The 144,179-nt window shown below is 43.0% G+C and overlaps 1 protein-coding gene across 4 annotated transcripts; it reads left to right on the top strand.

The window, feature by feature from the left end:
• The first annotated feature begins 31,558 nt into the window (after positions 1 to 31,558).
• On the top strand, positions 31,559 to 118,788 carry CCDC93 (CCC complex scaffolding subunit CCDC93). Of its 4 annotated transcripts, none has more exons than XM_090045903.1 (24): positions 31,559 to 31,715; positions 32,788 to 32,901; positions 36,239 to 36,333; positions 40,128 to 40,239; positions 42,857 to 42,955; positions 46,558 to 46,614; positions 58,398 to 58,498; positions 59,189 to 59,206; positions 61,904 to 61,943; positions 64,352 to 64,444; positions 65,143 to 65,193; positions 66,930 to 67,016; positions 88,027 to 88,143; positions 93,106 to 93,168; positions 94,807 to 94,880; positions 95,973 to 96,054; positions 97,396 to 97,467; positions 99,527 to 99,598; positions 99,891 to 99,999; positions 105,053 to 105,135; positions 109,394 to 109,431; positions 112,013 to 112,097; positions 115,573 to 115,686; positions 118,508 to 118,788. In XM_090045903.1, exons 1-24 carry the CDS (start codon positions 31,683 to 31,685, stop codon positions 118,559 to 118,561), a joined length of 1,863 nt encoding a protein of 620 aa, XP_089902029.1. In that variant the 5' UTR covers positions 31,559 to 31,682; the 3' UTR covers positions 118,562 to 118,788. The 4 variants fall into 4 exon arrangements, with proteins under 4 accessions (XP_089902029.1, XP_089902030.1, XP_089902027.1 ...); XM_090045901.1 differs by lacking the exon at positions 31,559 to 31,715 and adding an exon at positions 31,787 to 32,012; XM_090045904.1 differs by lacking the exon at positions 59,189 to 59,206.
• Positions 118,789 to 144,179: the final 25,391 nt, after the last annotated feature.

Genomic DNA, 144,179 nt, shown 5'->3' with positions numbered 1-144,179 from the left:
TGCTGGCAGCCATGGTAAAAAAAAAAAAAAAATTACAAAAATGTGTTTTTATGGGAACTCACTGAAAGCTAGAGCCACCATAGCCCTACCTAGTGGTGGATGACATGATAGTACATCACATAATACCAGGCAGTGCTAGGTCATGACTTTTACTTGTAAGATCCTTTAGACCCCTTGCAGAGGAAAGGGACAACATGAGACCGGATAGAAATGCACCTTGATCAACTTACTAAATAAGAGAGAGAGACAATGGAGAGACTCTCTCTTTATGTCTTATTAAGTCAGTCTATAAAGGTGCATGTCTACCCTACCTTCTGACTGACGTTAGACTAACATTGCTAACTCCTCTCTCAGGGACAATATGCACATACACTATTATTTTTAGACTGTGTATGAGCCAGAAATTAAACAGGCAGATGAGTTAATGATACCGTATGAATGCAGAAGGTTTTGTTGGTGCAAGGGCTGTGTGTGGTAGCCGTGTTGGTCTGAGACAAAGAGAAATGCAAATGAGATCTAGATTTCTGTATTTCTTAGTGCAAGGAAGATAGAAAATATTTTAGGAAGACCAGGTGTTGTGGTACACAGGGTAGAGCTTTCTCTAACCTACAATCACTGATCAAAGAGATGCAGAGCAGGCTCCTACTGGGGCGCCCAGGTACGCACCTTCCTTGCAATTAGTATCTAATCAGCATCAGCTTTAACTTTTGAGTAATCCCATGGAAACAACAGTTGCCTTGCATGGAGTTGTGACTGGAACAAGCTAACTACAAGCTTACCTGATGTAACGAGTCATTAAAGTATTGCATTTCCCATGGGGTCCTCTCAAATGTAGCCTCCTCATGTGGGCAAAAGGGCAGCTCTTCCCAGGCTTGCTTTGGAGTCAATCACAGCACCGAAAAAAGGAAGCCAATTTCTGCTCACGGGTACATCCTATGCCTATTACTGAGAAATAAATGAGTGATTCGGTTCATAAAGGAAGGTCACATTTATTCAATCTGAAGAGCTCCTTCTTCAGGACTTCCATGTCTGAGTCAGGAATCAGGACTGGGCCCCTGTCAATTATTAGCATTATTTATGTTTCTAGTGCTACCATTATGCTAGAGGTCTATGTAAACAATCACCCTATGCAGGGGACCCCATTGTCTAAAGAGACAATGAAAAGATAAAAGAGGGGGTCAGAGAAGAGTAACTTAAAAGAAGGATGTATAGCTCAATCAGGAGCCTATTCTCTTTGAGGTCAGTGAAAAGACTCCCATTGGCTTCATTGGGCTCTGGGGAGGAAAAGATGGTTCAGGGAGAGAGGATGACTGAGAAGGGAGCTTAGAAAAGAGAGCAGCAGAGAAGACACAAATGGGCGGTTAATTGTGTGGCCCACGGTGAGCAGTGGAGGACATTAATAGGAATAAAGAGCCCATATTTCCATAAATGACCATTAGCCTTTTGCAAATGTTCTTTGAAATGTAAAGGGTGATTTTCACCCTCCAATTAATCATCTGGGAAATTCCCCTTCATGTAATCTCAAAAACACCACAGAGGATGATTCACTATCAGCAGAAGTTGTCAGATGGACAAAATGGCAGGGAAATACGCTGTCTAAAATGATGTTTGGTGGCCCCATCTGGATGGCAAGCTAAGAACACCACACCAACATTTCAGTTTTTCTAAGAGAGGCGTCGCCAGCCTCAATAGGGAGAGTTGGATAATTTATAGGTTAACATTTTCTTTTTATGTGGATAGCATTTTTTCTCATTTATAGTTAATTAGGTTAAGCATGCATGGGGAGCGAGGGAGGAAAGGCTTTCAGAGAGGATCTAAATGATTAGTAATTTGAATAAAGTGAAAGAATCCTCTAAAAGATGTAGCTCTGGCATATATTAAATATTTTGCTGTAACAAGTGTATGTATCAGATAGGAACTTTAAAAGCTCTTACATTAATTATCACACCAACATAAAAGGATGTAGAGCATATTTATAGATTTAGCGTGTTCATTCTTCTAGCAAGTAACTGTTATACTTTACTTGAACACTGGAGGGTTTTTTAACTCCGTTTTCCTCCAGGTTTATATCTTTTCCTCACATTTCCATTCCCAAGAGTTTTAGCTCGCACACAGGAGTTAAGGTGAACTACAAAGCTAAAATGAACACTGAATTAACCACTAAGATTTTTCAATGCGTTTCTCTTTTCCCTGGGGTGAAATCCTCTCGGTAATTCTTGGTTTCCTGAACATTTTTTCAGACGTATTCTATGGCCCAGTCTACATGCAGCAGGTACACCTGTTTAATTAAAATAAATTAAAAAACTGGGCCAAACTCCTATGTGGAGCTGACGATATAGACATTAATATGCCGTGGATCACATGAACTAAAATGACATCCTTGCTTCCTGTGGCGTCATATTTTAGGATGTCGTGAGATTGGAAACTCCAGGAGGAAGTTACAGCAGGGTAAAACAATTTTTAAAAAGTGAGTTAGAAGCTTGAAATAGATTTCCTGCAGTGAGGTTGGTGAGAACAGATGAAACAGAAATCTGGCTTAGCTCATCTTCTGTTCACTTTGCTTCTGGCATCATGTCTTGGTCTGATTTGCACAAGGGTTGCCTTCTCACAGCTACTTCTGAAGTCACTGAGAACTACTGAGAGTTCAGTGGCTTTGAAAACCAAGGTGTCGTAATTCAAGTGCTTAAATATAGATTTAAATAACCGAGTTTTAAAAAGTGTAAAGGTGAACAGCAGAGTTATACGAGATTAAAGTCACTTTGATTCTGGACTAGAATATCTATGCGGGAAGGTTTATAGGCGTAGGCATAACATCAGAATTATTGTGGATGAATGCTATGTGTATGAGTTCTGCTTTTAGCTTTTATCTTGGTTTTCTTTGTGGCCTTGGGAAACTCATTTATCATCTCTTCCTCATCTATAAAATAACTTCTGGAGGAGTTGTGAGGATTAAATACTACTGTTTAGCAAGAGCAGTGGTGATGAAAGTCGTTATGTATTTGGCAACACTGAATGTAATACACACTCTTACCCAGGGGATTATTATTAGTAATAACTTTTTTTTTAACCCATGAAATAATGCATGTATTTTGAGGAACCTCACTTTCAAAAGCCCCTGCATGCCAAGCTTAAGAGGAGACAGGTGCTCATCACAGGCATTATCCATGCAAGTAGTTTCCACTGGGGAGACAAAATTTAAGGTCACTCCCATGGGCTGTTCTGCTTCAAGATATACTGAGGCCCCCAAGACAAGCCCTAAGTCAGGAAGTTAACTTCACTTTACTTCCTGGCACTGCCTGTGCCCGGGCTGTGAGTTCTCTGCTACATCATGTTTAACCCCTTATACGCAGGTGGCAGGAAAAGAACTCCATTGATATACAGGGGCAAATCCTAGCCCTGCTCCAATGGGAAGACGGCACAGCAGCATGGCCTGATTTGGGAACCCTAGTGCTACTCCTTACCTGGAAATCCTTTACTGTGATCCCTGCAAACAGTTCACCCAGGTAAGAAAAGAGGCTCTGCCGTTTAATTGAGACGTGTCTAAACTGTCTTTTTTTCCCCAAGTGACACTTTGTGGTGCCTTTTATGGAGCTCTAGGAGAAGGCTTGGCTATCTCCTATGCTGGGAACAGGCACAACAATCCTCATGGGTGAAGACAGCAGCAAGCTCCTGGTGTAGGGGGCTGATGAAGGTGTTCTCTCTCTTAGCTGTGCCCTGCTGAGCTAGTCCTCTCCCTAGCTGACAGCTCCATTGCCAAACCATCAGGTGGAACAGCTCATTTTGGGAAAGCCGGTTTCCCCAGCTGTCACTCAGGGCCCTGTCACCCCCACTCCCCTTATTCTTGGACCATCTCTCCCAATCTCAACCCTGGCACCTGATGGTGCACATATGGGTAAGGAGTCTCATGCTTTGCAGAGAGCAGGTGGGTGGGCACAGTGTAGCTACTACCATGAGTATTGCTTCTCATGGCACCATTTCCCAAATGGATCCCACAGGTCCAGCAAAGTCGGTGCCAATGGATACACCAGCACTTGGCTCATTGTGATCTTTCTGTATGAAAATAATGATTTAACTGCAGAAGGTGCCAGAGCATTAAAAATGTAAGAGGGGAAACATTTTTCACGGCAAACATTTGCTGTCAATATAGATAATGAGTTACTTGCTGCTAGCTCCTTTTCTTTTTTTTTCTTTTTTTTGGGGTGGGGGTGGGGGAGGGTCCTCAGTGCTGAATGGATGGTTGTGAAAAGCAGATATTTTTTTCCATCCATTTGTGAGCAGCTCACAGGCACGAGTTGTGCAGGGTCATTGCATTTCTAATTTTTTTTTTCCTTTGGGCAGGTGGCTTAACAGCACAGCAGCTGATCTGACTTTTTTAAATTTAATTTTAATTGAATCCACTGCTAGAGATGCTTTAAATTGACTCTTTTTGTTTAAATTTCCTAGGGGAGTTTTCCCCAAGACCTCTATCCTAGTGATAACTTATTCTGGCCAATGGAGCCAGTGTATATTTATTGTATATCTCTCCCTCCCCGTCTCTGGCTTCTGCTACTATGAACAGTGCAGTTGCTGATGACTAGAAAATTACTCAAGTGTGAACTGTTTCACTGTCTGTCACTTTCCTCATTAGGCTAGTGAGAAAATGTATCTATGACTCTGTCACACACACAGTCCTCATTAGGTGAGCAGCACACTGGGATGATGGCTTCTTTTAAGATGGCTGCAGGAAAAGGGGTGTTGAGTGGATGCTTCTCAGTAATAGCGTAAGTAGAGAAAACAAGGCACAACTTATTCCCCTCTGAAATAATTGCAGTGTCTAACCAATGGACTTGCTGCTGGTGGGGGGATTCACGGGATGACGTGTAATCTCATTTCTTATTCCGAGTAGAGGCAACAGTCAATACTTGAGATGATGAACAATAATGGTGCCGTGTAAATATGGGACAGGATCAGAACCCGCGTTTGGCCTCTGCTTCTCCTCTTGCTTTTAAACCTGGAATAACTTCATTGAAGTGGATGTAGATTGTGTGAATAAGAATCAGACCCACTAGGGATATCTCTCGGTCTAAACACTAGTGGAAGCTGGTGTCTTGAGTTTTAATCATAGGTTTCACTGAGGGATGGATTAAGCCAAGTATTCAGGAGCATATATAATGCATAGCTCTCTGTCCCAGCCATGCTGCAGAGGCAGCTTTCCCAGACGAGGGATAGACTGAGATGGTACAGCTGCTGTACCTCCAACCCTGGGTCTCTGCTGAGAAATGGGACATGCCAGATTCGCTCATGCCTCGTCCTTCTTTGAATGCCTTGACTTTCTGGTCTCCCTGTCAATGGATACACCAGCACTTGGCTCATTGTGATCTTTCTGTATGAAAATAATGATTTAACTGCAGAAGGTGCCAGAGCATTAAAAATGTAAGAGGGGAAACAAGCAAAGCAGAGGCTTCAACTTTTTTCCACATTGGGGAAATCGGAACTGAATTTTACCCATTGATTCCTATGTGCTTTAGAATGATATATAACTATGTTGTTGTACTAAATCGCATTTAGTTATGCACAAAATGGCATTGCTTAGGCTAAGCATTTTGCTAAGGCCACTTTTAGACCTACAATGTCTGTGACTAAACATCCTTATTTTAAGAATTAGGGTAGAAATAATACTAAGACCATGTCTACACTACAGGATTTGAGCCATCAGAATATTTATTTCCACATCAGTGCAGAACCTGCAATGGACCTGCTGCAGTGATGCCAGGGGCTGCACACACCCATTAGGCCATGTCTATATGGCTTCCCTCCCAATCTTAGGTCTGCTGTTGACGGATAGTATGAGCCAGCCCTTGGCAGGTTCAATCAGAGCTTCTCCGAGCAGCCTAATCTGACTAACTGCCAGTCTCTTATGTGCCCAAGTCAGGGCAAGTAATGTTATTCTGTTGAGGATCCCGGATTGAGAGGGAAGCAGTGTAGACATACCTTTCAGCTCCATGCGTGGAAATCCTGGTTTAGATAAATGTTTCATGTCTATAGGAGGCATTTGCACTAGTAGCAGTCACAAACTCCTGGGTGTTGTTAGGCTCTGCAAGTGAAGGTTTCTATAGCACTTAGCATAGAAAGACCACTAAGCTGCCATTAGAAAGGTTGTTTTCCAGGGAGGTTATTTTATCTTTATTCATGATAGCTCACATATTCTAATTTCTTTATCCATGGAGACAGTGGCCTGTAATGTAGATCGTGCAATAATGCTCTCACAGATTTCATACCCTGAATCCTGATGGATATGTATAGGGCAATTTCTAGTTGCCATATCAGACTTGCAGTGTTTATGATCCATTTTTGTTCTGGCACATAAACGTTCTTTCATTAGCATTTGTGTAGAGAGCTGGTGATGCACCGTGGCTGATTAGGTTCATAGCAGATGTGTATACCCCTAGGGATAAAATGATGATAAATCCTATGGCCTTTTCCCTTATTTAAAGTTAATATTAGACTCCAAATTAAATTGGTTATCAAATACTTGACTTGTTCTGCATAGTCTATCTAATCCTTTATACGTATGATTCTTCTAATTATCCGCATTTACAAATTTGGAGGCAATTAGCCCTGAAATTGCTAGAAATGTGGAGAAAGAAATGTTTTCGTTCCCCCCATAAAGTGAGTTCATGCTTCCTTCCTAGTTAAAGCTGGAGTTTAATTCCCTTTGGTGATCTGAAGACAAATGTACAAAGAACTGCCTTGTGGGATTACATGGCTCATGGGACTGTTACTGATCAATCAAGTATTCCTTCCTAGTTTGCATATTCAAATATTGAGTCTGTAAGACACATACAAGACCGAGGGCTCAAAAGACACCAAAAAAACCCAGAGAAACACCCCCCCCAAAAGAGACCCAGACTAGCCTCACTGATGTATTTCTGGATTGGAGTGTGCCTGTAAGTTCAGATAGGTGGCTGGGGTTTACTTAGGCCTGTCCTCACTGTGACTTACTCTCACCAACTGTCCATAAATTTAGGGGTAGTCTATAACAAAAAAAGGGGAAGACAAAAAAGCCCCGCAAAAGCTAAAATGCTTGTCTGTAAAGTCTACTAAAAATTGAACTGTTTGTAAAAATATACGAGCTTGATTGAAGATCCCTCCTCAGAATGAGGCTGGATGCACGTACTGATGGACAGATGGTGGAGCAGCACCACCTTGTGTCTAAGCAGAAGTGTAGCTCACCACCCTGCAGGGAGTTCTCTATCATGGCTTTGTAACCCACTGGGGGAAGAAAGGAGCACCAGTATCCCCTTTTTTCCCCCAGCCATGTGCTGCCACTGTGTTTCATTGGCTGTTGCCTGTCCGCAATGCCTGATTGCCTTGTAGGTAGGCAGGACCATGAGGCTCTGGGCAGTCTGAGGCACTGGGTGAGACAGGGAGAGGTTGGTAAGGCTGGGATTCACTTTACGTTTAATATGGTTAGGCTATCTCTAAAGTGTGTTTAACTCTTTTTCTATTGTAATAAACCCTGTTTTAGTTGACTGTTGTTTGTGAATGGGGAAGTTTGTTCACTTTAGAACACCCAACTGGGCTTTATTTTTCCAGGTTTCTGGGTGGGAGCTAGAGTCAGATTTAGAAAGCTGGTGTTAAACTCCTAAATTTGAACCCAGCCTTGTTACTGCCAACCAGAGCCTTGCAGAAGGGTTACAGTTTGCTTATGTAAAGTGTGTCAGTAGAAACACAAGGCAATAAAAAGGTTTGGTTGTCAGTAAAACGCTTGCAGATTGCCAGTAAAAACAAAATGTCATGGTTTGGTAGCCCTGCCACTGCTGTTGACAAGCCATTAGAGGTTGATTTGCTTTGGTGGCCTAGGTAAGGTAAGTTAGTAGCTCATACTTTAAAGGAAATGGCTAGCCATATTATAAGGAGCACATGAAAGTGAAGAGTTGGAAGTCTTAGGCCTTTCACTGGAACTACCAAACTTGACACATGAACTACCATCTTAACTATACTGTGTGTGTGTTTCTATTAGGCAGCTGATAGATGTGCAAGCCCCCGCTCTGACTCATGGTGCTTTACACAAAGCACCATAAGTTAGACTTCCCCCCCAACCCAGCAGACATTTGCCTGTTGGTTCGGGTGGAGTTTGAGCCTGGCTGCAGGCAAACACCCAGCTGTGGACCCACCCCTGTCACCAGCCCCACCTCCTCCCCCTCCCCCTCTCCTCCCCAACCTTTGGACTGTCAGCAGGAAGGGAGAAGGCAGTGAGTGGCAAGCTGGGCTTTACCCATCCTGAGCTGGGGGAGGTGGGGCAGGCTGGGAGGGTGTGCTGTGGGGACCTGCAATCCACACCCACCTCTCTTGCTCAGGTCAGGTAAACTGCAGCCTGCAGCTTGGTCCCCCTCCCCACTCAACCCTCCCTTTCTGCTGACAGCCCTGGGGGTGGGGTAAGGCCCTCTGTACCTTCACTGCCAGTGTAAAATGGTCAGTAAGGTCAATAATTTTTGCTGTCTTCTATGCTGTACTTGTGTCATAGCCATTTGGGGACTTTCCAATCTCTTCCCCCACCGCTATTTTCACTAAGGGCCAGAATGTGAGCTCCTTCTTTATGGGTTTCCCATGTCTGGTCCCCAGTCACAACCTGCTTCAGGTTCAGAATATCCTGAAGTGAATCCCAGGTACAATTCAATTTCAGGCACATGTACTTTCAAGGAAAATAATTCATTTGCTATATTATTTTGCCAATCCAGCTTGCTTATCACTCTTAATTTGAGCTTACTTACAAGGAATTAGATTTTTCTCAAGCTTGATTCCTAATGCAGGGATTCTGGGAACCTGTTAGGTCGGGGTGGGCAAAGTCCAGCCCTCAGGCTGGATCAGGCCCATGGCAGACTCCATTTCCCAGCAGTCTCTGTGATGGTGGCTCCTGGCTGCCACTGCCAGACCTGGGAGCTTGCAGTGGTGACAGCATGGGATGGGGCTAAGGCAGAGCCATGAACTGCTGCCCACACTCCCTTGCAATGAGTGAGGGTCCACGGGCAGGGATGTGCAGGGAGTGGATCGTGCCTCTGCCCCAACCCTGCCCTATGCTGTCACCATCGTAAGATCCTGGCCCCATCCCTGGGGCAGCTCCCTACCTGGCTACCTGCTCTGCCTGCACGGCTCCTGGCCGGTCTCCATGGAGAGCCTGGGAGCACAGAGGCATGGCAGTGCAGGGCCATGACAGCACAGGGCTGGACCACGCCAGTGCAGAGCCCCAGTTCTGCAGTCCCACACTGTCATGGACCTGCACTGTCATGCCCCTCCTGCTCCTAGGATTTCCATGGAGACCAGCCAGAAGCCCTGCAGGCAAGGACTTCTGGGAAATTGAGTCCAGCTGCTGGCCAGATCCGCCATTTGCCCATTCCTGTGCTAGGTGCAGGTACTCCTCACTTAACGTCATCCTGGTTAACATCGTTTTGTTATTATGTCACTGAACTATTAGACAACAGACTCGTTTAAAATTGCTCAGTGTTTGGTTATAATGTTATTTGGTTGCTACCTGCTAGTAGGTAACTACTGTGATGTAACTGGATTTGCTTAACATCATTTCACTTAAAGTTGCATTTTTTAAGCATATTTGCATAGATTTCATAGACATCAGGGCTGGATCATCGGGAGATCATCGAGTCCAGCCCCCCACCAAAGGGCAGGAAGTCAGCTGGGGTCATAGGATCCCAGCAAGATAAGCATCCAATTTACTCTTGAAGGTGTTCTATGTAGGTGCTTGAACCACCTCTGATGGCAGTCTGTTCCAGATCTTGGAAATAACTACGTTGTTAAGCGAGGAATACCTGTACTGATATTAGAGGCCTGTTTCCTGTCCTGGGACAACAGAGCAAATACCAAAGTGCATATCATCAAAATGTTTAGAAAGTTCCAGGGTTGTTGGTTGTCTCCATGTTGGTCTAAGGACATAGGCAGACATGGTTCTTCGGGTAGATGTGAAGTCTTTTATTAGACCAACTAAATAGTTGTAAAAATTGTCCTTTGCAAGCTTTTGGGCACAAGCGCCCTTTTTCAGGCATAGGGAGAGTCTGAGAGGCATAAAGAAAGTTACGTGTTTTAATGTATCAATTACAGCTGGTATTATTAATTATCTTCCCTAAAGTACATATCAATAGTTGAAAAAAGAAGATTGAATCGCAGTTCCTTAAAGACTTTCACAAGTTAATTTTCATCATTTTCACAGACTCTGGAAGCAACACTGCTGTCTAATGGAAAATCAAATGTTTTGCACCACAGAATGATGCCTCTTGACTTGGGTTGTCTTCCACAGGCCAACATTTTCACAAAGAGGTTCAAGTTTCTCTCTCATACTTACCTTTGGAGACTACATTTGAAATGTTCAGAGAGTACCGCTCTTGTTTTGGATTTTTTTTAATGCTACCTAGAAAGTGCCAATAATAGCCAATTTGGCTTGTTAGCATAGAATTCTTTCTGCTCTAAATAAAAGAAAATAAGAAACAGCATAGCATGAAGACATTACGTATAACATATCTTGAACTGGGGTCCCACTAATGTGTATATAACCTGTTTTATAGAACCATATCTTTAGTAGACTAAGAGCTTAATTGTTATTGATTAGCTCTGCCCACTGTTCCAATATCAGTCATTATTGAAATAATCTCCATATCCTTCATTAAACATGCATCTGTTTCTATGGGAATGCATTTTTAAATAAGAAGTGCTATTTGAATATTATTGGTTTCACTGGTTGTTCAGGCACTTAGTACTGTGGTTGCCCAATCTGTCATAGTTAATCAACTCTCATCTCTTAACACTGGCTACAGTTATCAATGAGGTGAGGATTAATATTCTGGGCGAAACAGATGATAAATCATTTGTATATAATTAGTGTACAGCAAGGTTACAGCTGACATGAATTTTTATCTTAATTATGAGAGAAATTTGTTCCATTAATTTAATTTAGTTTGCATGAGTGGCTAGACACCTAACAAAGTTAATCTTACACCTGTCATTACAACATTAAGGAGAGTCTCATTTTCAAGCTGTAGACACAGATATTCTAGCATATAAGGATAATGTTGCTCATTCTGATGTGAAAATAGATGATCGTAGACAGAAGATATAGAGTCTACTCTTTTTAAGTTGTCCCAAAGGATTTATGTGAGAATACTAAGGAGATTCAAATCATGTTGCCAGTGTATTGAGTAGCCTCGATTTCTTTCAATATTACTTCTGTTCTTCCTTCTAAACCTGGCATAAGGCACTTGAAAATGAGAGGACAGGATATTTTTGAAAGAAAAAATATTTATATACGCATATATATTTGAAGTAGAGGACACTTGACAGTCCTCTACAGACACCTTTTGGATGACATGGTATGTGAACTGTATTAAAGGCAGTGGAAGAAGAAATGCCTACTGCTTCCTTTCCAACCTTCTGGTTTATATGGTAAAGAATAATTCATAACTGGATCTACTGTACAAATGGTAATTATGCAGGCATTCCCAAGGTTTCAGCACACTGGGTAGACCTAAATCCTGTACTAATTATCTAAGCAATTATTAAGTCTGATAAATTACATGTGATTGATAGATAAGGTGGGGCTGTTTGGGTAGCAGGGTATGGTGTTTGTTAGTTATTTTGCTATTAACCAAGAACGTAAATGAAAGAAGACTCTTTGTGGCATCCCTTATAAAAATGTTTATCTTTATAGATTTGTTGATTATAGTTATTTTATTCAGGTAACATGACTTTGAAAAAAGGGAAAGCCAATCCCCAAGTCTTTTTTTATACATAATGAGATGAGACTGAATACAGCGGATGCTGAAATCTAACTGAAAATTGCATTCAGCCCGAGCACAAGTCCAAAATACATATTTGTAACACAAGCCACAGTCTCCTTCCCATTTGTAGCATAAAAATAATCCTGGAACAGAAACATTAATTGAACAGTAACTCAGATTAATGTTTTGTAATATTAGTTCACAGGTATTACTCAGAGATAGGGTCAAGAAGTATATAGTTGGATATTCACAAAGAAATGACTGATTTAAAAACAAAGAGCTCTAATGGAATTCAATAGTGCTTTTCAGTCATTCCACTTGGCATCTCTATTACCTGAAATGATTCACAGTCCATTATGGGAGCTTCCATGCTAATAGAATGTCTATCTTCTGTAATACAGACACATCAGGGCACTAACTGAGAATCTGTCACAATGAATTTCATCTAGATTTCACTTCATCTCTTCATGGACTGTAAAATTTGCTCTTGTACAATGCCTAAATTTACTGTGGGTAATTGAGAGAGATCTATAGATGCAGCACTCGGTAAAAAGCAGTTTTCCAAAGATCTATTGTAAATTGCGTAGATTTGGCTCAGTTGGGAAAAGATTATGAAACGCTGAACACCGGCCCTTACTAATTAAATGTTTTGGTAAGCTCTGAAAATATTTTGAATGGATCACAGCAGATACAAAGGAAAAGCAGCAAGCTGGTTAAAAGCTTTCTGAAAAGGCTTTTGAAATTTAAGAAACTTAAAAAGGGCTCACAAATGAGTTTGAATACAGGCTTCATTAGCCCTGGTAAGACTTATGGATCATATTGAGTAGACCTATGATATCTTTTATCTGTCTTGCGTTTACATAGTGCAAAGTCTGATATTGCCCACAACGTCTAGCCTCTTCCAGGTTTTTTTTAAAAATATTCCATTACCGTTGCAGGTAATTCAGTTTTATTTTTGCAACGGAGATTATTAATCGTAGCTTAAGTGTTGCTATTACATTGTATGCATGGATTGTTGATAAAGAATTAAAATAACATTTAGTGTCTGGCTCATTTTTCCCCTCAGTGACTACTCACCACACTGCTCATAAAATATATACCTTGAGCATTTTCAACCATTCTTTTTAATTTTACTTGTTCCCATTAAAAGCTAAACCTAATTATTGGGTGTCTTTAACAAACACAGACTTTAATATTTGTTGGCCAATTAGAATTGTGATATATTCTATAGCTTTTTTTTTGCCCAAGCCACAAACTGAATAATAGCATCATGCTCCAGTGCAAGTGAAGTGATCTCAACCTTTACATTAGGAGAAAATCAGAATGGTATGACTGCAGTTCATTACTGAAATAGGTAACTGATGAACTGAAAAGACAAAGGGCATTGTTAAATGAAATGTCATTATTAGAGCTGCTCATGTTTAACAAATGTACTGTAAGTTAATTCAGTGGTGTTTTCTCCAAAGTTCTCAGCAGAATGTTCCCCATTCATTTTTACGTTTTTTGCATGCCCGACATAGTTTTTAATTTCTTTAAGGAAACAGAATTGACTAACCCCTAAGGAAAGCGTAATTAAACCGATGCAAGGAAAGTCAATTCAAGCCAAGCCGGAGGCTTTGTTCCAGTGCTAACATTTACTTAATATCTCCCAGAAAACACATGCCTTTTTAAAAATCATATTTATGGGAGGAGTCAATGCACTGAATTGTTTTTGGGTCCAATCCTGGCTGCACTAAAAGAAATGGGAATGTTACTGCTGACTGGTACCAGGAGCAGCATCAATACTGTTGGCCCCATTTGCTTAGTCCATCCCTATTGGCAAAGTACTTAAGGATGTGATGACCACTAGAAAAGCATCTAAATGCCTTGCTGAGCTGGGATGGACCTGAGCCCTTGTTTCGCTGATGGAGGGTGGGGGGAGCCGGAGCCTTAACGTCCACATATAAGTATGCACCTTGTGTTTTGAGATGTACAAAAGTGATATTAAATAAAAATTACATTACATTTTCAGCATCTGCAAGAAACTGTTTGCATTGCTCTTGGGTGATAAAAATAATTTATGGACTTCAATATTTTTCACAACAAGGAAATGACCTCAGCTTTTGGCAATCTGAGGTAGTTAGTGAAGCCTTTCTGCTACATTTATGGATTTACTTGAGCTACATATTCTTTGACCTGTATTTTAGATTTATTGGCAGATACATAAGTCACAGTAAATAATCTAAAAAGCAATTGATGCTCCGTACATTTTGTGCATGGACTGATTGACAGATTAAGAAGAGCAGCTCCTTCACAAGTGATTGAAACTGGATGCACTGCTTGTTATAAATATGTCTAGCAGAGTGTCATGCACATTTTTTAAACAAATATTCTAATACAACTGAAGGATTAAAAGCATATTCAAAATATGATATGTATAGATACGAAATGGAAAAGAAAATATGTAATTATGCATGCCACGATAAGGGCAATCAAATCCTGAGAGTGATCCTAAAGCCCTTAATCTTCTACGCAGTCCCACTGGCCTGGGCGTTCCCGCAGGAGTGAGGGGTGCAGAAGTGCAGCTCTTCATAAGTTTGGGCATGAACTAATCAAAATCAGGGTGAAGAAGGATTTTCTTTTTGTTTTAGAGATGCACTTCTGCTATGAAAATCATTAATAGTTGAGGGCCAGAGTCAAAGTCCACTTTGATAAGGGTCCTGATAGCTCAGCTGTGGGATGACATAATTAGCCACACGTATTGTGGGTGGTGTTTGGCTTCCTCTAAAGCATGGGCAACTGGTGCCTCCTGAGTCTCCGGGGGCACCCGCAGAAGCCAGCAGCCGCATCAGGGTTGGAGCGGGTGAGCACCTGCAGATGCTGCTGAAAGCATTGGTGGTGGCGATGGCATGTGCCTCTCTTTGTCCCCACTACCAGTCGCCTATGCTATAAAGTACCCGGTCTCCAAGTGACCGGGAACACTTGGCAGATCACAGTTCTGATTTGACAGATCACAGTTCTGATTTGAAATAGTGGAAGCTACTTTTTTAGGATGCCTAATGGCAAAGCACATGAAATTAAGCAGATTTATTATCATATCAATAAATATATTTAACTACGTCCAAATAAAGGGAAAAACCTGACTTCAAATTTCCCCTACGCCTCACTTTTTACCTCCAAAGAATTTCAAAGGTGCGGATGAATATCTGTGCTGACGTCTCCATCCATTGCACATTCAGAAGCTGAAAAATCCCCCGTCCGATGTGAGATGAAGTTGAAGTGTCCGTCCAGATTTTAAGAGTTTGCTGTTAACCTCCGTGCTTTCACAGCTTTAAATCAAGGCTTTAATATCACTTTCATGCAGCATTTGTGGTACATCAAAAAGAATTTGATATTTAAAACAAAAGTTATTAATGATTTCCAAGGTGATACGGTGTTATGTTTTTAACCTCTTGAAGACAGCACAAATTACTTCTAAAATGAACATCGTTGAACCTGAACTTCATCCTTGGTGGGTTAGGATACAGACGGGAGTTTAAGATGGCATGGGTGGCGGACCCTAAATGTTCTAATGCTTTTAAGGCTAAGAACAGAAGGAGCACAACAATATGACTTGGATTAAAGGACTCTGATAAAGGACTCTAAATTAAATACTTTCTGATATTAAAATTCTTCTAAGCCAACCCACTGGAGAGCTATCCACTGGAGAGGTGCTTTCCACTATGTGAATATTCATCAAGCCCTCCTCAGTGTTTGCAGCACTAGGGGCTGGAAAGTGAAATGCATTTGCTTTGTACTTTCATCCATTTGCTGAACTTCAGCACCATCTGTCGTTGAAACTGGGAACACAATTCTTTCCCCTGTAGTTTGTAAAAAAGCTGTGGTGAATGCCAAATGTTATAGAATTATTTTTAGCCTTCCTATATTTAAATGTGGTTGTAAGCGATGTGATGAAAATTGCATCTGCCCATAATGCATCCCTCCCAAAGTGCACTAGGCAATTAATACTATTGTCAGGAAGTTTTTATATAGTTCTAAAGATACCAAAGGACAGATTCTATGCCATCTTTTGGGCGTGTATAAGAGGATTTAGATGCCATGCGAGTCTATCCTGCTTGAGTCCCAGAAAAAAAAAAATCATGCACAATGTAGGCATACTGTCCGCAGGGCCGGATTAACTTTTTAGGGGGCCCGGGCAAACACATTTGTGGGCCCTGGGCCTATCGAGACCCCCTTCCCCACCCTAGCACTGCCTGCCGTGTGGAGCAGGGCTTGGAGGCACTGCTAGGAAGAAGCCACCATGGTGGCAAGGCTGTTGGAGGGGAAGGGAGAGGAGGAGGATGGGGCCATCATGGTGCTGCCACGGCAGGGTGGCCTGGGCACCCCCCATAGCTCAGGGCCCTAGGCATGTGCCTAGTTTGCTATGCATTATTCTGGCCCTGATCCTCTTCCCTTCTGCTTTTTTGTGATTCAGTGTTCAGGTTGCAACAAAAGTAGATGCTCTACTGGCTTTTTACGGACTTGAATAGCATGGACTAGAATTGTGCTTAGATGCTTAAATTTGCTTGGAGCTCTAATTAGTCCATTTCCCTTGAATGCAGGGAGTTAAAATAAAATGCCTAATGACTTCAATGGGAAGAGGACTAGGCCTTTAGTAGATATTACTGCAGTTCTATGTGCATTAACACCTCCTATGGCAGGGGCAGGCAATGTCCAGCCCATGGGCCAGATTGGGTCCATGGTGGACTCCATTTCCCAACAGCCATTGCCTGTGCCACTGCGGCCAGTTTCCATGGAGACCCCAGGAGCAGTGGAGCCATGACAGCACGGGTCCAGGGTTTCCTGGATACTGGCCCCAGAAGCACTTGCAGCGCGTGCGGCAGGGTGGGGAGCTCCTCCGGGGCCAGGATCCTGCAGCGGTGGCAGCATGGTCCAGAGCTGGGGCAGAGCTGTGATCCCCTGCCCGCACACCCCAGGCAGGGATGTGCAGGCAACAGATCGCGGCTCTGCCCCAGCTCCAGACCACACTGTCACCGCTGCAAGATCCCAGCTCCGGCCCTGGAACAGCTCCCTGCCCTGCCGCACGCCCTGCCAGCACTGCTGGGGCCGGTCTCCATGGAAACCCTGGCCCCGTGCTGGCCCAGGCATGCCACTGCTGGGGTCTCCATGGACACCAGCCATAGCAATGCAGGCAGGGGCTCCTGGGAAATGAAATCCGGGCACCGGCCAGATCTGCCATTTTACCCACCCCTGCTCAAAGGCAAAGCACTCCTATCACAGCTGCACCATCTTTAATATTCCCAGTGATGCTGGCATTGAAGACCCCATTATTTCCTTTATGTATGTCCTGTTCCTTGCTGCCGTCTTGGTTTTCCTTACAAATGTTATGGCTTCCCCAAACATATTAGCTGCAGGGTATTTCTGGGCTCATTCATATTCCTTTTAAAAAAGCACCTTCTTCCTTCTTGTCCAGGGGACCTGAAAGGGGAGAAAATGAGTTAGAATTGGGGTGGAAGAAAGGAAATTAAGAGGAGCAATCAAGATGTGCACATACCATGATGGGTACCCATGTTATCTCATGCTTTCTCTCCCCTTCCTTGCCATGACTGCAATTCTGTGGATAGTAGGTAAACCTGTGCTTACATTTATCCTCTAGTCAGGGCAACACTTATGCTTAACTTTAATTATGTGTTTAGGTCTTACTGAAATCAATGAAGCTCCATCCCTGGAGCCTCGGTGCTAGATGTACAAGCACAGCACAAAAGGATCACCCTTCTCCAAAAAGGGTATACCCTAAGTGATACACTACCTACTGACTTTTGTGAGATATCTGGGTAATTTGTTTGGCTTGAAAAAGACTAAATAAATAAGAGCAACAATATGTTCTTTCTGTTGCATTGGATAAACAGAAGTGCGGATAACTGTTTGGGTGCAATGGGAAACATCACTATAGCTAAATAATCCAAATCCCAACAACCTAGTTTGTTACCAAAAATATAAAGAAGATGCTCATAGTTGAAAGGTTGATGCATCTTTGGGTGCAGACAGAGATAGGGGGAAGTCAGTAAAAGCAGTCTTTTTCAATTATTTATGCATGTTTAGTGGTCTATCTAAGAGCATATCAGGGCAGCTGGGCAGCTCCTGGGTGTGGATGGTGCGGTCAGCTGGCAGCAGTGGTGGCTATTATTTTTCTGCCCCTAAGCTGGTACCCAAGGTTGTTACTCTGAGCACCCCCCTATAGTTCTCGTACTTTTCTCATCTGATAGCGCTTCTTTTGGAGGCTTGATTCAAAGCCCATTGCAGGCAACAGAAATCATTACAGTGACTTTGAGAGGTTTTGGATAAGGTCCTTAAAGTAATAGCTGGCATGCAAACTAAGGCAATGTTACGAGCCTAACCAAATTCCCTGACCAGTGGGTTAATGTGATGGCCTGCATCAGTAGGTAAATAAGTTTTTTCCTCTTCAATGATAGCATCACATAATTACCTAAATTCAAATTATGGCTATGTTATTTTCCCCCCGTAGTATCAGGTACAGCAATCAGGCACACAGGGAGCTCACTCAACTGGATGGACCAGTTCGATCACATGTGGCAACTCCTACTATCACCTTAGTTTACTGACAAATTTTTATTACCAAAGAGTTTGATAGTCAATAAAGCTGCCGATAAACAAGATAGAGTCTATCTTGCCTCGTGCCTCAGCAACAAAATTGCAGTTCGCTCCTGATCTCAGAATTGTTGTCGCTACTGGTGGCAAGTTAAATGGCAGAAAGCACATAGCTCGATTTTTCAGATACCACGTTGAGCTGCCATCCTGGTAGTTATAAAAAACTCATTTTGCCTTCTAAACAGAGAAAATTTGAGATGGAAGTCAGTGAAGAAACATAGGTACAGAACAATATTTAAAATGAAGCTTTTGAGAGCAACTCGCTTTTCCTTGGAAATTATAACATGATTTGGGATATTTAGTTGCTTTGATTTCTGGTCAGATTGGCTGCTTTTGGAGAGGTAGAGGGCAGGGGGTGGAGATTGTTGGGTAGGAGGGAGGTTTATCATATTCATGTTTGCATCCTGTAAAAAAACTTCTGTTATGATATTATGAAATGCAGTTAACACAATATAACTTAACGCATACTTGATCTTTTGAGGAATTCAAAGCCCACAGATCTAGACAGAAAACTAAAGAGCAGAAAAGAAAAGAATATCTTTCTTTTTTTTCTTTCATTGGGTGTATGCTAAATCACAGCTCCGGCTCAGTTTCCTTTGGGAAACCGGGTAAGTGGGTTAACGTCTCCTTTGCCTCAGTTTCTCTTGTGGGTGTCTACCTTGAAAACCAGCTGCCCATGTATCTGCCCCTTTTATATGCAGACAGGCTACAAAGCAGCGACCTTCTCAGACCCATCTAGTTCCTCTGACCCTGGAAATGTTGCCAGTGCGATCACTGGCACGCCCGCTGTACTTGCTACTGCAATGGTCTTAATGCCTATTTCCTTGGGACCTGTTCTGGAGTGCCTCATTCTCCCCGCCGGCTTCACAGCTGTCAGCTTGAACTATCTTGCTTTCCACACATGGAAGGCAGGGTAGATTTCCACTGTACACGCTACGCCAGTGGTTTGCAACCTCTCTAGACTCAAGGCACCCCTCATTTGACGCAAGGCACCCCTCAACAATTTTTTGTGAAATGTGTGGTGCCCCATTAAAAAAAAACTAATTACTTATTACAGTGCTTCTCTCCTTGTACAGAGGCCGTGGAACAGCCAGGTGGGACGATCCTGAGCCTGCTTTTCTTACCTCCTTACCTTGGAGCCTGATCCTGCCCTTATCTGCTTATTGCTTTACACCCATCAAAAGAATTCGTGGCACCCTAGGGGGCCCAAGCACCCTGGTCTAAATACATCAGAGGTGCATAAGCTTTCATAAGCAGCAGCTTTCTTCAGCAGCTACTATTCATCAGACTCCATGCACAGCCCTGGCCCTTTCTCTCTTAGCACTTGAGGATGGTGACCTTTCCTCCATGCTGTTACCTCTACTCCACCACAGGCTGCCTTTTGGTTTTTTGGTTTGCCCTGCCCAATCCCATCCCCCATCATGTCCCATTTATCTGCTAAAAGTGGTTCCTGGATGGGATTCTCAGTCCCCAAACCACTCCAACAGGCCTTCTGGAAGCATCAGCTGTAGTTGCTGCTCCGTTCTGTTTTCCACGTGAAATCCAATGTAGATGGCTCTACTGAACCATTTTTGTACCAGTTGTGGGCAAATCCCGGCAGAAGGACAGAGAGGTGGGCATCCAAATTGTCTTAGGCACTGAGGAAGTTTGCCAGAGAAAAACAGACAGTCATATGTCCTCCTTTAAACCTGTAGCAGGGAAGGGATGGAGAAGGTTCGAACTTGATGCTCAGCAGAACAATAAGAGAGGTAAAAAGATATTCTTCTCTTTGAAGAAGGTGTAGTCTCAGAATCAAGTGGTGCAGCTGTATTTTCCTTACAAGAAGCCGTTATTAGATTCTGGCCAGTTTTGCTGCAAATCGACTGGGCTATGCTGACAATTTCTAGCATGGCATTAGGAGGACATTGCTTCCACTGCTGACCCTTGAGCCTCAGACACATCCCAGAACTCTTCCAAGCATAAGCAAAGCGGGGAAGAGAGTGATATTTTGGTTTGTGAGCCTTCAGAGACTGGAAATCATTTTAATTTACAGAAAGTCTGAAAAGACAAGGAGCATAGGTAACCGCAGATTATTGTCCAATGTTGATAGAAATGTTTTGTTTTTTTTTCACTAGAAGTAAAAATCAACAAGTCCTGGAAGTTAAAAGGCATCTTCCTCCATTGAAAATAGTTCCTGATAACAGGCCATGCTTTTATAATATACGACATAATCCCTAGCATATTTCTTCCAGCCTTTGCAACTCCCAAGAAAGGTGGAGAAAAAAGAGATATTACTAATACAACAAAAGGTCCTAATTAGTTTTGAGCAGTAATGAAACTTCCTACATCAGTCACTAGAATCATTCAAACATTGCTATTTGTGGGGTGACAGATAATAAAAATGCTGACCCCCCTTAGAGGTAAATCTTTGCCTTAAGTGGCCTTGGTATAAGGCTGGGGAGCTGCATGTGTCAAGTTTTACCATCATTTTTGCAATATTTGATATTCTTAAATTTAACTCCCGGAATCAAGAGATTAGGAGAGACGGTCAGTCTTTTTTTTTTTTTTTTTTAAGGAAAGGTTCTAGTTCTCATGGTTGTAGAGAAAAACTTAAAAATATAACCTAAGAACTCCTGAAAGGCCCAAATGCCACAGGAGAAATATAAAATTAATTTAGATTCATATTTTTTGAAATACACAATTTAAACTAATCGTGGTATTTTGGAAGCCTGTGATTTTTGAATGTGTGAGGATGGCAACGCTGGTGAATCTAAACCTAAAATGTAATAAGCCTAGACCCACCCTGATAAGATTTAGTGCAAGGAACCAACTGGAAGTAGGGAGAAGACTGAGTCATTTCTCAGAGCCATGGGACGATGGCCCTGCCTACAGAGGCCCTTATAAACCTAGAGCAAACAGCAGCAAGCTGTCTGGATACCAGGCTGCTTTGCTGTACCCCCAGCCTGCTTTGAATGTCTCACCTAAACTTGACCTTGGTTTCTGAACTTTGTTTCTAACTCTGATCCTGCAACTCTGATTTCACCTTTGGACCTTAGCTTCTGACTTCGGCTCTGGTTCCTCAGTTTATGGCTGGCCCAGCTTTTCCGTGGACTCTGCTTAACTCCAGACTACGTCCCTGACCCAAGTTTCTGGACCCTGCCATCGCCACACAGATGATCTGCCCACTCCCTGGTCCTTTACATAAAAGTTTTAGGCGTTTTCTTTAAACAGCATAAGGATCCTGAAACTTAGCCAAGTTCAGATCAGCCAACTCAGTTCTAATAGTAAGGGTGAGAAACAGTATTAGACAACACCAGTTGTGGTTACCGAACATGCAGCAGGATTGAACAAGACGGAGGCAAATACTCAGTCTGAACAAGTAGTAAAGTACTGGACAAGTATTGGACATGTACTTTTTTGGTATAAATGAAGTACGATCCTTGGCTTCTTTCAAACCCACGATTAATTCCTACATGACCATCACAAGATGCACAAATAACAGCAATAGTGTCACACTACACGATTAGTAAAATGAGATAATCTTGTTGAGAAGACTCATAAACTTACTGGGAGACACTTTACTGCGAAGTACATGTGCACTTGTGCACATACTTACTGCACAGTAAACCTTGCTAATCATGAGTAAATTTGCTACCTGCAAATGCAAGTAGCAAATTTACTTGTAATTACTAACTGTGCAGTAGTGCTCATGTAGACGTGTGACTGGGAGCAAAACTGTTCCCAGTCAGCTGGCCATCAGGGGGTGGGAGATTGCTCCCTGCCCCCAAGAGCCGTCTGCTGCCAGGGTGGGCTCTGCCACCAGAGCCCAGGTGGGGACTATGTTCCCTTGCCATGGCAGCAGGGAGCTCAAAGCCTTCCACTTCAAGCACGCAACCAGGGAGAGTATAATGTTTCATAATACTTGTCAGTCTATCAAATGATGGATGAACATACCAGATATCTCTCTGCAACAGCAGTAAAATCAGCAGTGAAATACTGAGCTATGTTGACATTTCTGGTTGCGAGAAACCAGCACTCACCCCAATGAAAGATGAGGGGTCACAGTTTACATATCTTTTAGGACAGAGATTAGCAACCCCTGGCATGTCTGCAGAGCATGGCACATGAGGCCATTTCGCTCAGCATGCCACAGTTGGCCCAGGCTCTGGGCAGCTGGTGGCCGGGAGGCTGCAAGCCCTGCTGCAAATGGCTTGAGCTCCACAGCTGGCAGCAACTGCCTAGAGCCCAGGCCAGCAGGGGCTGCAAACAGCTGCACTTGGCCGAGTTGCATGGCCGTGGCAGCTGCACACATGCATCTGGGTGAAAGGTGGGAGAGGGGCTGGGGTTGCTTTGCCCCAAACACTCCCCTACCATCTGCCCAGAGGCACACATGAACCCATTGCTGCCATGGAGTCTGACTGGGGCTCCAGACCCCAATGCAGCTGTTTGCAGCCTCCTGGCTGCCTACCACAGCCAGCCCGGGCTCTGGGCAGTTGTAGCAGACAGCCAACAGGTTGCAAACAGCTGCACTGGGCTCTGAAGCCCTGGCACCAGCTCCATGCTGGCGATGACTGCATGCGTGTCTCAGTGCAGATTGGGGAAGGAGCCAGGGCAGCACAGCTCCAGCCCCTGCCCTGCCATCCACCCTGAGGCATGCATACAGCTGCTGCCAGCAACGAGGATCAGGGCCCTTGTGGCTCCCCCACAGTCTGTCCCTGGCATGCCAAGTTGAGGCATGGGTCAGGGTTGGGGTGTCTTTGGCACTCTGGCCACAAATGTTGCCGACCCCGGTTTTAGGATTTCTTATGATGTCTATAGTCTCATGTAGACATCATGATACAATTGTATACTAGGTCACAATTTGAAAAAGTAATCTTCACTATCACAAAGGCTAGTGACTTATTTTATTAAATGAAATCTTATGGATGAAAATTATGTGATCACATAACAAAAACTTAACAATTATGTAGCCATTTTTTATGACTGCATCGTCATATTATTCCCTGGGTAACATTTAAATAAGAAACTTTATTGGTTCACTTATTCCTGATTTTTATTCCATTTTGATTTCTTTAAGGTCAAGAAACTTGACAGAGCTTTTAAACTGAGCTAGCTGTTCTGCACAAATTGGGAACCCCTGATCCTCAGGAAAATTCACCTTCTCTGTGTCTAAGGGAGAACTAACAACATATGAATAGTACTGTTTTACCACTTTTTGACAAAGAGTTACGCAAATTTGGGGGCTTGTGGGTTGCTTTGAAACTGATGATGGAGTAAGGGTTTTGTTCAATACAGTCCTACTCATTTACAGAAATGGGTGAAATTCCAAGTCTCTGAGTACAACAAGGCCAAAACAGAAGGAAAGCCTGTCTTCATTGAGACTTCCCGGCCCTTTTCAAGTCATCACTTTGCCTAAAAGTTCTCTCCCATAGCTTTGCTCAACATCTCATTCCCAGTGCCTATTCTGAGTTTGTCCTTGGCTTTTCTCACCACTATGTCTCTCACGTTTGCCTTTCTGCTTTGCTTTCCACACTCAACATTCACAAAACAATAACCAGCAAAACTCTTCTGTCCCCACATTGCCTTGATATGCCTGTGCTTTAGGTGGAGGCTGATTCTGTACCTGGCTCTGTAAAGGAATATAAATATTTCTTAACTGAAGGGTGGTTATATGCAACCAAGAACAAAGTCGTCTTCAGGGAAATTAAAATACGAGCAAGAGGGAAAGGATGAAAGATTAGCGGGTCCCAAAGTTTTTATGCTGTGGTCTGGCAACCCATGGCCTGGAAGTGGCCACGGCCCAGCAGTCACAGACAACCTCAGCCAGGATTTCTGGCTGGCAGACAGGTAAGGATACCCCTACTGCCCAGGTGGAGGGGGTCGGCCAAACCCTGAGCTGCTGCGGGCCCCATGGAAGGAGTCGCGGACTCTTCACCCAGCATTGTGGGGCCACGGTTTGCCGTGGCCCGTTCTGGTCCAGCAGCCGACCGTGCTGTGGACTGGCAGCCGACCCACCACGGCCCGGGGATTGAGAAACCAAGATAATACATTTCCTACCTATAAGGAGAAGATGAAAATAAACCTAAGTCCCCTGCTTTATAAAAACTGGTTCTATGCCACTCAATGATCCATTATAGAAAGCAATAGTATTATTTCATTCTCTGATCTTCAGAGAAACCTTAAGTACAAGCCTGTGTCAACAAGTGACATAGGATTGGCATTTTGATGTTCCACAGTTATTGTCTGTCAGTGATCCCAAAGTGGCCTACAAAAAGACCAAATAAGTCAAACTGGCTTATAAAAAGATATTTCCTTCACTAGCCAATACCAGAAAGTCAACCTGGGACCTGAAAGTCAATCCGCATTCTTTGTGGCTTGTATATCTCTACCACCAGTGACCCTAACTCAGATTGAGGTGGAGTAAGGATCTGGTTCTAGTGCAATGGTTTGCTTCCTGTGTATCCTTTCAAATAAAGATTCTAGGACTGGGACTAAGTTAATTTTTCTGTGGGTGATGTCTGAGTCAGAAAAGAACTGGTTCACTCACAGATAGTTTTATTTTTTCTATAGACATAGCATAAAAAGTAGCAAAAATGTATTTCTGTCATGAGAGTTAGCAGTTGTCACTCCGAACAGTCAAGGAAGCAAATCTGTTGAGTAAGAAGCTGCTATTTTTGCACAGTTCGTTTTCTAACAGTGAGCACACTTCCTGATGAGACAACCATCAAGATTCGACCTTGACCACCTACCATAGGTGGAGGGAGAAAAAATGATTTGGGGGACTGAGTGTGTGTGCACATGTGTGCGCCCCGCCCCCCCCCAGCAGGTAAGTCTGTAGGGGAAAGGGCGGGGGGGGGAAAGGACCACGGGGGGAGGGGGTAGATCAAGGCCCCAGTGATGAGGGAGGGAGTGGGGCACAGGCAGGACCCACTCACCCTAGCCCCTGCTCCTGCCTGTGCCCCACTCCCTCTCTCACCGCTGGGGCCTTGATCTGCTCCCCACCCCTGGTGATGAGGGAGTGAGTGGACATAAGGAAAAACTTTTTTTACTGGCCAAGTCCCCGAGGCCTGGAATAGACTGTCGCCAGAGGTGGTGCAAGCACCTACTCTGGATTCCTTCAAGAAATGTTTGGATGATTATGTTGCTGGGATCCTTTGCCCCTAGCTGACTTCCTACCCTTGGGGCAGGGGGCTGGACTTAATGAGCTTCCGAGGTCCCTTCCAGCCCTAATGTCTATGAAATCTATGAACTCCATCTGTGTCTTCTCAGCAACTGCTACTCTGGAGTCCCAAAGGGAAACAGCTAAGAGTTTCTGTTCCTATAGCTCCCATTGCCTTCTGCAACTGGGGCAGCCACCTTAAACACTGACTTGTGGAAAACTAACATCTGTTGCCACAGCTGTGGAATTGCGCTGGCATCGCAGCAGCAGCTGGAAGTCACCATTGCCCCTACGCATTCCTTGTCCCATGCACCTGTCTGCCTTGTTATGTCTCTGTCCATCATGCCATCCATGTTCAATGGGAAATTACCACCACCATTTTAGACATGGAGAATCCAGGCACAGAGAAGTAAAGGCTAAGAGTTTCATCTATGGCTAATCATTCTGTCTGCTCCACTCCTGGATGCCCAACTTGAGAAACCTGAAGGGGAGCCTCCTTCTCATAGGAACGGTGGTCAGTTGTGGATTGCTGTTGATCCCAGTGGGCTGGGGGAGGTGGTAGGGGGGAGGGTGATCCAGCTCCTAATGAAACTGCTGATGAAACTGGGGATAAAATCCTGGCCCTGCTGAAATTCGTGGCAAAACCCCACATGACTTCAACAAAGCAAACATTTCACCCATAGCACTTTCAGCAATGGCACCCTTAAACACTGTACAAGCTGAAGTGTGGTAGTGGGGGGAGGGGCCCTACTATTATTTTTTGGTAAAAATGAAGAAAAATAGTTTATGCTGCAGATGATAATGTTGCCTGATCAACCATCCAAATAAATTAGTAGAAACTTTTCCATTGATGCTTGTGGGAATGTCTTAAAGTCAAGCATGACTGTTCTTACTGAGTTTATACATATCAAATATCAACAGCAGGCCATTGTGCAGGGAATTATCCTTTATTTATTTGCTCATTGTACTTGTGCAATAGAAGTTACAGAAGTTCATTTATTCTTTTAAGCTCACCTGAATAAAGAACACCAGAAAGTGATTTGGACCTGTATGACTAGTCATTAACATTATATCAGGCCAATAAGGGATGTAATTCCAAAGGTGGCTCATGTAAACATACAACATTTTATTTATTAATTATCATTATTATGCAAAGCAGCAAATATGTGTTGCAGAGAAAGTGAAACCTGATTGTTTTGCTTAGTTTTGAGGTCTATGTTGATAATGTAGAGCAGCGTTTCTCAATCTTTTAAGTAGCAAGTACCCCCTAACTTTTGAAAATGTTAGTAAGTACCCCAACACTCAATTTTCCAGGAGATTTTATATTTACCAATGTGTGCTATACATTGGAAGGAGGGCTGTGTATATAAGGCCATGATATGACAGATGTCTGATCTGGTGCGGGTAGGGTTGCCACCTTTTCCACCAGGGGTGCACAACTCAAATATGTACCTTTGCTAGAGGTGATGCTAGCCAAAGCTAGGAAGGCTGAATTATTCGCCAAATTATTACTGGGGAATTTAAAGTGCCACGCAATGTGCAGCGCACCATTTTTTTTGCCATAGTTTTGAGAGAAGAAAGGGGTGAGAGAGAGAGGAAAAGAGGACGAGAGAGAGAGAGACTGTTGGGGTACCTGTGCACCCCCTGCCTGCGTCTCGTGTACCCCCAGGGGCACACGTACCACAGGTTGAGAAACTATAGTGTAGGCTGTCTTGCTCTTTCTGCTGCTCCCACTTCTCCATTTCTTAATATTATTGTAAGGTTTCAGAGTGCTGAAATCCTTGCAGCAGACCCTTCTTCCATTTGGGGCAGTCCTGGGCAATAGACTCCCACAAGTGGATGTTGATGTTGCATTTTTTTTAACATGTCGTGAACCAAGAACCCAGAGCCACCCACCTCGCGTGGAAGCACGTGCCCCAGCTGCAACAGGGTCTGTCAGTCCCAGATAGGCCTCATTGTTGCAATCAAAAATGCAATTCAAACCTAGTGCAGCTACGCGGTGACACGACACCTCATTCGATTAACGGCAGAAAGGTTTTAATAACAATACCACACACAAGCTATAAAACTAAATGACAGAAGAAGACTCTTCAATATTCAGTAAATGAGCTATGCAGCTATCACGAAAGTCCTAGTATATCTTAGCTGCAAAAGTTTCTCTCACCACTGCAGGCAGGAAGTGGTCCTTGTCTTTACAGCCTTCACTGACTGTGGATCTGGGAGTGATCAGCTGGATGATTTCTCTGTCTCTCCTGGAGTGTACACCTTGCTGGCAACTCTTTTTCATTATTATACAGTTCAATTGTACAGTTTCAAAGCATTTCTCTCTGGTAGTTGGTCAATTAAAGTCCGAACAAACACAGGTAGGAAGGGGCTATCATATTACAATTGCTAACTGCTTGGATCCTGTTTTGGAGTGTTTAGGCGTGAAACTTGTTTTTACAAGCTTTTGATTAGTCCAGAGGTTATATTTCAATCCAATGGGATGGGTCTTGATTGACTGAATGGAAAACGTTGGGGCACTGATCACAGGTAGTTTTGGGTAGTTGTTTTAACCACAGTCTGCCCCGGTGATGGTCTATGGAGACATTTGCAAAACTCCAGACAAACACTGAATGCCTGTTCTAAGAAATATGCCTTAATCAAGGGGGAATGTTTCAACCAGGATACAGTTATGTAGGCATATGCAGCTTTTTTGTGAATGATTTTAGCATAATAAAACATTGGATACATTTGCAACTAGCACAGGAGATGAAGCCAATTGGGATTGCTCTATTTTGCATGGTTCCAGCCATGATCATGCATTCTTGTGCAAGATACACCGTTATTTTAATTTGGTCATTTAAATTTCACATGTAGGTCTGGCCAAGCTTTCACAGTCTTCATCACTCATCAGCCATCCTTGGACGCACAGATAAGACAATCATGGAAGACAATCATCTTTGACTGTAAGGGATTGTCAGGGATGATCTAGGTTGACTAGGGAGTAGTGAAATAAGCAGGTGTTATGCCCCAAAGCTTGTCTAACATTTCTTTCAACTATACAGCTGGTCCACTTAAAGACATCACCAAATATCATGATTTTTGAATGTTTGGGGTTGGTCAGACTACCTTAGGCCAAACGGTTTGGTGCACTCTTCTTCTAGATTGCCTTCCTTGTTATCCCATTTAGACAAGAGAAGAAAACTTCCCTTGTGCATGTTTGATCCTTTATTGTATATCACATACGGTTATTACTTAACCCTTTTGTTTATAGTCCTGAGCTTTGGTACCCCTGCTCAGGAATCTTGCTTCAAGAACTATGTAACGTCACAAGCTTGAGAAGCCGCATGTTCCAGTTGCCACTATTACCCCATTTAAACCTCTTTTTTGTTGGTGTCCCTTCATGGCAAACAAATTAGAGCATTATAGCTCAGTGTGACTAGAAAGCTTGCCAGGCAAAAGCGTGTATTGCTCTGGTGATCCTGTTGCCTCTGGGGCTGCATAACAGATTTCTGCAGCTCTAATTAAGACATGGCCTGTGGTTATACCAGTGCTCAGACTCAACCAGTCTGGCATATTTTTGCTTTTATTATTATTGTTTTGATCATTCTGTCACGGCTGTAGTCATGGGCCGGCTTGTGTATGCACTGCTGCCCTCTAATGGATGAAAGAGATCAGGCACGGTCACACGTGTGTCAATTCCCACTACTAGGTCACTGGAGGGAGAGAAATCCGTGGTGCTTTCCAGTTGTGGGGTTTTTCTCTTCTCATGCTGCCCACGTGCAGAACAGCTTGGAAGATCAGGCTCTCGGGCAGCCTTCTCTGCTTCAGCCCCCCACAAGCTTTCAACAGTAAGGAAAATCAGTATCAAGTGTTTATTGAAGAACTTGTCCACTGAGAAAACCAAAGGCCCCATGCTCGTGTAACCATGTTTGTGGGATCGTGGTGTGTATGCAATTGTATCATTTCACTGACATGAGTTGTGCCCTGTCACAAGGAAAGCATGTGAGCATGTGAATGTTGGCAGGGGCCCAGATTGAAATATCAGCCAGCCTTCAAAAGTTGCCCTCTGGACCCTGGTTTGGAAACACAGGCTCAAGTCCTGCTTTAAGTGCTTGCTAGCTGGTGGCATAAGGCCTGTGGGGGTTTCTTCCTTTCTCTGTAGTGGCGGGCATGACCCTCTACCAGGGGTCTCTTGGATGGTATGCAGCCTGCAGGCTGCGTAGCTGGGGGGTCCTGTGGCCTCCAGACACCCAGAAGCTGGACTTGGCTACACATCAACTTTATGGAAATGGGAGACTCCTTCCTAGCTTGCTCCTGCAGCTATACAGCTGCAGGGAAGGAAAACTCAGGGGCATCCAAACCCCAAGCATCCAGGCTTGGGCCTGCACGTAGGATGCCCACCAAAGGTATCTGAAGCCCCAGGCAGGGGTGAAGCATGCTTGCCAGTAGCAGGGCCACTTATGGCTTTTGAATGACTCACAGATTTGGATTTGATTTGGCTGATTTGACTTGGGACATGAAAATTTTTCCTTAAAAATCTCTTGAGCGTATATTGACAACAGTTCATCAAAGCAGCACGCTGGCTGCTGCAGCTCCCTTGCTTTCCCTGTGGCAGGTTGGGGTGTCTGTCAGGGATGACAGGTGCCATAGGTAGAGTTTTGATTATGGATTTTACAGGAGGGGTTGGACAGGGCTGATCCTGCCTCAGGCAGGGTGTCATCAGACATGATGACTTCTGGGGTCCCTTCCAGCCCCGCTCCTCTTGGATTCTCCATAATGCTAAGTGGCCATGTCCAGTAGCAGCTTTAGGGGAGGGCAAACCGGGTGACTGCTCGGAGCCCCGCACTTTAGGGGCCTCCAAAATGTTGCAACAACTGGGGGGGGTAAAGTTATTAAAAATGTTCTTCTTTCTTCAACTTACAAGTTCCACGCATTGGCGACACATAGGGGGTGCATGCAGATGCATGTGCACCCCCTGAGATTGGTCGTGCACCCTCCGGAGGCGCCAGCCACGAAACTGGAAGTGCTGGCTGAATAGGAATAAATATGTCAAAATTAAGACACATACCTGTCTGAGTGATGAAGCCGTGCACATCAGTGACAAAACCCTTCGTCAGGAAAAACATTTTTCCCTAACTATTTAAGTTGGTCTAATAAGAGATATTGGATTCACCCAAAGAACCTTGTCTCCCTGTGTCCTGAGACCAAAACAACTACAACCTCCACCCCCACTGATATTTATAAACATTTCCATAAATAATATCACAAGGCACCTTATGGCTTCAGTCCAACACACCAGACAATCTGCTATAAGTGACACTCTCTAACACGTAAACGTGCATCCAGTTTTGCGGCTGGTGGTTCTGTGTTGCGGGATACCACCCCCACCGATCAGCCGCTGGGGGACCTGCCCCCCGTAGCGTACTACTTGGTGTGTCCATAAAGTCGACACGTAGCTGAGTCCAGCTTCTGGGTGTCTGGGGGCTGCAGGACCCCCAGTTACGCAGCCTGCATACCCTGCGCGAGACCCCTGGCAGAGGGCCGTGCCCCGCCCCCCCCAGAGGAAGAAAGAAACCCCCAGGCCTCATGCCACCAGCCAGCAAGCACTTAAAAAGCAGGACTTGTGCCTGCATTTGCAAACCAAGCAATTGGCCATGGGGGACCCTCCCCATCAGCAACTGGGGGAAGGAGAGGCGGGGGCTCTGGGGGGCTTGGTCATCCAAATGAGGCCTCCAAGGGGCCCCCAATAGCCCCAAGGCCACCACGTCGCCCTGAAGTTGTCCCAGAAGCAGGTCGACCTCAGGGACGAGGGCCAATGCGTCCTAGAAAGGGAGTCGAAGTTAAACCGCGTTAAAGCTGGGTAAAGGAGGCAGAGGAGGCGCTGGCACGTCTGTCAAGCACAGCGGCTTTCGCCCCCGAGCACGAACGCGGGGCAAACCGCGCAGGCGGCCCGGGGAGGAGGAGGAGAGGCGGGATGGCGCAGGGTGGGCGGGGCCAGCTCCCAAGCAGTCACATGAGGCTCCCGTCCGCTTCCAGCCCCGCCCCCCCCGCCAGCGAGTGGCACGGCCCGAGCGCGCGGGCAGGCGGCGAGCGGGGCGAACCATTGCGCGAGGGCGGGGGCCGGGCCCGCGGACGTGACAGCGGGCGGCATGGGCGGCCCCAAGGGGCAGGAGCCCCCCGAGGTAGGCCGCGTTGCCGCCCGGCGCTTGGCCGGCGGCCGGGCCCGGGCTGCGCTGCGCGGTTGTGCAACTTCCTCCCCGCAGCCCCTCTCCTTCCCCTGAACCGGCTGCAGGGTCTGCGCCGGCCTGGCGCCAGCTGCCGTCTGCCCCCGGGGGCTCACAGCCCCCGCGGAGGGGATGCCCCAGCCCCGGGGACAGGCCTGCCTGGGTGCCCCTGGAGGAAGGCAGCACCTGGCTGCGTGCTTTTATCGGTGGAGAAAAGACGCAAGGGAGCCGCGCGAGGGCTGCCCGTTCTCAGGGGTTTGCTTCCATTCCAGTCAAACCGCTGGCGAGGTCTGGGGCGGGGGGGGGGTCTCCTGCCCTTGCAAAAGCCTGCGGCGAGGGCTGTAAGCGGCTTCCTAATCGAAGAGGGGGGAAAGGAGGACGAGTTTGGGTCGTTAAGTCTCGGGGACTTCTCCCCTCGGATTTTCCACCTGGAAAATTGGAGGCACGGTGCTCGTGATGCCGGCGGGCGACACGGGTTCGTGCCAGCGCGGTCTGGTGGCAATGCACACAGTCGCTGCGTGGGGATCAGCGTGAGCCTTCACCGTCACCTGGCTTTTTGCATCGGGTCAAAATTGTTACTTTTCTACACGCCGTATACAAATTTGTGTTCCCGTCTTCATGCAGAACTGATGGCGAATATTACATTTGGGGTGTAGACGTAGCAGAAGCCTGAAAAATCAAGTGTCAAATGCCTCTTCTGTGACCATAAGTATTGGGGGTGGATTTAATTTAAAAGCAGGTGAGAGAGAGAACAAATACAAGAGCAATTGCTTTCATCAGAGATCCCTTATTTTGTGTTACAGGCCTCTAGCAATGCTAAGTGCTTGCCTAGTATTTTGTTTTTAGTGCATGTAATTGCTGTAATAGGTGAAAGGAAGTCCTCAAGAGCCCAAAGGAAGGCGATGGGCATGTTAGCTTCCCTTTTTAATGTAGGAAGTCTCTGGACTGTTAATGTTGGAAGGTAAGAGGAATAGGAGGGATGATGAAATATCCTTAAACTAGAGTTGATTTTATGTTCTTTATTTGTTAGGTTGAAACCCGAGAAGATGAGGAACAAAACATCAAGTTGACTGAAATTTTGGAGCTGCTGGTAGCAGCTGGATATTTCAGGGCAAGAATCAAAGGGCTGTCCCCTTTTGACAAGGTGAGACTGTAGTTCAACATTATTATTTAGACACAATTTCCTGTAAATACTAGATGCTGTTCTCAAGTTTGGGTTAATTGTTTCAGGCTAGAAAAAAAGACTTGCAGTGTATGAAATTATTTTATGATGTGTATGGTACCCAACATATTTGTGGTTAGAGGAACGGTAAACAAAACCAAGCCCGGTCCTGCAAACAGTTGTGTGTGTGCGTAGCTCCATTAAACAGTTGTGTGTGTGCGTAGCTCCATTGATCTCACTGGAGTTGTTTGTGTGCATACATGTGCATTTAGCTACACTTATGCCTCCTGCCTGTATAATTTGAATGACCCAAAAACTAAGGACATTGAACTTGTTAATGTAAAACTGTGAGTTTTACTGGGGGGGAGGGAAGCATTGGCACCATGGATATAAAAAGAACCATTCATGCAGAAAATAAGCCGTATTGAGAGGGAACTGAAAAGAAGCTTTCTTAAGGAAAATATTCAGCTGCTAAGTTTTTATTAAAAAAAGGGAAAAGGAAGTTATTGTTGGCTTGTCAGTAGAAACATTTTGGGAAAGGAGGTAATACTTTGGAAAGGTTGCTAGAGGGGCCTCTGTCCTCAACGACATGTGAGGCTTTGCTAAGTTTATTCTTAAAGAGGTTTGTCTGGTTTAACCACTGAGAATATGACAAATCCTCAACCCCTGTCTTAAAGCGCATATCTTACAGCTATTCCAGAGCCTGTGAACGGGCTCGTCCCTTCTGCAGTGTGCTTGTCCATCTTGTAAGCTGCTGACCCTGGTATAGCCTAAGGTCAGCAGGCTGGAGCCGGCCCATGAAAAGATTTGATCCAGCCTATGCTGGGATGGCAGTGGCAATCAGTGGTGGGGGAAGCAGCGTCCAGGTCACTGGTGGTGCCCTGTGCTCTAACTGAACTGTGTTAATGTGGTCTGCTGTTATTTAGAGGTTGCCAGCCTCTACTCTATACTATAAACCTTTGGCTTCCTCAGGCCACTGACAGTTGCGTTACAATTTCATAATCAGTTGTGGTTTGTACAGTTAGCCAAAAATGTAGAGTGTTGAAGGACTTGATCCTGTAACTGGATCAGTGGAATTGGCTGCTTTAGGGACATGCTCCTTGTAGATAAAAATTGCGGGAATGGCATATTTATATTCTGGTTCTGTAAAGGAGCTGCTCGCATGCACAAGTGCTTCCAGTGAAACTCTAAGATGTTTTGCTATATAGAGCATCTTATAGATTTGTTGTCAGCGCTTTTAACACACACATTAAATCACCTCACTCTCTCCCTCCCTGTCTCTTTCTTCTGTTGCAGTAGATAATCTGTCTACCAGAAATGCTAATAAGAAAGTGCTAATATCAGAAGGCACTAATAAATAAGGAATATTTCATAGCCAGTCTGAGTTAGTATTTAGCTAGATGGCCGTGTGGTGCGTTCTAGATGTATGGAAACCTGGATTCTGCCTAGGTCCTGCCATGTGGAGTACGGGCAGACTTTCATTTGAAGCATTCCAGATACTGCTCCAATTTGCAGTGCTTCAGCTCTGTGCAAACATGCAGTGATTCTCCCAGTCCTATGCTTCAGTGTGGTCATCAGAGCACATAGCAGGGGCTGGAGAGGAGGAATCCCTGCATGCTTCCTGGCTTCTGGTCTCTGGAGCTTCCCAAGGAAGACCGATTGTAATGTGTGTGTGGGGAGCAGAGCACTCTGGGATTCTGGAGGAGTGAGCAAGCTGCTATTAGGCTCCACTGACTGGTGCAGATGTTTGAGTATGTGTTTCAAAGAAGTACCTCCTTTTTTCAAGGATTGTTTTTGAAGTGCTTTATCAGACACAGATGTTTGTACCCTCACTGTTTGTAGTTCACAGGCACTTGGAGCACTTCAAACGGAACATCTATCCGTGGTCCGACTCTCTACGTGTTCTTGGTTAAATAACTTCATCTCTTTGGCCTCCGTTCCTCTTGGCTGTTGCGCGTATTTAGGTTTCTGTCTTGCAAATTGATCTCTAGTTCACTTTGAATACCGGAGTAGTGCTTTTGATGTCAATGAAACTACTTCCCAGGCTGAAGGAATTGCACTTATTTAGTCTGAAGAAGAGAAGACTGAGGGGGGGTGGGATTTGATAGCAGCCTTTAACTACCTGAATGGGGGGTTCAAAGAGGATGGAGCTGGACTATTCTTAGTGGTGGCAGATAAAACAAGGTGCAATGGTCTCAAGTTGCAGCAAAGGAAGTTTTGATTGGATAGTAGGAAAAACTCTTTCACTAGGAGGGTGGTGAAGCACTGGAATGAGCTATCTAGAGAGCTGGTGGAATCTCCATCCTTGGAAGTTTTTAAGGCCTGGCCCTGGTTGGGATGATCTAGTTGGGGATGGTGCTGCTTTGAGCAGGGGGTTGGACTAGATGACCCCCTCAGGTCCCTTCCCACCCTCATTTTCTGTGATTCTGTGAATGCCTAAAGATGAGCAAGTGCATAAAGAGTTGTGGGACCAGGATTGAACACCTGTTTAGATCAGGCACCTTTCTTTTAGGTGTTTGTAATGTCTAGCACAGCAATTTTTATTTTTTTTCAACCAGGGTGTCCTGGCACCCCGGGGGTGCCTTGATATCCTTCCAGGGGTGTCATGTAATGATAGTACCGTTAGCTGTGCAAACGTGATTCACAAGATAAAACAAGACATTTAACAATGTTAAAAACAATTTGAAATCCTTTCTGACCTGTTGTGGACGTTGAGTTCTTTGCAACAGAAGAATTGCTCTATTATTTTTCTGTTGTCAAAACAGAAAAAATGTGAAAACTAAGAGCCGGCCCTTTCTGAGGAGTGCCTTGAGTCTAAAAAGGTTGAAAACCACTTGTGTAGCATTTTGGCCTTCAGGTGCTATTTTAATATGAGTAATAAAAAGCATAGTAGTGACAAAACTCTTATTAGATAGATGAAGGCACATTTGCATGCAGTTACTGCTTGTTCAGTTTTTACAGGTCACTGTCTTCTAAAATAACCTCTTGATGTTATTTTTCTGTAATCTTTGTCTATCATGAAGTGTTCTTGGCTTGTTTGATTTTGGTTTTCATTTTTTTTTTGCTTACTTGCATGTTGAAGAACTTTCTCATAAGTAGGGAATCAAGAGGCTAATCTATAACACAACAGAGGTGGTCCTGCTTTCACTTCCCTCTCTTTATAAACAAATTGTAATGGGGCACTAGATGGAATATGAATCTTACTGTATTAAGATAGAAAATATGAAGAAATGTTCATTTTGTGGAAACCCTTTGATTCTGTTTGTTTTCCCTTTCCTCCTCTTCAAACATAACAAGAACATGTTTCTGTTCCTTGCAGGTGGTTGGGGGCATGACGTGGTGCATTACTACTTGCAGCTTTGACATTGATGTTGATCTGTTGTTTCAGGAAAACTCTACAATTGGCCAAAAAATGTAAGTTGGGAAAGCGGAAAGTGTTGTTTAGCTATTCAGAGTCTTCAAACATAAGATCTAAAAGCAGCATTGTGTTTATAAGCACAAAACCTGTACAATTCTTAATTAAGAAATCCTTCTCTCTAAAACAGTGATTCTCAACCAAGGTGCCAGGGCCGTGAGATCATTTTGAAGGTGCCACAGCGTGCCATGCTATACTAGCACTTTCTGACTCTTGTAGTTTTTTTGCATTCTTTGCAATAGAATAATTGCTCTATTATTTTTCTGTCGTCAAAAAATGAGTTAAAGCCAAGATCTGGCATTTTTTCTAAGGCTGTCTTTTGTCTAATGAGGGGTTCTGAGTCTAGAAAGGTTGAGGACCACTGTTCTGAAGGTTGTTTCACAATTGCTTCCCCTCTCTGGGGTCTTCAACTTAGAATTGTAAGCATCAGCTACTAAAATGTAAATCATGGTAATATGCTCTGAGAGTCAGAAGTTACATACCCTGAGCTGTGGAGGCAGAGTAGCTAGAGAGCGTTCATGGCAGTAGAGGTAGCTAGCTCGAAGAGGTGGTTCAAAGTTGCCTGAATACACTTGTTTGCCCAGGCAGGCCCCACATTGTGGAACATTGCAAAAGTGGAGCTGCTCTGAGATTCCTGTTTGAAATCTCTATTTATTTTGTGAAACTTGCGCAGTGTTTGCACACCTAAAAGTGTAAATATAACGTGCCCTAGGAAGGGGAGTGCAGCATTTGCATAGTAATGTGTAGGGATTGATACGCAATGCTTGGTAAGGATAGACCTTGATCAAAGTGCGCGAGAAGTGATTGGACAGAGGAACAAAGATAGTCAATTTTCAGCAACTTTCCCTTTTAGAATATGTATTTGTCTGTCCCTTTTGATTTTAAGTGATTGGTTAGAATCAAGAGAGTGGGTTTTTTCCTGCGCTGAGAGAGGTTCCCTCCCCCTGCCAAGGAAGCTTATAATATGTACTAAATGCTGGTAAATGTGCAAAATAAACTAAAAATACAGATGAAAATAGTTTTTTTTCTTCTAATTCTTTGGTAATAAAAACGTGTTACTCTCCACTATAATAGATTTTAAAATAAATTTTCTTTGATAAATTTTATTTTAAGACTCAGTGGTTTTTAAATTGAAACACCTGCTTTTTTTAATTGAAAAAAAGAATTTGAATTTAAACAAATTTGAAAATTTTCTTAGAATGTAGGTATCCAAACATAAAAAATCATAAAGCAAAACTGATAGACTCTTTTCACAGCTCTGCTTGGTTAAAATGCTGAAAGTGTGCCAAGTGCAAATAATATAGAAAAATAAATTTGATGTTTTAATGTTAAATCTGTACATTTGATACATTAATGTTAAACAGTCTATAGTCTTAGCAACACAAGAAAGAACTTTTTACAAGTAGGTTATGGTGAGTGCAAGTATGGTGTGTTTTAAAAAAAGAATAACAAAACTTGATAGTGTCTCAGCATTTCCATGACTTTCTCAGGATGATGGTGAAAGGGGTAAATTAACATTTGTTTTCTTGAGACTGTCCGGTTCCCATTTGTCCATATTTTACTTGACGGTGTTTTAATATTAGAATTTGGGTCAGCTATTTTAAACATTCTTAAAATAAGTATGGAAGCATAAATTACCATGTTTTCTTGTCAGTTTGTAGGAAGAGAAAATTTAAACCAGTTGCATTTGCTCTTGGTTGTGCAAAGTGATAACACTCAACTGTGGCATGCATAATGTGCTTCCGTTTTGACAGAATGGAAATGTGCATCTCATGAGTTATCAGATAAAGTATAAAGATCTCACTTAACTTTTTCTCCTTTCATCAACTGTGACACTCACAAGATTTGTTCTCAGTTTCTTACCATTGTTTTTCTCTCACACCCAACTTCTCTCCTATGCCTGGAGAAGCATGTTTGTGCCCGAAAGCTTGCAAAGAACAGTTTTCCCAACTACTTTGTTGGTCTTATAAAAGATATCACATTTACCCAAAGAACCTTGTCTATCCAACCCCCCATGCTTTTGAGCAAGGGTTGGCTTCTACAGCCCATAGAGTTGTTGGATACAGCAAGCGGAGCAGGGGCTTTGATGGCAGGAGACTTTGCCCACAGCTCAGTGGGCTGTGCTGCAGTGTGATCAGACAATTTGTCCATGCTGTGCTGCCTCTGGGCATGAGAGAGGTGGCAGCAGGGAGAAGCAGTGGTGGTAGTGGTTGGGTCCTAGTGCTGACCTGCCTTTGACCTGAGTGGGGTCATCCTGGTTCACCCTCAGAAAATGTTGCCAGCTCCCACTTTTGAGCACAGTCCCTTTAAAATAGCAGAAACCCTTCTGGGTTGTCACTATAGTCTCCAAAATCAGTATCTGAACACTTTTTTTCTTTTTTCCTCTTGGGAAAGTCATATTACTGACTTAAGTTGTTCTCCCCAAAAGTCACCTTCCATTTGGGGAAGTGTAGTTAAGGAAGGATGCTTGATTCTAAAAAATCTGTAACAAAACTTCTGTTTAAATTCCAGAAGCAGGCTTGAATCCCAGTAGGAGAGTGCTTCTGTTAGCTTAGCGGTTATTTTAACAGCATTTCTATAAGCTGCAGGGTGATAAAGTTGTCCAGCAGAATTTTAGTCTAGTTGATTGAACTAGGAGCATCGTAAGCAACAGGTTTGCTTGCTGTTTCACTTTCAGGATGTTCTAGCTACTTCAGCATTTCTGCAGGAGAGGGTGCTTAAGTAATTTTAGGGAGATGTTTTTAAAGTTCCATTAAGGGAATCTTTGGCTCCAGACTTAACATAATGAAGCTTAAATTTTCTACAAGCAAATATCATCTTTCTTTGGTTATAAGCATATACAAGGAGCAGCTTCCAAAGGGGTGTAGAGCTGCTACTCTGGAGTGCCTCGCTGCTGTTATACTGTAACTGGTACTCGTGCATTAGCAGTAGCAAAATTACTCAAACTTAACCTTGTTTTATGCAAGGTCAAAACTGGGGCAATTAAGCCTCATTCACACCTAACAGTTACAGCATAACAGCTCCTGAATTGTAGCTTCCCCTCCCCTTTAGAAGCTTCTCCAAGTCTATGCTTGTTCATAATCTTCCTCATTATCACTGTTCATCTATATATGTGCTCTGCAGTGGTTGGGGAAGAGGGTCTTACTTGGAGTGGCTCCAAGAGCCACTCTAATTAAAACGCTAGCAGCATCGTGTGTGTTCAGCTTTCCGCACTTCAAAATAGCAGCGGGAGTGCTTGAACTAAGGCTTTTTTGAGAAGCTTTAAAGTGCTACCCCCTGCCATTTTGAAGCATGGGGACACTGAATAGGCACGATGTGGAAGCTGCTGGTGTGCGTTAATTAACACGCTCCAGCAGAGTCTGCTCCGATGTATGCTAATTAGCACACGTTGGACCAGACATCTGACGTGTATAGCACCCTTTATGTTTATAGTTACCATTGTAACCCTTAGTAGTAAAGATCCATGCACATTGTATGCACACAGCCATGTATAAGACATATATCTGCATGATCAGGTAATCTTTCTAAGCAGACTTAAAATGTCTTACATTTGATGCGCAGTAATGTGAATGAAGGAACGAGCAAGGAGTTCATGTTTTATGTTGACATGACTTCACAGCTGTTCTTGATTGACTTTTTTGTATCTTGCAGCTAATATAAACCACTAGGGGGCACTTTAAAACTGTTAAATAAATTGAAAATAAAATGCTCCAGAAACTTAAGAAATTATATTTTACATGTTCTTTTCTCTTCTTTCCCCCATTTCTTTTGTTTTGTTTTTAATTTTACATAGTGCTTTAACTGAGAAAATTGTATCTGTCTTACCAAAAATGAAGTGCCCACATCGTCTGGAACCACATCAGATCCAGGGCCTGGATTTCATTCACATATTCCCTGTTGTACAGGTAGTAATTTTGTTGTGGATTATTATTTTTAATCGAAATAAAAAGCTGAAAGCTTGATTAATATTGTTAATATATACGCTTCTGCTTGGCTTCTACAGGGTTGTTTTCCTTTGCAATGAAATATCGGGAAAAAGTGGGTTAAAAACATACTTTTTAAAAAAGGAATGAAAATATTTTTTTAAAGACCAGGAAGGAAAGATGTAAATGAGGGGAAGTTGTGACTGTGCTGGAAAGAAATGCTTCAAAGGGATGGACAGAATTAAAATTAGAAAATGGCTTTAATGTTGGTGGTGTCCCCATTGTTGGATACTGCGGCAAGCTTCCTTTTGGTTAAATGTTTCTCTTTAAAGGAAGAATTTAGCTACCAGGGTCTGAGTCCATATAGTAGTAAGTGGAAAGACTACCTTTGAATTCAGTAGATATTGCACCTGGCCCTAACTGTTGATGATGCTGTTTGCGTAATTATTTGATACTTTTACACCTTCCATACTTATTTGTTGTTAATTTAATGGTGATGATTTGCTTTTGTTTGGCCTCAAATTTCAATTTTGCTGAAAAAAGTCTTCTTTCTAATACCAGCCACTTTAAATAGTGCTGATTGATTGTGTATTAATATGATTTCCCCTCTCGCTCCTTATATATGAACGTGTATTTACATGTGTATACAGTGAAACACAATAAAACAGTCTTAAAGCAAGCAGAACAACAAATCTGTGTCCCAATCCTCACCCCCCTCCAAAAAATGCTGAGACCTTCCTTCTGAAAACAGTCAGCTGGGATAAAACCTTTTTAAAGAAATACATTTGCAATGGAACATTAACCAGGCTTAAGCATTGAAACGTCAAGTCCAGATTTCCTAGAGATGACAGTGTATCTTACTATTCTTTTGTTGTCAGCAGGTGGTATTCCTGACCTACATTTGGTCAAGAAAGCTTTGAAGTATTTTTTGAAAGTTCATGTCTCATTGTCGAGGTTGTTCACAGCCCATGTTTCTGTAAGGGCTGCCAGTTGCTCAAGACACCAGTAAACTTCTTACAGGGATGTTGTACCTTTTCCTTTCACATGAGGTTCTAGCTTAGCTGCTTTTATTTGGTCACCAGTTGACTGCTTTCCTATGAACTTGCATGAGAACTGTAGTTTCTATGTGGCCTGCCACCTGGATTAGACGGAAGATCACATCACTTGGATGCTATGCATAGTATAGTTACTCCATTATCCACCTCCAGATAATATGGAAAGCCAACGTTAAACTAATGTAGAGGCTGTTTCTCTCTCGGAACCGTGGTGTTCCAGCTCTGATGGACAGGAACGCTGCAGACCTTGATGGTAAGATCTTGGTTGTGGCATTCCCTGCCAGTTAGATTAACACTGACTGCGTGTACATGAGCCACTGACTATGAGGTAGCACATGACTACTGTAGCGTCGCATAGCAAGAAGTGTGATGTGACTACTGTGTGGAAGTCACGAGCTACTGCACAGTCAGCCTCACAAAAAAGCCGTTCTTCTGCACAACTGCCCAGTAACACCCAGGTACTGCACAGTCATTTATACGAGTACTAAATGACTGCAGTTTGCTTTTTCTACTGGGGAAAAGTGTTTTGTTTTGTTTTTTTTTTCTGATGCATGTCATGCCTATTCATGACATTTGTTGGAAGTATGGTGCAGACGAAATTAATAGACAAGGGTGAAGTTGTAGGTTCTGTGGCTGTAGCACTGGTTTAGCATTGTTTCCAATGTTAAAAAATACTCTATTACATCAGCAGGCTATCTTTTCCAGCTGTGGGCTGGACTGACCCATCTCAGGTCAGCTTGTGCTTCTTCCCACGGCAGCTTGGGGAGAATGCCTGTAGTGTAAGCCCACCACTTCTGAAACCTCTACAGCTGTGGGCCTAATTCAATGGCTCCATGGACTGCAGGTTGCCAGCTGTTGCTTTATTATTATTGACTGTTGAACAAGTGCATTCCACATGACTGTATGTGCATTTCTTGGTAAAGTGGTAATTTCTTATCAAAGTGGTAAATGCAGCCCATGAGTAATTAAATCACAGCCTGTGGAGCTGGAAATTCTGAAGTGAGACAAGCAATGGTGGCCCTAACCCCTGCAGCTGTCAGGGCCCCTGTGTCAGTGAGGCCAGCACATGAGGGTTTACCATGTCTACAGAATTTCTAGGTTGAGATCCCTAATGGGGACACCTTTTGGAAGCAGCAGTGGGTTAAACCTATGGATGTGGGTTGTCCCTCTGCCAAACTTTAGGTCTAGATCCCCACTGGGGATACTTTTCAGCAGCAAGGCAAGTAGTGGTGGAGAGTGTCCATCAATGGGGGTTAATGCCGCTGGTGCTCATCCTGCTGCTGGAGGTGGTTTGTGCAGCCCATGAGAAGCCCTGTGGTCCAGATCCAGCTCAGTAGCATGAGATGGACAGTTTTGCCTTATTTCTGTGTTATTTCATAGACTAGGAAAGATGAAAAAGACAAAGTAGCTAATGCTGTTATTTGTTGTAATAAGAGAAGTCCCTGAGGTGTCGCACTTTCACACAAGCTTTCTTGTGTTTTGAAATATGATTCTTCCATATAAGCAATGACTTTTTTTCTGATGGCATCAATTTTTTTCTTTAGTGGCTGGTGAAACGTGCAATAGAAACTAGAGAAGAAATGGGAGACTATATCCGTTCCTATTCGGTATCACAGTTTCAGAAAATTCATAGCTTACCAGAGGTAAGATCCAAATCATTCTTTCTTTTTCTTTCTCTTACAATAAGTCAACATTCAGACATGTCGCAACCTCCTCAGCTGCTGTAGATCTGTAGAGCTGCACTGAAGTTGTACTATACTGATTTGCATCAGGAAAGGATCTGGTTTATGGTATTACACCATCATTGGGTTGATCATTGGGTTGGTCTACAAAAGTACAAGTACAAAAGCAGCTACAGAAGCAAGTGAATCTAAGGCTGTAAAGGGCAGGGCCAGCTGTGTATGTCATGTACAAGATGAATCCTCACAGATGCCAAAATGTTTGGAAATATGATATTGTCCACCGTTGCTTGGAACCACTGCTGCTTCTCTGTTGCGAAAATGGTTGAGCAGAGTGTTATGTTTGCAGCACCCCTGGGCAAAGGATCCTGGGGAGTGAGGCTCCTTCAATGTGTTAGGGACAACTTTTAGTTTCAAAAGGTGGAGGAAGGTACTATGGGAGCAGCTATTTTAAGAGTTCGTTCTGACAAACAGAAAGTGAAAATCTAGATGTAGAAAGCAGGGGGGAAAATGATCATGAAATCATACCATTCACTATTTTTAAGGAAAAGAAAGGGAGAGATTGGGGTCATTAACCACATTGTATGGTTAGGTAAGACTGCTTGGGAAGATGATGCAAGGGAAAAAGAAGTACTAGAGAGCTGGCATTTACTGAAAAGGACTCTATTTAATGCATAATGGCAAACTACCCTGATGCAATGGAAGGATGAAGTATAGTAAGAGATCATTATGGCTTCATCTGAGAGTTCTTCAGTGACCTCTGAGATATCAAAAAAGGGGGTCAAAGGAAGGTATTACTATACTGGAAAAGTGAGCAAATAACATGTGATGGGTGAAATATCTGGTGCTGCCTTTGCTTCAGTCTTCACAAAACATTGCAACCACATTATTGAATTATTTTTAACAAGAAAATAGAAGTGAGGCCATAATAAAAGAAAAAAAGAGGTGGAAGAATATTTAGATGCGTTCAGGTTGGCAGGGCCTGATGAAATTCAGCCTATAATGGTTATCACTAGCCAAAATAATTAGGGCTTGGCCAATACCCAATTTATTAACCAGCCATATCGGCCGATGTCAGTCTGATAACTGATTTACAGGAATGCAGCTGGGCAGTGTGGAAAGCAGGTCTCTTCAGGTAGGTCTGTGGAGTAGAAGGGGCATGGGAAGGGTGCAAATTGAGGCCACCACGGTGAGGTAGGGAGTAGGGCAGGGGCTGGGGATACTGCCCAGCCAGGGCATGGAGTGGGACAGAGCTGCTGGTGGCTCATAGTTTCATAGTTTCTAGGGTCGGAAGGGACCTGAGTCCGACCCTAGGGATCATCTAGTCCAACCCCCTGCCATGGCAGGAAAGAATACTGGGGTCAAATGACTCCAGCAAGATGTTCATCTAACCTCCAGGCTCGTCCAGGGGATCAGTAGTTCAATGAATGAGTTTTAGTTCAAGCACCACAACTACCGTTTTTAAGCACAGGGATGGTGTTAACTGGAGCCCATCCAAGTGGGGTGAGGTTGGATCCTTGTTGTGGGCTTGGGACTCTCTGCCCTACTGCTCTTGCTCCGGGGGCCCTATGCCAGCCATGTGCCCCCTCCCCATTTAGCAGCGGGAGGCTCAACTTGCCCCTGTCGCTGCTGGGCAGGCAGGGGTGCATGGCTGGTGCAGAGCTCCCAGGGGAAAGGCAGCAAGCCCTGAGCCCACAGCGAGCAGCCTGCATCTGCCCTGCACACAAATCTGGGAGGGCACATGTTGCTCCATGTCTCCCCTGGTGGGTGCACATGGCAGCAGGGAGCTGCCCCCCCTTTACCCCCTGGACGAGCTACCCACGGCTCCGTCCTGCTCCCGGCCCCAGGTCCCATTCACCGGCTGGGCAGTACCCATAGCCCCCGCCTCACTCCCTCACCACCTTGATCTGCACCCCCCATGCCTCTTCCCTCCACCACATGCCTTCCCCTCCACAGACTTACTTGCAGGATGCTGCTCTCTGTGCTGCCCGGCTACATTCCTGGCCCCACATGTGTGCGGCTGTGCACTTGAATGCAGTGTCTGGAGGCCTTAGGCAGAAGGCATATTATATTTATTGGTGAACATTTTTAGCTACACTGGCTAAAAAAAGATGACAGCCAATAATATTCATTTTCCTTTTATCAGTGCTGATTCAGTATGCAACCTATATGTCAGTGCATCTCTAAAAGTAATCACTGAACTATTTTTAATTACGTTTTGAGAATTGTCAAGGGTTGAAGAGGTTCCAGTCAACTTAGGAAGGGCAAACACGTTGCCTACCTTTTTGTTTTTTAATAGAATAAAAAGGTTGAGGAAAAGGAGAAAAATGTGGCAGCAATTGACCTGTTAACCTTATTTCAATTGCCAGAAATTTTCCTGGAACTAATTATTAAGCAGTGACTACTATTACTAGATGATAGGTGATGATAAAGTCATCATGGGTTTGTCAAGAACTGAACAGGTCAAATCCGTCTAATTTCCCTTTTTTGTATTGATAGCTGGGGGTCTTTAAATTCATGGGTTTTCAGGACCATGGTTTTGGATTTCAGTGCCTGAATTCCTCCCAACTCCTTTTTGCCTTTAACTTCTCTGTGCTTCCATCCCTTCTATAATACTACTTTCCTACTTCACTGGGGCATTTGTATGGGTAAATGCATTCAACAATGAGGTGCTCAGACATTTTGGAGATGAGGGACTTGTAATCAGATGGCTATTAAGTCTTATTTTGAGTAATGCAGACTGATTTTAATTAGTAGTGAAGAGAGATGCATAAACTGCTGTACTTGGTCCATGACTTCAAGGGCAGCTTAGGATGCTGTGCTCCTTATCTCAGCTCTGGCAAGGACTCAGCACTGCCATGGCAATCAGGGGTCTTGTGCATTCCAGTCCCACTTGTGCTACTTATATTTGGTGAAACCTACAGCAGGCAAATCCATGGATGAGGGGCTTCAAGTGAATAATAGAGAAACTGGTAATGCTGACTAAATCCGCCCCCCCAAAATTTAAAGGTAGTATATGGCGAAAACTGTAGGCGTGTCCCATGCTGTCTGTGAGCTGTTGTCAGGACTGTGGCTGAAGAATAAGCCCTGTCTTCCTGCCCCTGCTCCACAAACTCAGAACCCAGAACTGAGGCTCTGAGCATGCTCTGGGGATGCCCTTGTTACCACTCTCAAGATCTTTGTCTGTAGCTTGTAGTCTGTTTTTCAACAGCAGTTAGGAGAATGGCGCAGAGCCAGTGTATACATGCTCCCCCCCACCCCGCAGTATGCCTATTTAATTACTATTTATTTGTACTTCAGTATCACAAAGGAACCCCTGCCACTGACTAGGATCTTACTGTGTTAAGTGACTTACAAAAACAGAACAAAAAAACAAGAGTTTTAGAAACCCATTCATTTTATGGAGGAAATATGCCTTTTATATTACAAAATATCAGTGCTAAATAATTGAGCTGCTCAGTTAGAAACCAGTTGACAAGTCTACTAGCTAAACTCATTAGTGCTGCTAAGGTTTAATCTTTTTTTTTGTATCTGTAATCATCTTGATTAATTTAATTGTCTTGCAGGATGATGAATTTAAGCAAAGAAAAGAGAAGGCTATCAAAACGGTTACAGATATCTTTGTAAGTACAGTACATTAGAGAGATTTTATGATCAACCGTCAAAACTAAGTCCTTTTTGTGAGTAACAAAATGGTGATACTTAATTCTAATTAATACAACTACTGCTGGGTTTTCTCATGAGGAGGTCCCAATTAAGTGCTACATGTCAAATCTCATTCTGAGAGAGGGTCATAGATGCCAACATTTCAGGTTGGAAACCTTTAGGTGTATAATGTATTGCTGGGATAAACCACATCAGTTGCTTGTGTAGGGCAACTGCCGTTCCATGCCGTCAAACAAAAATTACAAGATGGCACACAAGCCATTAAAACTCTGGGAAACTAGAAATGTTCATTTTGAAATGGCCATAAAATGGAATAAATTACTTTTAAGATGAGCAAAGTTGGAATTAGACTCCTGGATTTAAATGTATGACTCTTGATTATTTTATTTTATTTTATTTATTTATTTTTTTTTAAGTCTAACAATATGTTCTAACTGACAGCTAAAATGCGCATCCTATCTGGGTAATATTTTTGTCTCTAAAAAGTCAGACCCTTGACATATAAGGTAGTATCTCTTATTTTTCTCTTTCTTTAAAAATACAGCTTCTAATTCTTTAGATGACAGAACTGTTAAAAGAAGCTGCATGTTTTGGAAACCATGTTGATGCAAGTGACATTATGGACCAGATAACAGCACCAAAGATTGACATTTCAAAATGCATAAGACGTGACATTTTGTCTCCTTGAATGGAAATGCTTGCATAATAATTAGGCACCAGTATGCCTTTGCTTGTGAAACAGCTTGTATCTCCAATCTCATTGTCTGACTTTTGCACATAACCACCCATTACTTCATTAGATTGCTTCATTTCTCCTTGAGCCTCTTTATAAACATATGCACCCAGTGATTTGCTGGGGTTCTTGAACTGAGGCACCACAGAGCGGCCTTGTCTTCAGCAGATAGTAAGCCCTCAGCCTCTGGAAAAAATTGGTTCCATTTTTGGAACCCCAGGTTGGGCTCTCAAAAATGGAAGCCCCCAAATTGACCTTAAAAAGGTATCAGATTCACCCAAAGAAGTCTGCCTATGTCCTTAGATCAATACGGCTACAACCTATACCCCAAGTGGACTTGAAATTCTTGGCTGTAGATGTTAAAGCCACTATCTTACTGCCTGCTTGACACAGATCAGAGAATTTGCCCCATTAATTTCTGCTGCATTGGAAGGAATTGTCTTTCCCTGTTATAAATAAGTGAATGCTTGCAAGCCTAATAAGTTGTGGTTGAATTAGAGCATACCTTTTTATAAAGCATCCAATCTTGACTTATTTCTTCAAGTGGTGATCAGCATTTCCTTCTTCTCACTAAATCAGTTCTGGTGGTTGATTAGCTTCACTATTAAAAATGTTAATTTATGCTTTGCATTAATTGGGTATTTTAGACCTCTTATGTGTGTTTGAACGTTCGTAACTAAGTTAAGATGACCAATTAAGTAATTCCACTCTCATAATCAATGCCTGAGCAGTCTTTCTATTCTGATTTGCTCTTCTCTATTTTGCAAACATTAATTTCATTCCATGTGGAATGGAAGCCACATTACCTTCTTGTTTATGTACCAGCACCATCTCTTAAATTACTGGTGCATGCTGATTCATGGAGGCAGATTCCTAACGTGTTGAATGTATATATCACTTCAGTTCTACTGAACTTCTACTTGTTTTTCAAACTTGTCCTAACTTGTGTCTTGTTTATAAATGAGCTGCTTCTTTCTCAACCCATATTCTGCTGTTGATTCTTCAGTGGAATTGCGATGCTGTGTGTATGCTGGTTACTTCAATACAAAAAAAAAGCTGTGATGTTGCTTGAGATTTTTAACTTTTTATTACTTGAAAAATATTGCAAGTGGAGGTGGGAAGAGACTTTGAAGTGGGTGCTGAAACAAGCTATGCATCAGTTGAGTCATCTTTCTCATTCCAGCCCTACACACCAATCGCCTTTACCCAGCATGATTATATTGTATCACCATATGTCTGTGAGAGAGACCCTAAACCAGTGATTCTTAACCAGAGTGCTGTAGCACCCTGGGGTACTTTTAAGGGTACTTCACAGTAATGGCGCTATTAGGTGTGCAGGCACCTACACATGATTCACGAGATAAACTCAGAGATTTTAAATAAGTCTCCAGTGTCCAAAACATTCTGACTTATTGTGGTCTTTCCGAGTTCCTTGCAACAGAAGAATTGCTGTATTCTTTTTCCATAGTCAAGAAACAAGTGAAAGCTAAGAGCTGACTTTTTTTGAAGGATGCTATGAGTCTAATGAGGGGTGCCATGAACCTCAAATGTTGAGAACCACTGCCTTAAACCACCTTGTTTTGCTGCTTTTCAGTAAATACACCTTCCTGACTTCATTTTTGGTACTTGTTTTGTAGTGGTGTTAATGACCAGCTTGCATTTTTTGGCTTCCTTTCCTTTCATTGAAGTTCAGACATGCAGCTAATGGTTAGACTGCAACAGGAAACCTTAATTCCCTTCTTGAGAAGAGGAAAGCTTATCAGCTCAGAGGCAGTGGCCGCAAATTGATAGACTTTGAAAATTCACCAGTGCAGTGCAGTGTGGTGTGAGGCTTGCCAGAGAGGATGTTTATGAAATCCCAGAGTTTAGGTGTGTTTCCTACCTGGGACATTTCTTAACCCAATCCTCAGGCTCAGTCTGTTTGCACAGTAGGTAGTGTTTGCAGAGAGAAGTGAGTCATCTTTGCTCTCAATGACAAAGTGAATATAGGCTTCCCCCTGTAGAACATGAAAGCCCTTTTCAGCAAGTCTATAGATAACACCAGTGCTCTAACTTTGAGATTTAAGTCACAATACAGTTACGCTTTACTGAGATAAGTTAGGATATGTTTTAAATAATCTTCTGATATTCCCATGCAGGGAGAATGGCCTGCCCATCCTTGAAACACTTGGGTTGTGTTCTCCATGACATCTTAGAATAGACTGTTACCGGGGATTATTGGATGGGGCAGAGCAAGTGAATGGATTAGATACACCAGCCTTACTCGGCACAAATGAAGGCTGCTTTTTGTACATCACCTTTAAAGAAATGTCATAGTGGAATCAGTAACTGCAACCGCTGGTCTTTATGGTCAGCAGTTGAGATGTGGATTGTACATATGTACGCCTTATCAAAGCTAATGCATGTCTGAAGTGCATTAGCCTCTGGCTTTCAGAGCAGTTGATTGTGATGATTTGAAATTAGACTGGTATGTACCCCTTGGATCGTATGGTAAAATATGCATATTTAGCATGCTTTGTAGATTCTTACTTCTCAGGATTATACTGGTTGGTAGGACTTTTTAATTTGTAATGCTGAGCACTTGGCAAGAAACATGCTGAGGTGAGAAACTGCTGTTTACTTTGGTATTAGAAATTTATGATTTTGTATCTCTTTGGAGGAACAAGGTTTGCTTGCTTGATTTAACAAAACTTCAAATCACCAGGCAAGAGCCATTAAGAATTTATCCTGTGTATATAGCCCCTATCATTATGTACCTTCACTGCAGTTGGTATAATTATTTGTAATCAAAGTAGACTGAACAGAGTTGCTTCTAGAATAAAAACAGGCTTGAAATTCTGGCAGCGCATTATCTTCCTTATACACATCTTAAAATAATGGAACACAAATAAATGTCATCTGCTCTTCAAATGATCTTAAATATTATTTCAGCTCTATTTATAATCTAGAAACTCTAAACACTTGTTTGGTTCTCATTTAAGTAGCAGCAGCTCTGAGGCCTGTAAGGCTTCCCATGTATCTTGGGGTGGGGGGCTATCAAGTAGATTGTAAAAGGAGATGCAACCTAGGGGCGTTTGTATACATGCTTATGCCGCAGTGCTGGGTGCTTCGTTGCATGCAGTTGTGTAAGCGGTGAAATGTGCATCAGTGCTGAGCAAATGGCAGCGGCACACTTTTGAACTAAACCACCTCAAAGGTGGTTTAGTTCAAAAGCGCTCTGCCACCATTTTCTGTGGCAGAGGACAAAAACATTATTTGGGGGCATTCCTTCCCAGCAGGTAAGTCCTACCTGACCAGGGCCCCTCTCAGCTTATCCCTGCTCCTGCCTGCTTCTGCGGCACTATCCCTCACTTCAGATGCCTTGATCTAGTTCTCGCCCCTTCCCTTCTCTTCCCTCCCCTACAGACTGACCTGCTGGGCTGGCGTGTGCATGTGCGTACACCCCAGCCTCGGATCGACTCCAAGAAGCTCCAAGATCTACCAGTGGATCGAGATCCACTGGTTGCTGACCACTGCTCTATAGTAACAGGTTTCACGCTTGTCTTCCTGTCTTTGTATTAAGTATAATTGGAGGTTGGCTGAAAAGGATTTAATTTGGGTTAAATCCAGATCATGCAACTTTGCAAGGAAGTGGAACACATCTTAAATAACTGGAGAAATTAATTGCTTCAATTGCTTTTTCTATGCATCCACTTTCTGATGGTCCTGTTTTGAAGTTACCACTGCTTCACAGAAATGCAATGGCTAGGTATGCCCTCTTCTAAAATACATATTTTATTTGCCTGTGGTTCAGATGTGCCAAGCTGATCCATACCTTAACTCCCTTCACACTAGTTTCCCTAAATCTGTTTTATCAGGGGCTGACTTTAAGGGCCACATCAGGTTACTCTCTGCCTCTTGTGAAGCATGAACTTGGAGACCATCTAACTTGCTTGTCTGCATTATCTCCCTGGGTAATTCCAGGTCCAGCCTGAGGTGTTCCCTGTAGTTCATTAGGATTTTTATCTCAAACCCATGTCTGTGACCAGTTCTTCCTCTGAAACCTATCATGGCAGCTATGATCAATGCCCTTATTGTAAGTGGCACCTTGTTGAGTGAAAGTCTGTCATGAGCCATGTGTTCTCCATGGAAATCCTTGGATTTCCTGCCACCTGTGGCCACAAGGATCTCAAGATGTTGTGGTGCTCTACTCCAAACCAGAGGTGGAGATAGATATCTGTTCTTGGCAGGTGCTGAGCCTGGGAAGTATACAGCCAAATCAAAATCAGGGTATGTAGCTTGCACTGGAAGAAATGCAGGATTTGGAGAGCTCAGAACCTTTTGAAGTAGAATTCATCCAAGTTTCATTATGTAGCTGTTACATAGGTGTAGGTGCATGCAGTGTTGACAGTTGTTCCTTATTGTGACTGGGAATAAGTTCTCACTGGCTTATGAGAATTTATGGTGAGGTAGGGGTTTCATGGAGCCTGGGGTCTTATCGTTTTCTATATTTATTTCCTGACTTCCTAAGGCTGCTGTGGTTAATTCTTGGAAAGCAGGAAGATCAATATTGATTTTTATTTTTATTTTTTAGTGTTTCTACTGTTACGGAAGGTAGCTTTAAAAGATGTACCACAGGTACTCCTAGAACCTCAGTATCAGTTTTGTTTTAAACCACAAGCAAAGCTTGAATCCACTAGTTTTTGCACATTTCTCTTCCTTCTCTTCTCTGTGTCTGAATACTGCTCTTTTGAGTTTATTTGCTATGTATTTTTCTTTCTGTAAGACAGGGCTGGTAAGGCTGACTGCAGAGCACTGCAGTCTCCTCTTGTTGTTTATATGCTGCTAAATGCCTGGCACCTGTAACTCTGAAACTACGGTATCTGGTTGACTTAACTAATCCCCAAGTAATATTTACTATCCCTTAACGTGAATGTGAGGTGCATTAATGTTGGGTGGGTGGCAGGGAAACTGGAATCAAATTGATCCGGCAGATGGCTAAAATTTACATTTTTAATTTAACTGGCTTTGTTCAGCAATAGCTGTCAACCAGCTAAAAATCAGAAAAAGACAGCATTACGAATCTGTTGCATCTGGACAGCTGTAATGAATTCAAATGGCTTTTGTCATGTCTACACTGATACGCAGTAGCTTAAAACAAAGTTTTTCCTCCTGTAAAGCTGCCAACACTTATCAAAGCCCTTAAAAAGAGAGAGGAAGAAAGAAGAGATCTGACACGTTTTCATGATCCAGAGCTAGCAAGGCTAGAGAGCAGATTCTGGGAACATTAATGGTCTTTGTCAGCATATCTATAAAAGAGTTAACTGTTTTGTCAGCGTGTCTGGAGATCAGTATACAATGTCATAAAAAACAGCTCCGACACTGTCTGCCCTATCTTGGTAGGGCTTTTGCCAATTTTATTGCTTAAAAGACCGCAGTTATGTTCCCTCTTTAATATACTGCAGAAGTGCAGTGGATGATGTGTGTTAAATTCGAGCTGGCTGCTTTTTCTGTTTGTTTAAAAGCGTATTTTAAAGGAATATGAAATGTTTTACAAGTTAAAGGAACTGATGTTTATGATAGTCACTGGGCTCCCATTAGCCCTCGCTGAAAGGTAGCCATCTCAGGGGTAAGAAGCAACAAGTGTGATACCAAATAGTACTTTAGAGCAGGAAGACTTCTGTCTTGAACTAAAACAGCAGGAGGGAGACGGAGTGTGCCATATTTATCCAAATCTAAGATGAGTTGGTCTTAAATTCCACGCCGTCAATGATTGCAGTTTTCGATTTTGTAGAATCTAAATTTGTTACAATTTTCCATGTATATGATCTAATAAATGGAAGGTCATCTTAAATTAGTCCCCTACCCACTGCTGTGGTGGGAAACGCAGTGGTAGGGGGTTAAGGGGCAGACCTCTGCCCCTTATCCCCCAGTTCCTGGCCCCCTGCTGCCTGCCTCCCCATGTCTGTCTCTCCCACACCCTGTGTTCCCCTTACAGCCTACCTCTCCAAGCCCTCCATGCACTCACCTGCTGCCTGCTCCTCTGTACATGTGTTTGCCCCCCACCCCTTGCCCTCTGTGCCTGCCTGGCTGTCCGCTCCCTGCTTCCCCCTACCCTGCTCCACCTTGCAGACTTCCCCCACATATCCTGCCCCCTTCCATGCCTACGTCTCCACTTCGTGTACCCCCCTCCCCTCCTTACCTTATGCTTCCTTTCTGATCCTTGGGGCAGTCAGTAGCAGCAGCAGCCTGTCCCAGACAAGAAGCAGCAGCAGCTTCTGACTGGGCTCAGTCAGGATTGGAAGGACTGGAGCCAGAGCAGAAGGTAAAGGGTGTGGGGCAGCTGGGGCAAGAGGAGTAGGGGGTGGGAAGTGGGGGGCAGGCACAAGCATGGTAGGGGACAAGAGATGAGGGGGTGGGCTGCATGTTCCTCCCTGGCCCCCCCACCCCACAGTCTCTTGTGTGCTGTTCCCTGTACTCCCCCTGCATGTGTGACCCCTCCCCTACCAGATGAGCCATTCTGTACCAACACAGGTGGTGGTTCAGCTCTGGTTTCAGCCCCAAGCCCAGGGACAAAGCTGAGCTGCTGCCTGCCCCAGGCTGGTGCTCGAATCTAAGTTACGGCTTTTTCTTTTCCCTATGGTGACATTGGGTGTGGAGGGGGAAGGGCAACAGCTCATCTTGGATTTGAGAAAATAAAGTAGTTACCAGAAATAGAATTTGGCAATGGCTCTGCCGTACCATCCTTGTACTGATGGAAAGAAATATGGGATCTTTCATTTGCTTCAGGGCTTTGGATTTATATCTCATCTGACAAGTATGGATATTGTCTTTGGAGCTCAATAAATATGCTGACAAGACTATAAACAGTAGATTGCAGTACAGGGATATATCCTAGCACTAACATGTTTTACAGAGAAGGCTTTTTTGTAAAGTGGTGCATTACCAAACCCTGAAAGATGCTTCTAAGGTGTAGGGTTGGTTTGTTTTTAATGTGATAATTTCTGATTACTAATGCCTGTGGAGCTAAGTCACTTTAGCTTGTAAAGACCTTAACTTTTCTCCAAGTTGGAAACAATATTTAAGTCAGGTGATCCTTTCGGAAACTTAGTTAGTCTGTAGTAGATGAAGTGTGTATGAAGCTCCTTTCTGCAGGAGATAACTTGTTATAGTGGAAACTTGGCAGAATTTATGAGCTGCTTTTTCCAGAGACCAAGGTCAGGTGGTATTGGCTTTGACTGCTTTTCCTCGTGTACAGTCAGTACTGAACTTCCTTCCTTCCATCCCTGGAAGAGTTACAAACAGTTCTTAAGCAAGTCTAGTTTGGGGCTTGTAGTGTTTGCTGGTATCTCTTTAATGCAAATAAGGGACATCTGTAAAGCAGTAGCAACAATCCAAAACAAATTACTTGTTCCTTTTCCAGGTAGGCATCAAGCCCTGGAAAATGATTAATCCTGCAATGCCACATTGTCTAGCAGAGTGTCTGTGGGACGGAGAAATGAGGAATTGTTTAGTTATGGCAGTGGGCAAAGAACCAGTGGGATTTAGGGTTCAAATAGACAGGCAAGGACTGAGTCTGTTGCATGGTATTAGCTGGTGCCCCATGGAGCTGAGTACATCAAGGTCATAGTCCTTCCTGCTGCTGAGCTCTCCTGCATTTTACTTGGAGAGCCAAAGACCAAAACCAGAGGAAAAATCTGAACTGGAATAGGAAGCCCTCTCTAACGCTGGGCTCCTTATCAAGTGGTACAGTATAAGAGACACAGAAGGTCAGATATGTGTATGCCAATACAAATTATCCTTCCTTGTTAGTGCCTACTCAAATCAGCAGCTGGGAACATGGAAAATTCTTAGCATAGGCAAGACTTAAGAAATTGCTATCTTTAATTCTCCGTCAATGTGACTTTATGATATTGGGGGCTAATCACTGTAGTGCATCTTTGTTTAGAATAGAATTAAACAGTTGTCTGAGAATGACATATCTGAGCCTTGTCTTTACTATAACCTCCTGTAGCTATCAGTGAAGTTGTTTGGGTAGCATATAACAAGTGAAGGTGAACGTGGGATCAAGATCTGAGTTTCTAAAGTAGGAAATGACCCGGGAGGCTTTCCTCTGCTCCTCCTTTCCCCATAATAAAGAAACAGAAGAAGGGCAGAAGTACACCTTAGTGTGCATTGAAGGTCATCTTTATCTTAGTCTTCCCTGGAATTTGAATGAAGAGGTCAAATCTTCTAAAAGAGTATGAGAGAAATGTAAATCAATTATTCTGTCATCCAGATTTATTCTGAAAACTCTAGTTTAAGGGTCTGCCTGCTCTTCTTAATGAGTTTATGAAATAAAAGTTATGGCTTGGCCTGCAGTGGTAGTTAGCAAAGGGAATTTCAAATATCAGTAATGATAACTCCGAATAGACCTGCTTCTGATGAAAGATGAATGTGTTGTGAATTGAGATTCTTATTAAGCAGTTTTTAGTTCTTCTGCACAGTTATCTCACAAGACCAACATTGGTTGTATTTTTTTCTGACATTATCTTATACAGACTCCCAGGTTTGTTCTCCTAATAGAGAAACTTACCCAGAGCCACATGTACAGACATTCAAGTACTGAGGCCCTGAAGAGTGGAGGAGAGCTTGTTGCTGACACTGTGCATCTGGGGAAGGGCCTTGTGCTTTGCAGGCTCCCTTAGTCTTCCTGGCAGCAGATGGCAGCAGTGAATTGAGCTGCTTTGATTGGCTGACCCAGACTGCCCATGGTCAACCTGTGTTTCTCTGCAGCACAATATGGCGGTTGTGAAGGGATCATGTTCTGTTCCCTCCTGAGCTGAAGAGTTCAGCTGGTAGCACACACTTTCCGTGGGGAGGGATGCCGGAGGACTGTTTTCTCGTGTGAGAGAAGCCATGGCATATACAGACGTTTGCTGTCCCAGAAGAGCCTCTCCTTGTATGCACATCACAGTGTGCTTTGCAGGCTCCCTTAGAAATTTTCCTGGGAGTGATTTAACCCTGGTTATTTCCAGGTTATTGTCCTCCTGGAGTGGTCATTTTTACTGTGGAAGGAAAAGTCTGAACATCTGTACAATTGTTGTTTCTCCTGGGAAAACAACACCTCTCCCAGGAGAAACTGCCTGTATGAGGCCCTAGTAAAGAACATTGTTGTAAGTTCCTTATGGTTTATTCCATATCATTGATTGGGAAGCACCTGTCTTGGGGGAGATATTTTGTGATAAAAACCTCTTTAAACCACAGGCAATGGCTTAGAAATATTCACTGACTGGAAGCTGAGGCTAAATCTATTCAGACAAGAAACAAGGTATGGATTAACAGCAAGAATAACCAATTATTGGCATTGCTTATTAGGGGATTTTTTACTCTTGGCATCCAATCCCAATTCAAAGATTTTGTTATAAGAGGGATGGCCTATTTCAGCCAGATGCTGTGTGTGTGATAGAGGAATTGCTGGGCAAAAACCTTGGTCTGTGTTGTGCAGGAGGTCAGGTTAGACCAATGTCCTGCCTTCAAACTCTGTAATTCCCCATTGTAAATTGCCATGTTCCTAAAGTTTCCTAAAATGATCAGCCTGGCTTTTCTGTTTGTTTTTTAAACTTGTAGTGTATTAATATATCAGGGCTTAAAACTCAGGGATGTCTTAATGCAATGCTTTTCCGTAAAAATAAGCAAGTAACTTTTAAAATGTTTTTGGTTTTGAGCTTTTATGATTCATATTTTCAAGTGTTCTTATGAAATTTGAAGGCTAGAAATTCAATGTAGGGGGAAAAATGTCAAGTTTCTTTTTTTGGTCAAATACCTCTAGGCATTGGAGCTTAATGAAAACTGCCAAATAGTGTAAAATTCCCTTTAAAATCCAGTTGTGAACGCTGCTCTTGAATAGTTGATTTTCCCCATTATTACCACTAACTGCACAGTGCTTGTGTTTCTCTTTTTATGTTTTTAATTTAACTTTAAAATTATTGTTCAAGTTTCAGATTGTCTCATGCATTTCTGCCTCACTAATTTATTTCTCTCTATCCCGAACGTACAGCAACAATTGCTTCAGTCCAAGCATTTTGGATTTTGGATTTAGTTATTTCCTTGTACTTTTTTCTGAAACACAGTTAGATTTTTTTTTTCTTCATATGTACAAGTAATTTACTGCTTTAAACTGCTTTCCTGCTTATTGGTATGGTGGAATTACTGATATAAATATGTTCATGCTACTATACCTGTTTTACATGTGGGGAAGAATAATGAGCTAACACAATATAAACCATCTGTGTTCACACTAATGGTTATCCCTGTATATCTTTATCAGTTTAAGGAAAAAGTCATACCTAACTATAATGCCTATACCTAGCCATACTTAACTGTAAGTGCAAAAATGTGTAGGTCTGGCTTGGTTACCCTAGTTCGTATGTATTGGACTTTTTTCTACTGGTATTTTATTGTATTGGAGCACTCAGTTCTCTTGGCTACAATATGGTGTTGATTAATTTTGCTTGCTGAACTTCTTGGAGATTTATCTATTCCCTCCGACCCCCACATTTTTTATTCTTGAATTACGAGAGGATATATGTGACTTTTCAATGTGACTGGCTAAAGCATCAGTAATTAAATAGATAGTAATTAAATTTAATTATCCAGTAGTAGGCTAGAAATGAAATTAAGTAGCAATTAAGACACAATTTCTAGTCACTAAAGTTTTCTGTTTAATTACAAGGTTTTCATTTCCAACAGGCATCTAGCTTGTTGTTTTTGGTCATCTTTTCAGATTTGCTTGAATGGCTAGTTGAAGAACTTGTGCCTCTGTGGAAAAAAAAGTAGTGAAAAAAGAAAGGGGGGAAGAAAGAAAATGGGTATTGTAGCAAACTTAGGATCAACAGTGGTGTATTAATGTCATTACAGAAAACAAATGGTAAAGTGAAGGTCTTTTCATGTGGATGTGCCTGGCGGGTGTGGAATACCTGATAATGAAAAGGAAATCTGTTTTGAGGAAGTCTTTGACCAACATTTGGTTCAATCACTGTCTTGCAGGAGGTCTACAAACCCCAAAGAAAATACAAACGTCAAGATGGAGCTGAAGAGCTGGTAGATGAGGAGTCTAAGGTTCATGCCACCCTTTTGGAATATGGGAGGTAAAAGTCTCAATCCACGTTGAATATTCCTTTATCCTGGTGTCATTGTCTCGCTTTGGATTGTATCAGCTGGGCAACCTAGGTTTCACTGGAAATATTTCTGTTTCATTCAGACTGTTTGACACACTGATATAAGAAAGTGTATGTGGAGTTGCCCCAATTTGTTTTCACATTTTGTTTAATTCTGTTGTCTGTTTCTGGGGACTTCTGTGGCTCTTCCAGAAGTCATCAAGAATAGGGGTAGAAGAACATTTGGGTAGTTTTTTATATTACTTTTGTTTTAAGATGATTAACATAGTTGCACTTAGGAGGCTAAATTTATTTAAGAGGTGCTTTTTTCGAAAAAAGCCATAGTGCTGATTCCTGTCCTCTGAACAGTCTTCTAGGTGAAAAAACAAAGAAAAAGTTGAAAATGAACACCAGTGAATCACCAGTGTCTTTGGAAATACCTCTCATCAGAAACAACTGGTGGAAAAATGTCGCCACTACTCTAGGAGAATTACAATATTTCTGTTTCCAGTTCCTATTTACAATTTGTTTTCTGTAGCTTAGTAATAGTTTTTATTCCCTCTTATTCTCTTTTCCACTGGGATCTTTCTCTGAGCTCTGTGGAAGTATTAAGTCCTATTTTCCTTTCTTCTATATCTTTTCTTTTTCTTTTCTTTTTTCTGGTCCCTCTGAACCCCCTAGATATACTGGCTTTTTCCTGTGAGTATTTTCATTTCTCTTATTCCTGTTTCTTTGTTCTTTTAAGGCAGCTGCAGTGGTCTGCATTGCAACTTGCTTTTATAACCTTTCCTTTCATTTGCTTGTGGTGTGTAATGATAGCCGCATGGACTGATTGACATCTAGCTTTTTTTATAGCATGAATGAAATAAAACTTGCAGTATGTTCTTAACAAAACAAAACAACCCCCATGGGAGCTTGCATTTATGTACACTAAGAACAGCTCTTCACTTTTGCGTAATTTCTATATATAAATTTTCAACCTCAACTCCATCTTCCAAAGATTTTTCAATACAGATTTTTAAAATATTAGCAAGTTTGTTTAAAAAAAAAAATGATCGAGGGAACTAGTTATGATAGGCTTAAGTGATCTGTTCAGTACATTGTTTCAGCACTGCAAGAAATAAGATGTCTTTCTCTTATTTGGTAACCAGCAGTCCTGTAATGGAACTAACATTTACAAACTGACCTTACATTGGAACTATTACTTGCACCTTAAAGTGAAATGACCCAGCCACATTTGTTTGTGAAAAGTCACTAAAAGCACCTTAACTAGCACATTGAGAAACATACTATGGAAAGTTGCAACACCTTTTTCCTTGCCAGGTTAAAAGCAGTGAGGATTTGTCCAAAGAATGGGAGATTTGGCCAGATATGGGACTGTGCAGATACGTGTTTTTACTTCAGTGTTAATATCCCATTGGCTAATTAAAATTGTTGCTTCTCCCTCATCAGATTTTTGTTCATGAAGAGAAGGTCATGTTAATTATTTTAAATGGACTAGTATTTACCCGCTTATCAATTTTATCTTTGAAATGATCATTTTTAGTTGCTTGTGATTTTTAATATTTTAGTGGGCACTTTTTTTCATCCTGAAGTATTGCATTTATTTTAGCTTGTAAAGGAAAATTACAAGGATGGAAGTAGTTACTGGGAAGGTAAATGCCCTCCACCAAAAGAGAAAGTAGTGCTAATTAGGGGAGAAATTATTAAAGTTTTGCTGTAAAGTTAATGGTGAAAATAAGGAGGCAGGAGTTGCTATTTAATATGGTAAGAATTGTTGTTAAAAATAAGCCCTAGCAAAAGGGCCAAATGTTTAAGTTTAGGCTGGTCTATTTTAGGACTTTGCAGTGTTTGTTTTTAAGGACTTTAGTACACTTCACATGTGCTTTAATTGTTAATTTTAGATAATTAAGTTCCATAATAATTTTGTAATATATTCATGATCTTATTCCAGCTGATAAAGGTATCTCAGGATATCATAACGGAACATGGCTTGCTCACTTAATTTTAGTATTACTGAGTCTTATTGTAATCCTCAGCCGCTTCCATCTGCAAATGCATGGAGAAACGGGTGACTGTTTCTGCAGGGAGTTACGGCGTGTGAACTAGTATAGGTATAGACACTGATTATGTAATACCGTATTGTGATTTAGCTTTGCAGTGGGTATGACTGCAACTAAACCTCATCACAAACAGGGATGAAGCATGGCTGAACAAACCCTGACCTAAAACCATGGATATCAATGGGTTTTGTGAGTTTTGGATATGGGTTCATTGCCTTAAATGCATATCACAAATTAACTTTGGGCCAAAAACACTAACCTATAGATGGATTCTTTGCCAGTATAACCATTTCAGTTAGGTGAATGATAAATATCAACCTGAAATAGTTATACTTATCTGGATCCACACTAGGAGCTGATAGTGATACTGATTATAAGGGTGTCATATACTATAATAGCTTGTTACATATTTTGCGTGGGACAGCTATACTAGTTTAAAACAACTTTTGTATCACCATAACTTAATTTATCCTCTTAGTGGGTTTAGAGTTGTTCAGGCACAATCAGGGGCTGTATTTAATAACTGGAAACAACCCTGCTGTTGTTTAGTCCAGTATTATGTTAATGTTAAACGTCCTGCTGCTTTGGTATATTAGCTTAGCATATGCCTTAACAACCTTAACTTAAAACCAGCGAGCTAGGAACAGTTGGCCTTTCAAATTTGTGTGTTCTGGATTTGTCTTACAAATGCTGTGTATGGTTACCTACCTCAGATACAACAGATCTAGGTTACTTACATTTTACAACGAAATTATACAAACTTCTGTGTAAGCATGTGGCATAACAAAGCATACATTTTTCACTATGGAAAAAAATTTAACCTAAACAAAGTTTATGTCTATCTGTATTTAAAACTTTAAAAATTTAAACTTAAAACAGGGCTTTAAGGCCCTGGGAAGGAATTGCGAGTTCAGAAAGGCATTTAAGCCTGAGTTTAAATCCCGTTCTTGGTGCAAGTGCTTCAGGGCTTTCCTAAACTAAGGGCTGTATAATTAATTACTCGAGATTCTGTTCCGCCTCTCTCGGGTAAGAGGAGGTTGCTCTCCATTTATTAGACTAAAGAATATTGTTATAGCAATTCTGAATTTGCAAACCAAAAGGAAGGGGTAGAGGGAACGAAAGTTAAATTGTAAACATGCTGTAAAACCATCCTGTTTATTTGCAGTGTTTCATAACTAACCCCAAACTGACCGCTGTTGTTATTAGTTTAACAATTCACTTCATAATGCATTTCTTATGAGCAAAAATTGACATTTACATATATATTAAATTAAGAATGTGCTAATTCCAGTAATGCATTTCCTTGATTTTTACTTGTCTTTTTGTATTTTAGGAGGTATGGATTTAGCAGACAAGCAGGCAAAACAGAACAGGTAAGTGATGATATCAATTTGTAATGCAAATTTAAAATGACAGTGTAGTTGAGGGATTGCATGAGTTGTATTCTTTTCCTTGCAAAGAAATGTCATTTCTATAAGCTCTTAAAGGAAGATTACGAAGTGAGCCGGTATGTGTATTTCAATCTCTTAAAAATCACTATGAAACTAAAACTCTTTGTCATAAAAGACTCAGTTGATTTCTGTCTCTCCTTAAAATGATCTTCCTGTTCTGAAAGCATTTGTCCAAGGTTACACCATGCTGCTTTCACAAACACAAACTGGTTAAATAGACTTGTCTTTTTTATATGGATTGACTGTCCATCCTGTATTTTAAGAGCGATCCTCAATGTTCTTGTGATGCATTCAAAAAAAGAGTTGCTTAAAATTATTCGATCAGATAAAAATGTTTTCAAGCAGTGGTCATGGAAAAAAGTAACGCACAGGCATACCAATATGTAGTGCACAGATTTGTTATATGGTTTTCTCTTGCTATGTATGTAATACAGGCATGCTACATTTTTATAACATTCAAAAGATAGTTCTTCTGGAATAGAACCCCCGCCCCCACATATAGGCTTGAATCTTTTGCATCGAAAATCTACTTTCAGGTGCACAAATGTTAAACACTTATGAGATCTCAATTTTAATTTTAGACTGTAGTCTGGTGCTTTCTCACATGTGACATGCTTGCTGTATTTAGATGGATAAACCTGAAAGTACACTTCAACCCTGATTCCATATTTGTCTTTAATAGGCAGGGCATCCATTGAAGTCAAAACCGGTGACACTTCTGTAGGTGTGGCCTGACTGACAGATTTATAGATGTTGGTGGCTGGAAGGGACCTTACAAGATCATTGGGTCCAGAACTCCTGCACTTGGGCAGGAAAGACTGCTGGGGTCAGATGACCCCAGCAAGGTGGGCAATGCTTTTTGAAGATCGCCAGGGTGGGTGACTCTACCACCCCTGGGAGGGGGAGTCTGTTCCAAACCCTAGGCTCTCGAGTCGTAAAGAAGTTTTTCCTCATGTCCAGTCAAAAGTGATCTTGAATGAGTTTGTGTCTATTGTTTCTTGTCTTCCCCTGGGATGCTCTCCCAGGTCCTGATGTACACCCCTAATAATACTTATAGGCTGCCACCAAGTCCCCTCTGAGTCTTCTCTTCTCCAGGCTGAACAGTTCCATGTCTTTCAGCCTTTCCTCCTATGACCTGCTCTCCAGACCTCTAATCATGCATGTGGCCCTCCTTTGGACTCTCTCAAGCTTCTCTACATCCTGAGGTGCGGCACCCAGAACTGGATGCAGTACTTCAGCTGCGGTCTCACCAAGACTGAGTTAAGCAGGAGGGGCGTGTGTAGACGAAACGGGGGCCCTAAATTGAAGCAGTGGGTTAAGTAAACCCCTGTGTCATGCACACACTTACCTGTCTCCGGGGGAGGGGAGGGCGAGCTGCCAGCAGGTGAAGCAGTCTCTGGGCTGCAGGGGTGGCGGGTGGGCTCGTGCTTCCATCCGTGGCAGTGGCAGCACCCCTGCCCCGACAGTACCTGCCCACAGGCACTTGGCTTGGGTGGTCCCAGGGGGCCACTGCACCCACAGAGGGAAGCACCAGGCCCCCACGCAGCTCCGGCAGGCAGGCAGGCAGGCTCTGGGGAAGGAGGGGGAAACAGGCTTGCCACTTTTCTTGGGCAGAGACTGCCTTCCTGGGCTGCTGCCAGGCTGCCTGCAGGGCTTCCTGGAGAGCTGCAGAGCTGCATGGAGCCTGGTGCTTTGCTCTGGCTGTAGGGGCAGCAAACTAAATCTCCTTGAAGGAGCCCAAAGTCATTTAAGGTGCATTACGCTGCTGAATTTTCTACAGCAGCTGGAATTAATGCGCAATACACCACTAAGGCGTGCAAACACTAACACCATTAAAGCAGTGCAAAAGCATTTAGCCCAGCCCGCTTTAAAGTGTTGTGCACACATGCCCCTCGTTTCATCTACACACAGCCAAGGATGGCGTCCTTGCTTGAGATGCCTCAGTAGATGCATGCCAATATTTGATTAGCTCTGTCAGCTATGGCATTGGTGGCTCATGTTCATTCTGTGGTCTGTCACAATCCCCAGGTCTTGTTCAGATGCGGTGATAGCAAGTGTAGTAGCACTGCTGCGCCTGTAGGTGTGTTGCAGATTATTTCTCCCTTGATGGAGCACTTCACATTTCTCCATATCAAACGTCATCCGCCCACCTTGCAATCCTGTCCAGGTCAGCCTGTATCTCCAACCTGTCCTTGAGTTTGATCGGCTGTAGTCTTCCTTTGTAAAAATAAGATAAAGAGCTGTTGAATTAGACTTTGCTTTGTTTTCCCTTTGTAAACCTTTAGCTTGCTGGAATTCCATAAATGTTTGTGTTATTTTTTCTTAAATAGGCTGAGGACAAGAAAAAGGTGCTACCTACAGGGCTTACAGCAGCAGGAAAGACTGATGCCTATGATGACGATGACCTTCAAGCTGCTGAAGAGGTGTGCTGTGTAGGGGGATTAAATGTTTATTACCCGTCCCTGAACCATTAACATGGCATTAGAGAAGGTTACATAGTTCAGCCAAAGAGTGAATTCTTTCAATAGGAGAAAGCGGAATAAAAAGTAAATGCGTGAATTGGTTTTCTCGTTCAAAAACTTGTCCAGTGTTTTGCAACCACTGGAAAGACTTAATGCACAGGACTGAATCCTTTACAGAGATATGCAAGGAACTCGGTGCCCTGATTTTCCAGAGGTTAATGGGGCACCTCGTGGATGTAAGCCTTCGCTGTCATCATTTCCTATATGTAATAAATGTTAGGTTTCTTATAAACTTAGGGTACCTAAGTGAGGCTGCTCCGAAGTGCTGCAATTACAGCATGTCGGAGCAGATTCAATTAATCAAGTCTGCTGGAGCATGATGATTTCTGTGCTCCAGCGGATTCCAGCATCTCATGTATCAGCCTCACTGCTTAAAAATTAAAGTTAAAAGCACCACGTCACCATTTTTAAGCACGTTTTACGTCCATAAATTTATAAATGCCCTTAGTGTCTTATTTTACACAGTTAAACCAGTCGCATCAATTTGTATCTAGTAGTAACTCTTTGAAAAGAGCTTGGTGCTAAGTGTTTAAAGTCCTCGTGCCAACTGTTTTGTTAGTGTATGATATTGCTTATCTCTCGGTGTTTTCTCTCTCTAGCTTCGTATTAAAACACTGATGACTGAAATGGCTGTAATGGCGACGGAAGAGGTAAGCAACACTTAAACTGAAGTATGGTGTGAAAAGGTGTATCCTAGAACAAGGGTTCCCAAATTGTGGTACGTGTACACCTGCGGATATGCAAGATATCTCTGGGGAGTACACAGAAGATTTAATTTTAAGTATAATAATAATTTAGGGGGTTAAAATGTATGCTGGTAGGGGTATGTGGCAACTGCTAAATCTGGAAGGGGTATGTGATAAGAAAAAATTTGGGAATGCCTGTCTTAAATCTTTTTTTGAATTCTATTTTCTATCATCAGAGAGTTACCCATTGGGTTTTGTATCAGGCCTAAAGAACAATGAGACTTTGCCAGTCAGATAAAATGACTCTTTTATGTCTCTAGAGATTAAGATAGTGTCTCCAGTCTTCAAGAAATACATTCTTGTAATATCATTTTAAGCCAGATTGGTTCAATATGGTCAATAGGACTTATTTATCCTGTTAATTTTGTCACTGAATTTCTTCTCTGCATCTGTTGTTTGCTTTGAGAGAAGTAATTATGCTGGAAAAGAGTTGCGACTAAAGTACTTGAAATGTACCTTAAAAGAATACAGGGAAATATGATCGAACAGTGAAGACTGCACATTTCATTAGGCGTGTGACTCAAAATCCTTCACCTTAAAATAATGAGCATATTCTTGGTATAAATCATACCCCTGTTTTGTAAGTGAGACACAAACAGTTTCAAAAACTTTAAAAAATGTTGCAATTCACGGAAGACTCATAATGCATATGAAGTCTTTTTTACTTTCAAACTTCTACCTAATAAAGGGATATTGCCTTTTCTGGAAAAAAGATATGTGGATTTTAATATATTTGTCAAGCCATAGCTTGGGCTTGCTAACTGCAGTATGAAATGTGTCTTCTGATATGACAAAATCTAAATATTTCTCTATTATACTTTTCTTGGATTTCTTTATTTCTGACATGTCGGTAAACAACAGTGTGCTGAGCATACAGTTTTGAAAATCCATGGTGTATATTATTACATGTATTGATGTGGATAGCAATTAATTTCTTAAATGGTAAGGGGACAAGTCTATATGCAGTGACACAGTAATACATTCTGCTTCTCAAACAGGGTGAATTTAACCCTCACTGAACTGCATGGTGTCACTGCAAGACTACCACCTGTATTTGAGCTAACCAGTTTAAAGCTCTTGTTCAGATCTGTATGATCCACCCCAGTCAAACTGTTTCAGGATCAGATGTCTTGTAGAATTCTTTGTCCATCTAGAAATTTAGTTTCTCTACACGGATTTAATTTACGATGCATGCTCTTTCATACATGTGCATGGCAAGAATTTGGCTCAGAAGGTTTGACTGTTTGGGGGATTGATTCTATTTGTTGAATTCTTATCACATGCAGCACGGAGAAATATTGTCAGAGACTTACAGCACCTCAAGACAGTGGCATGCATTTTCAAAGATGAGTTCGAATTAAGTTTAATTATTGTCATTATTTGTTAAAGGTTCAGAAATTAAAGAAACTTAGTAGTTACATTTCCTCTGGAAGATGAGGTTGAAGACTTCATCTGTTTGTTCAGTACATGGTCTAGACTCTTCTGTGCGTGACTCTTTATGAACAAAGATTACATTGCCTTAAATGCTATGTGTGTATATAGTTCAGGGGAAGGAGGGGTAGGGAGAGAGTTGCCATAGACAGTTCCTTGATTTCATTACTACAAAATGTCCCAGTAAATACTACTTTTTATAATTGCAGGGCAGGTTGACAGCAAGTACCGTAGGTCAGATTGTTGGACTCCAATCTGATGAGATCAAGCAGATAGTGTCAGAATATGCTGAAAAGGTATGTATTTTATCTGCTTACATTTTTTTTCAAATTGCATCTCATGAATTGCTAACTTTGGCCTTGAAACTAAAATTGAATGCCTTGAATTTTTATAAACCATTTTTGTTAGGTAGTGAAGATGTGATGCAGGAAAGCATGTAAACATATGCTTAAATCAGCAGGACTTAAGGAGATGTTTTATTTTATACATAAGCTCTTTCTTAAGTATGGATGAATTTAAGAACATGTATAAATATTTTACAGAGTACTTGGCTGAATCAGCACTCTCTCGTATCTATGATAAAGGGGGAAGGGATGGATTCCCAGGTCTTTCATAACAACCATACAGTGTTTTAGCTTTACGTGCACAAACACATTATCTGTGGAAAGCTAAGCATAGATATAAATGTTTCTGGGATTTGGGCCTGTTTCATTGAGCTCCCATTATGATGTAATGCCAGTTCAATATGTAGCATTGCCAAAAACCATGTCCCTGTTGCTTTTAGAAGTCAAGGAAATTACCCTTGTTTTTCAGATTAATTTATGGTGTTCTTACTGTGATTGTTATTATAGTAATGTGGAAAGAAAATCTGGCTCTTTGAGCAATTAATACGTATAATACATCACTGCCAGCTGTGAGTTATAGGTCGCTCCTATTTGTCCAATAGTCTTCTCGTATTTCTTCCTTTTCTTGACATTTATGAGGTATGGAGCTTTCCAACTTTTGAGATAAACCCTATAACTCAACAGACTCTATAGCAAATTCCCTGCCTTTCTCTATTATACAGCATTGGAAGAACAGAAGCCCAAGGGTCATATTTCAATGTAACATTTCTTCTGTTCTGAGAGAAGGCTACAGGACCTTGACTATTACAACAGAACAATGATTAATAATCTGGAAAATAAGAACTGATTCAAGTCAGACCAAAAATGTATCACGTTTTAAATCGAATTTACTGAATGCTATGGATCCTTCTTCTTCTGCCTGTATTAGGAGAGAAAAAGGGCATTATCAAACTGCTCATAGAAACATCAACAGCGTTCTGGTAGGGCCTCCTAGTGGCTTGGGAAATATTTTGCATAAATCTTACAATGAAACTAAAGGAAGGTATGTGATTATTTCCATGATCCTGAAGGACTGTCTGTTTTCCCTCCTCCCCCTTCCTTTTCCTCCCCTCCCCTCCCCCCATTATCTAGTTACCATTTATCATATTCCTGCCTGAGACGTTTTTCAAAAGAGATATTTTAGGAGACTTCCTTCCCTTTCAATTATGTCCAGAGACAGCTATTTAATAGTAAATTTAAAAATCCAAAAGGGTTCCTGAGGGACAAGATAATTTCAAGGACACAACCTTGCTGACTCCTTTCTAAGAGCACAAGTCCAGAGGTTTATGCTCGAGTCAAATGGGGTGGTTCTTGATTGACTAAATGGGACACCTTGGGGCATTGATCACGGGATACTGTTTTGGGTAGTTGTTTTAACAGTGTGGCAGAACCCAAAATATTGAACCGGTGATGGTCTGTGGAGACATTTACAAAACCCCAAACAGACACTGAATGCCTGTTCCAAGAAATATGTTCTAATCAAGGGAGGCTGTGTTAACAAGGAGGATAATCAGGTCGGAAGATATTTATGAAAGGCTAAACATAAAACATTGGGTACATTTTTGCAACTAGCACAGGAGATGAAATCAGTTGGGATTGTTTCATTTTGCACAGTCTTGCATTGTGCAAGATGCAGTGTTATTGTAACTTGGTCATTTAAATTTGATGTGTAGGTCTGGCCAAGCTTTCACGGCCAGCAGTATCTGGACTTGTCATAAAGGGGAAGATTCTTTGCTAGCCATCATCTTTTAACATCTTAGATGGTTGCACAAAGTGTTCGTTTTTCTACTCCCCAGCACCCTTTTTTATTAAGCAGTATGTACTAACACAGCTTTGTTCTTATTATGCTTTGAAAGATCTTTCTAACGTGAGTGTGTTAGATGGAGCTTCTGTCAAGTGAGTGCCTATTTAAATATACAGCACTGTCTGCAGTAGGACAACAAGGAAGTTTCACTGTTTACTAACAAGGGAGGATAATTATGACAGAACAGATAAAACAGGATAAGTGCATTGTCCAAGCTCCCTCTTTAAAATACATAAAGAAATGTTGTTATCAGTGCTAACGTTGAATGCTGTCTGCAAAGTGATTACACAATGGGATGTTTAGGCAGAATATTGGCCAAGGTTTGAGCAAGTAAAAATGTCTCCACTTCCACAGCTTTTTATTAGGACCTAGCATACACCATATAAATTCAATTAGAATAGTATAAAATAAGCATGTTAACAGCTCAGTGTGATTAATGATTGTGTCACCCAAAGAAGATGCTAAATTGGATTTTTTGTTGTTTTTTTTGCTTACTAGAAGCCGGAAACATGAAAGTATGGTAAGATGCAGTGTATTAGCACTGGCTTCCTGAATACATGAAAAGCTTTGAGATTTAAAAATTATTGCCAGTCATCTCAAAATGTGAGGGAAATGCACAGCACAAAAAAGCCACTGCTAGAGTTGTTCTGATTGAGCCTTGTTGAATGCTTCATTAAAATTCTGGTCATTATTAGGGTAATATTTATATTTTACACAAGATCTGGAAGAAAAGGAGTGGAATACTCAAGGTTCAACAATAAAATACCAGGTTTTCCAGCCACACGGCACTGGCTTTAATTGATTCTGAATGAAAAATCATTTGTTTGCTATTTGTATTATGTGAGGTGACAGCTGAAATGAGGATAAGTTAGCTGTTTTGAAAATCCTACTATTTAACCATTACCATCTAATACCATACACCATTCAGATGTCTGCATGAAGTGAATTATAGGTCTCGGCATAACTCCAGGAATAAAATGGTGTAAACCTACATCTTAGTATTGGAAGCTTTTCATTTGGGTCAGAGTAGAAGCAGAATGGTATGTGGGATGGGTTGAGAACAGTGTTTGTAGGGATTTTTCAGTAGCACTAATAGTACACACAGGATGCATCCAAGGATGCTGAGAAAGTTGGCTGATATGATTGCAGAGCCACTGGCCCTCATCTTTGAAAACTCATGGCTATCAGGAGAGGTCCTGGATGATTGGAAAAGGGCAAACATAGTGTCCACATTTAAGAAAAGGCAAAAAGAGGATCCAGGAAACAACAGACCCAGTCAGCCTCGCCTCAGTCCCTGGAAAAATCACGGAGCAGATCCTCAAGGAATCCATTTCTAAGCAGTTGGAGGAGAAGAAGGTGGTTAGGAACAGTCAGCTTGGATTCACCAGGGGCAAGTCATGCCTGACCAACCTGATAGCCTTCTAAGATAAGATTTCATAGACATTAGGGCTGGAAGGGACCTCGAAGATCATTGAGTCCAGCCCCAGGGGCAGGAAGTCAGCTGGGGTCATAGGATCCCAGCAAGATAAGCATCCAAATTTCTCTTGAAGGTGTTCAATGTAGGTGCTTGAACCACCTCCGGCGGCAGTCTATTCCAGACCTTGGGGGCTCGGACAGTAAAGAAGTTCTTCCTTATGTCCAGCCTGAAATGGTCATGGAGGAGTTTGTGACCGTTCGACCTAGTCATCCCCTCGGGAGCTCTGGTGAACAAATATTCCCCCAGATCCTGGTGGTCACCCCTGATAAGCTTATAGGCAGCCACCAGATCACCCCTGACCCTGTGCTTTTCCAGGCTTCAGAGTCCCATAGCTCTCAGCCTCATCATAAGGTCTGTTTCCCTGACCTCTGATCATGCATGTGGCTCTTCTCTGCACTCTCTCAAGCTTCTCCACATCCTTTTTGAATCGTGGAGCCCAAAACTGAACGCAGTACTGCAGCTGTGGCCTCACCAAAGCCAAGTACAACGGGAAAATGATGTCCTGGGATTTTCTTGAGAAGCATCTATGGATGCAAGCCAGCATTTTGCTTGCTTTACGAGCTGCAACATTACATTGAAGGCTCACGTTCATCTTGCAGTCAATCATGGCCCCCAAGTCCTTTTCGTCTGTAGTGCTAGCCAGCCTAGCACTGCCGAGCAGATAAGGATTTTTAGACTGCAGGTTTTTCTTCCCAAGGTGGAGAAGGTGACTGGCTCTGTGGGCATGGGGAGACCAGCGGATGTGGTATACCTTGATTTTAGCAAGGTTTTTGACATAGTTTCCCACAACATTCTCACAGGCAAGCTAAGGAAGTATGGGCTGGATGAATGGCCTGTAAGGTGGATAGAAAACTGGCTGGAACATCAGGCTCGGAGGGTAGTAATCGATGGCTTAATGTGTAGTTGGGAGCTGGTATCAAGTGAAGTGCCCCAGGGGTTGGTCCTGGAGTAGATTTAGTTTGATGTCTTCATCAGCAACCTGGAAGATGTCATAGAGTGCACCCTCAGCAAGTTTGCAGATGACACCAGGCTGGGACGAGTATAGACTAGAGGGTAGGGCCAGGTTTCAGAGTGATGTAGATAAATTAGAGGATTGGGCCAAAAGGCACCTCATGAGGTTCAACAGTGACAAGTGCAAAGTCCTGTACTTAGGACAGAACAATCCCATGCACCGGTACAGGCTGGCGACTGACTGGCTAGGCAGCAGCTTTGCAGAAGAGGACCTGGGAGTCGCAGTGGACAATAAGCTGAATATGAGACAGCAGTGAGCCCTTGTTGCCAAGAAGGCTAACAGCATGCTGGACTGCATTAGTTGGTGCACTGCCAGTAGGTCAGGGGAAGTAATTATTCCTCTCTATTCAGCGTGGGTGAGGCCCCATCTGAAGTAGTGTGTCTGGTTTTGGGCCCCCCACTACAGAAAGGATGTGGACGTGTGACTTCTCAGGGGAGTCTGAGGGAACTGGGTTTATTTAGTCTAGAGAAGAGAAGACTGCTGTGGGGATTAAGAGCCGCCTTCAACTCCCTGCAGGCGGGGTTTGAAAGAGGATGGCTTTGGACTGTTCTTAGTGGTGGCAGATGACAGAACAAGGAGCAATGGGCTCAAGTTGCTGCAGGGGCAGTTTAGGTTAGATATTAGGAAGGTAGTAAAACACTGGAACAGGTTACCCAGAGAGGTGGTGGGCTCAGCATCCTTGGAGGTTTTTCCCAGCTAGACAAAGCCTTGGCTGGGATGATCCAGTTGGGGATGGCCATGCTTGGAGCAGGGTGTTGGACTAAATGTGACCTCCTGAGGTCCCTTCCAGCCCTAATTTTCTATGATTTTCAGGGCTGTCAGTGCAGCATTTCTTGCCAATATTAAATTCTAATGGAGAATTGCAACATATAAATACAAAAGTATTTCACTGAAGACCTCCTTAGCTGCTTTGGCTCAAAACCTAACCAGATAATGAATGATAACCCCACATGTCAAATCCTTGACTTCTTTATAGTCTTGACTAAAGAAAAAAATAGACATCCCAAGGAAATGGAATTCTTGTGCTCTGTCCCTTGGAGAACAAACAGCAACAGTTTCATGTAAATTCATATCAAGCCATAAAAGAAGAGGAATAAGCTCTGCCCCTTCAGTCCATTGTTTTTAAACTTATCAAGTTCATTCTTTATAGAGGTGTTGCCAAGTTCCTGGTATTTTCCTTTGAAGAAGATTGAATGGTAGTTACAAATGCTCAGAATTTCCTGTAGTCAGTGCCTTTTCTATGAATAAAAGTGGCATTATTGTACTAATCTGTTTAACTATTGCACTAAGCTTTTGACCAAAGCTTCTAACCACTTACAGCAAATTCTTAGAGCCTAAGGGTATTTTGCTTGCCTTTCTCAACAGCTTCTACTGAGGATGCAATTATTAATAGTGTACTTCATCAGGGTGTACCTCTTTTCATCTTGGGGAGGAAATGATAGTCCTAGTCTTGCGTATGAATCCTGGTCCTACATATTTTTAGCTATGGCACCTTTCACAGAGTCATAGAGAAGTCAGGCTGGAAGGGATGCCAGAGGTCATCTAGTCCAGCCCCCTGCCTGAGGCTGGATCATCCCTATCCAAACCATCCCATGCAGCCATAATCTGAACTCTACATAAGAGTACCCTCAACCCTGACACGATGTAGACCTAACACCAGATCCTGCCACAGGTAAAGAGGGGGAACCATGGCAGCCAGTGTCCTGCTGCTACACAATGTTATTAGTATACACTCAAGAGGTCCTGGGTAGAGGGCCACAGCCTCCGCTACAGAGGAAGGCAAATCTTCCCACGGTCGATACCAATCTGACCATGGGGTGAAATTCCTTCCTGACCCCAAACATGGTGATCAGCCTGACCCTGAGCCTCTAGCTGGTCACCTCTGGCTTTGTTCCTAGCAGGAGAATTGGCACACCCCAGCTGAAGTTGCTGGGGAATTGGCACACCCCAGCAACAGCTAGTGCCTCTGGGGAGGATTAAAAACACCCTGGCACATATAGCAGTAACAAACAGGGGGGAGGGGAGAAACAACCAGAAAAGCCCAGAAGCATGGGAAATAACCATGGTAGAAGAAGGACATTAGATATGCCTAGATCATCCCTGGCCAGTAGTTGTCCAGCCTCTCCTTGAACACCTCCAGTGATAGAGAGTCCACAGTTTCCACAGACTGTCTATCCCACTGCCTCATTGTTCTCACAGTGAAAAAGTTTTTCTGGATATCCAACCTAAATTTACTTTGCTACAACTTTAAGCCATTGCTCCTCCTCCTCCTCTCTGCAGCAAGAGGGGAAAGGTGCTTTCCCTCTTGTTTATGACAACCCTTCGAGTATATGAAGACTGATATCATGTCCCCTCTTAAGTGCCTTTGCCCAAAGCTGTACATGCCTAGCTCCCTCAGCCTTTCCTCATGTGACTTACCTTCCAAGCCTTTGATCATCTTTGTTGCCTGCCTCTTGACCCTCTCTAACTTCTCTGTGTCCTTTTTAAATGGAGCCCAGAACTGCACACACTACTCCAGATGAGGCCTAACCAGTGCTGAGCAGAGAAGCACTGTCACTTTCTGTGTCTTGCACCTGATGCTTTTATTGATGTAGCCCAAAATTGCATTGCTCTTTTGTGCGGTTACATCATCAATATCTATGCAACATCTGATGGACTTTCAGAACTCACTTTTCTAGAGGCCAGGGGCTAGTGATTAGCCACCCACAATCTTGGCTCTTCCTGCTGCCCAAACACACTGACATATCAGCTCCTTGTTTTCCTTCTCACCATATTTGACTACTTTAAGACTTGTAGTGACTTCCAAAAGAGATTAAAAAAAAGGGGTGGGGGATAGGTGACTAGAAGCAACAATGGCAGAAGTCGAGATGTGAATCTGATCATCAACATAAGACAGTTGTTGGGCCTTGTGTTCAAGCACTTGGTGATTGACTATCACTGTAGTCTTCATTATTCATAGCTGCTACAAAAGCATCAGCATACCAGAACTTCCTGGGTCAGTTAATCAACTCAAACTATTTCATTTGGATGAACCCTGGAAAAAAAAATAGAAAATTACATGGTCTCAGGAAAAACCTGAAAAGGCTTCCAACTGTGTTTGTCTTGTGTGAGGAGTTTAAAGGGCTGAGGGCCGTGAATTTCTCCCTGAAGCACATCTGACTGGCTTCTCTGGTAGCTCCCAGACCAGCAGTTCCTGTCACTGCAATCCCAGTCTCAGCTTCCCTTCCTTGTGAGAGAGCCTTTTCCCACCTCGTTGATAAATTAACCAAATGCTTGTCATTTTTTTTCTAACTTAATGAAAGCAGTACCAGAGCAGAGAGGATAATCGTACTGCAGCCAGGCAGTACCACATTTGGATGGATAGGTCTCGCAAGCTCGAGTTCAGACAGCTGTGGTGGCACTCTGGTACTGAAACCCATCCCTCTCTGATCAGTTTAAAATCAGATGGGGAAATTGATGCCTTTGCTTTCACAAAAAGATTTACCGGTTTGTTAGTTAGACCTTGTTTAAACTACTACCATCCTTGGCAATGGTAGACCTTAGACTTATGGTGCCGTGCCTGCTATCACCCAGGTCAGAACCATAGTAGTGACGTAGACATAAAACCAAGCATAATAATGATGCTACACCTTGGAGATATGCTGCTTCAGGTCCATGTGGCAGCTTGTACAAAGTCACCTGGGTCTGTACACGTATATGCATGTCACTCCTAGGTCTGGTAAGTTGGTAGACATGCACTTCATAGCAACCTACTGTAAAGTACATGTTGAGGTCATGCTCAGGAAAACATCACTTGAAATTAACAGTTCTCTTAACTGTTCCTTCTAGGACTACGGTTACTGTGGAAGGGGTGGTGTGCCAATGTTAGCAGCACTTTAAGAAATAATAAAGTTGTAATCTTAAATTGCAAGTCGTGTCCTGGATGGACATGGATAATTTCTACTGGAGATAAGCGATTCTTTTAAAAAGATGGTCCCAACCGGGTTGTCTAGGGAGAAAGCACTTGAAACTCTGTGAATAAAAATGTATGAACATATGCTTGAAATGAAGTACAAAGGGTGAGGTCCTGGCTTTATCAAAGTCAATACGGTACTGATTTCAGTGAGTTCAGGACATGAACTCCCAGGGTCCTGTGTGCCTTAGTTTGGAGTCTGTAGCAGACTTCAGTCTCTATATATGACTAAGCCACTAGCAGAAGATAGTTATAATGTATTAGACTGAATACCATATGCCAATGGTGACTAAACTGGCTCACCAGCACAGTTCTTGCAGCTCTCCAGGGCTGCTTCGATGAAGCCCTACCACCTTCTCCCCAAGGCAGCTCCAGGGGACATTGGGCTTCTGCAGAGAACCTCCTCCCTCCCTTCTCCTTCTCTCCCCCCTCCCCATCCCCACTCTGCAGTCATGTGGGATCACTCGCCCCGCTTTGGTGGAGGATCGGATGTGACTCCCAGGGTGAGTAACTGGACACCCCTGCCATGTGCCTAACACATTGATTTTTCTTGGAATTTGTCTGGATTTTTTTGAAGCAGATAAATTCTTCCCTTTGATACTCACTGTGCGTTTTAAAGATTTTAAAAAGTGTGTCCTGGGGTGACTTCTCACTGCAGCTTTTCCAGCTAACTCTTTCACAGCCTGAAGGCTTGGACTCCAGTGAGCTCTTCCCAGGTATTCTTCCTACCCCTTTTTCCCTCTGCAATAGCAGTGTAAGTTGTCAAGAGCTGCTCCCAAATCCACAGGGACAGTCTGTATGAAGTCAAAACAAGGCTTCAAATCAATCGTTTCAAGTGGCTTCTGTGTCTTACTTCTGAAACTGCTGAAGTTCAGATTGTGTGAACTTTAGAGGACCATAATAACCCCAAGCCAGACAGAGAAATTAATATGTTGACTGGGAAGCTGAAATTCAAAGGAGAATTACAGAGTAAGTATGTGAAACACAAAATGCAGATTTATTTATTGATGCATTTATGGGATTAATTTACCATTGCTTTGGTTCTGTTTTGTACTTGCATATCTTTGTTACTTCAGTACAGGTACACTGGTATAAAACTGGAGTAACACATGGCAAATAAGGCTACTTGTTGGCTTTTGCAGCTATATGAAATGAATATTTAAGTGGAACTTAGCACAAGGACTGCTGTAACTTGCATGATTACTGGCTGAATCCTGGTATCATAACAGCAGCTATAGTCTGCCAACCTTTGCTGAGGCAATTGTAAGTGCATTGAAGGTTTTCTTTACAGTTGAGTATGCTGTACAGAACTGATTAATCTGTTCTCCCAAAGTGGTGTATAGCATAGTTTCCATTAATACCATGAGATGCCAGCATATACATCCATCACAAGCAGAACACACATTCCCTCCATTTCCTTCATTTTCATTTTTAAACGTATTCCAAAAAGTGTAGAATTCTTTTGTGACTCTGTCCTATATTCTGTAACCTATCTGTTCTCTGAAGGTTTAAATCGAATAAAGATCCTTTGCACGTACATTTAGATAAGAATTTTTGCACCATATGGGACTTAAGTCTTTTGACAGAAAGCATAACTTGGAGCTGACTAACTTCTCTGCTTTTTATGGGTAGGTTGAACAGTTATGATGAAAAAAAATCAAATTAGATCTTTGCATTCAGTGGTGATTGTTTTTATAATCGCACTTTTTTTAGCAAAACGTTGTTTTCCAGCTACATGAAGCGTATCAGGAGTGTTCTCCAGCTGTTAAAAGTAAGAATAAACAAAAAGAGCTTCTGCTACTTAGCTGAGTTTTCAGCAGAGAAGCAGATGGATTTTTTTTTTTTAATCTGAAGAGGTGAGGTGCTGCAATCTAATGATTCAATATTATTTCTTTTACTTTTGGGAAGCTTACAGCAGTAATACAGCTGTGTGTTAGAGTGCCTCATTGTGAAAGAGGTATTCCTGATTATTATATTTTGTGTGTAGTGTAGGTTTTAGATGTTGGTATCTTTGTTTATTCAGATGTCCTGCATCATGCTCTGTACTGCAGAATCAGAGCAGTGTCAACATTTTGTGGCAATAATAAAAAGAAAAGATGTTTAGCATACACATAAGTGAGGCATTTTTCCCTCTTTTGAATGCTTTATCAGCGTTTTGCGGGGAACGGATGGAGGGGAAGGTGTGTAGTGGCGTCTTCGGAGCTGTTGACATTTGGCTACAGTTAGGGCAGTGGTGCCCCTCTGCAGGCCACATAGGCAGTGCCTGGCTGGCCGGACACAGGGGAGGGAGTGGAGTCGGGCACTGCCACCCACCCCCCTGCGCTGCCACTGCTCCGCGTGCGGCTGCCGTCACACCCCTGATCCATGTGCAGCCACCAGGGGTACACTTACTAAAAAAGTTTGAAAACCCCTGTCCTGCAGTGTATGGCCTAGGACCTACTTTTATTTTTCCCAGTATGATTGACCCTATTCAGTGAGAATACATAAGTATATATTAAAGGTTTCATGAACTGCAGCACAAACTAGTTTCCCTTAATTGCCAGGAGAAATCAGTGCATATAATAGCATCAAACAGCATTTTTCCCCCTCTTCCTCTGTGAGCTATGTGTACAGCAGACCTTTTTCTTTTATGAGGGGCTTGACTTTTGCCAGTGACTTTTGCCTATGTGAAGACTACAGGCTTGTGCCGCGGAGCAGATCCTGAACTGAGCTTGATCGGTACATTCTGAACTCAATAGGTCTTTTTTCACTGTGTGCACTAAAGACCCTTTCTGAGGGGAAACAATGTGTGTTAAGTGCCTCAGTGATTGACCCTTAGCAATCCCTCACAGTCAAGGGTATTGTCTGCCATGATTGTCTTGTCTGTAGGTCTGAAGATATCTGATGAAGCTGATCCACGATCAACAGGCTATGTTGCAACTTGGGCATGTGTTTCGGCATCGAGTGGGTGGCTCTGTATTCTGTTGTCATTGTAACACCAGAGTACTGAGATCCTTGTGGCAAACTCTTCCTCCATTTGGGGCAGTCCTGGGCAGTAGTCTACGAGTTGATGTCAGTGTAGTGTTTTTTCAAGTTGCCTTTGAGGATGTTCTTGAAGCACCTTCCCTGCCCTGCTCTTGAGTGCACACCTTGACTGAGCTGGGAGAATAAAACTTGCTTCAGGAGTTGGACATCTGGATGACATGGCTGGCCTAACCAAGTTAATGTTCAGTGATCATTGCCTCAATGCTTTTGCTAATGTTGGTGCATTTGTCTTCCCACTGGATTCAAAGGATCTTCCACAGGCAGTATTGATGCTACTTCCCCAGTGACTTGAGGCATATGTTGTCCATGTCTCAGCTTCATATAGTAAAGTGGGGATTATGACTTCTTAATAAACCACGAGTTTGGTGGCAGATTTGATGTCACAGTCTTCAAACACCCATTTCTTCCACTTTTAAGGCAATGTTGGATTTCTTTGTCGATGTCAGCCTTCTGTGAGAGATGGCTTCCAAGGCATGGGAAATACTCACCATTCTCCAGAGTCTAAGCATGAATCTGAATTACTGGAAGTGAGGACTGCTTATTAAGAGCTTGTTAATGGAGCCTGGTCTTCTGAATGTTTAGCATCATTAGTCTCCTGAATGTTAAACATTAAGTGCCTCGGTGATTATTTTATCAGTTCAAAAACTACCAAAACCCTAAAGAGCTGCCCTCAAGAACAGCCCTGTGATAATGAACTAGTAGCATACACTGAGTAATCTTTTTCAGATGGGAACCATTTTTTTTGTTTTAGTCTTTTGTGGAAGATGGGGGGGAAAATGACTAATATACCAAAAAAAAAAAAAAGGGCGGGGGGGGGGGGCCTGGTTCCATAACCTTTCTTTAAAGATGTGTGTATAAAGGGGAAGATGATTTCTGTAAAAAAAAATAATAATAATAATAACACTTCCCCCAAACAAAAAACAAACTACCTTTCCATTAGAAAAGAATCTTACTTATGGTTTCATTTCCAAGTGTTATTTCTTTTCCTTCCCCATATTTCATTTGTCTTGAATTTTTTTTTTTCTACCACGGTAGTTCATTCGTACCGTTGCCACTTATGACCTTTTGATTTTTAGAGGTGATGACTTGTCAGTTGTTCAACAGCATGTAGTTCAGGCATAGATACAAACAGAAACTTGAGAGCAAAAGGCAGGTCTTCTGATGCATTGTGTAATCAAGAGCAAAAGATAACCAGGTAGTACAGAAAATAAGAAATTATTTAGCAGGCTGACAAAAGAGGCAAAGGTTTGTTGTGAAATGTGGCCTGTTGCTGCTTGCATTTTTTAGACAGTATTAGCCTGGCCTGAGATATCTCTGGACTGTTTTCTTTATAAATCCCTAGGTTTTTACGAATATTTTGGGGAAAGGAAAACAAAGGTAAATCTAACATAGATGATCTGCCCTTACAGTATTTGAACTAGTCTGAGGTTCTTAGAATTGCAGTCTAATAAAACCCTTCACTAACTGTTTAAAAATGGATCTTAAATTTTCATTCTGCTTCTTTGAATGGATAATGTAATGCAAGAAATGAAAAGAGCAGAACATGAGCTTGTATCGTTCATTTTGGAAGGAACACAACTCAGAAGAAAATGACTTGAAAAGCAAGGTTGTGTGGAGAATGTATGTTTTGTGCAAAGCTCTGATAGACAAAGGAAACAAAAGGACTTAAATTAGGTTTGTAGATAACTCGCATGCTTGGAATGGTCAATCTAAGCAATGCAATTTGGCCTGTTTTTTTGCAAGTGCTGTGCATGAACAGCAGTCGCATGAAGTTACTGGGCATCTCTTGGTATCTAGCTCCCTTGAAAAGGCTGTCAGGATACTGCTTTCTTTAATATTAGAATATAAATTGCTAAATTTTGGACCCCACCTTATCTGGCCATAAAAGATGATTTTAAGAATCCGTTCATGAAGTTAAGAGTGAGTGAGAGCTTCATCAGCTTGTCTTGTAGGCAGAGGAGTGATACCTTTCTGGAAAACCTTTAGACAACCAAAATGGATGACTAGAAAACCCTAGCTTCAAATCTAATATAACTCAAACTTTATACTTTTGAACATCCTGTCTTTCATTACTCATGTGCTTGGTTTCTAGCATATAGTCAGCCAGTATATAGTCATGCTTCACAGGATAGCTTCAGTTTGAGAAATGTCTTCCTTTCTCTTCCTCCCCTGATGTCTTCTATAGAAATAAGCTTCAAGAATGTTTGCCCAGTTTTGAAATAGTATCGTCATATTTAATTGACTTTCCTTATGATGATGATTTGCTCATCAAAAGATTGTCAGCTAGATTTTTGCAAGATTGTACTTGGCTGTCGGGTTAAAAAAAAAAAAATGTAATAACCTTTGTAACATTTTTGTATTCTTGTTACGCATTCGCTTTATTTTTCCATGCTGTTACCTCTAATTGAAACTCCCTCCCTCTTGTGTGCCAAGATAATTTCTCCCTCTCTATTTCAGCTCACTCTATTAAAGAATACTTCCTTCCCATGAAGTCTTGGTGGGGTAATCTTGCAATGGCATTTATACTTGTTTGAGGATTGAGATTGGAACTTGGAGTTTGTTACTCTAGCCTCCTTGAGTTGGGAATCGCATCTCTCTCTCCACATTTGCACAATTGCAAATATGCTGGTGCTTTGTAAATATTTTTGAGAAATATTAACAATTTCCGAGGTAATTAGTGTAAAAATTTAGAAGTAAAGAATTCAAATGAAAGCGTATTCAACATATAAACAAACATAGGACCAATAGTCTTTGGTAGATTTTTATTTTGAAGAGAGACATAGGAGGAGAACCATGGTAGTCTTCTAAATTCTTCATAACTTCCATACTGAGAGTATTTCTTCCATCTGTATTCATGTAATATTTGATACGTAATGGGTTCTAGGTGTAATCAGAGGAGGAAAAAGTGTTTTGACAGTCTGGACCAGCTCACAATTTATCCTTGGACTGAAGAAAAATTTGAGAAAAAAAAATTAAGTGACAGTAAGAGGAATAAAGAACTCTGAATTTGTTTCTGAAGAGGCTAGTAAGGGACCGAGAAGCTGTTTTTACCATGTTAACACTAGCTCTGTTTTAACAGAAATCTGGCAGGGCTGTGGGTGGCATGGGGGCTGGGACACCAGCAGAGCTGTGGGGCTCGGGGGAGTGAGGGGCACCAGCAGGGCCTGGGGGCGGGGAAATATTGGTGAGGGGCCACCAGCAGGGCTGGGGGAGAGGGGTTGTGGGGAATGAGAGGTATTTCATTTTCATCACAGATTTGGGGGGTTTTATAAGAGAATTTGACTTTTTTAAAATTATTATTGTTATTATTATTTATTTTAATCAGGAAAACCAGGATCCCTGCTCATAATGATATTGGTGTCAGCAACAGAGTACATTGCGAACAATGCAGCTGAGATATTAGGAGAGAAAATGCATTCATTGCTTCTTGAGGAAACAGTCTATTCCTTCTGGTACAATACAGATATAATTCAGAGCAATTAGTTACTACTATGATGCCCTCCGTGTGAACAACTTGAGACCTTTAATCAGACAAAAGACTAGGTTTGCCACTTTTTCCTTGCAAAGTTAAAAAAAACCAATTCATTGACTGAAACATCTCCAGGCACTAATTGTAAAGCAGCAGATGAGCCGATTGCCTTTGACAAGAAGGTTTTCCTTGATTCAGGTTCTCTGTGCATCTTAAGCCTGATTTAAGCCCGGATCGTTTGACCCCAGTACTCTTTCCTGCCATGGCGGAGTGTCAGACTTGATGATCTGCTCAGGTCCCTTCTGACCCAACCATCTGTGAAACTTAGTTTCTGACTGTGGGGTCACTTAGGCCCTTCTAATATTATAAAAGCCTTCGTCTGTCCATCCATCTGTCTGTAAAGCCTTATTCGTGCTCTGGTTATCTCGGCAGCCAGTCAGAGTGCTCTGCACAGACAGACGCATGACAAGGCACCACTATGACAGTCAGTGGCTCTGGCCTTGCCCCCCGCCCACCCCCCTGCTTCTTGGAGCCGGGGGCCAGAGCAGCCTCCTTTCCCTGCCCCCCCACTAAAAAAAAAAAGCCAGCAGGGAGGGGGAGGTGGTAGGGAAGAGAGGATGGAGGGAGGGGAGGAGAAACGGGGGGACGGGTTACCAGTGGCAGTGCGGTAGCCCGCCGCCATTGTATGCCACCCACTGGTGCCAGCCACTGCTGCATGCAAGCTCCCCTCCCCGCCCCAGTCCTGGGAGGCAGGAGGTGGGGGGTGTACGGGCCCGAACCCAAACCAGTGGGGTGGAATCGGACCTGAAACAAAGCGGGAGGGGGGTGGAGGGGGGGGGAGAATGAGCCTGGGCCCAAAGTAGGCGGGGGGGGTCGGGGGGGGAGCCAGACCCCCAACCTGAGTGGGGGATGAGCGATATAGGCTTCTGTCCCTGAAACAACAGTTGATACAGACAACTTTCCATTCCTTTTAAAATCATAAAACTGGGAAATCACGTGACTGGCACTACATCAGTTTGAGGCGGAAACTGGTTAAATTCGCAGACTGGACAGCATATCTTTTTCTTCAGTTCTCCAGAGAAAAATGCTTGTGTCAATCACTAAGGAACAAAAGTGCCGAACTCCGGTTGGTTTCAGAGGGAATTAAGTGCTTTAGTCTGCATCAGAGTTCACAGAACTGGATTGTAAAAGATCATGAAATTATTTAGACCTGTTGCTGCTTATTGATAACTGAAGGAAAAGCAAGTGATTATAATCACCCTGTCATGCATCTACAGGGGCATCACTACCAGGTCCAGAGAGGTCTTGCTCCCCTTCTGTGCGGCACTGGTCAGGCCACAGCTGGAGTACTGCGTCCAGTTCTGGGCGCCGCACTTCAGGAGGGACTTGGACGACATGGAGAGGGTCCAGAGGAGGCCACTCGCATGGTTGAGGGCCTCCGTGGCCAGCCCTATGAGGAGAGGCTGAATCTCTTCAGTCTCCGCAAGAGGAGACTGAGGGGGGATCTTGTGGCTGCCTACCACTTTATCAGGAGCCAGCAGCAGGGACTCGGGGAAAGTCTGTTCACCAGGGCCCCCCTTGGCGTCACCAGGAACAATGGCCACAAGCTGAGGGAGGACAGGTTTAGGTTAGATATTAGGAAGAACTACTTCACCACGAGGGTGGCCAGAGCCTGGAATAGGCTTCCCAGAGAGGTGCTCCTCTGGAAGTCTTTAAGAGGAGACTGGATAGACACCTGGCTGGGGTCTTATGACCCCTGCCACCCCCAGTGTCATTCCTGCCCATTGCAGGGGGTTGGACTCTGATCTGTCTAGGTCCTTTCCCACTCACTGATTCTATAATTGCACATATTTATAAAAAGTGAGTTATATGTAAGTTTGACATAAAAGCTGCAATAGTCATAAAGCTAGTCATACTATTTCATAATTTAATTTCTCAATTTTAGGATTAATCTTAATATCCTGCACTAGAAAACAACAAGTGACACCATGCTGCACTGCATAATTTGAGAAACCCTGAGAGCTGCACTTTTATCTAATTTTGTTTAATGTTTCTATTTTTAATTGCAGAATCATTCATGACATAAGAGATCTCCCAAGATATGTCCTAGCTAAGGTCTCTAGGATCCCTGGTCATTCATCAAGTGCTTTAGCTCTCAGGATGGAACATTAGATTTTTAGTATAATATAGAAGAAGCAACAAAAACACTTGGTAAAATCCTAGTTGTGTATGGCTGGGGACAGAGGGAAGTCAAAGGTAAATATCAACGATGGTGATCCGTGTACTGAGGCAGAGCGCAAGAAGCTTTGAAGGGAAAAAAACTGAGGAATTATCTTTTGGCCCTCTTGGTAGTGGCCAAAAGAGAAGTCCCCACTGAGAAGACCCCACTGGAAATCAGTCGGTCAGATTTGCAGAACTACTTGGTATGGCTCCTGAAGTTAATCATTCTGTTGTCGCTCTTTCATGTAAATCCGCCTGTTTTGCTTTTTAAAACATGCATTTTTGGGGCTCCCATGATTGCCTCGAAGTGGGTATTAATGCCAGTCTCTTACACAGCGCTTCCTGAATTTTTTTTGCACTCGGACTACTTTGTACCTGCATTGTTGTAAGTCCTTGGTTAAAGGAGCCTTAGTCACCAGAGTTTTGAATAATGTGCAAGCCATATTCAAGTGGCACACCCCAAGGTAAGAAAACAATATTATTGTAATCTCAAGCAATGATGGATTTATAATTTCGTAGTCTAAAGACTGATTTAATATCCTTCTCTAGTATGAAACAACATATAACCAGAAAAAGAGGGAGTTCAATCAAACAGCTTTTAATATCTGAACTTCTCAGTTAATTCCCCTTCTGATATATTAATGATAGTCTGCAATAACCAGCCTGCAGCTGAGTTTGATTTCAGAAGTGTAAGATTAAGTTTATGTTTATGGAGTCTTTTTTAATAAAATACTCTGATCCATGAAGTTAACACTAGGCTTCAAATCAATAAAAACTGCCTGTGTATGTCCTTTCCTCTAAGGGACATAATTAGCATGCCTGATAATTCACTGCAAAGCTATAATAAGCAGTAGGATGTTTTTCATGTTTTATTGTTCCACTGCAGGATTGCTTTCATTGACCTCCTCTTGTTCATTTTCCTGCCACCGGGGACAGCAGTGTCACTCTGCTTTTATTCTCTAGTGCTCCTTAAAAACCAAAACATTACTTATGTCTTCCAAAAAAGTATTGGATGTAGATATGTTATGAAGCTATTGAATTTAGCATTTCTAATATACATAGGTAACTAGAACAAGCTGTCCTTTACAAGCTATCCCTTATGTAAAGAGGAGGAAATGCAGATTCAGTTTTCATTGGGCTAACATGTCATACAAGCTTTTTTTGATTGGGATTTTTTTTCTTCTCTCCTCTGCTCTTATAGAAGCTCGGGTGTCTACCCATCCTTGTACAGACAGATCATAGAAAATTGGGTATCCCATGAGGTCGTCTAGTCCAATCCCCAGGAGATGAAACATTCCTATACTTACCACTTGACTTGGCTGTACCTTTTGGCTACCTTGCTGCTTGACCATCTTATTCTTGAGGCATCCCTAGTAGCTCTAAGAGTTTGCAACCTGATTTAATAAAACCTGAAGATGTGAAAATTCCTATTTTCCCTTTGGGATATGAGTAGAATCTAAAAGACTTTCACTGCTTTCTGTTCGTGTTTCTGGATGACCCAGTACGATTATGTGAACCGTCCACCAAGGATATGCGGACAGGGCAATCCACAGAGGTGGAATGTTCCACTTCTAAAATAAGGGCTGTAAGAGAAGGGTACCTTCATTTCACGTTTGCCCACAGAAATTTTGGCGTACAAAACAAAAAAAGAAAAACTTCCTTTCTGTGTAAGGAAATAAGTACAATAAATATTTCCCTAATAGTTTTTAAATGTGCCTAATAACTTTTAAGTCATTCATCTGTGGAGTAGATACAAGGTGCAGACAGAAGTGCTGCTCCCCACTGTAATTGAGAAGGCTTTGCAGGAAGTGTTCCGAGTTACAATATTCCCCCGGACCAAACAGAAGTTCGCTGTTGGTTCCTCTGTGGAAGGGGAATCTAGTTGCTGGCTGTGAGCTTGTAGCGGGTTTACCCTAGCAGCACCCCATCTCCCTGCAACTCAAGGCTGTGCATTTTTCAGAATGGGAGGAGGGAAAGGGAGCAGAGGGAGCTTATTCTAGGGAAGTATGATTTGTGGGTGGGGGGGGCACTTCAATACATCCACCCCACCCTTCAGCAGGGGCTGAAAATCCTCCAGGCCAAACTCCCTATGTTCCCTTTCCTCCTTCCCATTCTGAAAACAGTGACATGCTGGCAGGCAGCGCAGACAGAAGTTACAGAAGATGCTCTGTTTTGAAACATCTTTATCTGACCCCTCATGCAATGAGGGGTCAGATTTTTACCCAATTGGCCAGTTTTGAAGCTGTCTGCAGCCATGTGCTTATTTGGTCTCAGCTATAAACTGCTTTCTGTGGCCAGATGGCCACAAATTTTACTCAATTTTTTTCTCTTAAGAAAATTGTTTCAGTAGTCCCCACTAATTATCCAGTATCTGCACTCATTGAAGTCTGGAGCTTCTGGGCTTCAGCTCAGCAAAGCAGTGAGCTTGAAGTCAGCATTTAGTTGCAGAATTACCCAAACACACAGTATTAAACTCGCATTAATACTTGCTTACTTTTCTTGAATGGAATCCTTACTTGTGTGCTTGAGCTACTCATTGTTGAGACTGCAATGCATACAACTTAATGTTGATCTCTGTTTTATCTTCTGCTCATGAATGGCTTGTCTACTATTATTGCTTATTTTAGAGAGCAATTGAATGAGCCATGTTTTGGGCATGGTGGAATGCATGACTCTTGAAAGTGGGAAGGGAATGTTTTTTGCCTAACTAACAAGAGAAATGAGGAAGTCCCGTGTTTTTTGTTTTGCTGTTTCATAGCGCTTATCCATGTGGAATAAACAAGAAGATATACATGGCTTGAAGTTAGAATCGGATCCCAGAGCTTAAGTTCTTTTTACAAAATATGCATAAGTATATCAAGTCATGCTGCTCTTTTGTATAAATAAGAAAAGAGAAAAAACAGGAAGGGGCAGGAACCTCTATCTCTTTTCTGCATTCAAAATGTAGACTTTTGTATCTCTTCTGTCAAGGACAGAAATCAGAAACAAATACATGTTGGGATTCCTTAGGTCTTTCAATAATATTTTGTGTTTCTTTGTTTCATTGGATTCCAGAATTAAGTTGTTAGTAGGGAAGGCGTAGGATTGAGTCCTCATGTCTTTGACAGTCTCAACAAATTAGCACCTAAAAGACTGGGAAATGAGTTGTATGGCTGGTGAAATGTCAGAAATTGAGTTGAATGGTAAATGAAGTCTGAAGTACATAAAGCCAATTAAAGCTTTTACCATTTGTCATGATGAAATAACAAATGGAAGGTAAGGGGGAGACTTGTAACCATTTTAAAAGCAATGATTGTTAGGTGTCAGATTGTTTCTTAACCTTTGGAAATGTTGTCACCCATAATAAATATTCTTGCTCGTATAGAATATTTCAGGCAATTTATCTTTTAAAATCCGGAGACAGTAGAATTTGCATTCAGATTGCATTTAGATCTTTCTTGGCAATGTGTGCTTGGTTGAGGGGTTTAAAACTTCTTTTGAAAAATTATTTTTAGTTTGGCTAAAGGCTTATGCTTGTATATTATAAATGCCTGTCTAGTAACTATTGTGTCGGGATACATAATTTTAAATTACTACTTTAGAATGTTGTAGTGCTTTTTAACATCTTTCCAGAAGTTTTAACTTGCTTTCTTCCATCTGTCACTTTAAATGTATGCACTCAAATAACACAACTTATATATTCAGGTTGCAGTTCATTTAAGGAGTTGCCCGGGAACCTCAGTAGGGGGTCTCTGCAAAAACAAAGACTATATTATAGGAGCAAACTCTACAACATCTGCCTACTGGTGGGAGTTGTATATCTTCTTTTGTGTCATCTTGTATTGATTGCTCTTAGAGGCCAGGACACTTGACAAGAAGCATCATATGTCCTCTCTAATTAGGCTATTCTTGTACTCCTGTGTCCCTCTAAACCAAAAACCACTTCTATACTATTCAGTCTTCTGTTGTTCTTGTTTGTTTTTCAGCAGTCTGAACTTTCTGCTGAGGAACGGCCAGAAAGACTTGGAGCTACCCAGCAGCATCGAAGGAAAGTAGCATCTCTGAACAAGCAGATTTTACAGAAAACTAAAGTTGTGGAAGAGGTAGGCTTTGTATGGGTAACAAAGAGAAAACATTGATCAATGTATATGACCAAAAAGTTGTTGTCATTCCAAAAAGATGTGAAAGCTGTTATCTGCACCAGCCTTTTGTTATGCCGCATGTTAATTTTAGCGTCTTTGAATGTCTTGCTTGTACACTTTTACAAAGACAGTATGGCTATTTTTATGTTTTGAATTGAATAGCCATGTGATACGGGGTGTGCAAGATACTTTCACATTTTAAATTGCAAACCTCTAACAGACTTTCTAACTTTTTTTTTTTTCCGTCTGTTCTTTCAATCCATCCCATTGAAGGGCCAAGTAAAAATTTGCTCTAGTGTACTGGATATCACAAGTTGTGGAGGTTTTGCTACCAGCAAGCCACCAGAAGTTGGGCATGGCCTGTTGCAGTATCTAGGACCCTTGGGTCCCAGTGGACATGGTGCCAAGAGAGCGAGCAAGGGCTGACATGGGACCCAGCTCTTTGACCACCACTCCAAGCTGGATCTGCTGCTGTGTGCCCCCATGCCTTGCACCCCATGATCAAATTAGAACTTCCTCTGTGATACAGGACACATGCTAGCAGCTTCAGCTGGAGCTGTGCTTTGTGCCCTGTGCTAGAGCTGGAGCTACTGGTGCTGCAAGCCCCAGGTTAAATTCAGCCTGCAGACAGCCCTGTGGTATAAATCTGGCTTGGCATGAAGGTAGGTTTGACCCCGCCTGAAATAAATATTAGGATATATCAAGAAGAGTTATATCTAGAAGGGTTTGTAAAACCTTTCTGTTTTATTTTAGGTGAGAGGCTTTTGAGTGAATAGTGTTCTTCTGTTCTGTTTAGTAAAAATAAGGCCAGGAACAAGAATCATGGTTGTATTTATTTGAGCCTGTTTTTGCATTCTCTATATAAACAAAGAAGAGTGCATGCTGAAAATATTCTAAGTAATGGTTCTAATATTAAGTATGCTGTAACAGGGGACCCAGACCCTGTTATGTGGGTGCGAGGGAAGGGAAGGAGAGAGAACTGTGGTTGGGAGCCTTTAAGAAGCCACAGCAGCTGGCTGTGTGGGGCCACATCTGCAGGGGGGCAGGCTGCCCACCCTGTGCTGAGCTGGGGAAAGCACTTGACAAAAGGAGCATGGCTTCTAGGCATATAAACCCAGGGCCTGAGCTGGAGCAGGCAGTCTGGCCCTGGATGGTAAAGCTGCTAAGGGAGATGCCTGCAGGAGATGGAGTAGCAGGCACCTGACTTGTTCCCTTGAGCTGCCCAGAGGGAATTCAAGGGAGCCAGTAGCCCTGTAGTGCGGTAATAATGACCCAGAGCTAGGTAGGTTATTTTGTTCTGAAGCAGGGGCTTTTGCTTGTGTGGTGAATTAGGTGTGCATGAACATATAATGCATACTGTAACACACAAACACACAAAGACTCTTAACTTTATGGGCAGCCTACCCTTGAAATAGAAAACACAAAACAGAAGAGGATTTGAGAAGAATTTTGGTATTAAGACGTGGTGGGCTTCATCAGGTTGTGCTATGCTGTGCTTTCATGTTATTTCCTCCTTTCACATTATATTTGGCTGTATTTTATCCTTTAGAGGATGACATTTGCTTTCCTTAGCTGCTCACAAAGTGCTTAGCACTATTTCATTTTTTTTTTTTAATTAGAAGCTGAGGTTCTCTTTCAACCTCTTGATTTTTACAGCACATGGATCTTTAAGTAAATAATACCTCAGAAATACTAAAGTCTAGGGACATCTCTACCTTTATGACAGCAGTCAGCAGCCTCCCAAGAACCTCTAGGGCTGCTGAGGATCACCATGCCACCCTATTCCAGCCATACAGTTTCCTTACTCCCATCCTGCTGCGTTCAGGCTAAACCAATTTGGTGCCACCTAAGAGCACTCCTTGCTGAGGTTCAGATATGGCAGCTTTGAAGCTTCTAGTCAATCTGCAAGCTAATATTTTCTTCCATTTTAATGCACTCACAAAATTTGTTTTTTAATATTTAGATCTAAAGTCTTTTTGAAGAATATTTGTGAACTGCAAAAATACCCTATACAGATCATTTAAAAAAAAAAAAGCTTCAACCTTCACTCTGGGTAGGAATGAAAACAATTAAGAGGAAAACATAGGAGAAACAATATCATTGATGTTTGGAAAAGATAATGCATATGTACAGTGGCTGGTGATGTCATGCATGGTCTTGCAAGCAGAAGAAAGACTGATTTTACTTTTTTGTTTCCTCTTTTGGTTGCTGCCCTTTTAAAAAAAAAAAAAAAATGCATTTTAATGATGAACACGTCTGTTACCTGCTCCTGTGTTGGTAAATGTTCATGTGATATTCAGAAAATTCTTGCTGCTATATGTGAATGGCTGCCTTTACAGAACTGCAAGATGAATGTCAATGTTAAAGCAATATTATAAGATATTATAGGCTGAGTGCCTTGACCTCCTTTCCATCCTGAGTCATTTTCCTATACGCAGTCAATTTCCTTGATATTTTTGCATGTTCTTCACATGACAAGAAGGAAGAGGAAAACCGTTTGGGAAAAAAATAAAATTGAAATTGTAGAACAAAAAAAAAAGAGAGAGAAAATAACAGAGCCAGGCTAGTCCTTGAACCTGCTTTTAACTCGCAGGCTAAGTACAGACAGCCAAAGGGCATTTTTACACATGCATGTGCCACTGTGCTGGGCACTTTGAAAAGTAGGGAAATGTGCGTCAGCCCTGAGAAAATGGCAGCATTGTGCTTTTGAACTGAAACACATCAGAGGTGCTTTATTTCAAAAGCTCACTGCCATCATTTTTTCTGTGCTGACATGACATGTTTCTTCACTTACACAACTGCATGTGGTGCAGCACAGTTCGCCTCGGCTCGCAGCAGATCTTCAGCGTGTTGCAGGACGAAAAACTATGTGTATAAATGTCCCAGCAGCCCAAGACTGAAGTGATTCAATCTTTGCAGGTTAGTTTAAGCTGCAAAGGTTAAACCAATAAGCAAGTGAACAGGCATTCTTTTTTGTTCTGGAAACGCAGCCACATGCTAGCACTGGCCCAGGCTAGAAACCGGGGAGCACTAGAGCATGCCTCCCTGCTCAATTGGAGCAGACCGCTTGGGCCAAGTCTAGCCCTCCCTCCCCTCCTCTGAATTTCGGTCGTGTTACAGTTTTGAACCAGTTTCTGATCACTTATTCTGGTTTCTGTGTAATTTCTGTCCCTAGCCACAAAGATGAAAACTTCTTTTCTTGCAAAATTACAATGGATTTAAAAAAAGGTCTTCAGCATTAATTACGGTCTTTCTGAAAGCTGCAGTTTGCTTTTAGTTTGTTAATATGGTGGTATTCCATTTTGCCACTCTGCACTACTTAATATGATAGTCCCGTGATTACATTTTTTGCAAGTCATGGCAGTCTTATTGACAGTCTCTTTTGTGAGGTTTTCCCTTAGAAGTCAATTATAACTGTTCTTTTAACTTTCCAATAAAGCTTTTTTTCTGGTTGAAATTTCTCATTAACTCTGGCCAAAGGAGATTTTTGTTTTTACTTTGGAGACTAAAAGGGGAGAATTTTGAAGATAATTAGTCAAAAAATGAAAAACTAAGGGCTGTCACTCAGAAAATGCTTTGAAGTTAGGCCCCAGTAGTGCAGTAAACACTGTCCACAGATTAAAATGATAGGGCTAAAAATCTTTAAATTAGTGTGACATTCACCCTCAATGAGACATTGCTTAGAGGATTAAAAGTTGAGTGTGAATTTCTGGAGTCATTAGAACTCTGTTCCTGAATCTTTGGGCTCTCCGTCAAGGACTTTGGTAATTATTGTAAATTCTGTCTACAGCTTTGCAAAAATTAGGAACTGATGAGTGAATGGAATTTTTAGAGCCAGAGCTTTATTTTATGAGCAGTAAACCTAAGATATTATAAAAAGAACAAAAAACTCTTAATATATATTAATAATAAACTGAAGGAAACTCGCGATACTTTCATCAGGCACATCTACACGTTCATTGACGCACTGTAGTTACTGCATGTTTAGTTTAGTGTTCGCTTGATGAAGTATTAACTAAACGTGCAGTTACTGCACAGTAGCACCAGCGCATGGCTTGTTGGTGATGTTTACTGCACAGTAGCCAAATAACACTGCACAGTGGCATATTAGCATGGTTTTTGATTGGCACACTACTGTGAAGTGTTATTAGGCTACTGCGCAGTGAGTATCTCATGTAGACAAACTTGTATACTTTTTCTTGATGCATTCTGTTTCTGTGTGTAAATTATGTCTACGCTTGCAGCATTTGTGAGCTGAAAAAGAATCTTCTCATTTATCTGTGAGGCACAGCACATCTTTTGTGGCTCAGTGTGGTTACAAAAACAGCAGGTGGTCTTTTTCTAACAGGCTTTATTTTAGACTTTATTATAGCTTTACAACTAGTAGAAATGTTGCATCCTCCTCGACATTGTTCTCTGAAGAAAGACAGTGATTAGAACAATGTACGTATGATACAATTTCTCTGTTATTTACCAAATGGTCTACAAGAGTAGAAGATGTTTCATTAGCACGATCATCATTCTTCTCTAGCTGTGAAACTTGGTTTAATATAACAGGATTAACTTTCAGTAACCTCTCTTGGCGTTCTATATAACGTACACACTCCATCCATCAGCTACCAGTCCAGTGATGTCTATTTTGTGAAAGCTGATGTTTGTTTTAAAGCTTAAAACATATGAAAAAATATTCAGTAAATGCCTGATCCTATTACTGCAATTATTTTGCCAGAATTCTTGTAACAGGATGCAGATAAAGCAGCTGACCGGGAAAGACTGATTTTGATTTGCTTTCTTACTGTGTAGAAGACGGTCATTGTGAACCTGAACACAGTAAATAACTCAGTAGCTCAGATATTACCATTCCCATTGCAGCTGTAATTAGTGCAAATGGGGAATCAACCTCTTCTTTTTCTCTCTGATTAGTTACAGGCAAAAAATGCTGATCTTCAGGCAAGATGTAGTGAAGCAAAGAAGATGCTATCTGAGGTAATTGTTCTTTATTTCTCCTCTGCAAAAACATTTTGTCTGCTTTCCTCTTCAGGGAAACATGTTGTGCATGAGGAAGGAAGAAAAGATCAGACTTAGGATGTGTATATGATGGTAGTATTAATAACAGCAAGACTGTTGCTACTTGTCTTCATGTTCCTCTCCTAAAGTTAATATGTAGTATTAGGCAGAAACAAGTCACTTCTTTGAAAATGCATTGACCAGAGGGAGTTGTACTTCAACAAAATGTATACAGTGGGGTTTTCAAAAGCATTCAGCATTAACCTAACTCTAGTCCCGTTGAAGCCAATGGGAATCGTATGATTGACTTCCTAGTGTTGAAAATTTGACCTGAGTGATCTGATAGCCTGTCAGATTTTTCTCATTTCTGATTGTACTTGGAACAGTAATATGAGCATTTTTGGTGGACTGTGGAAAGAGAGGTACATTGGGAACTGGACATACACCTCACAGTAGTAAAACATACTCTATTCAGATTTTTAATGTTGCTATGTCGATGTTCTGCATGTTTCAGATAAAACAATGGAGCCCACTGAATGCTTACATATCCAGATGAGAATACCTGAGAAATTAGATTGTTCTGGGAATATACAGAACCTGTTGCATCTAAGCTGTTCTTCCAGTTTAGACCTTGGTTACTTGAAGCCAAAGATTTTTTTTCTATCCAGTGACAGCTTTAAATGCAGTTCAGGTCTGGAACGCGTTCCAGATAGATACGTGTTTGGAATGGTCACACGAATACTTGTCTGGGCTCTAATGCTAACAATTAACTGAATGTAAAAATTAGCTCTTGCTTGCCTACTTAGGCAAACTTAAAGGCTCCTTAGGCAAACTTAAAGGCTTCCCATTCCACTGTCCTGTCATACCTTCCTGCTTCAGGGAGGGGTATGCAAGAGAGTAGTTCTGCATACTCTGACATGCCTGCACTTAATATGCAGGTAGCCTGCATGAGGGTGAGACATTTAATTCTCTGTGTACATATATAATCTGAACCACAGCCTTACCATTAGAGAGTTCATTTACAGAAGATGAACAAGTGCAGAAGAAGCTGTGCATCATTCAGCTCATGTATTCCCTTTTACAACTTCAGAATGATCTTAGCTTTAGATTTGATTTTCCCTCACTCATGATGTGTTGAACTCTTATTTTGTTCCAGAGCAAAATGTTGGTTGGGTGGTTTTTGTTTTGTTGTTTTTAGTTTTTCTTTTTTGGCTAAAAACTAAATCATAAAGATCTGAAAAAAATGGAAGCTATGACAGAATATCTACCTGAATGTAGGCAGAAACAGTTGGTACAACCTTGTGCCATATATAATTCACCTGACCATTTTGCTGTGGAAGAGAGATGTTAAATATTGATTTGGGAAGGCCTAACAGAGAGCAAGTGCAATGGTCTTTAATTTAGTCATGTTTGCAGACCCATAAATAAAGAAGCATTGCAAACCCTAGAAAAAATTCTTGGTTCTTAATGACAGTCAGGAAGTGGATCCATTAGGGGGATTTGCTAATGTATTTATTCAAGGTTTGCTTATCTCTCATAGGTTTTATAATGCTGGGAGATGGAATGGTTTGTGTGTGTGTGAGGTTATTTATATGATTTATTAATTATAACCCTTAGGTTAAGAGTCACAGTGAAAAACTGGACAAGGAGCTGGCCGCCTTAGAAATAGAGGAATCCAAAGCAGATTCTAGGTTTGTCGTCTTCTGTATATTGTGAACACTGGTAATGGGTGGCTTTAACAGTATAGCATTGAATGCATAATCTTTTCTCAGTGTGTATAAATAATCAAAAGCTTCTGTAAAGAGTCTGTTTTCTGTTTATTGTACAACCAGTTAATTACACTAAAAGAAAACATTCAGCTTTTCAAAACATTGCCTTATACATATACTAATATTTTGCAGGATCTGTATCGATGGATGAATAGATACTTTTCAAAACACTGGGCTTATATATGCTAATATGTGTATATGTATATAGAGATCTCTATATAGATATAGATCCTGCAAAATATTAGCATAGGTCACTGAACATAGACAACATTAAAATGTCAGACAGATCTCATTATCTCAGATGAAGAGTATACAGGTCCCTATTGAGCCAGCAAAGTAATTATCAATGATTGCCCTTCCAGTTGTTTGGCTTTGTGATCTTGTGATGAAGCTGGTTTATTTAGTCTTTAACACTGAACTTTCTTTAAAATGAATCGGTCTTGTACTATTTCTTCCTCCAGCAACAGACCAAAATTCCAAAAGTCCGATAAGCAAGTTGTGTATTGTAAAGAGGGGAATAGAGCAGAGGTTTTATAAAGGTACAAGTGAGAGGTAAGGATGCAGCTTCTGTTGAACACTGATAGAAGTTAGGTCACTAACTCCCACTTACGGGAGAGCTTTATGAGCCCTCGCTCGGTGAGATCACAGTCTACATGAAAATGAAACTATCCTTTTATTGTAGAAGATCAGTGGAATATATTCGACCTGGGGGCTCCAGGACCCATTTGACGAGAGGGGCTATTTAAAGCCTTAAACTTGCAAAAGAAACTAAATAATATTTGAGATGAGAATAGCTCCCAAGATTTTGTTGGTGATGGAGAACTGCAGGGAAGCACCCGCAGAACACTTGCTTTTTCTGCAGTACCAGCTTTTTTATTTTGCATCATGCAACTGTAACTATGTCTGTAACTTGGTTTATCTCCAGGAAGCTTTTTAATTTTGTTCTAAAAACGTGCGTGTTAAATTTAAGAATTAAAAGAATTTAATATTATTTTCTGGGTTCTTCTAATTTAGTATATTACAGAACCTCCGAGCATTGGTAGCTATGAATGAAAATCTCAAAAGCCAAGAGCAAGAGTTCAAAGCACATTGTAGGGTAAGTGTATATTGTGTTTTATATGAAAAGTGAGAAAACCATGGTATATAGTAGACAGCCCATCTCCACCTGCTCTATAGTTAGTTTGTTAGCATATGGCAGTAATGCTAGATCCCATCTTGAGTAATGCCAACCCATTCCAAGAAACTAAAGAACTATAAAAATAATTGCCAAATCTCCTATGTACTGTATTTTTAAAACTGGAGTACTTTGCAGGGCCATTGTTGGAATAGCTAGAAGTGCTTGCTATCAGAAGGTAGGAGTCACGTGTGGTAGATGAATTGTGCTGAGTTCTGTCTCTTGGAATTCCTTCTTGAATAGCACAGGAGGCATCTTGACAAGATCATTTCTTGAACCTAGGCAGTCATGTCATCAGGATGCTGGTGCACAATTTTGTGTCTTTGCATTCTACAAATGACACAGAAGAAAATTGTGCTGAAAAATGTTTAAGATTAACACTTGGCTACATTAATGGTAGGCAGGGTAGATATGCACTTTCATAGACTAAGTAAGATAACAAGCCCAACCTCTTATGAACCTAAATTCACTTCATATATAAATGATCCGTCCCATTCACACAGATATAAGTTATTAGCCACATTTTCCAAAACACTTCCAATGTCTTAGCCAACAGCTTGCGGGTCAGAAATGAAAGCTTCTTGTTAGAGGGATAACCCTTTGCCTTTGGAACATCCCACTAGAAGAAACAAGACCAAGGTCAAACTTTGCCATTTTTGGAGCACGTTTCAATTCTGTTGCTTAATTACAGTATTTGCTACTCAGTTCACTGCTGTGATGATGGGCAGCCAGGAAATAAATTCAGTGAGATAAGTGTTTTCATTCCTTCCTAATTTAACAATAGCTGAAGGGATTTTATTTGAACATAATGAAAAGAAAGAAGAATTAGCCTTAGGCAGCAATTGAACACAGAACATTTCACCCCTAAGGATGATTGTATTGGACAGGTGTAGGAACAGAGGGGTTATAATGGAAGCTTTTTTGCAGCATTTAACTTATGTTGGCTTAATTAGATGTGATGTCTATGTGCTGCAATCCAGCATCATAGTGCTATTTTAAGTCTTACGCTGATCTAGTGCTATTTTTTTATATTGCATGTTAGTTGCTTGATGTTTCTCCAAGTAAGAAAGATGGATATTTATAAGTTTAAGAAATAAAACATTCAGTTTTACATAATGAAAAGCATTAGCTCGGGACATAAGAACAAAATGCTGTCTAATGTATACTTTTATTAGTGAAGTGTGGATTCAAGCTTTCTTTTGTTTTCTTCTGTTTGAGAAGGTAGATCTTAATTTAAAAAACAACACTGTTGTTCTTTTAAAGGAAGAAATGGCACGACTTCAGCAAAACATTGAGAGTTTGAAAGCTGAAGCAATGGAAAACGAGGAGGAAAAGGTATATAGAAAAAATACATATGTTTATTTTGAATTAGTGTATAAAGATACTAGGTATCATTATTTCTTTTAGGAGACTATGGTAGATTTTTTAATACAGCATTTTACTAGAAGTTTGAGGCATGCTGCAATCAGCCTTATCTAATGGATTGACTGTCATGTAGATTACTGGGGTTTAGAGACAGATTTGGCAGTCTTGATTTGCTACTTAAAACATAGTGCCACCAATTCAGGACCGAGGTTATGCTGTGCTGGGAACTATGTATATTTAATGAAGAAAACAGATGCTCCCCCAAAAACAAATCTAAGCATGAAACAAAAGTAGATGTATACCACAGACAGGAGAGAACAAAGTGAAAGTTATAGTTATAATTGGTGTGATAAAGGCACAAGAAAAGTGTTTGATGGAACTCATTTTAGAAAGAGTCTCTACTTTAGGATGAGTAGTGCTGCCTTTTTTAATTTAATTTAATTTAATTCGATTCTATTCTATATTATTTTTTTCTGTTTTATTCAGATTATATGCGACAAAGGCTCAAGGTAGCTTACAAGAGAATAGAATGATCAGTAGCACCATTCTCTTGTATATAGAGTCAAGTTGGTCACAGATCCCATGTCATGTCACTTTCCTGAATACAACATACACTGAAGCCCCCTCTACCTGTTACAAGTATTGTGCGATTACTAGTTAATTGCACAGTTACCTTGAGGCCAGGTACATGTACAAAATACCTATCACACAATAACAAGCTCGAGCTAGCTATATATTTAGACCTTGAAGATGTGTACTAACTTGTCTAGCTGGTTGCTATCAAGCTCCAATTTGCACATGTGGCAGGGGCTCCACTATGACTGGGAGCCCCACTAGCTGACAGGGGTGCTCCCAGCTGCAGGGGTGCACCATGCCCAGCCAGAGCTGGGTGTCCTGCAACTAAGAGGACTCTCAGCCCCAGCAGTTGCCACTCTGGTTCCTGGCAGTACAGGGAACCAGAATCCCACAGCTATGGATGCTGGGGCCCATCTGCGTCCCAGCAACTGAGGGCCGTGGCTGCCCCAGGGATAGGTAAAACTCCTGTGGCTGATGGATTGTGACAGCCCAGATCCTTCAGCCACAGGGGAGTGTAGGAGGCACCCTCATGGCTGGGAGCCCCTCAGTTGAGGCAACAGCCAGTGTCAGGAGTTTGCTCTTGCCGGTGCAGGGGGACCCCAGGATTTCAGGCTCCTCCTGCACTGGCAGTAAGATGTGATGGGACCTAATGCACGATCCCACAGTCACACCTTCTGCCATGTACATATAGCATGGCAGGAGGCATGACTATTTGGATTGCAATTAGATCCTACTGTGCCTTTACCTATACACGTAGAGGGGCCCTGAGAGGAACTAAAACATTAAAATCTTGGTTAAAATTTTATACAAAAAGTGTGATTTAGAAATCCAAAATGAATGCCTAAAGTTTTGATTCCCAGTGTAAGTCTGGCGTCACACTAATGCAGGGGTTTTCAACAGGGGGTGCGTGATTGAAAACCGCATACCTCCCCTGCTTGCCAGTTGGCCTCTAGGGGAACCTTCAGCCGGCGGCTGGGGCACTTCTTCCTTCTTGACCAGCCGTTGGGGGTACACTAACCCCAAAAGGCTGAAAACCCATGCCCTAATGATTTAGTAAAGTTAACATAAATAGTACAAGGAAAAAGTAAAGAAAAACTTGCCATGCATAATATATTACTGTACCTTGCAGTAATTTCTTTGGAGAAGGAAAATAATCTCCCGTGAAAAGCTATATAGCAAACAACAACAACAAAAAAAACTAGCAAAAGTTTGAAAGCTGGCAAAAGACACAAGTATTTATCTAGTACAAGGGACACTTATAAGTATTGTTTTTCATATAGCTTCTTTGACACATTTTATTTAAAATCATGAAAATATTGGCATGATCTAGGATATCACTAAGGCAAAAGTGAATGAAAAGAAAAAGAATCCAATCGATCTGCTAAGTTGTAATTAGAGACTAAAAGTCTGATAAGCTTTTAATCAGAAATTGTTTGCTTTCCCAAATTTTTAGGAACCAGACAAGATTATAGACCAACAATACAAAACAGAGAGAGAGAAACTTCAGAAGATCCGACTGTTATTGGTGAGTGCTAAGTGATACTTTTGTTGTTCTTATTATAGATTTACTAGGGCAATTTCTTATAGTTTTCTTAGTGTAATATTTTAAATAGATTTCTGTAAAGCTTAAAAAAACAACCCCCCCCAATCGTAAAACAATTTAGTGTTGTGAATCAAATGTTGAGGCCTAACAAAACAAATCTAGTAACCTTTCCTCTTTTCCATTGCCATAATAGAGTTAGCTAGTTTAGCAGTTTTTCTGCTTTTCACTATTTTAAATGAAAACTGGGTATTTGTGTATTCTTCCATCTATTCAGGCCCGAAGAAACAGGGAAATAGCCGTTTTACAACGCAAGATTGATGAAGTGCCCAGCAGAGCTGAGTTAACACAGTATCAGAAGAGATTTATCGAACTCTATAGTCAGGGTATGTATATCAAACAGAAATGTGCTACTGAAGGCCATGCAATGAAGGAGTGTAATCACATTATAAGCTTATGGTGCATGACAAGAGCACCTGCTAATTCTGCTGTATTTAAGGGTCATTTGACATTTACATTATATGCTCCTATCTTCAAGGCTTTATAAACCGGCTGTAAAAATTCCCTTGAGACTGAAACTTGATGCACAAGATCTCTGGAGTAAATTTTGTTTGCAATAGGTTCAGTCACTTGGTTCAATGATCAGTGTTTTGAAAGCCCTTAATCCACTGTTTATACGAGAAGTCCCCATGCATCTGATTCATGTTTTATTAATCACAGTTAACATTACCTTATCACTTTTTTTTCCATGACACTTTTCCACTGTTCTTTAAGTGACTTGTTGTGAACCAAACAATATCAAGAAATCTAAGGTTAAGTCTCTTAATCTTTTAAACAGCTTCTTGTCCCTTTACAGGTACATGTGAGAGGGAGATGAAACGCAATTATTTTCCTTTACAAATAGGCTGCAATAGCCAAGCAGGAAGTTTAAAACAGGAAGTTTTAACTAGAATTTCTTCCCTGTAATGATTTGATTTTGGCATATTGGCCCCAATTTTGTATGTGGGCACAATTTGTGGAACTGGACATGCAAGTTGCCCGTGTATTCTACAAATATAGTTCTGTCAGACTAGAGTCAAGGTGGAGAGAACCATGCACAGTCTGTTGGTTGAGGGGGGAGTGCATGGGTATGATTAATAATAGGCGCAAAACTAAAATGTATACAACGCTGCACTTGTCAAATCAAAAACTGAAAACTTAGATAATACCAGAATGATAGTGGCCCATACAACCTTATTTTGTCGCTTTTAACTACCAGTGACTAGGCATAACAGTATATATCTAGTCACATAATCACATCCTGGGTTTTTGCAAGACCTTATTCAACTCCATGGACATAATGGATGGGGTGCCCCTTTACTGAGAAGCTGTTCAGCACATATTCTCCCTGTTGTTCAGCATGCAGCCACTGTCTCTCTTACTGCACCTGATTATACAGGCTCTTCTATGCTATGAATTATTATAGTAATACAAGCCATTAATTTATTTTTATAGCATCCATGGGAGGGTCATAAATATTATTGTTACTCTTGTTTTACAGATGAAGTACAGAGAAATTAAGGTGAAGGATATTCAGCACTTTTGGGTGCCCTATTTGAGATCCACAAGACTTAATTTTTCATGGGATTTGGCATTAAATTCTACTTAGAGGTTATGTGGAGACTACAGAATTACTGTGCCTGATAGCAGTGCCCTCAAACATGCTCCACTGTTCTTTGTGCCTTACCCCCCACTCCCAATCTGAAAAAATACAGCTGACTCCCTGTGTTTCTGTGGATGAGCTGGTTAGTTCTGAGTGAGTTCTGAGTGACAGTGCCAATTAACCCCTCCCACCCACCGCCAAATGCTGTGCAGAAGCACAGAGGGCAGAGCAGCATGGTATTTTTCAGGGTGCTGCTGAGCATGGCAGGTTTGCAGTCTAGAAATAGCCAATGTGTTCATAGCGTAGGTCTTGCAGGGAAAGTCCTGGGCAGTACAGTGCCCCGTGTGGATGAACCTTTGGGGAGTTAAGGTGTAAAATTCTAGCAAGTCTTTCCTGAACATGTGTGAATTAACCCCTGAGCCTTGCCTGTTAATACATTCCAAAAGATGTATATGTGCATTATACAAGCCTGCCACCAAAGTACCCAACTTGTATGTCCACGTCCATGGAGATGGAAAGAGAGTAGTTATAACTGAGCCTTTTAGCTCAGTGTGCACCCAATGCAGTGCTGTTCCAGCGGGGACTTGCAGGTTTCCCAGTTAAACTCTTCTGCCTGGATGGGCTAAGCCCAGACAGTCAAAAAGCCCAAGAATGAATTGATTCCATTTTCACAGGTTAATCTGAATTACATAGATTGAACCAATAAGCAAGGGAACAGATGTTCACTTTTGATTCTGGAAATGCACTCACGTACCTGCAGTGACCCAAGCCAGAAGCTGGGGGGTGATAGAGCAGGCCCCCCTGGTCATCTGGAGCAGGCAGCCTGGGCCAAGGCTAGCCTGCCCACCCTGCGAGGGGGAGTTTACATGCTGGTACAAAGCATCCTGGGATGCTGGGGGGACTGTGAGTTGACTGTGGAGGGGATCTGGGACAGAAGTTCAGTAAACTGATTTAACCTGAATCAGTGAAGTCTGATACTACTTCCATCCAGGTTGATCTTAAACCAGCTTTGGCTATTTTGAAAGCGGCTTATGTGCACTGGCTGGCCCTGTGTGCCGGATTCAGAGCACAGGTCTAGTCTGGCTCAGGCATCAGGTGAAGTACGTGTCCTGGACCAGTCCCAAGCATTGTGTGTAGGGCCAGGGCTGGCACATACTGCATGCAGTGCATGAGCTTGGAGCTGGCACGTGGGGCTAGTCTGTGGGCCCAATCCAGCCCACAGACTGGCCCCATGCTCCTCATACTTTCATAGTGTGGGTCTAAGCCCGGGTGGGCAAAATGTGGCCTGCCAGCCATTCTATCCAGCTCGCGGGGCCCCTAAAAATTTTAGAAAATTAATATTTATCCGCCCCTGGCTGCCTGTCATGTGGCCCTCAAGGGCTTGCCAAAACTCAGTAAGCGGCCCTTGGCCCAAAATAATTCCCTGCCCCTAAGCTGTCCAGTTCCTTGACTGTGATTGAGAAACCCTGTTTAATTGAGAGATTCTTTGTTCCTCATGTCCCTGTCCTCCTCTCCCATGCTCTGATCAGTAGAGGTCAAGTTCATCACAGACTCCTAGTGATTGACTTCCTAGGTTTTCTTTATTACAGTGTTTACCAATGAAATGTGCATTGATGTTAGTTTGACTATGAGCATGTGGTTGCAAATTGCTAAGTTATTTTCCAGGCTGTTAATGTTTATTTTTATCAGCATACTTCATTTATATCATAATAGGAGCATAAAGCGGAGGTTGCTCTTTCATTCTTCCAGGCTTAGATAATTAAGTTACTGTGAATAGTTTCACTGAGCACAGCATAGGACATCAGTTCAGCAAAGGTCTTGCTTAAAGTATGGCAGCTCATTAGCTCTTGTAGAACATATATAGTGAGAATTATTTAGTCAAATGGGCCAAAATGAAGTCACTGATGACCTGCAGGGCCATTCTTGTAACTTAATTTATCTGTGCATTTCCATTTCCAAGGTAATATGGTTAATGGTTAATATATTAACTGTAAGCACTCTTGTAATATGGAGGTATTAAGCGGCCTGACTCGTAATCACAGCCCTCTACACTAGATGCCATAAAAACATGTATAACATTGCAGTAGTATTAAGTGTGTAGAAAAGTGAGCAGCTTCCCCTTCAGTGGGAATTTTCTGTCTGCATTTCTGTGCAATGCTAGCATGTGTTTTTTTTCCATACAGTCTGTGCTGCCGTACATCAGTGTAGCTAGGTAACTAATGAGGAAGTTTGGCACTTTATACCTGGCACCCCACCTCCCCCTCGCTGCCGCGTCTGGGCCCTGTATGAGCTGATTTGCCCCAGGCCCCACGCGATCATCTCTGCATATTTTAAAATGTGCAATTTGGTTGTTTTAAAGCCTCTAACTTCCTGTTTTCCTTTTTTGTGGCAGTTTAATTTGTTCACAGGCACTATTAAAACCTTATTATATAAACAAATGTCTCGTACCACAATTCCACAGCATGGAAAGCTGACTCAGATTGGGAAACATAATACCTCTTACTCATTCATCTCCTCTGTTGACCTTATTCCATATAAGTTCCTTCAGTCCTTGCCATTTCTGCTATGGCTCTGTCTAGAGTAGGATGATGAGGTGAATGTGTCTGTGTGTAGGGTAGTGTCTTCCTTAGCCCATGCTACCTATCTTGAGGCTGACCCTGGCATGCTGTGTTTCTCCACTCAGTGCTAAATGGTGTTTTGAAGTATGTTCCTTAACATGTTTGCAAAGCACACCTTTTTCTTTGAGATGAGGCCTAAGTGTTCTCCACTTCCTTTTCTGTAGAAATGCCCCTTCTGCTGTCTACTTTATATTATCCCCTCTGTCACCCATCAGTCTGTTTTTTACATGCAGGTTTCACAAGTTGAACGAAAGTGGCAGACACTAAAAGATGCTAGGCAGCCCATATGATGTTCAAGGAGAAAGAGAGCTCTCCCTTCTTTTCATCCTCCTAACTGTTAGTATCTCCTTGGATGCTCCTGAGGTGCAAGAGCTACCTGTTGTTGCTACAACTCAATGACGCTTCTTCGTTTTCAGTACTCAAGGCAGCATTAGTAGAGTCATTTTAAGATAGTTTCGTTCCAAAGTCCTACTGATTTCCCTCTCTCCCCCTCTCCTGCTCCCTGTGCTGTTCCCACCTCCCCCAGCAGATTTAGTTACTTTGCTCATGCTCTTTTAAAATCCAAGCTTGACTCCTTTTAAACAGATGTGGATTAGCCTTCTGGAGAGAGGCCTTGCACACTCGCTTCCTTTCTGAGTGAAAGCCAGCAACTCTACCAGACTGTTTTCAGATGACATCTCTTGTAAAGCAGGCCCCACTGGCACATCACTGTCAACAAGTCATTATTGCTGCAGTTGTGGCTTGAAGATAATAGTGACATGAAGTGCAAGGCCTCTCCCCAGAAGGCTTATCCACATCTATTTAAAAAGAATCAACCTTTAAAAAAATACTATATCACTGAATCTTAACAGTAGGAACAAAACATAATCAGAAAAAAGAGTTTTTTATCACAATGAAAGATCTTTGTGCACTGTTCTCCTACCTAGAGTCCTAGAATGGACTCCCTTAAACCAGGATTTCACCTCCTTTGAGCTGGGTTCACAGTATCAAAGCATCCTTGGTTTTTTCTTTGTATTCCCAATGGGAACATAGTATGAGAACTATTTTTAAACAATTTTATTAGAATATATTTCCTAATACCAAATTAGGCAGATAACAGCAACAAAATATCCTGAACATTCTGGAAGACCAGTCGCCTCGTGCCCTTTCATTGTTGTTCTGTTTTACTTTCATTTGCAGTGTCAGCAACTCACAAGGAAACCAAGCAGTTCTTCACCCTGTATAACACACTGGATGATAAGAAGGTATATTTGGAAAAGGAGGTAAGAAGATTTTTTTTTTTTTAAAAAATGTTTAGACCTTGACAAAATGGCGCTACGTTTTTGTATAATATTCACTGGATTGGGTTTGTTGGAGCAGGGGTAATCACCTTGAAAAGTTCAGAAATGAGCAGAATGGTTATGGACTAAATGTTGTGATGAAGCTAACAAGAAGACTGGTTGACTGAATAGGACCTAGATATTACTTCTGCGTAAAGCTTCTCAGAAAGTGTCAGTTTCCTTGCAGAACTTCCTGCAAGACTGAACTTACAAGCTTCTTGTAGTTCTTTGTGTTGGAGAAGAAAAATGACCACAGTAATCTTGGCATGTGACCTTCTTGCATAACCTTTGCTTTAAGAGGTGGCTATGGCGTTGGGTTGTATGCCAAACAGTCCCCTGTAGGGGATTTTTTTGCGTGTTTTTTTTGGGCTATGAAGGTTGTTCAGATTGTGAAATGTGTTTAAAAAAACATATGAGTCAGTTGAACGGCAGCTGCACAAGGGCCGAGGGATGGTGGCTGGAGCCACTGCCTGGGGGCACGGGGTTCCTTGCTCTGACCCTGAGAGAGGCTGCAGGAATTGCTTCCACGGCGGGCGGGTCCCAGCTGCACCCTGGCGGCTCTGGCTGCGGCCCTGTCCCAGGTGCTGGGAGACCCAGCGGGGGCGGGCAGGTGGGAGAGCCTGGCCCTGCTCCCTGTGATGGCTGCTGCACCCGGCCGCTCTGAACAAGGCCACAGGGCTGGAGTCACTGCCTGGGGGTGCAGGGCTCCTGGTTCTGACCCCAGGTGGGGCAGGATGTGGTAGTGCTTGGGGTTGGGATCTAGGTTGGGTCCCCACCCCTTCTACGTCCAGCCATGTTCCACTCCGGCCAGCCCCTGGGCTGCGCTGTGCCATGGTGCAGGTAGGTGGTGTCAGCTGTTCCTGGGGCCACTGAAGCAGGAGCTGGGGAAAGTGAGGACAAGCAGAGCCCCGGGGAGTTCAGGGCACAGTGTAGCCTAGAGGCTTCAGGCAGCTTGCATCGGCCCAGTGCAGCAGGGGCTGGGATGAGCGGGGACAAGTTGCGCCATGCCCTCTGGGGTTCCACTTGTTCCCACTCATCCCAGCCCCTGCTGCAGCAGCCCCAGGAGCAGCTGATGCTACCTGCCTGCACCACGGCATGGCACAGCCCAGGGCCTAGGGTGAGTAGGGACAAGTGGGCAGAGACCTGGGGGATTCGGGGCATTGTGCAGCCCAGCAACTGCTCCCAGGGCCACTGTAACAGGAGCTGGGGTGAACGGGGACAAACTGCGCCATGCCCTGTTCCCCCCAGGGCTCCTCTTGCTCCCCCTCACCCCAGCCTTCTCTGCAGCTGCCCTGGGAATGGCTGACACCAGCTTCGGAGGGAGCTGTAAGTGGGTGCGGGCATAGGCAGCACAGTCCTTGCTGCTACATGCACCCTGGGAGAGCTACGGGCTGGGGAGCTGTGCCAGGTGAGTGTCCTGAGCGCGGATCCAGGGGCACGCGCCCCCCCAGGAAGAGCCCAGCGCAGCCCGCAGCTTTCTTGGGGCGCACATAGAAGCAAGAGCTATGCCCCCTGTCCTGTACCCACTGATGGTTACCTCTGCTTTGCTCCCTGCTGCAGCCCCAGCAATGGCTAATGGGCTGAACCCCACCCTTCCCCCAGCCCTAGCCTTACTCCCTCCATACTTCACCACCGTGGGAACATATTATTATTTTCCCTGGTTTGAACCATTTTTTTTTTTCCTTTTCTTCGCTTTTATCCTGATTTCAAACCAGGCTTAAAAATTCCTGGATTTTGTTTTTTGAAAATAAAAACTGAAAATGTGAAACACTAAATGTGCCTAAATGCTGTGCTGAATTGAGCAATATGGCTGAGAATATATATATTTTTTAATTAGGCCAACAGTTTTGACAGGAAGTTCTAATTAACCTACGCGTATGACACCAACATGCATGAGGAATATGTAGCTTTGTGGAGCAGGCTTAGAGAATGTTTTACCCTGGATTGTGTTGTTTCTCAAATTTACGTAGCATTATAGTCATTTTATGAGTTCTGCAAGACAAAATTTATCAGTGCTGTGTAGGTGTATCTGACTGGTCTGACAAAAGTGTCATTTAAGGGTTTTCCTTCCACAGAAGCTTTTAGGGTGTCTATACATGTGCTCCAGGGTGGAGGGGGGCACTTTAATAAGAGCTGCTCTGATTAAAGCACCTGCAGCGTCATGTATATTAGCATACCATGCTTCGAAGTGGCAGTGGAGGTGCTTGAACTAAAGCTGATTTGAGCTTTAGTTCAAGCGCCCCTGCTGCCATTTTGAAGCTCAGAGACCCTGAATAGACATGACATGGAGGCTGCTGGAACGGGTTAATTAATACACTAATTGATTGAATGGTTAATTAATTGAATCTGCTGTGCTGCGTGCGGCATGTGTGTAGGTGCCCTTAGACATTAGCTCCTGGTATGTGAGAGATGATATTTCTTCTTTCCAGGCAAAAAAATAAGTCAACTGTATGTATTTTCATATAATCTAATTTATGTTTAAAAAATACACATGGACCATACATGTAAAATGTCTGAATATACATCCTGTGATACAAGAAACAGAAGACTAATCCCAACTCTATGAGATGTATTCTCTATAAAATGGGGAAGAAATAATAATAATGGGAAATGCTTTGATTAATCTGCAGGATCAGAGGTGGTCTTTGCTGTATTATTTTTACCTAAGTAGTACTGTGTTGTGCACCATTTTAAATAAGTATTAAGTTGCAGATATCATTATTCTGGTAGTACAAGAACAACTACAGAATTCATTGCTTTAATATCTTCCCTAGTTAGACTTTACTGCCAATTATTATAATCTTTAATGAGGATATGGGAATGCAAACTGATCTCTTTAGGCTGAATGCTTCTGAATAAAGGGAGCTATTATGGTTGGGTGATACATTTCAGAACAGCAGTATTCAGTTATGATAAAAAAAAAAAGTCATCTTTTAAAATCTTCAAAAACAAGCTTGGGACAAATATTTCCAAAATAATTCAATGTTTGTGGAAGGTTTTTATTATAAACCTTATCCTCTGTATGCATATTAATGTAAATTTAAAAAGCAACCATATACAGACATCAAAGTGTTCTAATTTCTTGATGTTAATCACAAGAGAAATGTCTTAGTGGCTTTTTTATGTCATCTGAACTCTTGAGTGGAATATGCAGTATGATTGTAGTTGTCTAACAAGGTTTCAGTGACCAGATATTTTCTGCTAATGTATACAGAGAAGTTCCCTGTGTTTGGGGGGTCTTTGCTTTCTCAAGCATGAAGCAAACATTCCCTCTGTTTCTACAACTTGCTGAGTATTCAAGCTATACAGTAATTTCAAATTAGCGATGGAATAAGGTTCACAAGGAAGGCTATAGGGGAAGTACTCGATGAATAGTTTAACTGTTCTGTTTTCAAGCAGCCAAAAAAGTTATTCCTGGGTGATAGTAGAAACTAACTGGTGATTTATTTTCTGATTCATTGCAATGTTAATATCCTCAAAATGGTATTTGGGGTTTTCTTGCTGTGCTGGTATGATCTCCTATTAGTCTCCTAGCACCACTTGTAATAACGTATTTTTTTTAAAAATAAATTTCTGTGGAGATGGGTCCAAATCCTTCATGAGCACCCCCCAAAGCTAATTGCAGGATCAGGATCTTGGTTGGGTTTTATTTTCCCATTCAAATCTCAGTTGGCATTGTATGTGAAAATCTACTCCATAGGCTCTCAAAGGTCTCCTAAATGCTTATTAACAAAGCAAACAGCTACCCAGTCCACTATCACAAGTGATGCATTCTCTGCAACGTGCCTTTTACTGCATCTGCATACCATAACTATCTTAAATTAAGCTGTCAGTGACACTGGTATAACTACATCAGTACAGTTAAACCTCCCCAGGGTAAGTGTGCTGCATGTATGGTGATAGCCCTGCTTGCACTTGTGCAGCTTCTTCACCACAGGAGATTTCTGTAATATAGTCAAGGCCCTTAGCTATGCATGGGCTAAGAGCAGTTTTTACTCATTTAGATTAAATGCAAAGCTGTATTTTTGTTCCTGAAATAAGTGGGCTGTAAATATCTCAGTGCATCCAGCCAGGCACTTGCTCTCTAGGGCCAGAGGGTGCAGTTGTTGAATAGTCGCTTTCTGAGCTGAGTCGTATTTGAAGTCAGTGCAGGTATGAAAGAGAATGTACAATTTCAGCTTTGGCTTTTTTTCTTCTTCAGGTTAACTTGCTGAACTCAATTCATGACAATTTCCAGCAGTAAGTAGCTTATTCTCTTGGAATCTGAGATTTAAGATGAGCCAGTTAAAAAGTGGTGTGGGATTTGTTTAAAAAAGTTGCAGGATAATTTTCTTTCTTAATTCTTCACTTAAGCTTTGTACATTTTGAAATCTAGTGCCTGGTTTTATTTTTTTTTTTTAACAATTCTAATAAGCTTACGATGCAAATTGGTTTGATGGTGATGATGGTATCTCACTTAAAAGCCCCACGTGGAATATGCTTGTTAATTCTTTTTTATATTGTGCTGAATTACATTAAGGTTACCTCAGACCCTTCAAACTCCATTGGTACCAACAGATGCATATATTGAATACTTTTCATTGTGATAGGATCCACAGACCTGTTTTTTGAGTTATGAGGTCCCTTTGTAGATTGGTCTAGTCAGTAAGAAAGTGTACCCATGTTTAAGGTATGCAGGTTGTAGCGGTATTGGTCTAGAGCAGGGGTGTCCAACCTTTTTGAATGTGGGGCCAGATCATGAACTTTTTATCACCCAGTGGGCCAGCAAGCCATATTCAAACACTCTCTGTCCTGGGCCAGAGAGACCCTGCCTGTGTAGTCCTACTGCACCTGCCTGTTACTTCAAGGTTCATGGTAGCCGCTGATGGTCAGGAGCAGGAGGGACCCATTCTGCATCCAGCCAGCTGCTGCCCCAGAGACTAAAGGGGAGAAATAAATAGCTCCACATCTCCATCCCCCGAGCAGCACAGCCCCACAAGCCGGCACTGCCTGAGGGGGGCTGGAGCGAGGTGGATGCTGCACCGCAGCCCCTCACTCACCCGCCCACCCACACAGCTCTGCTCACCCTGGTGCCCGGCTGCCCGCGCACACAGCCCTGGTGGGCTCAGGACTGTGAACCCGGAGCGCAGGGTCCTGCAGACACCAGCTCCCACCACCTCGCCCTGCAGAGGTCATGTGAGAACTCCCTGTGCTGGCTTCCCACGTGCTGCTGGGGACGGGAGGAGGCCAGCCAGGTTGGCACCAGCCAGCAGAAGCGGCGGTGGAGCCATGTGCTGCTCGGGACTGACTGGTGCAGGCAGGGGGAAAATGCAGCTGAGGTCCTGCCGCTCCAGCCAGGTTCTTCCCGTCCCGAGCAGCACACAGCTCCACTGCCATTTCTGCTGGACGGTGCAGACCCAGCCAGGCTCCTCCCGTCCTCAGCAGCTTGTGGGAAGCTGGCTTTAGCCACATGCTGTTCCGGATGAGACGGACCCAGCCGAGTCAGCACCAGCCAGGAAAAGTGGCATGCAGCTGAAGTCTGCACTGGCCCGCAGAAGCGGTGGCGGAGCCGTGTGCTGTCCAGGAAGGGACAAGCCTGGCCAGAGTGGCAGGAGCACAGCTGCATTTTCCCCCTGCCTGTCAGTCCCAAGCGGCACATGGCTCCATCACTGCTTCTGCTGGCTGGTGCCAACCTGGCCAGCCTCCTTCTGTCCCCAGCAGCACATGGGAAGCTGACTTCAGCTGCATGCTGCTCCAGATGGGACAGACCTGCCCGGGTTGGCACCAGCCAGCAGAGGCAGCAGCAGAGCCATATGCCGCTCAGGACTGATCGGTGCAGGTAGGGGGAAAGTGCAGCTGAGCCCCTGCTGCTCTGGCTGGGCTCATCCCGTTCCAAGAGGCACACGGCTACTCCTCTTCCCACACGCACCACAGCGGCAGAGTCAAGCTGACGCGGTGTTTGTGGGAACCTTGTCCCTTCCCCAGCTCTTCAGCAGCCATTAGGAAGCTGTTGAGGGGCTGAGGGAGGGACAAGCGGTGGGAGCAAAAGTAAACAGTGTTTACTTTTGTTTCCCATCGCAGCACCGCGAGCCTCAGAAAATGCCGTGACAGGCCGCATGGCGGCCCTTAGGCCGTATGTTGGACAAGCCTGGTCTAGAGGAAAAAACAATCTGGGCTCATGGGAGAGATGATATCTTTTATTAGACCAGCAAGATTTTTGCCCAAAAGCTTGCAATTAAAGAATTTTTTGCAAAAATCTTGTTGGTTTAATTAAAAAAAAAAAATCTTCCTTCCCATGAGCCTGGATTGCTTTTACCCATGTTCAACAGTTCATTTAGGCAGCCTATCTTTAAAGGTAAAATATGGTCATCTAAGATCATCATAGTTGTAGATTTACAAAACCCTGCTTAGAATACTTGCCAGCCTTTCAGATACATTCCTACTTTTCACACAAGCTCCTTTTGTAAAACGCTTAGTTAGAGAGCACAGTTTCTGTCAGTGAATTCTGATTACTACTGTACAAAATGCTACAGCAGGAAACAATTTTGCATGCTGCTAGGGTTATAAACTGAGCTGGGAGTGGATCCCGATGGTCCTATGATGGTTTACACCAACTAAACATCTACACCTTCCTCTTCGTAGTCACTGATCTTGGATTTTTTTAGATTTGCTTTTCTTTCAGTTTCTAGGAAAAAACAACAGCCTACGTGTACATATTGCTTTGGGTATATTTTGAAAGGCCCACACACAGGATAGGCAGACCAGCTGTAGAGAGAGAGCTGTCTCGTTGTTGCATTGTTGTTGAACTTCCCTCCCCACTCAGTTGGTATCCATTTTCCAGAGCGATGGCCTCTTCGGGTTCTCGTGAGCAGTTTCTGCGGCAGATGGAGCAGATCGTAGAAGGAATTAAACAGAATCGAATGAAGGTTAGATGCTATTTCTTTCTTTCTGTGACAGAAACTTGGAATTATTTCAGAAAAGCCTCCTGGCTTGGCGTGGGGACGGGAGACGGAGAAACCTGTATAAAAAAAAAAAAAAAAAAAAGGTGCAAATGAATTAAGCATCTGACAGGTTTCATCATTTTTTGTTTCTTTGTGTCCTCAAAAGAGAGCTTGCAGCTAAACATCTTAGAACAGAACAAGATGATACTTTCAGCAGCTTTGTCGCTACCAGCAGCCTGTACCACTTGGACTGTACAAAGATTTTTAACAAAATAGATCAGTCCTTTGAGCCTGACTCAGCACTAAGATCAGCAGGAATTTTCCCTTGGACTTGCCTAGTAGCAGAGTCAGGCCTCGGTGGACTTTTCAGTGAACACATATGAATACATTTCCCAAGGCAACAAGAGGCTTTTGCTATAGCAGAAGCATAGCAGGACCTGTAGAGATCCCAGGCAAGCTGAAATACAGAAGAGACTGTCCTGAGCACATTTGTAGAAAGTTGCTTGGGGTTTTTTTTGTAAATTTGGTGTCCTTACAGCTACTTGGGATTTTTTGCCTGTTTCACTTTCCCTTTGTTTTGTTTCTTTCAAATAGTAATTCCTAATTCCCCAAAATACTATAATGCTCGCCATGGTGTCAGGCTAATTAGTCTAGAACTGACATCGTAATAGAAGTACTCTCTGTGGTTTCCTGAGCCAAGACTCATGTGGCGTCATGATTGTAATTCTGTTCTTCACTTCGTTTGAAACGTGAAGTATGACAGAGTGTAAAGGAAGATGCTGGCTCAAGCAGTCACATCCTGAGAGTGCAGACTGACCATGCTGTGTCTTTGTTCTTGCAATAAATAACTACACAGGGGTTTCAGATACAAATGCAATGGCCCTATGGAGAGCAAATGTGCCTGCAGTGGAATTTGTGTAATTACCCCCAAACCTATATCCTATCAGTCAGAAACATGCTGCTTTAAAATATTTCTTTCCACAATCTCAATGAATGACTCGATCAAATTATCTTGGTGGGCTTTCTCAAGGACCGGCACAAATAATGGGTGTGAAGTTCTTCTGTGAAAACAGAATTCATTATAAATTGTACCTGGTGGGGAAGGAGGTGCTCTTTGATGGTAGGGGCTGGAAGGGCGTGAGGTCCCTTCCAGCCCCTACCATCTATGAATTTCAGGGATAAAGTCCAACTGCAATTTCTGACTGAGTTTTAAAGTTTCTGAAAGATTCTTGCTACACTGAATCATAGAAAATTAAGGCAGGAGGGGACCTCGGGAGGTCTAGTCCAACTCAAAGCAGGACCATCCCCAATTAGATCATCCCAGTCGAGGCTTTGTCTATCTGGGTCTTACTAACTTCCAGGGATGGAGATGCTACAGCCTCGCTGGGTAACCCGTTCCAGCGCTTTACTGTCTCCTAGTGAGAGTTTTTTTTCCCCTAATATCTAACCTAAACTGCCCTTGCTGCAGCTTGAGCCCATTTCTCAATTGTTCTGTCATCTGCCACCGCTGAGAACAGTCCAGCTCCATCCTCTTTGGAACCACCCTTGAATTGAACTCCTATGTAGTGTTGGCACCTTGCTGCTTTCCACCGCAGAAATACCTGTCCCGGTGGATGGACTGATGTCGAGCACTAAGCACTGACCAACATTTAGAGTGCTACAGGAGCCCTTTGGTTAAAAAGCAGTACCCGAATGCAGCATGCCTCCACATTATGAGCACGTTCCTATGTCAGTCAGGTAGACAGATGCAGAATATATTCTGACCAGTAGGTTGTTGTCTTCCAGGATCTTTCCTCAAGGCAAATTATTTTGTCCTGAGATAACCTCACCAGAGGGATTTATGTCTAACTAATGATCTAAATATCATTGCAGACGGCTCCTTTTTATTTTGCAATTTAAAAGAAAAGACACGAAATAATTGGAAGCAATAGCTGTTGCATCTGAAGCTCTAATCTCGTTTTGTAGATGGGGCGATGAGATTGCTATGGAGTGACTGAGTACTGGTTTTTAAAGAGTAGCCCTGAGCCTTATGCTTAGATATCGTTTCAGATTGCCAAGTGGAGTGGCCTCCTGCAGACTGCTTTTTACATGTCAGAAGAATTAACAAGCCCGTAGGTCAATAACAAGCATCCCTTTGAACAAGACTTCATTCAGGATAAAGAGGTTAATAGATGACACAATCCTCATTCTTTGCCTCTCCAGATCAGCGCAGGTTTTGTAGTGATCACTGAAGTTTCTTGTCTTGCTCTTCTGAGCAGATGCAAGTGATTACTGAAGGTGGTTACTTTTAGGCGCGAGCTAACTTCATCACAATTCCTGAGCCCCTGGCCTTCCACATAGGCGGTCCTTCCCAAGTAGGATTTGTATTTGCCCGTCTCCTTTGTGTAATAAAGTATTCCTTGTTTAGCCATTTGGGATCTGAATCTCTCACTAAGAGTGTCTCGTTAGGTGTTCCACTCCTTCAAATTAGTGTAAATACCAACTTTAAGGTCCTTTTACTTGGGCAGAGGACTGCAAATGAAAAAAAGACTTACTCTTCCTCTGATCGCCAACAGTATGCTTGTTGCATAGAACGTGTGCCAGTATTTGTTGTTAAACATTTGTATAATAGGCCTTAGATGTTTATAAGATTTTACAAAGAGAGTATAGGTAGGTTTTTCACCTAGAGCAATTTAAAATCTAAGTCAGATTTTGACCTGACCAGTACCAAGAGAGGTCTTTGTCTAAGGAGGAGTGATGGAGGTTTACTGTTGTTCACATTGTGTTTAGTTTCTCACTGTTTTTAACAGTATTGTTTTAGTTAGGGAGGTTTGCAAGGCCTTCAAGAGAGTAAAGACTAAGTGAGTACGTGTAAGGACCTACTTAAGTCTGAGTTTCACGGATGTCATAAAAACTGAACAATCTGGGATTGTCTGAAATCTACAACATCAACAACAACAGAAACTTAATAAAAATAAAATGCTACCTCCTCAGTGGGAACCTGCTACCGGAAGGAGAAGGCATTGGCTGGCAGAGCAGCATGGTACATACTAATGCACTTTCTAAAACTGTTGTGGCTGACTCTAAATTTGTCAGACTCTCATATCATTTTTTTTGATAAAGTAGAAACATGAGGGAAGCTTCAGCTATTTCACCAATACCCTTTTGTTTAAAAAAAATGTTTAATATCAGTAATTTCTCTCTCTCATTTGAACACCAGGCAGTAAACCAGACAATTACAAAGGTAAACAAAGGTTTCTACACTTTAGCCACTCTGAGGGGTCCTGTTGATTCTCAGGGGAGAAAACTAGGAAGATATAGGAGTCTCTGAAATGTGAGGTCCTGAAAGTTTGTTCTGTTGAAGGAAGGAGCAAACGCCGTTACATGTCTTATGAAGCCTCTTTCCTAAAGATTGTGTGGAAGTGCATGTGATATTTCTAGCTCTTGTACTGTACGTTTTATTTTGTGCTTTATTCCACAGATGGAAAAGAAGAAGCAGGAAAACAAAATGCGAAGGGACCAGTTAAATGATGAATATTTGGAGCTGCTAGAGAAACAGAGGCTTTACTTTAAAACAGTGAAGGAATTTAAGGAGGTAAGAGCTCTGTTTGTGTGGACAGAAACCGTTTGAGCTAGCTAAACATCTGGTTCAATATTGGTCTTGAAAGCCAGCCCACTCCAGGATAGCTTATTGCCTTGACATAAACCTTCCTGTTGGTAAGAAACACATTTCTAGAGGTGTTTGCTCACTAAGAAAGACTTTGACTTCTGTTTAGCCTTCTGAAACATGCTTTGAGCTATTTCTTACAGAACCCTGGCCTTTCTTTGGAGGAAACCTGATCTCATCTTTAGTTAGCCTTCTGTTATCACAGCAAACTGGGCAGTATTATTATTAGCACTCTTATTTTGTGGACATGGCTAATAAGCTCTCAACATTAGCATATGAACTGTGATATTGAAAGCTTTGTAATTCATCTCATTAACTTAACTGAGCAGAAACCTCATTGAGCAGAGAAGCATAAATTAGTTTTCAATAACAAATACTGTCATGACTTGTTAGAGTAGACCATAGGCAGCCACTGATTTGCCTAAAAATTAAAGGCAGTCTTACTGGCTAATTGCAGATAGTGGGATTTTCAGAAGCACTTATTTTCAGCTTTAACTCTCTTACTATTGGTAGCAGTCATTGGTAGCAGTCCTAGGCCAAGCAACTGTTATTAGTAAAGCTATCTAAAGTTTTATCCACATGCTCATTTTAGGCATAATAACAGGGATTCAGTTAATCACTGTCATATGCGTTTTTAGTAATGTATGGATTTAAGCTAATCGGAGGCATTCTGCCATTTTATCTTCCTTTCTCTCAAAGAAAATAGCATGAAGTGCACAAAATTGATCTATTTCATCCTGTGTCTAGGTATAAATTCCTTGGGAGTACTGATCAGTATGCTATGTTGGAAAGACTTGGAAAATAGGCAGGACTGAATAGGTCGAGTCTTCTATTTAGAGCCATGCCAAGTAGATGGAGTCAGCCTAGAGCAAGGAATAGGATTGCTTCATAATCCCTAAAAATTAATTCTTCGGTAAAAATCTGTGTAATGTTTTCCTAACCCAGCCAGGCTATCGTGATGTTTCATTGACCATCAGCTAAATTTTACAAAGTGTTTTGGGACATGGTACAGAAGCGATTGTGGAAGTAGAAACTCCTACCTGAGTAGAGCACTGACCATGGCTTTCCTATGAAGGGAAAATGAAAACCTTAAGCTAAGAAACTACATGAGAAAGTCATTTGGTATATTTATTTACTGGGTATAATAAGCTTTAGCATTTGTTGACATACGATTTAGGAGAGCACTTGACATTTCTGAAGAAGGATGTGCGGGGTTATTTGTGCCAAATGTTCAGTTTCACAGCTGTGACTGCCACAATATCTGATTCCCGAGTGAGGGGTTTATTCATAGTTAATAAGGATTGTGTGTAGCACATACAGAGTTAGTTTCAATAATTAAGTAATCCTTAGGCAACTCGGATACCAGGCTAAGAAATGTCCATGCTGGACTGGTATCAAAGATTTGAATCGACTGCAGTTCTCTAGTGGAATTCCCTGCAGACCCATGAAAAGGAATTGAATAATGCAGAATAGAGGTGATGTAGACGTGTGCAAGGAACTGCATTAAGATGAGGAAAGAAAGGCAAAGTCTTGCTAATCTGGTCAGCACTTTCCCAAGACACTTGTTACGAGAACAACAACAATATAGCAGTAGCATGCTGACACGTGGCCCTTGTGATGAAAGAATCTGTCATGGACAGAAGGGATGCAAAATTTTTGCTGATTTGTAAATGATGTAGAAGTTATATGTTGTATAATTTTGTCCTGGATGTTTTTCTCTGGGTGAAATAACAGAGGAAATGGAGAGTCTTGTGTCAAAGCATTGTGAAAGGACTGGTAATATTTCATTTTATTTTTACCTTGAGTTTCTATTTCTCTCCATAATGTGCTTGTATGTGCCTATTAATGCCTCTTGGAGAGGGATTACAAAATATTACTGCCATGCAGGAGATCTTTAGGTTTGGGTGTTAGGAAATGGCATTGTCCTTTCATTTGCTGTGTCTTTTCTCTCCTCTTGCATCCTGTGTCTCTAGGACACTGGCAGGGCCTGCTTAATCATTTGTGTGACTACAGGAAGAGTTTATATTTTCTGCAGTAATTAAGTTTACTTGGAGAATGAGCGAGCCCTCCCCATCCATTGTCCCCGAGGGAATTTCTGCTCCTTGACACGTTCCTTTTTTTCACCTGCCATGTGATGTCAGCATTTTATGGAACAGAGACACATGTACATAGTTGTTGTCTTTGCACAGAGTTGTTTTTTTCAGCAAAATGGGATTCCAGGATTCCAGATCACGTATAGGTAATCTTCATTGCAAATTAGCAAACCAAAAAAAAGTGGATTTTATAACTAACAGCATGTCAAAGATAATGTGGAAGTGATTGGCAAGCTACATCACCACCTGTAATAAGATCTTACTGTTGGATCCAAGTTATGGATGAGTCTAAATAAGCTCCAGCTCATTCTCAACAACCTGCCTTGGGTTGAAAGCTGACAGGAGTGAAGATTGGTTGTTACCTTGACTAAAATGGTTAAGGGCTTATAACAATTCAGGGAGGAGATCTGAATAAATAGGATCAGTTTAGTGTAGTCATTCCCTAACTGCTTTACCTGACCCTGGCTTGTCACCTCTTCTCATAAGCTTAGCAGCTCAAAAGAGCCACAAAATAACCCGAGGACGTAAATGGAGTTTATCTTTATGTTCCTTTCTGCTAGCCCTTGTACTTCAGGGGACTTTGGTTTGGCCTGAATGTATGTACATCAATTATTACAGTTAATATTGAAAACTTCTTTCCTGGCTTTTGTCAACAGGAGTGTCGTAAGAATGAGATGTTGCTGTCCAAGCTGAGAGCCAGTTCTTCCTGAAAAACTCTGTCCAGTGAATTTTATACTTGATTGTTCAATCCATATATTGAATACCTTTTGAGAAGTGGCATTGATAACTGCAGTGTACATATATGTAAACTGCTATAGAGGTCTTTTTCTTTTCAATATGTATTGTTCCACATTATTTCATTTAATGACTGTATTGTTCATTATCACCTCCTTTACACAGTAAAGAGTTAATGCAGCATAGCAAACTAGAAATATTGTCTAATGTTATTTATTTGTTTTCTCACAATAAGGATGATGGGATTATTTTGTACTTTGGATTTAACACCGCACTAGTTTTAACTTCAGGAAAAAAAAAATTCTCAATTTGTAACACAGTTGGGGAAAAATGAATTGAGACATCATAGAGTATAGAATATAGAATAAAGTGATCCTTTTAGCCAAAGTAACACACAGAAAATGACTTATTTCACTTGCTAAGAAACTAGATTCACTGTGATAAATACACATTCTAGCTAGAATGAAACTTCAGGCAATAAAAAGTGATTCCCGATGGTTAAGAAAATGTTAAGAGAAATTTTGAGAAAATGCAGACTTAATTTATGTAATTCCCTAGTGTAAACTTAAAGATTCTATATTTTTGTACATACTTCTGTGAAGCTTCATCTTACATTATCTATATATATATGTATAAGAGAAAGAAGGATCAGTTAAATTACTAGTTCCCAGACACCACTTTTTTTATCACTCAAATCATGTATCACTGTCTGGCTTGAAAAATGCACCTATTAAAAAAAAAAAAATTCCAATTCAGCTCTTAATTCGGAAAGATTCGAGTCCAGACCTTCTCCTCTGGAAGCCAGAGTAACTCTTTAGGCCTTGAAGAAGCCATTCCAGATGAAGATTTGGTCTTGTAAGTTTGGTCTTGAACACTTGACTTAGCAGTTTTTATATCTGTGTACAGTATTTTATAATTCAAGCAGCTTCTTTTTTGTACAAAACATCAGGTTTTTGGACTAGACTTGCTAATGTACAACACATTCTCTTTTGCTGAAAAACCTCAAGTTCTTACTTTTTTCCCCCGTAATGATGATGACAATGCTGTTAGATTACTTACTGTGGCAGGTGAATAAGAAATAAAAAGCTGTTTCAAATCCAGTCGTCTGCAGTGATGGTAACTTTTTTGCTTTAGTAATTTTGATAACATAGGAGCTTTTACTGACCCATGTAAATGCTTCATTGTAGTTTCACAGATAGAAGTCTAAGGTGCTACTTCTTTACTTTTACCAGTTATTGGTTGTGCAAGTTTGGAATTTGTGCAAAGAATAACAGCCGGAGCACGTGAAAAGGGGACCATAATGGCACAGGTTACCTTATTTCAATGGTCAGCAACCTTTTAAGGCTTTGGGCCAGATTGATCCAGCTTGGGGTCAAGGCAAGGCCGGTGTGAAGGCAGGTGGGGGCACTAGGACCTGTGGTTTCCCCGCTGTTGACATGGGGAAAATACCTGCTGCTGTTGCTTCTGTCCAAAGCCCCATAAGCCATGGGCCAAATGGATGTCTGAGAGATGTAAGTTGCTGATCCCTATCTTACTTAACTGTTGCTACAAAATACAGACTACATGGCACAGAAAAGAGTGCTTTACAAAGTCATCGCCAAATAAAGTCCCCCAGTGAAGTCAGTGTCAGGATTTGAACCTTCATATCTGGTGCCATGGAAACTCTACTGGATTTTAAAGCAAGAAGTCTTTATTGGGGAGTGGAAGCTTGTGTGCTGCAAGGTCAGTGATATTCTAGCTGAAAAATGCTATAAGCTTTTTCTGAACCGTTCATTGCAGTATACCAACTTGTTAACATCTCTGCCTTTTGGGACAGTTTGAAACATTTTCCTATATTTCTTGAGGATTAACTGTAAAAAGAAGTGCAGTTGCTGTGGCTGGGACAACATGCTTATTAACTCCTCCATACTGGCAGGTGACTGAGTACACAGAGACTGCTATTTGTGTATATGTGTTAAAAAAATAATTTTAACCTGAAATTGCTGAATAATTGGGTAAGGGGAGGGAGACGGAGAAGAAAAGCATGTATTTAAAATATCTGAAGAAGAAATTTACAACCAATATTAGATTTTAAAATATATTTCAACCAGAGCAGTCTTAGGACTAAGTTGTAAGAAAGCTACTTATTTTTGCTTGTTCTAAATAATATCTATGTGTGGATCTTTTTGTTGTGTTTTTTGTTCCCTTCACCAGAGTTTTTCATCTAATTCGTATGCTGGTAAATCAAATTATTTAGGTACGTTGATGGTAACATTGTGGAGTCATAATGATTATGTACCATTATAACAGTTACCAGTCACAATGGTTATTTGCTTGAAATGTCTGTATCTGAAATATTTGCAAGATGTCTTTTTTAATTTGAAGGGATATTTCTTAAAGCAGCAGCACATTTGCTGAACTGAAGAGCAGAAATTGTAAGATGATAGATGTTTTAGTGGGTCTTACAGACAAGGAAGAGCAGGTGGACAGGTGTCTTGAATAGCTGAGTTTCAATTTAGATCATGACTGCTCTAAAAATTAAAATACTACAGCTGTTTTGCATAGTACATTTTTGCATATTTTGCGTATTACTGTTGCACTTTCCTATTCTGTTTAAATATTGTATTTCTGTTTGTGTTGCAGAATAAGCAAATATAATTTAAAAAGCACTAGGCAGTCAAGTGGCTGGTTGGGCTTGCTTTCAGCTAATGTGGTGCTGGCATGTAGAAATCTTCTTCCTATCTATCTTGCTTGGTATGTAGGATGATTTGGGAAATGCTTGAGATTTTCATAGATTTCATAGCCGTTAGGGCTGGAAGGGACCTCGGAAGATTGAGTCCAGCCCCCTGCGCCAGGGCCAGGAGGTCAGCTAGGGTCAAAGGATCTCAGCAGGATCCTTTGTTCTCCTAGCCTTATTTTACTTGACAACAGTGAGTAATTGCAAACGACTTGAACTAGAAGATACCAATGCTCATGGAGGTAATGAATTGTTTCAGTGCATGTCAGGATGGGTTTGTTCTCATCATAGTACCATAGTACCATACCCTATAAAAGAACGACGTGCCCTCAACTCTCACAGATTTATCACTCACCTCTTCAAAAAGAGGTCCAAATTTCCTTCTTCAGGTGAAAGCAGGTGATTCAGTTGATGCATACACTTATGACTAAATAGCCTAGCAGGTGTAGGAGAGCAAGCTATAGGTTAATATACCAGCTCCAACTGGTCAGTGGTGGAGTTGCAATGGGAAGACTTCATTGCTATACATTCACCTGTTTGTCCGAATAGGCAGTAAAATTTCTTTGCTTTGTCCATCTTTAGAGTGTTGTTGTTTTCTTGTTTATACCCCACGATGCAGGTTTTCTGTGAGAGTAAGGAAATAAATTATCTCCAAGTGTCAGGAGAAGATAAATAGTAGCCATACTCTTTAGCTTGTCATCTCTAGAGTTGGGAGAGGTTATAGGAGAAGAAAGGCAATGTACAGAGGACAATTGACCTGATAGGCAGAGTGAAGGGAACTGTGTTGCATGCAGATTTGAAAAGCAAAGACTTAAAGCCTATTAACTACCTTTTTAGAGGGTCTAATCTAAAAAGAGGAAAGAAATATTTTGAGTCTTTGAAAATAGCAGGGCAAGGAGTGATGACCTGAAGCTAAGGAAGAAGTCTAGGTAGACATTAAAGAAAAGTGCTGAATGGTAAGACTCCTTGAACAGCCAAGCAGACTTCCGAGAGATGTAGCTGATGTGCTATTACTAGAAAGCTCCATGCTAATGTAGGTAAAACGGTGGGAAGGTGCAAAAAGCAGCTCAGCAAAATGCAAATGTGAATTAGATCATCCCAGGGTTTACCAGGATGGGCCAGGATTGTGGGGCTGGGGGAAGGTCCAGATTATTCTACGGTTGCCTTATTACAGCGTTTCTTTCACCCTGCTCTGAAACATCTAGTACTGGCTGCTGTAAGTCATGGTGCCAGACTTGGAAACTGCCGTACTGGCTCATCTTGTATCGGTAGGTGTCCAAAATGTTTAAGAAACAGGGGTGGATGGCGGGGGGGGGGGGCAAAGTAGATAAAAATAAGAATTATGAGTGTTCAAAAGAAATATTTTACCAAGGTACAAAGGCTTCTTTCTCTGATTCTTTTAAAGTATTCCATATTTTATTCTTTGGAGAATGAAGGAGGCAGGGTGGAATCATTTTGAATTTTGTCCTCTGGAAAGTCAGCTTAAAAAAACCATGTGCTAAAGTATGAAACCACGAGAGATCTCTGAATCATAAATCTGAACTCAAAATGATTGCAGAAGGTGAGTGGGTGAAGCCAGTTTCTAGACTTCCTCATCATTCATGCTGAAGATATAGTCAACAGCATTTTAAATTTAAAAAAAAATTACTTCCTCTAAATTCCATGAGTAACACCAGGTGTCTCTCACCCCGTTCTCATTAAGAAACTGGGGGGCTGTGGTGTAGACACCCACACAGTCAAATGGGTCGCCAACTGGCTGGTGGGCCGCACCCAGAGGGTGGTAGTGGATGGGTCCTTCTCAACCTGGAAGGACGTGGGCAGTGGTTCCGCAGGGCTCGGTCCTCAGGCCCGCACTGTTCAACATCTTCATCAGTGATTTGGACGAGAGGGTAAAAAGCACCCTGTTCAAATTTGCTGACGACACTAAGATGTGGGGGGGACGTGGGCACACTGGAAGGGTGCAACAGGCTACAATCAGACCTGGACAGGTTACAAGGGTGGGCGGATGTGAATAGGATGGGATTCAACACAGACAAGTGCAAAGTGATGCACCTGGGGAGGAATAACTGGCACCATACCTACAGGTTGGGGAACTCCCCTCTTGTCAGCATGGAGACGGAAAGGGATCTGGGGGTCATCATTGACTCCAAGATGAACATGGGCCGGCAGTGTGGGGAGGCAGTTAGGAAGGCCAACCGCACCTTGTCATGCATCCACAGATGCATCTTGAGCAGGTCCAAAGAGGTGATCCTCCCCCTCCATGCGGCACTGATCAGGCCGCAGTTGGAGTACTGCGTCCAGTTCTGGGCACCGCACTTCAAGAGGGATGTCGACAGCATGGAGAGGGTCCAGAGGAGGCCACTCGTATGATCAGGGGACAGCAGGGCAGGCCCTATGAGGAGAGGCTGCGGGACCTGAACCTGTTCAGCCTCCAAAAGAGAAGGCTGAGGGGGGATCTTGTGGCCTGTTATAAACTAGTCAGGGGGGATCAGCAGGCATTGGGGGAGTCACTGTTCCCCCAAGCACCGCCAGGAGTGACCAGGAATAACGGTCACAAGCTGGCAGAGGGTAAGTTTAGGTTGGATATCAGGAGGCACTACTTCACGGTCAGGGCGGCTAGGGCCTGGAACCAGCTTCCAAGAGAAATGGTGCAGGCTCCTACCCTGGGGGTGTTTAAGAGGAGGTTAGATGAACATCTTGCTGGGGTCGTTTGACCCCAGTATTCTTTCCTGCCATGGCAGGGGGTCGGACTAGCTCTGGTGTAGTGCCCGAAGACTGGAAGAAGGCCAATGTGGTGCCAATCTTCAAGAAAGGGAGGAGAGTGGATCCGGCTAACTACAGGCCCATTAGCCTGACTTCTATCCTGGGGAAGATCTTAGAAAAGTTTATTAAGGAGGCCATCCTTGATGGACTGGCCCAGGCTAACATTCTAAGGGATAGCCAGCACAGGTTTGTTGCGGGTAGGTCTTGTGTGACCAATCTCATTTCCTTCTATAACCGGGTGACCTATCACCTGGACGAGGGAGAAGAGATTGATGTCATATATCTTGACTTCAGAAAAGCTTTTGCTCTGGTATCCCATGATCACCTCTTGGCCAAACTGGCCAGTTGTGGCCTTGGCTCCACCACGATCCGCTGGCTGGGAAATTGGCTCCGTGGTCGGACCCAGAGGGTTGTAATTGATGGCAGTCACTCATCGTGGTGCCCTGTGACCAGTGGGGTCCCTCAAGGCTCTGTCCTGGGACCCACACTGTTCAACATCTTTATTAATGATGTGGACATTGGAGTCAGAAGCGGACTGGCCAAGTTCGCCGATGACACCAAACTTTGGGGCAAAGCATCCACACCAGAAGATAGGAGGGTGATCCAGGCTGACCTGGACAAGCTCAGCAAATGGGCAGATGAGAACCTGATGGTGTTTAACACCGGAAAATGCAAGGTTCTCCACCTTGGGAGGAAAAACCTGAAGCACCCTTATAGGCTCGGCAGTGCTACATTGGTTAGCACTACAGAAGAAAAAGACTTGGGGGTCATCATTGACCACAAGATGAACATAAGCCTGCAATGCGATGCTGCGGCTAGTAAAGCGACCAAAATGCTGGCGTGCATCCATAGATGCTTCTTGAGCAAATCCCGGGACATCATTCTCCCCTTGTACTCGGCCTTGGTGAGGCCGCAGCTGGAGTGCTGCGTCCAGTTTTGGGCTCCACAATTCAAAAAGGATGTGGAGAAGCTTGAGAGAGTCCAGAGGAGAGCCACGCGCATGATCAGAGGTCAGGAAAACAGACTTTACGATCAGGCTGAGAGCCATGGGACTCTTTAGCCTGGAAAAGCGTAGGCTCAAGGGTGATCTGATGGCCACCTATAAGTTTATCAAGGGTGACCACCAGGATCTGTGGGAACGTTTGTTCACCAGAGCGCCCCAAGGGATGACTAGGTCGAACAGTCACAAACTCCTGCAAGACCGTTTCAGGCTGGACATAAGGAAGAATTTCTTTACTGTCCGAGCCCCCAAGGTCTGGAGCAGTCTGCCAGCGGAGGTGGTTCAAGCACCTACACTGAACACCTCCAAGAGTAAATTGGATGCTTATCTTGCTGGGATCCTATGACCCCAGCTGACTTCCTGCCCTTTGGGCAAGGGGGCTGGACTCGATGATCTCCCGAGGTCCCTTCCAGCCCTGATGTCTATGAAATCTGCTCAGGTCCCTTCTGACCCTAGAAACTATGAAACTATGAGAGCACCAGCTTGGGGTACCCCTAGGAACTACCTTCTTTTGTGGGGTGATATGCACAAAGCAGGAGCCGATAGTCCAGATTTACAGCCTTGGCAACAGAACTGAGCTCTCTACTGCCACAGGAGAAATATAGCCTTGAAGCAAGGCTGCATCATTGCTTCAACACTCTTCTCAATATTTCTTGCTGTGATGCTACATCTGATCACCAGCAAGCTTCCAGCTGGAGTGGAGCTAAACTACTGAATGGTGGATGGGCTGAGGTTAAACCGCTTACAACTCTGAGCCGAAAACAAGGCCACCCCAACCTCAATCACTGAGCTCCAGTATGCTGATGATGCTGTAGTGTGTGCTGCCTCGGAAGCAGACCTTCAGGCAATTGTTGACATCTTTACTGAGGCATGCAAGAAAATGGGACTGATGTTTAACTTTCAGAAGACTAAGATCTTCCACCAACAAACTCCTAATAGACAGTCCCTAGTTCCAGTAACCCAGGTACATGGTGGGACTTTGAAGAATGTTGAGTATTTCCCATACCTCAGAAGCCGTCTCTTGCATGAGGCTGATGTTGAAGAAAGCCAACACTGCCTCAAATGTGCATGTGCAGCCTTCGGACAGTTGAAGAAACAGGTGCTAGAAGATTGCAACATCAGATCCAAAACCAAGGTCATGGTTTATTGAGCAGTTATGATCCCCACCTTCCTGTATGGAGCTGAGACCTGGACAATGTACAGAAGACATCTAAAGTTATTGGAGAAGTACCTTCACGCTGCCTGTGGAAGATCCTCCAAATCCAGCAGGAAGAGAGACGCACCATTTAGCATCCTCCTGCAAGCAAACACCATGAGTATTGAGGTGATCATCCAACGTCAACTTTGTTGGGCCAGCCGTGTTATCTAAATGTCCAACTCCTGAAGCAAGTTTTATTCTCCCAGCTCAGCCAAGACATACAGTCAAGAGGAGGGCAGAGAGAGTGCTTCAGGGTTGTCCTCAAGGCCAACTTAAAAAATGCAACATCAGTGTTAGCTCATGGGACACCACCCCAAATGGAAGAAGAGTCTGCCACAGGGATCTCAGTGCTTTGAAACCCCACAACAACAACAGGAGATGGAAAAGTGGAAGTGGCATAAATAACATGTTGCAGAGCAAATCAAGAATCCAGTATCACCCACGCCCCCGTGGAAACATCTGGGCTGCAGTAGAGGCTGTCAATCCTAGATAGGCCTCATCAGTCATCTTCGGACCCATGGATAAGACCATGGAAGACGATCGTCCTCAACTGCAAGGGATTGTCAAGAAGATAGCCTTGAACTAGCTAGCTTTGGTACTGCTGGCAGTCTAGTCAGAGGCAATTGAAGTTCAGTATGAGCCAACTCCCTAGCTTTATACCCAGCCCACACTGAGCTCCGTACTACTACATCCACACTGCTGGCAATGAGTTCCTGGGAATACCCCAACCTGCTGCTCTCAGGAATACTAGGCACCTCACTCATGGTGCTGGGGCAGATCCAGTGAGGGGTGAGGTGGTGTACTGCACCCCCCTTTCAAGCTTTGCTGTGGGAGTAGCATCTAGGGACACTTTTTAGTTCCCTGGACTGGATCAGAATCCACCCTCTTGGCATCCCCTTCCTTTCCCCTCCATGCTCAGAACCATTTCTCCCCCCTCTCTATTCATACCTCCCCTGCCAACCACTACTGCTGTTCCCAGCTGACCTGGGGACAAGGGGTCTCCAGAGCTCCTCCTGCCCTTCTGGATGGGGATCCAGGCTCCAGAGGGCAGTGGCAGCAGTGCTGGGCAGGTTCTCCCTTCCTATCCAGTTCCCCCAAGTGTTCTCCACTAGCCCAAGGACAGATATAAGGAAAGGGAACCCACCTATACCCCTCTAAAAATCCTGGCTCTGCCTGTGCACTAGGGCATCTGAAGTGCCTTATTTCTGGAGCAGCTTAAATCTGTGCCCAGATGTGTCTGCGTAAGCTGCAGTCACTGCAGTGTAGACACCTGGAATCTGTTCACAGGATTGGGGTTTCTTGCATGTAGAAATCTGTTCAGGATGAGGCTGTATATATGGGTTACCTTATTCTGTAAGTCTCTAGATCAGGCTTTTCTGCAAGAAGCATCTGGTGATACTAAATGAATACAATGAGGTACAGCTGTAAGGTCAGAATGGGGAGCCAAGAACTCCTGGATTTCAGCCTCCAGTTGGGTGAAGAACTGCTGTGTGACCACACTGCTGCAGTGGTGGGACTTGCATACCAGAAGTTTAAAAGTAACTCTCTGAAGGCCAGAAGCAGAATGGATGATAGCCCTCACTGGCTGCCCACCAGTTTAAGGTAAGGGTGAGCATATATAGTACAAGTATTTCTTGCTTAATGTTGTCCCGGTTAACGTTTTGTTATTGCATCACGGATCCAGTAGAGAGCATGCTCGTTTAAAATCGTGCAATGTTCAGTTATAACATTTGGCCACTGCCTGGTTGCTAGTAGGTAACTACCGTGACGTAATTGGATTCACTTAACATTGTTTTGCTTAAAGTTGCATTTTTCAAGAACGTAACTACGATGTTAAGCAAGGAGTAGGAGTAGCTGTAGCATTCCCTTTTTTGCCTTTCTTCCCCCCCACAAATTCTTTGGATGTCTGTAGCAAACTGGATCCTGGTTGCACAGTAATGAAATCCTCAATTCGTGTAATTGCAGACTTTTCGGGTCCTTGGCACAAAACATCACAATGCTTTTCCATTGTGGCATTCAGTGCAAGTCTCTTGAAGAAATATGAAAGCACGTATAATAGCCAATAAGGCTGAAATGAATATTCTGAGTACTAGAAATAACTAGCCTGCTCCAAATTAGCCACTTGGATTTTGAGAAATAAATGACCACGTCTTAACTTGCCAGATTGTTTCTTCAGAATAGCTATTTTCGCCTACTTAGATATACAAAGTTGTACCATTCATCTCTGTTTATGAGAGCCGTTTCCAAATGTCATTTAATTTAGTGGTTCTCAACCTTTTTTGTACCAGGACCCATTTGTAAACATTGATGGCCGGTCCTGACCCAGTGCCCCTCACTTCCAACCTGCTGCCTTCCACCTCCAGGCCCCCAGTGTGTGGGGTAGGGGGTGGGTATGTGTGGGACATTGGGGGACCCCAAGCAGCCCATTGCAGGCTGAAACTGCCAGCCTGCAAGGGAAAAGCCATGGTTTCCCACATTTTTCTTCTTTAAAGGACAATCCATTTTTAAAGTTTTGTTGACAACGCTTTCATATATTCTTGCAACCCGCTTTTGGGTCACGACCCACAGATTGAGAAACACTGCCCTAATCCATCTTGAAGCTCAGGATAACAAAACAGTAATAACTACTTTCTATTTTAGGTCTGAATATCAGGTAAAACTTTGAGAGAAGAGTAGGAGAACCTGCACAGATTCTCTTCCAATGCATAAAGAGAAATAGTAAGCAGACAGGATAAAAAGAAGATGCAGAAGTACTACAGGAACAAGGAGAGCATTCAGTGTGCGGTTTGTGGATACCTGGATTCTACCCAGTGTGCTTGCTTGGACCTCCCCATAGCTTCTCAGTTTGATGTTGCAAGACAGCCGTCATCCGAAGCTTCAGTCTTCTGTTGAAATTATAATGTATTTGAAGACTCTGCTTCAGATTCTCAAGGGTATTTGTATGGCTAGTTCCCCTTCTGCTGATTTTAAACCAGTGGTTCTCAACCAGGTGCTGTGAGACCCTTTCAAGGGTGCTGTGGTGTGGGTGACAGCACAGCTGCAGCCCGATGGAGCTGTCCTGCACAGGAGGTACGCGCAGAGATGGACTGGGAAGCAGTTGTGGCCTAAGCAGGCACCACAATGTATTACACTTAACTATTGTGTCTCTCTCCTTGCTCAGTTCAGCGCAGCACAGCCGTGGCCTCCATGCATGTCCATGCAACACCATCAGCGAGTGATGCAGAGACCCCAGCAGGGCACAACTTGGCCCTGGCCCTAGGCAAGGGGAGTAGCAGGGCCTCTATCTCCTCCTCCCTTAGGATACCTGCAAGCCCTGGTCAGGGGGTCACCCCCACCCCTCCTGATTCCAGGCCAGGTTAGCCAGTTCTTAGATTTACCTAACGGGCATGGGGCAGTTCCAACTGTGGTTGAGACACCCTTGAAAGAGATGCTTCAAGTATTTTGTCAGGCAAGTCATGTTATGGCACATAATTATTCTTTATTTATATATGCGGGGCGAGTATCAGAGTAGAAGTGCCATTTACATTAAAGGATAATAGCGGAAGATCACAGAGTCATAGAAGTCGGGTCAGAAGGGACCTTGTAGATCTTCAAGTCTGACCCCCCCCGCCTGGGCGGGAGAAATGAGTCCAGCCAGGTAGGCATCAAGCCTCTTCTTAAAGCCCCCCAGGGTAGGAGCCAGCACCACTTCCCTTGGAAGTTGGTTCCAGCTCCTAGCTGCCCTGGCTGTGAAGTAGTTCTTGCAGATTTCTAATCTAAACCTACTCTCTAATAACTTGTGTCCATTGTTCCTTGTCATGCCAGGGGGCGCGAGGGGAAACAGTGTCTCCCCCAAACCTTCTGGTCCCCCCTAGTGAGTTTATAGACAGTCACCAGGTGCCCCCTCAGCCTTCTCTTGTGAAGGCTGAACAGGTTCAGGTCCCGCAGTCTTCCAATGTAGGGTCTGCCCTGTAGTCCCCGGATCATGCGGGTGGCCCTCCTCTGGACCCTTTCAATGTTGTCCACATCCCTCCTGAAATGGGGCACACAGAACTGGACACAGTACTCCAGCTGTGGCCTGACCAGCGTCGCATAAAGGGGGAGGATCCCCTTCTTGGCTCTACTTGAGATGCACCTGTGGATGCACGGCAAGGTCCGGCTAGCCCTGCCAACCGCAACCTCGCATTGTCGGCCCATGTTCATCTTGGAGGCAGTAATGACTCCAAGATCCCTTTCTGCCTCCGTGCTCTCAAGAAGGGAGTTTCCCATTCTATAAGTGCACTGCTGGTTTCTACTGCCTAAGTGCAGCACCCTGCACTTGTCAGTATTGAAACGCATCCTGCAATCAGGTTGGTCTGACATGACCTGCCCCTAATGAATTGCCCTTAAGTATCATCCCTGAAGCCGGCCCATCACAGATGTGCTCCTTGAGAATCTTCTCAAAGAGTTTCCCAAGGATAGAGGTAAGAATGACAGGCCTGTAGTTGCCCGGGTCCTCTCTCTTCCCTTTTTTGAACGTTAGCTATCTTCCAGTCATCTGGCACCTGGCCTGAGCACCACAAGTGCTCGTAAAGCCGTGCCAAGGGCCCTGCAATAACCCCTGCTAGCTCCCTCACCCTGGGGTGGAGAGCATCTGGACCTGCTGACTTGAACACGTCCAGCCCCTCCAGAAGCTCTCTAACCCGGTCCTCCCCAACCTGAGGTCTGGAGGCGTTCCCCTCGAGTCCATCTGGCATCACAGTGGGGAAGTCCCAGTCCCTGCACAAGAAAACAGACATGAAGAATTGGTTAAAGAGGTCCGCTTTCTCCACTGGCGCAACCACCAGCTTGCCCAGCGTACTTTGCAGGGGCCCCACATTACCTGGTGCCTTCTTCATCCTCCCTATATATTTGAAAAAGGACTTTTTATTATCCTTGATCTTGGATGCTAGTCCTAGCTCTATGTCCGCGTTAGCTTTCCCGACAGTCCCCCTACAGGCCCGAGCAGAGGAGGTATACTCCTCTTTGGAGAGAGCCCCCACCTTCCACCGGGTGTACGCCACCTTTTTGGCAAGCAGGCATTCCCGGACATCCTTGGTGAGCCAGGGGGCTTTCGGGCACTCTTGCCTCCCTTGCATCTTGTTGGGATGGACTCCCCTTGGGCCCTGAGTATTGTTTCCTTAAGGAACGAACACTCGTCCTGGACACTGAGTTCCCCTGCCCTCAAGGACCCCAGCGCCTCACCCACTAGTCTCCTCAACTTGTTGAAGTTGGCCCTCCTAAAGTCTAGGGCTACCGTCTTGCTGCAGGCCCTTGACACCTCCATCAAAATGGACATTAACTAACTATGACACTGTGCAACAGTGATTCTCAACTGGGGTGACACTAAATTCAGAACAGTTGTGTGGGGGTTGCCTTCCGTCTACAAAGGTTGAGAACCACTGGGTTAGGCACTGACATACCCTTAATGGTGCAGCCCTTGGGGCTTTCCTCGGCTTTCATAGGCAGGCTGGTCTCTTCCATGGTGTATGGGAAGCTGCTGCTAGTCTGTACTAGCCTTTGCTCACCTTAGGCTATATTCTGCTTGAATGAGTCCAGTTTACCTTGATTATCATTTGAATAAAATGTATTTGATTCCAAAGGAATCCCCCAAATTAAACCAGTGGTATCTGGCCACAGGCTGTATGGGAGTGAGATGACCTTGTTTGAATTCAGCTTCAATTAAGTGGTAAGTCTTGAACTTTAGAAATAAAAAGTTACCTCTCAAGTTTCAAAACTATTGTTTTTTTTAAAAAAAAGACAGGTCAGTTCTGCATCTGTCTAACACTTAATGAGCCACATTCTGATTTTAATTCTATGAAAGGTAATTCTTCAGTTGGAAGGAACAGGCCATCAGGTCTACCCCTTGGCTCTCTATTTAGTTCACGGCAGTGAACTTTTCATAGATTGTAAGACTGGAAGGGACTTCAGGAGATCATCGGGTTCACTCTCCTGCACCAAACAGAAAAGACACCTGGGGTCAGGTGACCCCAGCGAGGTGGCTGTCCAGTCTCCTCTTGAAAATTTCCAGGGTAGGCGATTGCACCACTTCTGGAGGGAGCTTATTCCACAGTCTGGACACCCTGTGAATAAGTTTTTCCTAATGTTGAGTCTGAAATGGTCTTCCAGGAGTTTGTGACCATTACTCCTGGTTTTCCCCAGGGGTGCTCTGGTGACAGTTCTTCACCAAGCCCTTGATGTATTCCCCTTAGCTGCTACCAAGCTGTTTAAAGTAAAGCAAGTAATAGCTGGTCACCAGTTCTGCACCATTTTTATTGCTGTAATCTGATCTACAGTCATTTAGTAACACTATTCTGGTGAAGCTAAAATATATATTTGTTGAACCCTCCTTCAAAAATACGGACCTAAATTCAATGCCTATGAAAAACTGCTAGGAGACGGTGGCTTGCTTTGCAGACTCTATGCAATCAGTGTCAGAAAACAATATAACCCGTGAAAAGCAGATGACCCCTTGCTGAACAGATGATCTAATGCTGAACTTAAAGATAGCCTTTTGCTGACAGTAAGCAAACTTGTTCTGTGTATTTTGTAACTCTGTAACAGCAAGCAAAAAAACAAAACCCCAAAGCTAATGGAAATTCCCCAAAGATGCGCATGCATATATGCCTTATGCCCTTGTATACCTATATTTGCATATGTATGACCCGTTAGTGTAAAAAGTGCTACCAAACTCAGATCGGGGGCTTCTTGTCTTTGGACATTGAGCACCCCTCTGAAGAGCAATAAATCTTGCCGACACCCCCTCGTTCTCTGCCTAATTGATCGCAGCTAGGAACGAGCCCAGAGACGGGAGGTGACCAGTGCTCCTCAGTGTATGAGCACACCCTTCGGTGTATGGGTACTACACAGTAGCTGGCTAATTTCCCCGACATCAGCAGCCTTATAGACGTCATTCTCCTCAAGTTGATGACGCCCAGAGAACAGACTGCGCATGAGGCAGCACAACAGATAAGTGTTGTGATGATCTGTATTATTTGCCACGAATAGGCTGTGTGACTAGGTTTTTCTCTGTTCTGTTTGTGTTGGCTGCCTGAGTTAAATCAAGGGGCAAAAAAGGGGTATTAAAAATAGAATAGGAAAGGTAAGAAAATGACAGTTAAGATAACAATGGCTACGTCCATCCAAGCGGTTTGTCTTACCATTACAGAATCTGGCCTGAAGGAAAGAGGAAGCAGTTCTTCGGTGAGCTGAGAGAGGCTGTCCAGAATATGTCAATGAAAAGGTTGACAGGAAATTGTGCTGCAGGCTGTTCCTCTAGACTCAGAGATGGGGAATAACTTGGATCTGCCTGAGATATGGATAAGGAAGCAAGGAAATACCCAGGCACAGTGTGCTTTGCATGTATAAATGAATAACGTTTGGGTTTTTTTTCCCAAAGAGGTTATTTTTGAATCACTTTGAAGGGAAATGAAACCCCAAACCCCAGTGGTGATGGTTGGTACCCAGAGAGCTGTAACCCACATCCTAGTCTGAGTGTGCACACGTCAGACCTGTGTCCCATGAGAGAGAAAGGGCAGAGGCTTGGCATCTGTGGTAGAGATGCCCCCTGGTTAGGGCAGTGATAAAGCTGGCAAGCAGCAGATGTATTGTAGCCTATAAGCCTGTTGCACGCAGTGAACACAATGTTGGCACCCTGTTAATGGTGTGCATTAGATTTCTACCTGTAAAGTCTACTGGAGAATAACGGTGCCTATAAACCCTATTCATTCAAAGATGTTGCAAAGAGAGTCCAAACCTTGAACTTATCAGGGGTTCAGAAAACTAGGAGCACCAGCCCTGCTGAGCTTAAGCGCACTGCAAAGTTGAAACTTTTGAGACAGATCCTCAGCTAATATAACCTGACTTCAATGGAGCTGTGCAGATTTACAGCAGCTGAGAATCTGGTTCCCAGACTCCACTGAGTAACCCAATGGGATGAGCGGCCTTCATTTAACTCAATTCCAGCTAACCTCTAATGCCTCTAATATTAATCTACAGCCATGAAGTGCTGCTTACTAGTCTGTATGTAGTCCTTTGATCACCTTGGGCTACATTCTTCTTGAATTAGTCCAATTTACCTCATTTGAATAAAAGGCATTTGATTCCAAAGGAATCCCCCAAATTAAACAAGCATCATAACTATATACCACTTAATTGGCACTTTTTCCAAGTGCCAACTGCCTGCTGTGACTATTAGTTGCCAATTGATAGAAATCTGCTGCATGGCAGCAATAGTTGGCTGGATATGTTTAGTCTGGCTAGGGCTGACTGTCATGTGCTAAATGATCTTAGTTCTTTGCTTTCAGAATTTAACACACATTAAATCAGACACTAGCAAAAGGGAAGTATCCGCCCCTTCAGCCTTCTTCTTTCTTCAGGACAGCCTCATAGCAGCAGACATGCTTTTCAAAGGGAAAGCATTAAGCGTTCCTCATTTTGCATCTCAACGTGTCATCAGTGTTCCTCCGTGCTACTAAATCCCTTTAGGTCGTCACTGCACTTCATAATTGTGTTTCACAGGTACACATTTCCTCCAGTAAGCCAGCCTCCATTCTTTTACCTCTGTCTGACAAAAAGGTTCTTCGAGGCATTGTTGTAATTTTTGTTAAATGCTGTATAAATAAGAGGATTAAAGAAAGAATTGGAGTAGCGGAGCCAAAGAAAGATGCTTTTCCAAATGGGTGGGATGTTGCAGGAACAGAGGGGACTTAATTCATTCTGTGATAAAGAAAGGTATCCAGCAAAGTACAAAAACTCCAATTAAGATGCCAACCATCAAAGCCGCTTTTTTTCTCCTTCTGTTCCCTCCACGTTTCTCCATCTGTCTGGAAAGTGATAGGTGCATGACGAGCTGTAAACACCATCTGTGGTTCCTGCGAAGCTTCCTTCACCTCGAAACAAAAGCAAATATGGATTCTTACCAAGACAATTTGTTTGAGTAAAGTATTATTTTTAAATGACAGCACATCTGTGTGCCTAGTCCAAATAGCCCAGACTCCCTTCTCTGTATGCGGCCAGAAAATGTCACAGCGTGCCAAAATTACCACACTGCTGATTACGTTGGAAAGGCTGAGCCTGACCAAGGAGCAAAGGTAACAAAGAAATAGCCAGGGCCCTGGGAATTCAGGAAGTCTCAAAGGATGCACGGGTATGAGGGAGAGTCACGTTGTTAAAAAGGGATCACAAAAGTACAGGTGGTAGATATTAGTATGATTTAGCAATAGCAGATGTACTCCCACGGTGTAATAAAAAAGCAAAACCTGAGTATGGCAGGGATACTAGCTGGATCGTGTGCTCTGAAGCCTAGATGCATCTCTAATGGACCCATCTCTTAAAGTAGTTGATTATGGGCTATTATAAATCACCCCCCAGGCAAGGGGAAAACTAGCAGCCATCCACATGAAACCAAGTGCTTGGACGCAGAGCCCAGGACCCAGGGATTCATATGCACGTGTATTGCTGGGCTCAGCCTGGTAAAGAGATTGGTATTTGTGATATTGGGCATTTACCAGAGAAAATACTCCAGGATTTTCAGTGCCCATGAAAGCATCTGCAGGTGCTCAGCAATCTGGACTCGTAGCAGAGATGATATCTTTTATTAGACCAGCAAGATTTTTTGCAAAAAAGTCTCTAGGCGTTCAGCTCTTAACTGCATTGTCTTGTCTGTAATGAGGATAGCACAACAGAATACACAGAGCTATGTCCTGAGCCTCTAAAACTCCCACAGAAATGGAAATGTAATAGGAGTTGCAGAAACCTGGCACCTCTCAGAAGATTGCCTTGAGTTTAATAATCAGCTCAGTGTTCTTCATGTGCATTCCTCCTTCATGGGAGCTTTATAATAAATACAGAATTTCTGTTTAGTATGAGGGCAGTAGCAGCCAAGACTGAACTGCTGGCGAAAGGTAAACCATCACTCTTCAAGATGGATATCCCAGTCTTCCTCCACTGACAGGAAACATGACTGCAGAATGTAAGAGTGGGCATTCAGGAAAGAGTGGAAGAAAATGAAATAGCATCTATAGGAAAATGTAAATGGGGTGCCCCCAGTTAGCAGGGATCGCATCATCTGTAGGTGGACTGGCTCAACACAGTTTCAATCAAGCTTTCCAAAAAAGGGGCTGAAAAGATACGACGTGAGTGCAGATTAGTGACAAACAACACCGGAAAATTATTTCTTAGCAGCTTGTAGGGACCACAACCACGAGCTGATCACCTTCACCATCCGCCGTAAAGCTGGCAAGTCAGTCAGCAACACAGAAGTCCTTGACTTCAGAAAAGCTGACTTCGACAAGCTCAAGAGGCTAGTCGGTCAGGCCCTCAGGGACCATGACCCCAGGGAGATGGGAGTTCAAGAAGAGTGGTTGCTTCTCAAGGAAGCGATCCTCGATGCACAAGCTAAATCTATTCCAACACAGAGGAAAGGCAGCAAGAAGGCACAGCAGCCCTCCTGCGGCTAAAAAGGAAAGGCTACAAAGGATGGAAGACAGGATTTGCCTCCAAGGAGGATTATTTTGCACTGGTCCGGTCCTCCAGGGAGCAAACCAGGAAAGCCAAGGCTGCAACTGAACTCCAACTAGCTTCAAGCATCAAGGACAACAAAAAGTCCTTTTTCAGCTATGTGGGCAGCCGGAGGAAAAGCGAGGGCAATGTTGGACCCCTGCTAAACCAGATGGGGCAACTGACAACTGACGCCCAGGAAAAAGCCAACCTATTAAATAGGTACTTTGCGTCAGTCTTTCATCAGTCACACGGGATGCCCATGCCTGCTGTGGGACAGGGAGATCCGGGTGATGGGGATCCCCTACCCTCCATCAATGCTGACCTCGTGAAGGAACACCTTGAGAAGCTGGATACCTTCAAGTCAGCCGGCCCTGACAATCTGCACCCCAGGGTACTCAAGGAGCTGGCGAGCGTCATAGCCCAGCCCCTGGCACGGATCTTTGAAAACTCTTGGCGCTCTGGTGTAGCGCCTGAAGACTGGAAGAACGCCAATGTGGTGCCGATCTTCAAGAAAGGGAGAAGAGTGGATCCAGCTAACTACAGGCCCATTAGCCTGACTTCTATCCTGGGGAAGATCCTAGAAAAGTTTATTAAGGAGCCCATCCTTGAGGGACTGGCCCAAGCTAACATCCTAAAGGATAGCCAGCACGGGTTTGTTGCAGGTAGGTCTTGTTTGACCAGTCTCATTTCCTTCTACGACCAGACAAGGGAGAAGAGATTGATGTCATATATCTTGACTTCAAAAAAGCTTTTGATCTGGTATCCCATGATCACCTCTTGGCCAAACTGCCCAGTTGTGTCCTTGGCTCCACCACGATCCGCTGGCTGGGAAATTGGCTCCATGGGTGGACCCAGAGGGTTGTGATTGATGGCAGTCACTCATCGTGGTGCCCTGTGACCAGTGGGGTCCCTCAGGGCTCTGTCCTGGGACCCATACTGTTCAACATCTTCATTAATGATGTGGACATTGGAGTCAGGAGTGGACTGGCCAAGTTCGCTGATGACACCAAACTCTGGGGCAAAGCATCCACACCAGAAGATAAGCGGGTGATCCAGACTGACCAGGACAAGCTCAGCAAATGGGCAGACAAAAACCTGATGGTGTTTAACACCGAAAAATGCAAGGTTCTCCACCTTGGAAGGAAAAACCTGCAGCACCCTTATAGGCTCGGCAGTGCTATGTTGGATAGCACTACAGAAGAAAGAGATTTGGGGGTCATCATTGACCACAAGATGAACATGAGCCTGCAATGCGATGCTGCGGCTAGTAAAGCGACCAAAACGCTGGCTTGCATCCATAGATGCTTCTCGAGCAAATCCCGGGATGTCATTCTCCCCTTGTACTCGGCCTTGGTGAGGCCGCAGCTGGAGTACTGCGTCCAGTTTTGGGCTCCACAATTCAAAAAGGATGTGGAGAAGCTTGAGAGAGTCTAGAGGAGAGCCACGTGCATGATCAGAGGTCAGGAAAACAGACCTTACGACGACAGGCTGAGAGCCATGGGACTCTTTAGCCTGGAAAAGCGCAGGCTCAGGGGTGATCTGATGGCCACCTATAAGTTTATCAGGGGTGACCACCAGGATCTGGGGGAACATTTGTTCACCAGAGCGCCCCAAGGGATGACGAGGTCGAACGGTCACAAACTCCTGCAAGACTGTTTCAGGCTGGACATAAGGAAGAGTTTCTTTACTGTCCGAGCCCCCAAGGTCTGGAACAGTCTGCCAGGGGAGGTGGTTCAAGCACCTACACTGAACACCTCCAAGAGTAAATTGGATGCTTATCTTGCTGGGATCCTATGACCCCAACTGACTTCCTGCCCTTTGGGCAGGGGGCTGGACTTGACGATCTCCCGAGGTCCCTTCCAGCCCTGATGTCTATGAAATATTTCTATGAAAAGGCTGAAGTGCTCAAATGCCTTTTTTGCCTCAGTTTTTACAGGCAAAGTCAGCTACCAGACTATTGCACTGGGCGGCACAGTTTGGGGAGAAGGTGAATAGCCAACGGTGGCAAAAGAACCAGTTAGAGACTATTTAGAAAAGCTGAACATACACAAGTCCATGGGGCCAGATAGGATGCACCTGAGGGTGCTGAGGAAGTTGAGTGATGAGATTGCAGAGCCCCTGGGCATCATCTTTGAAAACTCATGGTGATCAGGAGAGGTCCCAGATGTTTGGAGAAGGGCCAACATAGTGCCCATATTTAAGAAAGGGGAAAAAGAAGGATCCAAGGAACTACAGACCAGTCAGTGGAGGGGTGTGAAGCTTCAACAGCTGTTTTGTTTCAACGCTGTTTTGACTTGTTTCGAACTCAAAACAGCAAAATCAAAAGAAAACGAAGGGCTTTGAAGCAGCCTCGAAACGAAATGAGGCCAGTCGAAACATTTCAAAGCAGCCAGCCAGGTGGTGGGAGATGTGGGAGAGCCAGGGCTGCACTCCCAGCAGCTCCACAGCCCCATGTGGCTCAGCCCGGCAGGGAGCGCAGCCCTCACTCTCCCTGCATCCCGCTGCTGTTCCCATCAGTTCCTCCAGCCCCATGGAGTTCAGCCCAGTGGTGGAGCACAGCTGGGGGGAGCACCTACTGCGGCCGGGCTCAGTTCCCAGTGGCTCGCAGCGCTGGGGAACTCAGCCCAGCTGAGGGAAGTGCCACCTCTGGCCAGGCTGAGTTCCCCAATGCTGCGAGCCACTGGGAACTCAGCCCGGTGATGGGAGGCGCTTCCCCCGGCTGGGCTCGATTCCCCAGCGCTGGATCCCACCAGCAGGAGCAGTGACCTGTGATGTGCCAGATCAGCGTCCACCCCCACCCCTGGGAGGGCTGAAGGGGCTCTGCTGGACTCCTCCCAGGGGTGCGGGCCCCCAATCTGCCTGCCGGATCACAGGACAGTGCTCCTCTTCCTCGACTTCTGCTTGTCAGCAGCCTGAGGTACAGTTTCCTAGAAACCCCTGTACTGATCTCCTTGAAACTTGGCAGGCTTCATGCCGTCAGAAGGGGCTACCATCCCTGCAAGATTCAGACAAGAAATGACAAAGTTATAGGCTGTTTCATGCTTCCCCACGATAGCCTATGGGTGAAACATCGAAACGGTATCAAAACAGCAAAAGCGTTTCAACGAGACGGAATGGAATAGTGCTTTTGAAATGAAACAAAACTTGAAATGAAACACTGTTCCATCAAAATGTCAGTTGAAGTGCAACCTGATGTTTCGCACAGTCCTACTATTCAGCCTCACCTCAGTCCCTGGAAAAATCATGGAGCAGATCCTCAAGAAATCATTTCTAAGCACTTGGAGGAGAAAAGGGTGATTAGGAACGGCATGCACGGATTCACCAAGGGCAAGTCATGCCTGTCTACCCTGATTGCCTTCTATGATGAGATGACTGGCTTTGTGGATGCAGGGATGTGATCTACCTTGATTTTAGCAAGGCTTTTGATATGGTCTCCCACTACATTCTTCCAGGCAAGTTGAGGAAGTAGGGGCTGGATGAGTGGACTGTTAGGTGGACTGTAAGTCTCATGAGGTTCAGTAAGGACAGGTGCAAAGTACTGCACTTACAACGGGGCAATCCCATGCACCAGTACAGGCTGAGGACTGACTGGCTGGGCAGCAGCTCTGCAGTAGAGGTCCTGGGGGTTACAGTGGACAATAAGCTGAATATAAGCCAACTGTGCCCTTGTTGCCAAGAAGGTTAATGGCATCCTGGGCTGCATTGGTAGGTGTGTTGCCAGCAGGTTGAAGGAAGTGATTATTCCTCTCTATTCAGCACCAGTGCAACCACATCTGGAGTACTGTGTTCACTTTTGGGCCCCCCACTGCAGAAAGGATGTGGACAAATTAGAGTTCAGCAGAGCATAATAAAAATGGTTTGGGGGCTGAGGGACATGACTTATGAGGAAAGACTGAGGGAAGTGGGCTTATTTAGTTTGTAGAAGAGACGATGAAGAAGGGATCTAATAGCCTTCAACTACCTGAAGGAGGTTCAAAAGAGGATGGCGCTGGACTGTCCTCAGTGGTGGCAGATGACACAACAAGGAGCAATGGTTTAAAAGCTTTAGGGTAGATATTAGGTAGGATTTTGTCACTGGGGGGTAGTAAAACACTAGAACAGGTCACTCAGAGAGGTTATAGACTCTCCATCCTTGGAGGTTTTCAAGACCCAGCTAGAAAAAGCCTTGGCTGGGATGATTTGGTTGGCGATGGTCCCGCTTTGGAGCAGGGGGCTGGGCTAGATGACCTCCTGACCTCCAGCCCTAATTTTCTATTCTTCTATGATGCATAGTTTTTCCGAATGTTCATTTTTCAAATGAGACTCAGGTGAGCAAAATGAGAAATATGCTGGACTATGTCATCAAATTGGTAAAAGACTATTCAAGAATCAGAGACCTTTCATGTGCCCTTTGCACTCGTAGGACTTCTATCAATACTCAATGTTCTCTAGAAAAGAGAACTGAGGCCCTAGTTTATTGATAAGCTTGTGCATTTTCCTAACTTGAATGATTTTGCTGAGGCTTACTTGAAAGTCAACATCCTGATTGCACATGGGATTAGTTACTTGCCTAAAATTAAGCCAGTATTTTTTCTCAAGCTGGATGTAAATCCAGACTGTGGAATAAGTTCCTTCCAGAGGTGGTGCAATCACCTGCCCTGGAAGTCTTCAAGAGGAGACTGGACGGTCACTTTGCTGGGGTCACTTTGCCCAGTTGTCTTTCCTGCCTAGTGCAGGGGGGCTGACCACAATTCTCTTGTGAGGTCCCTTCCAGCCCCTTAGATTCATATATTGTATGTAATGGAGGTGTCTTGAAAGCATGGGCCACAATAATTTTCATCTTCCTAATACCTCTCATCCTACATTTACTTTCACCTGGTTTCTAACTGACCTGAGCTGTTTTCCTAGGCAGCTGCCTTCTTAAAACATCACAGCAAAATGTTGACGCTGATTCTTGACTGTGCTGGAGGTACTGGCAAGAGGAATTTGCTTTTGGCTTCACAGCTTTGTTCCACTTTGCTTCACCTAGGTCATCTGTGAGCCCTAACTCCGTTTTCTTTGTCCCCTCCCAGATTACATCATTTTAATTATATATTTGTACTGAAGATAATCCATTTTCCTGAATAATGCTACTGAAAGTTGGTAGCCTCTAACCCTATTTATCAGCTAACTGAAAATGGTCTTTACGGCCTTGAGGTGGTGCTGTTATAAACCCTTTGGGACAGGGACTGTGTCCCTGTATGTGTCAATGGTTGGGATGCTATCGCAATACAAATAACAGGAAACAAAGTGAAAATGAGTGAAGTCTGCCCTTCAGCTCTAACTGGAACTCTGGCTGGAGACAGACGGTGTGAATTGTTAGGAGACGGCGAATACCGTACCAGTGCAGTCTATGGACACTTGGATCCTCCAACCTGTGAGCACATGAAATAAGGTAGGAAAATGTGTACTAAAATACAGAGCACCTGTTGTTTGTTGCATGTGGCATCCTAGTCGACATTATCGTGAACTTTTTTTTCCATTAAACCTGTGCCGGGTGGCTTCCTCACTCTCAATGAAAACAAGCCTGTATTTCTCCTGTGAATATAGTTATATCAGCTCCATTCTGCTTCCTCCCTCCTGAGACCTGCTCTCATCCCCTGAGCAGCTCCCCTTCTTTTCTGGCTTGCTGGCTGCTTTCTGTTCATAGGGTGGGGAAGAGAAGGGGAAGCCGTGAGCCCAAGATAGTCCCTACAGGGGAGTTTCTCTCCCTAGCCCACCTGGTTACATGGGGGACATAGACACCTGGCTGCACAGCTGAACGTCCTGCATTCACATACAATGGAGACCTCAGAGGGCAAGAACGAAGGTACTGCTTCAAAATCCAGTCAAATCAAGGGAAAGGCTCTCTCTGGCTTAATTAAACCGTGGATCAGGCCTATGCAAAACTATAGGCTTTACATGTATTTTATTAATGTACAGTGAAAAACCAGGATAAGCAGAACAGCTTCTAGCTCTTTAAATGCAATGCAAGGCTTTCAGTGCTTTCTCCTGCAAATAACTAAGTCCTGTGTCAAATTCTGTCACCTCTCTCAACCCAAGTAGCATCTCGTCTCACACCATGGATGGCCCCACTCATTTAAAGGGCACAGAACAGCAGCATTCACTTGGAGTATATAATTATCTCCTTTATTTAAGCTGGACTGGTCATAAGGAAGTTTGCAGTTGATGTGATCAGGGCTCTACACAAAACATGCCAATAGACCTGTCCTGTTAAGACCACATGTACAAGTTGACAATCAAATCAAGTCCTTAGTTATTTTAGCTTAAAATATGTACGTGTGTATATATACTTTATATATAGTATCAGAAAGTCTATCTATAGTATCAGAAAATCCTGAATCCTCAGTCCTTGCACAGCAAACTCCTGTAGGTTACAACACCAAGTTAGAAATAACAGTGTTTAAAAGCAGAAAAGCACTGGACATTTACATATTTTTCACTGTGACACATGAAGTCTTTCTAACATTTTGGTTTCATCTTGCCCAAAGAGATTCCCCACCAATCTTCAAAGTCTTTTTCAAATCTCCTTGTTTCACATTTTTGGCAAAGTTCAATGAAAGTATTCTGGATTTGCTGTTGTAACCGAATGTAGGAATTGGCCCTGTACCTGTGACCTCTCAGCCTCGAGGAAACTACCCCTCTTCTATATATAATTATGTACACACTGACAGTTTGTAGAGCACCTTGCACTGTACGAATGTAAGGTATAATTAGAGTTCGTGCATCCAAAGCATCGGTTTCTTCAAGCAGTTCTTCTGGTATTTGAGTACTAAGGTTGCGCATCTTTTCCTCCTTAAATTAACTTACTAGAAGTTAGTAAGACTATTGAGATTTACTTCGGGCTGTGGGCTACAACTTTGGCATGCATCTCCTCTGCAGGCATAAAGACCAATTCCCCTGGCATACTCTCCCAGCTGAAATCACTGCTGTCACCAGTCTGAGCAGCACTGCCAGCCTCTGACATCTATTGCTGATCTCCTTTCTGGTGTTAATCATTGCAACACCTAACACTATTTCTATGCCTGGGGACAGAGTAAAAAAGCCGGAGATGTACAAGAGGAAAGGAGGAGCAAGGTGAGAGGAGAACAGTAGGGGTAAAGGAAGGGTATCATAAGGTGGGATAGGAGACTAGGAAAAGGAAGGAAGAAGAATGATCAGAGAGAAATGAGAGACGACTGAAAACCAAAAACAGGAGTTAGCGGACGCAAAAAACCCGAATTTATCCCAGCAGAAGTACTGTTTCCATACAACAACCCTCTGTTATACCTGGATGTAGAGAAGAGTAGTTGGATCACTGGACTTTAGGGTAAAAGTCCTGTGCTTTAATATCTGCGTTGTGTGTGTTTGAGTGAGAGTTGCTGAAAGGATCACTGTTCTTCCTCAATTTTCTGGGAA

This window comes from Crocodylus siamensis, chromosome 4, assembly GCF_052110815.1.
Source record: "Crocodylus siamensis isolate JL-2025a chromosome 4, ASM5211081v1, whole genome shotgun sequence".
In the NCBI taxonomy this organism is placed as follows: domain Eukaryota; kingdom Metazoa; phylum Chordata; order Crocodylia; family Crocodylidae; genus Crocodylus; species Crocodylus siamensis.
The sequence above is the reverse complement of the archived record's forward strand: the minus strand, read 5'-3'. Positions and strand labels throughout refer to the sequence as shown.

Coding starts and splice junctions, on each gene's coding strand:
- CCDC93 (XM_090045901.1), top strand. CDS start 31,890: ATGCCCCAGCCCCGGGGACAGGCCTGCCTGGGTGCCCCTGGAGGAAGG. Junction 36,334..40,127: donor TCTACAATTGGCCAAAAAAT/GTAAGTTGGGAA, acceptor AATTTTACATAG/TGCTTTAACTGAGAAAATTG. Junction 61,944..64,351: donor AAGCAGGCAAAACAGAACAG/GTAAGTGATGAT, acceptor TTTCTTAAATAG/GCTGAGGACAAGAAAAAGGT.